At 38.7% G+C, this 144,179-nt stretch overlaps 1 pseudogene; it reads right to left on the bottom strand.

Annotated features, from left to right (window-relative positions):
* Positions 1–50,776: 50,776 nt before the first annotated feature.
* Positions 50,777–51,229, bottom strand: LOC149223189 (vacuolar cation/proton exchanger 3 pseudogene; annotated as a pseudogene).
* Positions 51,230–144,179: the final 92,950 nt, after the last annotated feature.

Genomic DNA, 144,179 nt, shown 5'->3' on the forward strand with positions numbered 1-144,179 from the left:
TACTAGGGGAAAAGAAAGACACAATCTTTTCACAAAGAGCAAAGAGCACACCGTAAATGCACTTTCCTAAATCAAGCCAAACAGACTGTCTATATGCAAATGCACATGCATGTATTTGTTTTCGACTTTCTTAGTATTGATGCTAAAAAGAAAGTTGATGTACAAATCTGAATTTCTTTTCAAGTGACAAATATAAACAAGCTCTTTTTCGAGATCAAAAAACAGAGATGATTACGACACCTTACGATTTTGAAATGAACACTTGTTCTTGACACTAGAAAATCACAAATTCAGACCAAAAGCAATAGTAACAGTATAATCGACCATCAACAACAACCAAACTTTCTCCTATGATTGAAATCGACACTTGCAACAGATGTTGGGTGTGGAGCCTGATTATCTTCTATAGTACCGGCATATTGGACCCCAGTTCAAAATGGGGCGGCAACGCTGCCCGTAAAATAATCTCTGCCGTGGGGGGTCCAGGGGGGGCGGCAGCGACTTTTGGAGCCCCCCCTGGCAGGGGTTTCGGGACAGTGCCCCCGAAGCTAAAAGCAGCTGTAAAATTGCCTTGTAAAAGTATAGTAATTTCTAGTCAATCTGGGCCGTTCATTAGGCGGATGATCTGACGGTAGAACTTATGTTTAGTTTAGGGTTTTTTGCCCTAGAAGGCAACCCCTCTCTTTATATGAGGGCATTGTATTTGAGGCTGTGAGATAGATGTGTATTCGGTGAGCGAGAAACATAGAGGTGAGACTGTGAGAGAAAACAGAGGATATTACAACGGTTTTGTTGTAGGTTGTATCTCTTCATTTTGCTGGATAATAGAAAGGAAGGACTGGCTGTTCGGGTGGACGTAGCCCAAACTGGGTGAACCACGTATATCTGTGTCTCTCTTGTTTTATGCGTTTTCTGTGTTTATATTTCTGCAATATTTTATGTGTTCCATTGCTCCGTAATATATAATTTTCTAACAACTGGTATCAGAGCCGAAGGTCTATTTGGCTGATAAACTCGCAAGAAAGAAGGGTTCCTGGTTCGAGTGGGAGCAATGGCGGAAGATGGTAAGTTTAGGGTCGAGAAATTTAACGGCCAAAACTTCTTGCTGTGGAAGATGCAGATGGAAGATTATCTGTATCAGAAAGATCTATACCTACCATTGGGCGGAAAAACAAATATGCCGACGGGTATGAAAGACGAAGAATGGAACCTTCTCGATAGAAAGGCACTCGGAACAATACGGTTGTGCCTTGCTGCGTCAGTCGCCTTCAACATTTCGAAGGAAACCACGACAGAGGGTTTGATGCAGACGTTATCGAAACTATATGAAAAACCCTCGGCCTCAAACAAGGTATTTCTTATGAAACGGTTATTTAATATGAATATGTCGGAAGGTGGATCTGTTGCAAACCATTTAAATGATTTTAATACAGTTACAAGTCAGTTAAGTTCTGTAGGGGTAAACTTTGATGATGAAGTTAGAGCTCTGTTATTCTTGTGCTCATTACCAGAAAGTTGGAATGGTTTGGTAATGGCCATTAGTAACTCCGTTTCTGGATCTAGTACTTTAAAGTTTGATGATGTTGTCGGTGCTATCCTTAGCGAGGAAATGCGACGGAAAAGCTCCGTGAGACATCGGGAAATGCTTTGAGTGTAGATTCTAGAGGAAGAAAAATGGAAAGAGGAAAGAGCTTAGGATATCGCAGTAAATCAAGGAAAGGTAGATCCAAGTCCAGATCGGGGATAGTGTGCTGGAAATGTGGAAAGAAAGGACACCTAAAGAAAGACTGTAGATCTCGAAATGGAAAAGAAGGAGATGCACAGCAAGAAAACAATCATGAAGCAAATGTGACAGGTGAGGTGTTACAAGATGCTTTGATTCTTTCTTTCGAAAATATTACTGATTCCTGGGTGGTAGATTCAGGGGCTTCATTCCATGCCACACCTGATAAGAAATACTTTCATGACTATGTTCAAGGAGATTTTGGACAAGTTCGTCTAGGTGATGATAAACCCTGTAAAATTGTTGGAATGGGTAAGGTTCTTGTAAAACAGCAGAATGGAAACCAATGGCTATTAAAGGAGGTAAGGCATGTTCCAGATCTAAAGAAAAATCTGATTTCAACAGGGCAGTTAGGCGGTGAAGGTTGTGTGACAACTTTCACAGATAAAGCTTGGAAGGTCACTAAAGGAGCCCTGGTAATAGCAAAAGGCGAAAAGGTTGGTACATTGTATTTATGCAATGGTATTTCTAACTCTGTTAATGCTTTAACTTCCAGAGGAGCAGATGCAGCATTATGGCATCATAGGCTCAGACACATGAGTGAAAAGGGGATGAAGATTCTTCACTCAAGGAATTTGTTGCCGGGTTTGAAGAATGTTGATTTGGACTTCTGTGAGAACTGCATTTATGGAAAACAGAAGAGAGTCAGATTTCTCAGAGTTGGGAAAGAAAAGAAGAACGAAAAATTAGAGCTTGTGCATACAGACGTATGGGGACCTGCTCAGGTATCATCTCTCGGTGGCTCTCGTTATTATGTTACTTTTATTGATGATGCAACTAGAAAAACTTGGATTTATTGTATTAAGAATAAATCTGATGTATTTGATACTTTCAAGAAATGGAAAGCTTTGGTTGAGATTGAGACAGGAAAGAAATTGAAGTGTCTTAGATCAGACAATGGAGGTGAATATTGCAGCAAAGAGTTTGATAGGTACTGTTCAGAGCATGGAATTCGCAGAGAGAAGACAGTTCCAAGAACACCACAAGAAAATGGTGTGTTAGAAAGGATGAACAGAACAATCATGGAGCGTGCAAGGTGCATGAGATTGCATGCAGGATTGCCTTTACAGTTTTGGGCAGATGCTGTAGATACTGCTATTTATCTAATAAACAGAGGGCCTTCAAGTTCCTTGGATGGTGGTGTTCCAGAGGAAGCATGGACAGGTAAAAAGGTAAACTACTCTATTTTAAAGCCTTTTGGTTGTGAGGCCTTTGTCCATATTGATAAAGAAAATAGAACAAAGCTTGAGGCAAAGTCAAAGAAATGTACCTTTATTGGATATGGTGTTAATGATTTTGGTTATCGCTTATATGATTACGAAAATCACAAAATCATTAGGAGCAGAGATGTAACATTCAATGAAAAGGTCTTGTATAAGAATCAGTTGCAGGAAAAGAAACAGGAAAAGGAAAACAAGGAATACGCAGTTCTTGATGAAATCACTGAAAAAGTAAAGGTGCCTGAAATAATAATAATAACCAACCACAACAACAGCAACCACCACAACAGCAACAGACACCCCAAACACCTGAAAGTGGTGTTAGAAGATCTACCAGGATAGGTAGACCCCTGAACGATACTCTCCTTCATTATATTATTTATTGTTGACTGATTCCGGTGAACCCGAATGTTATGAAGAAGCAATGCAGGTTGAAAGCAGGAAGAAGTGGGAGGTAGCCATGGAAGAAGAGATGGACTCCTTAATGCATAACCAGACTTGGGATTTAGTCAGGTTGCCTGTAGGAAAAACTCCATTGAAGAATAAATGGGTTTACAGGCTGAAGGAAGAAGATGGAGGAAAACAGAGGTATAAAGCTAGACTTGTGGTGAAGGGGTTTGCACAGAAGAAAGGTATTGATTTTGATGAAATATTTTCTCCTGTTGTTAAAATGACTTCAATCAGAACTATTTTAAGTCTTGTAGCAGTTAGATGTAAAGACAGCCTTTCTCCATGGGGATTTGGAGGAAGAGATATATATGCAGCAGCCACAAGGATATGAGGTGAAAGGGAAAGAGAAACTTGTGTGCAGGTTGAAGAAGAGCTTGTATGGTTTAAAACAGGCTCCAAGGCAGTGGTAAATAAAATTTGACAAGTTTATGTCTGAACAAGGTTATACTAGATGTCACTCTGATCATTGTGTTTATCTGAAAAAGCAAAATGATGGCAGCTATATTATATTGTTATTGTATGTAGATGACATGCTTGTTGCAGGATCTAACATGCAGGAAATAAATGTGCTCAAAAGAAAATTGGCAAATTCATTTGCAATGAAGGATTTGGGTGCTGCAAAACAAATCCTTGGTATGAGAATAACTAGAGACAGGAAAAATAGAAAATTAACATTGTCTCAGAATGAGTACATACAAAAGGTGTTGAAAAGATTTAACATGCAAAATGCAAAACCAGTTAGTACACCTTTTGCTAGCCATTTCAAACTTAGCAAAGAAATGTGCCCAAAGACCCAAGAAGACATGGATTATATGTCTAAAGTTCCATATGCATCAGCAGTTGGAAGTTTAATGTATGCAATGGTCTGCACAAGGCCTGATATTGCACATGCAGTGGGAGTTGTAAGCAGGTACATGAACAATCCAGGAAAGGAACATTGGATGGCAGTGAAATGGATTCTCAGATATTTGAGAGGTACCACAAATCAGGCATTATGCTTTGGTGGTTCAAACATATCCCTACAAGGATATGTTGATGCAGATATGGCAGGTGACAGAGATAATAGGAGGAGCACTACAGGATATGTATTTACTGTCAGAGGAATAGCTGTCAGTTGGGTTTCAAAAATCCAAAGTGTTGTTGCACTTTCAACAACAGAAGCAGAGTATGTTGCTGCTACAGAGGCTAGTAAAGAAATGATTTGGTTACAAAGGTTTATGGGTGAATTGGGTAAGGAGCATGATATGGGCACGTTATACAGTGATAGTCAAAGTGCCATTCATCTTGCAAAGAACTCAGCATTTCATTCCAGGACAAAACACATACAGCTCAAGTACCATTTCATACGATCAATGTTGGAAGATGGAGAGTTGAAGCTGGAAAAGATACACACTAGCCAGAACCCTGCAGATATGCTAACAAAAGTTGTAACCAGGGAGAAACTGAGAATATGCTCAGTTTCAGTTGGTCTTCAAGGATGACGATGAAGATGAGAAACAGCCAGGTCCAAAGAGGAGTCATTGTCCAGCAAATGGAGCAGTGGTGGAGTTGCTACAATCAGTCTCCAAGTGGGAGATTGTTGGGTGTGGAGCCTGATTATCTTCTATAGTACCGGCATATTGGACCCCAGTTCAAAATGGGGCGGCAACGCCGCCCGTAAAATAATCGCTGCCGTGGGGGGTCCAGGGGGGGGCGGCAGCGACTTTTGGGAGCCCCCCCTTGGCGGGGGGTTTCGGGGGCAGCGCCCCCGAAGCTAAAAACAGCTGTAAAATTGCCTTGTAAAAGTATAGTAATTTCTAGTCAATCTGGGCCGTTCATTAGGCGGATGATCTGACGGTAGAACTTATGTTTAGTTTAGGGTTTTTTGCCCTAGAAGGCAACCCCTCTCTTTATATGAGGGAATTGTATTTGAGGCTGTGAGATAGATGTGTATTCGGTGAGCGAGAAACATAGAGGTGAGACTGTGAGAGAAAACAGAGGATATTACAGCGGTTTTGCTGTAGGTTGTATCTCTTCATTTTGCTGGATAATAGAAAGGAAGGACTGGCTGTTCGGGGTGGACGTAGCCCAAACTGGGTGAACCACATATATCTGTGTCTCTCTTGTTTTGTGCGTTTTCTGTGCTTATATTTCTGCAATATTTTATGTGTTCCATTGCTCCGTAATATATAATTTTCTAACAACAGATTCAAATCAAAGGATGACAGTACGACTATTCTACTTTTGCAATGGAAAACTGTAAACGACTCAACAAACACACAAAAACATCTACAGTTCTTTTGTACAAAGGAGGCGGAATAACAGCAAGGAAAAGAGGCTTCAAACAGACATATATTGATCACAGGCAGCAAAATTCAGTGATAGAACTGGAAAGAATGAAGCACAGGAACCACAGCTGCACAGAGCTAGTCTGATCAGCGCACCTGTAACACAGAGAATCTGAAATGCAGCGCAGGTTGCCCCTTCGGGAAGTGCACTGAAATTCAGGATCTCTGAACAGTACCTGCGCTGGGCCAGAAACGAGACTCTGTCCGGGTTCTGGGTCACAGTTTGCAGTTCAGTCCTTGGTTTTTGGCCGAGTAAAAAGCAATCAGTAATGCAACAATCAGGGGTATATCTAAGGAGGATCTAAGAGCTATCACAAGGGCAATCAGATAGTCTGTGAATCAGCTGTTTAAATCATAAACAGATCCAGTGAATGGATTGAAGCAGCAGTTATCTACTTTGCATTTGTTATGGCAAATGCAGTTCGAAAACTACTTATAAGTTTATGAAACAAACAACAAAGAATGATACACAAACAAACTAATTAGACATTCCCCAGTGGAGTCGCCATTTTGTTACAGGGAAAAGTGTCTATTTAGAACTGCTCTATCCCACTAAGGTGTGACAGCTGCCTTAGAAACAAACAGAGAAAAACTACTTTTGTATTTCCTTTATGAATTATAGACAAGAGGAATAGAAAGAACCAACCTGTGTCTTGCGCTAATCCTTTTATCCAATCCCTCTCTTCTTTGATAGTCTCCAGCTACCTACTCCCTTGCATGCCCAGCTTCACAGAATACCTGTAAGATCACAGAAGAAGAACACTATACAAAGACATGGATCTATATTCATAAATAACTTAGGATCAGATTTAAGTTAACCATACAAATGTGACAAGCATCAATGATACAAAAGCATAGAGGAAAACTCAAATAGTTTTTATTGATAAACAAGAAAAGATCCAGGAGGAGTTACAACCAGTGGTTCCGACCCAGCATCAACCTCCCAGCAAAGAAGCCCCTCTTCACCTCAAACAAAGCATAAATCACCCAACAATCTGATGTTTGTCTCTAGAAACCAACAACAATTCCTTACAATATGCAAAATTCCAGCCTCCGGATCTCTGGGATGAGGGATCCATATATAGATATGTGTAAGGAGGATGAGTCAGCTTGTGATTTGATTAGTGTCTTCTCTCTGTCAGTTCTTGCTTCCACTTGGAGACTGAGGGCCTCTTACTCATCTTTGGTCGAATTCAGTGAGGCAAGTGTCACAGGAGAAGATTCTGGAAGCTTCCATTGCCTCTCCACCTCTCGGAATGACACTACCATTTGTCATTTCTCGCCCATCGCACCCTACAGAAGGAGTTTTGAAATGCAACGCACCCTCACAGTGTATTTAGGTGCAATGCAACGCACTTAGCTAGTGGAGCAGCTGAAATGATCCTGTTTTGACCAATTCTGAGCAGTTTCTGGTGGAGAACTTTTGGGAGAAGCTGTAATCTGTTGACCTTGTTCCTTTAGGGGTTAGAACAACACTTTTAGGGACTTAGGAGCCCTTGGTTTATGGACATTTCATGCTTGGAGTTGTAAGGCACAAAAATGTCTATAACATACATGACGTTACTCGGAACCCTACCTGCTTTCTCAACAGTTTCAAAGTCTCATGTACTGCAGTGACCACTGATAATCATGTCATAGCAATATGATTTGGGAACTATACCAAGTGACAACATCCCATCAAAAACTAGTTTTTCCTCTTGCAGTCTACCTGTTTGATCGAAGTCCTTAATGAGTTTTATGTGGTATTCGATAGTATGTGTATATAGTGTTGGATAGGGCCTCAAGACAAGAGTTTTAAGTAAAGAACCTCTCCCATTTTGGCCAAAATCATTTTTTATTTTTAACCAGAACAAATTATAAAAATATAATACATGACATCAAATAGCCCATAAGCATGAGAAATAGTCCTTTTTAACACTTTTTCCCTTGGAAAAAGTCGTAATTTCTATTAACTTAAGAAATTACATTTTGTAGATGCCGAGGCATATGCATATGGAGGCTTTACTTGCCTTATCAGGAGACATATAAGTCTGTTTACAAAAATTTTGACTGCTGAGTGGTAGATCTCCTCGCAGGGAGTCTGGAGTCAGTGTTAATCAAAACTGCCCTCAACAGCTAGAGGGAAAAAGAAGCAAAATATATATATCTTCTCTGTACAGAGAGAGTACTATGTCTGTCTATACATAAACTGTTTTTACAGCCGACTGATAGAAAAACTAATACATGTTTTTTACAATAAGCACTTCAAAAAACATGGGCTTAGAGCCCAATTTGTCCTTGTTCTATAAACGGTCTGTGGTAATATTGATGGTGGGTACCATCAATCTCCTCCTGTATCAACCAGACATTGTCCTAAAGATGCGTTGCCTCTTTTGAAATTTGGTCAGCCTCCGTGTTTTGTTCCCTGTAGATATGTCGACAGACAAAAGAGTCAAATATGTTTATCAACCTGTGAGCTTCCTCCAGAATATGTCTGAGAGAATATGCATTGCATTGAGATGTATTATTGAGCCAATTACATACGATTTTTGAATCACCAAATAACTGCAGATGTGTACAATGATGAGATAATGCAAAATGTATGAGGTGTTTTGCAGAGCAGAGTTCGGAAAAATTGTTCGTGCCCATCCCCAAGTTTATTTGGATTTTGAAGCAGTGTTTATCATTCAGGTGTAAAATCAATCCCCCTCCACATCCAGCTTCCTGGTGTTATAGACATTTTTGTGGCTTACAGCATTGAGCATGAAATGTCCATAATCCAAGGGATCCAAAGTCCCTAAAAGAGTTGTTCCTGCCCCTAAAGGAACAAGGTCAACCAATGACAGCTTCTCCCAGAAGTTCTCCACCAAAAACCACTCAGAAACAGTCAATTCAGGATCAATTCAGATGCTCTACTAGCTGCCTGCGTTGCAATTCACCCCAGTACACTAGCCAGGTGTGTTGCAACGCACCTAAATGCACTACCAGGGTGCGCTGAGCGGGAAATGACAAATGGCAAGCTCATTCAACAAGGTGGAAAAACCATGGAAGCTTCTAGAATCTTCTCCAGTGACACTTGCCTCAATGAATTCGACTAGTGATGAGTAAGAGGCTCTCAACCTCCAAGTGGACGCAAGAACTGACAGAGAGAAGCCACAAGTCAAAACATAAGCTGACTCATCCTCTCTGCTTACATCTATATATGGGTCTCTCACCCAGAGATCCAGGAGGCTGGAATTTTGTACTTTGCAGAGAATTGTTGTTGGTTTGAGATTGAGATTAGTACATTGGGTGATTTATGCTTTGTTGGAGGAGAGGAAGGGATTCCTTTGCTGGGAGGTAGATGCTGGATCAGGACTCACTTGGTTGTATCTCCTCTTGGACTTTATTATCATATCAATAAACTATTTGAGTTTCTCATACATGCTGTGTATCAATGATGTTTTGTTATATTTGCATGTTTAGCTTAATCTGATCCTGGGAGCAGGGAGCTGGGAGCTATTGAAGAGAGGAGTGATTGGATCAACAAACTAGCGAAAGACACAGGTTAGTTACCTCCTTTCTCCTCATTTAAATTTCATAAAGAAGAATACTCAAGTAGTTTTCCTTGTTTGTTGCTAAGGCACTATCACACCTTAGAGTGGGATAGGGGCATTCTGAATGGATACTTTTCCCAACAACAAATTGGCGACTCCACTGGGGAAAAATTGGGAAGAAACTCAAAGAACTTTTATTGGTAGCAAGTCGCTCTTGAACATGACACTTCCACTCCGTGCCTGAGTCGGGTTGGGTTGTTTCATTCACCGGTCACATCGCCATGGTCTCGCCATACCATCCATCTTCGGGGTAACGTATCTAGTTAGTTTATTTTTGTTTCTATTGTTGTTCTTCTCATAAACTTAAGAGTGGAGAATCGAACTGCATTTTCCATTTACAAATGCAAAGTAGAGATCTGCCACTCTAGTCCACTCACTGGGCCTGTTTATGATCTGAACAGCTGATCCACAAATGCTCTAACAGCCCTTTGTGATAGATCTTAGTCCTCCTTTAAATCATCCTCCTAATTGTACCTTATTGATAGCTTTTATCTGGCCAAAAATCGTAGATTAAACTGCAAACCGTGACCCAGAACCCAGAGACAATTCTCGTTTCTGCTTCAGCGCAGGCTCTGTGAAGAGGTTCTGCATTTCAACGCAGGTCCCAAGAGGGCTACCTGCGCTGCAATCCAGTTTCTCTGTGCTGGGGGTGCGCTGATCAGCCTTTGCCTTGTGCAGCTGTGGTTCTCTGCTTCTTTTTGCTTAGTTTTGTCTCTGATTTTGCAGCCTGTTATGAGTGTGTGTACCTATCTGAAAACCCCTTTTCTTTGCCTTAATTCCGCCTCAGTTGTATAAAAGAAACTGTATTTGTTTTTGTGTATTTGTTACATCATTTGCAGTTTCCCATTACAAAAGTAAACTAGTCATACTGTCGCCCTTAGATCTAGACCTGTCGTAAGTGTCGTTTTGATCTTAGGAGTAAGTTTGTTTGCTGTTGACAATTGATTGTGCTTTTACTTTTGTCTTTTGGTTTGAATTTGTGAATTTCTAGTGTCGAAACAAGTGTTTTACTTCAAAATCATAAAGTGTCGTAATCGTCTTTTTTGATTTCGAAAGAAGCTTGTTTGTGTTTTTCACTTGAAATCGAATTCAAATTTGTACAACAGCTTTCTTTTTAGGCATCAATATTAAGAAAGTGAAAACAAATACATGCATATGTGCATTTGCATTTTGACAGTTTGTATGGATTGATTTAGGAAAAGTGCATTTTCAGTGTGTTCTATGCTCTTTGAGAAAAGATTGTGTCTTTCTTTTCCCTTGTAGCTAGGATTTTCATTGTTGAAAAGATATAAAAGCTTGCTTATCATCTTTAGACTGCATTTAGGAATTGTATCTACATCTCGTGGTGATCCAAAAAGGCAAACTTCTAAGAAAGATCAACCTAAAATAAATTGAATGAACTTAACAACGCTTTGTAACTTAACGCACAACATAGAGGTCTAGGCTAGAGACGTGTTCCGACGTCGTAAAACCTGGTAATTGTTGCCTCACTGATGGTTGGGTGATTCCTCCTGAGAGACAATAAGTTCCAGTACGGATTGTGCTCCCACGTACCGTCGAGTATATATTGGGAGACCCCTATAGGCATAAAACCTTTATCCATAGGAAGCCGTGTCGGTCGCCCTACTGATCGCAATGCACTGAACACAGCATTCGGGAAGATTGACCGCCCGTACCCTAAAAAGTATTCTGCGGTTTTGCGAAAGGTTTGGCACACCCTCTACCTAGAACTCCAGAGCAGTCCCTTTCGTTCCTTTTCAGACTCCTTAACGGAAAAGGTCCATCTGAGCACTTGTCACTTCAGGCTCATTAAAAATCGAAGGAGACTAGAGTCATCTTTTGTTTTTTCTCGACTCTTTAAAATTGAAAAAACAAGTTGTGTCAAAGCGTCTAAAATTTATTTTAAACGGAATAATCATCATCTTTCCCTCGTTGATCTTCGAAGTTAGTCTCCCTTCATCACAAGTTCTTGTAGAATCGCTAAGAAATCTTTTGGATAGACTAGATATGTCTGAACAACCGTCGACATCTAGGACTGTGTCATCCGACACAGCAGCAGCAGAACCTCCTGCTGCTACTCCAACGATGTTCAATGGTATACCATCTGTCCCGGCAAGTTATCAACAACAAGCCGGAGTCCCATCAGGGACTGCTTCGACGACATGGTTAGTTCCTATTTCTTCATCCGGATTATCATCTGGTATTTCTTATGTTGAAACTCAACAAATTGATCCAATGTGTCTTCAAAGGCCAATCTACCCTTTAAGTACTGGATTACCACCATATGGAGGGCAGTATGCTTTTTCATTGTTCCCTCCCAGAGAACAACCATATGGGAGTTTACAACAAAGTTCAGGTCAAACTGGAATTACATCCAGTGGTTGGGTACCAATACTGCCTCAGCAACCAAGGGTTGCATATTCAATGCAACCAGTCCACCCTATGTCGAATATTCCCACTATACCTGGTATGGTGATTGCGTCGCAAGTACAAGCGCTACCTGTTGTATGTCAACCCCAAGTTTCTCAGGTTGCAATACAACAACCTCTTGTCTCGACAACTCAATCACAACCTCAGGTTAGTGCCTCCTTACCTGGGGCGACTCAGGCTCAAACAAGTACTATGACTCCTCATCTTGGTCAATCATCCAGTGTTGGACAACAGCAAATTGTCCAACAACCAGGCTGGTTCAATCTCAACAACCGCAATTCCAGCAATCATATCAAGGACCTGAGCAACAAGTCTTTGTAAGTAATGGGCAACTGCATTTCCAAAGCGGTTATCAACAACCATACTATAATGGTTATGCCCATCAACCTTGTCAAAGCTGCCAGCATCAAATACATTATACTGGTATGCAAAGACCCATTGCTCAGGTGATTCCATCTTATCCTGGGTATGCTTCGCCTAACCTGAATCAACAGTTGCCCTTTGTAGCAACTCTAGAATTACCAGATCTAAACCGGCTGACGAATGACCCAATTGCTTATGCCCCTTGGTGGCCAGCGATTTCGCATAAACTTCCGTCAGATATTCCTAAATTTAATGGAAATCCGGGTGAAGATCCGTCGAATCATGTGATGACCTTTCATCTATGGTGTTCATCAAACACCCTAAACGATGATTCGATTAGGATTCGCCTTTTTCAGAGGACGTTAACTGGTTCGGCAGCAAAATGGTATATCGAATTGCCTAGAGCTTCATTCGACAACTTCAGTACCCTAGCCACAACCTTTTTAACCCATTTTCAATTACCGATAAGGTATGAAACGGGAACGGAACTCCTTACCAACTTCAAACAAACGACGGCCACTCACATATCTGATCATATACATGAGTGGCGACGTCGTCGTAGAATGGTAAAAACGTATGTTCCTGATCAGCTTTTAGCTGAATGGTTTATCAAGTCATTACTACCTTCCATCACGGAAGATGTGGCAAAAGGGGGGGTCGTCACAAAAGAGCAAGTTATCGCTCGTGCGCAATATTTGGACTTGATTTACACTCAGTCCAGCACGCTCTACGATAAAATACCTGACGCCCCTAGACCGGAATTCTCAGTTCCTCCTCCTCCTAAATCAAACAATGACTCTCATGCCATCGATGGCATGATTGGCGCGACAGACACGAAATCGACAAAGGCTACATCTAAAAAGGCCCGTAAGATTTCCAGTCAAAATGCAAATGAGGAACTTCTTGCCTCGGAAGTAAATGTCGTGTCGACCGACAAGGGCAAACAACTGAAGCAACCAGGGGCAAGAAGAAAAAGAAAGGGAGAAAAAGGAAACCCCCTGCGAGGTGTCATATATGCGATGAGGATCATTGGACGAGAGATTGTCCACATATAGCTGAAGTTAAGAAACTCTTTAAGAGTTCAAAAACCTCAGCAGTATTGACTGATCCGTTTCCAAGCCCGGGGACCAAACTGGTTGCTAATCAAAATGCTTCCCGATCCCAAGTGCTTATGTTGTCTATCTCAAAGCAGCAAAATGATGCTTTGGCAAGGAATAAATATTACGTGAATCCACAGGTGTCGAATAACAAGGCTAATGAACAACCTATTAGTTCGACAACAACTTTGACCAAATTTGTGCCACCCATCATTCCTGAACAAATGATAAAGTCGCCAAAGGGAGTAGTGCACAAATCGACATTTAATCCTCGTGCAAAAATAGCACAGAATTATAATATAATAGAGGACTTGGCCCAATCGCCGTCCGCTATGTCGACACTTGAGGTACCGCAAAATTGCCTCTCCCAAGAGCAAGCTTTATTATCAGCAATAGGTGGGATTGACCCAATGGATTCCAATCTTGTGGCCTTTAATCATAAAGGATATGACCCTCAGTTACCAGCTCAACTAGCTTTCCTTATTCAAGTGAAAACCCTCAACAAAACTGTTCATCGAACAATTATTGATGAGGGGGCATCTACATGTATTATGTCGATGAGTTGCTGGAAAACTTTAGGATCTCCAACCTTGTCGCGATCTTCGACGACATTAAAAGCATTCGACGGAAGGACATATACCCCATATGGTATCCTAAGTAACTTGAAAGTTGAACTAGGAGGAAAAACAGTAGAAATTGATGTTGAAGTAATCGACGGAAACCTTGATTACAACATCCTATTGGGAAGACCCTGGATATATGCCATGGCCGCAGTTGTGTCGACCTACTTCAGGAAGATTGCATTTCCCTTCCAAGGAGGAATTACAATCGTCGACCAACAAACATTTCTCCCCAACAGTTCATAAGTTACGAGAAGCATTCCAATGATCCATGGAAGCAATCATTCGCTCCAAAATATCGGAGTAGGTCTCCTAAAAGACCCTGCCTTAATGGGTACTTTTGCCCTACCGCCTCCGAGTAATCTAGCGGAAGTGGCCACAGTGGAATATGAAACCTTCTATATCTAATGGATTTGGACTCCGAGGATGGTTCTTATCTCGTGTCAACCTCGTTAAAAAATGACACAAATCCCCTTTTCAAATCTCAAAGGTAAACCTTCATTCCAACCACCGAGTTGAATGCAATGAAGCTTGGGGGCATGCACCTCGATTTGCGTTATTATGCTGGGGGCATGCAAACTTATCATCGAGCAGTTTTAGCGCATAGTTCAAGCTCGTTAAAAAATAAACATAAGATCGAGCAGTTTTAGCACATAGTTCATGCTCGTTAAAAAATAAACATAAGATCGAGCAAGTGTTTCAATCCGCGTTTAAGCTCGTTAAAAAATGAACTATCCTCCGGTAAATAACCACCGTGAATGTAACATTATCAGCCATTAAAGCCTTGGTCGTGTTTGCACCGTCACCTCCACTTTTCCATTGGCCGATCATTCACCTCCATTTGATTGTTTGCCCATTTTGAGGAACAACTGCGAAGAGTGATTTCACTAGCCATCCTTGTGACACTGCCGTGATTGGAAAATTCCAACCCTTACCTGGAATCAGCTGCTACCCGTTTTATCACTCGTTCCTCAAAAGACGAGTCTTCTTTAAGCTCTTTTCATCTGACTCATAAAATATGAAAAGATTGCCGAGTTTTGGCCTTCCATCTCGTTAAAGCGACAGGAAGATCTATCCCTCCTCTAGATTTTAATCTTTTTGGACCTGAGGGATTATTGCACAAAAAGATCGAGGGCTTGTTTTGTTCGGCTCGTTAAAACTATCGAAAATTCATCCCTTCTGTATTGTTTTATACTTTTTCAGACTTAAGGGATTAGATGACGAAAAATAACCTCCAGAGTTATCTTTACGTACCTTTTCAGACTCTCTAAAAATGAAAAGGACCGAGTTATCTTTGTCGTTAGACTCGTTAAAAACATTAATAGCGACAAACTTGTCTTTAGACGAGAACGAGTTTCACTATCGCTAGGCTCGTTAAAGCATAGCGATGGGTTTGCCCGAAGGGAAAATTATAGAACAAGCATATGTTATCCTCCTCAAGCTTGACAAAAATAAAGAGGTACTGGTCAGCAATGACTGGGGAAAAATTGGGAAGAAACTCAAAGAACTTTTATTGGTAGCAAGTCGCTCTTGAACATGACACTTCCGCTTCGTGCCTGAGTCGGGTTGGGTTGTTTCATTCACCGGTCACATCGCCATGGTCTCGCCATACCATCCACCTTTGGGGTAAATTCTACCGATCCATCACACAGGTGTCGCCGATATGTTCAAGAGAAGTCATCTAGAGAAGTCAACCGTGTCCCATCCACTACCATACATTATCCTTCATTCTTTCATGACCGCCACCCTGAACCATATATCATCAGATCGTTTTCACCTCCATCAAAATCATTTGCTCCGTTCCGTGTCACTGATGTGGGATACATTAAGGCCCTCCTTTGACGGATCGCTTCTTGTCGACATCAGCTCATTATCCAAGAAGTTGATCTAGGAACACCCCCTTCAGTGCTTTGAAGCTTGCATGCCTCAATGGCAAGTTTCTCACTTCCGGCGACAAGTATACATCAATGACCCTCGACCGAAAGATTTTGCGTGGTGTTCGACGCCAAGTCTTTTATTCACACCACGTGAATTGTACTGCAGTACCTTGAGGGTCATTATCATTATCAGTGATTCCTCTCGCGCTTGTTAACAGTTTACATCATTGACTGGTAATCAAGCGATGTCTTTCCATGTTCGACTTCAAAACATTTCTCACATGGATCGACTTGTACTTAGAGTGAAGATCGGACGAGATTGAAGACCCCAGATCTAGTTTCATCCATCCGGGCTGCGATATATATTCAGGAAAAATAAAGACATTGACATGTACAGCATTGCAGAACAGATAATCATCCTACCAAAAGGATGATGATTTCATCAAAATCATCAGTCTACCATCAGACGATTGTCTGTTCTATGTACATAAAATGAATTTATAAAGCTGAGCATGGGAATTCCCGCCTCAGCTAGATCATGAAAACAGTATGAAAAATAATGTATTGTATTGTATCTTATTACAGGTCTCCTCCCAGCATTGAATGAACTTCGGATCCTCCTAATAAAGCATTTCACCCGATAAACGGCCTCATACTTTAGGGGGCAACTGTTATAGATATTTTTGTGGCTTACAGCATTGAGCATGAAATGTCCATAATCCAAGGGATCCAAAGTCGCTAAAAGAGTTGTTCCTGCCCCTAAAGGAACAAGGTCAACCAATGACAGCTTCTCCCAGAAGTTCTCCACCAAAAACCACTCAGAAACAGTCAATTTAGGATCAATTCAGATGCTCTACTAGCTGCCTGCGTTGCAATGCACCCCAGTACACTAGCCAGGTGCATTTCAACGCACCTAAATGCACTACCAAGGTGCGCTGAGCAGGAAATGACAAATGGCAAGCTCATTCAACGAGGTGGAAAGACCATGGAAGCTTCCAGAATCTTCTCCAGTGACACTTGCCTCAATGAATTCGACTAGTGATGAGTAAGAGGCTCTCAACCTCCAAGTGGACGCAAGAACTGACAGAGAGAAGCCACAAGTCAAAACATAAGCTAACTCATCCTCTCTGCTTACATCTATATATGGGTCTCTCACCCAGAGATCCAGGAGGCTGGAATTTTGTACTTTGTAGAGAATTGTTGTTGGTTTGAGATTGAGATTAGTACATTGGGTGATTTATGCTTTGTTGGAGGAGAGGAAGGGATTCCTTTGCTGGGAGGTAGATGCTGGATCGGGACTCACTTGGTTGTATCTCCTCTTGGACTTTATTATCATATCAATAAACTATTTGAGTTTCTCCTACATGCTGTGTATCAATGATGTTTTGTTATATTTGCATATTTAGCTTAATCTGATCCTGAGCATTTTATGAATGTATATCCATATCTTCGTGTAGTTTCTCTCTCTTGTGATCTTGCAGGAATTCGGTGAAGCTGGGCCAGTAAGGGAGCAAGGAGCTGGGAGCTATTGAAGAGAGGAGTGATTGGATCAACAAACTAGCGAAAGACACAGGTTAGTTACCTCCTTTCTCCTCATTTACATTTCATAAAGAAGAATACTCAAGTAGTTTTCCTTGTTTGTTGCTAAGGCACTATCACAACTTAGAGTGGGATAGGGGCATTCCGAATGGATACTTTTCCCAACAACACCTGGGCTGAGCCATCAAAATATGCCCAAGGTTTAGATTTATCTATGATCTCCGGGAGATGATGCGCTGAGGGGCAACGGGGTCCTCTTCTGGAAGGAGATCATAATCTGAGATTATGTGCTGAGTGATGGATGGCCAGTGTGGTTCTCTGAGATTGAAGATGGATTGATTCCTAGCTATCCAGATGGCCCAGTTGACAAGGAGAGGCATGTTCCAGGCTTTGCCTTTATGAGCAAGGCACCATGAGTTCCAAGCATCTTGGATGTTGTTGCCTTGCCAAGGGAGTAAGGAAGGGTAGTGAGCAGATATACCGTTCCATAACTCTTTAGATGAAGTGCAATTCAGGAAGAGATGTTCGGTGTTCTCATCAGCCATACGACACAGATGGCATCGGAAGGGGTCGTGGAAGGATCTCTTCATCAGATTGGCACCCGTAGGGATCTTGTCTAAGAGTATATTCCACATTAACAGGCGGGTGCGTGGGGCGGCCTTGAGTTTCCAGAAGGATTTCCAAGTAGGGTCAATAGATTGAGGTTTATGGGGTTCCATAAGGCAGATGTATCCTTCTTTCGGGGAGTAAAGACCAGACTTGGCAAGGGCCCAGATGATTTCGTCGGGTTCCTCTGTTAAGCGAATGTGGGCCTGTGTGAGGGCTTCAATATATAGCTGCCAGTCTTGTCTCCAATGCACAGGTATGTCCAAATCATAAGCTGTTTTCCAAGCTTGTTGAAAGACAGTGGTGTTGATGTGGTCGCCAATGTGCTTGATGTATATGATGCCTCTATCATTTAGGTAGCTAATTAAAGCGGCAGGTAACCTGTGAGCGTTTCCGCATCCTACCCAAGGGTCCGATCCAATGCGGACAACGTTTCCTTCCTTAATTCTCCAGGTAATTCCAAGTCGCAGTATGGGGAGAGCATTCATCATTGCCTTCCATATGTTGGAGATATTGCTAGCTGGGGGACGAGACTGTCTGAGCCAATCCATCAAAGTTGTAGGCCATATATATTTTGCTAGTGCTACCCGGGTCCAGAGACTATTAGAGCTGATGAGCTGCCAGCCCAGTTTAGCAGCCAAGGCTTTCGAGAATAGCTCAAGCCTTTTTATGCCCCATCCTCCCCATCGTTTAGGAATAGCGATGCAATCCCATTTTACCCAAGCAAAAGTTTTCCCAGGTTGATTTCCCTTCCATAAGAATCTGCAACAAATGTTTTGTAGTCTGTTAAGTATGCCTTTTGGTATCCATGCAAGCGTCATCCAGAAAACTGGAGTGGCCTCAATAACAGCCTTGATGAGAGTTAATCTGCCAGCCCTGGATAGATATTTGTGGTACCAGATCTGTAATCTTTTCTCCACTTTTGCAATAAGCCATGTCCAGTCTGCTATCCTATACCCGAGAGGCTTTAAACGGAAGCCCAGATATTTAAGCCCATCATCCAAGTTAAGAGCAGAAAAAGGAAAACGCTGGGTAGTATAAATAGACTCATGCTGAGAGCAACCAATAATGGTGATGGTGGATTTACCTTCATTAATCATCATGCCCGTAGCCTGTTGGAAGAGCTTGAAAATATTGTACATAATTGAAGAATCTTCGATGCTTCCGTTTAAAAAGATCAGAACATCATCAACAAACAGAAGATGAGTCAGATAGAAATTATCTGAGATCTTGATGCCAGTAAGCTGATGTCTGTCCTTCGCCGCAGTGATGGATCTGCTCAGACCTTCCATAATGAGGAGGAAGAGTAGCGGGGAGAGGGGACAACCCTGTCTGAGTCCCCTTTCTGATAGGAAGAAGGGGGTAGCTTCACCATTAAGGAGGACACTATAGGAAACATCCTTGATACAACTCATAATCCATTTAATGTAGGCATAAGGGAAGCCAAGGTGGGTAAGAATTAATCTGATGTAGAGCCAATTTGCCCTGTCAAATGCCTTAGAGAGGTCCACCTTGAGAATCATGCCCTTCTGCTTCTTAGTCTTCAGAGTGTGGAGGAGTTCTTGAGCAGTGGCAATCGCTTCATGTATCTGTCGATGTTGGAGAAAAGCAAATTGTTCGGGGGATATATGACCAGACAGTATAGGCTTCAGGCGATTTGCTATAATTTTGGCTATAATTTTGTATAGAACATTACAGAGAGAGATGGGTCTAAAGTCATTAAAGGAGGTAGGAGAATCAGATTTCGGAATAAGGGCAATGAAAGTGGACTTGATGGCTGCATGAATACTACCTTTCCTCCTACTGTCCTCCACGATTCTGAGTAGATCATCTCCCAAAATGTCAAAAAATGCAATAAAGAATTCGATGGTCCACCCATCCGGTCCAGGGCTCTTGTCTTTTTTGAACCATTTAATGGTGGCCTCTAGTTCCTCCTTCGATACAGCCATCGTCAGGTTCTCTGAATCCTCTTGTTCCACAAATCTGGGGAAGTATTCAGCTACCCGCATTATCTCAAGTATGTTTGCCATACCGGGTGCCTTGTAAATGGATTTGAAATGTTCGTTAGCAAGTCTAGCTAGACCCTGCTGATCAGTAATCCTCTGCCCCTGAGCATTTTGTAGTTCCCAGATGGTGTTAATGGCTTTTCTGCCATTTGCAAATTTGTGGAAGAACTTAGTGTTATTGTCTCCATCAGACAGCCATATGGCTCTACTTCTAAGGCGCCAGCTCTCCTCTCTTTCCTTTAGAATTTGTGTGCGCTTAGATATAAGAGTAGAATATAGATCCTTGTTTTCCGGTGCTGTGAAGGTGCCATCTGACGAATCCTCAAATGTTGCAATGGCTCGTTCGGCCTCCTTCAGTATCTTGTCATCATTAATCTGCTTCAGGTGTGCCCAATTTCTGGAGAGGCTTTTGAGTTCAGATAATTTCCTTAAAAAACCAGTAGTATGCTCCTCCTCTTCCGTGATAGGATTTGATCTCCAATACTCCGATACAAGCTGATGATAGCTGGGATCCTTGAGCCAAGATGCATTGAATTTAAAAGGGCTTTTAATCCTCGGGGTATCCTCAGAGAGTTCCAGGAAGATAGGTCTGTGGTCAGATAAACCCCCGGTTCCAACCCACTGTCTAATGCGAGGGAGGAGAGTGAGGAAAGCCTCTTTTATGAGGAATCTGTCTAGTCTCCTAGCTAGGCTCTGATCACCACTTCTATTATTGGACCAGGTATAATGTAACCTGACAGGAGGGATGTCAACCCAATGATGGTCTTCAAGTAAGGTGGAAATCAAGTCGGACAGGTTATCCGCTTGGGCCGAGTGTCCCCAGGATTCACAGTGTCCCAAGGAGAAGTTCAAATCTCCTCCCAGGATGATGTTGTCTGCCCGGAAGAGTTCAGAAGCAAACAAGGTTCTCCAAAATGGTTCTCTGTCCACACAAGGTCCGTAAACATTGATGATACGAAACTCAGTGTTAAGAGAGCGGTCCAATAAGTCCATACCGATGTAGCCTCTGCCTCCCCAGGAGTTTCGAAGAACCAAGGATTTATTACAGAAACCGATAGCAATACCCCCCGATCTCCCAGATGCATCCAAAGCATGGAATGTCCAGTTCGGAAGCCAAGAGCGAAGAATAGGAATGAGGGTGTCAGCCGAGCAGAGGGTTTCCTGAAGAAAGATCACTTCCAGGGCAGTCGAGGTGAGCAGTCTTCGCAGGGCTAGTTTTTTATGGGGGCTAGCAACCCCTCGACAGTTAAAGGATAGAACTTTCATGGAGGGATAGGCTGAGGGCCGTCTCTAGCTCTAAGGGCCCTGTCAATCGTTTGTTGTCACCCAAGGGCAACTTCTTCCCCCGCTGTATGTCTGGCCTTAGTGAGTCGGGAGGGGCGGCCTCTAGCCGATTTAGAGGAGGTCGGGGGGAGAGTAGGTTCAATGCCTATCGCATCGGCATCCTTTCCCTTTGTTCTGGATCGCAGAGGGTATCAAGGGGAAGAGGGAGGGGGGATGGAGAATGGAGTGAGGGGGGTAAGGTGGGTAGGGGGGGGGGTGGAAAGGAAGGGGAGGGGGAGGATATCAGGGAGGGGGGACAGAGGGAGGGGGAGAGTGAGGGAAAGGGAAGTGTGCATAGGAGGGAGGAGGGGGGGGTGATGCCCAGTGGGAGGGGGGGGAACTGGAGGGAGCCAGAGGGGTAGGGGGGGGGAGATACCCATGCAAGAGAGCGATGTAAAAATATGAGATATGCCAGATACAGATGATGAAGTAGGGAAAAACGTACCCGCGGTCGAGGCGACATCTCTAGTGGTGCCAGAGCTGATGGGCGGAGGAGGCGAGGCAGGTATGGAGTCCGCTGGACGCTTATCAGCTGCCTTTGTAGCAGAAGTGCCCTGTAAGTCTCTTGGATTGCCTGGTGCATCATCCGCCGGTAGATGTGATGGCTCTCCTTCCTTCTCCTGGGGCTGTGATGGTCCACCCTCCGTCGAATCCGGATCTCGGTTCTGCTCAGGGCCCCTTTTTTGTGGAGGAGGGGGCAGTCCCTGAATAGGTGCCCAACCTTGTGACATCTGTGGCAGCGATATGGAATGCCTTCGTAATCAATGATCTGCTTGCGGGATGTGTCCCGCCATTGGATGGTGATGTATTCCAATAGGCCTCCTCTGGTGTCGAGATTAATAAGAATTCGAGCGTAGGCCATCATACCTGTTTGCAGATATGATTTGTCGTATTCCATATAAGTGCCGATGGCGTTACCAATCCGTTTGAAGATGTCCTCGGACCAGTATTGCAGAGGGAGGCCCGGCAATCGAATCCATACAGGTCCAATACCGATCTGCTCAGTCTCGGGGTCAAAAAGTGGTGTCCAACGCTTCAGCAATACCGGGGCATGCTCGAAATGCCAGTATGAGGATAGGACCCAATTTGTGTGGTCGGCACGAGCGAATCTTAGGGAGAACCATCCCCTCACAAAGGTCTGCACGAATGGGATGTCGACCAGATGGTGACCCCATACCTCAGTTGCCCAGGTCTTCAGTCACGCGGCCGAGTAATTTCTTCCCCTGATGCGACCGACAAGGACTCTGTCCGCAAAGTCCATGGCTTCTCCCCACTGAATGTCCTCTTCCAGTCTCAAGAATATGTCGTCTGCCTTGGACTTAAAGCACTTATGCTTCTTCTTTGAACCCTGTGGGGGGTGGGGGGGCGGAGCCCCGATATGAGACGGACCTGGTGAAGAGTGGGTAGGTCGGTGGCTGTGCGAGGAGGGGGGCAGATCAGCAGATTGGAGGGATCCGGCGAGCGGCGGGACAGCGGAGTAACTGCCGGATGGGGGAGCCTGAGAAGTGAAATTGTACGATGCAGAAGGGAAGTCGGTCACCGGAGGCAGAAGACTAGGGTTTGTGCCCGGGAAAGGGGGGTCTAAACCAGGGTTAGGGTTTTGACACGCTGAGACAAACCCAAGTGTGGACGGAGATGCCAGAGGAGTGGAGAGAGCTGGCCAGGTGGGGGGATCGTCCGGTAGGACCACAGGAGGCTGGGAGGGTTCAGCCAGGGAGAATCCGGAGCTAAATAAGCAGGTTGACATGGAAAATGGGGTACACCAGATGGAAACCCCTTCCAACGGGTCATCGAAGTAATCAACGGCATCCAAGTCCTCCATGGTGACAGCTGCGCCTAGGAACGGAGAAGCCCTTCTTTCGACTGCAGGAAACGGAAAGCAGGCACCCTCGAACTGGTCAACACGGTAGTCCTTTTTAACATTATCCTTATCGTCTTCGAAAAATTAGAAGGATTCTCCTCTATGGAGTTGTGCCTCATGGAGAAGAGAAATGTTATTATGGCACCTTCGCGTTTTCTTTTGATTTTAAAAATATGTGAAGCATAGATCCTTTTCTGCAAATTTGGTTCCTTGCTAGAATCCACTTTTAAAATCTTTGACATTTTAGTTGTGCTAGACTGAGCTACAACACAACCTATCCAAAATCTCTCTTGCGATATTGAGATCCTTGATTTTCTCAATGTGTCAATCCTGAAGATTATCATATATTAGACATTTGGCTTGTGTATCCAATAGTTGAGCTTGTTGTGAATAGGGTTTACTGTCACTACCATTTACCACCATTTTCCAAACTTTAGATCCTCGAGTAGATATTTCTGATTTCACCTTCTCTCTTCATGCTCGAAAATTTGAGGCATTGAGTCATGGAGCATCATGATAACCCATGATTTGTCTATATTGACCTTCTAGTGATTAAGATGCAACAAAGGAACCTACTCTAATACCACTTGTTAGAAATGTAGATCGCTACTGAGAGGTGGGGTGAATTAGTAGTGATAATCCTTATATAATTTTAACTTTTGTTTGTTGGTTTATTGAATAGAAATACACATCCACAACATCAGTAGAACTAAATATCAAAGAAGTATAAAATCAAAACGTGAAAACCATGAAAGACATCAAAACAAGCATGTACAATGAGAAGCAACATATTTTTGGTGGGAACCCTAAAGGGTCAAAAACCACCCTACTTCTATTGTGTTTCTTTGAATCTTCTATTAATAAAAAATATTCTTATACAAATTTTAGTTAGCCACTACCAGCATGGAGCCACCACCCCTATAAAAATTTAGCTGGCCACCAACAGGAAGGATCCATTACGCCTGAAACAATTTAGCTGGCCACCACTAGCAAGGAGCCACTGCTCGTGAAACAACTTAGCTAGCAACCACTAGCAAGGAGCTTCCACCCCTAAAATAATTTAGTCGGCCACCACTAGCGAGGAGCCACCACCCTTAAACTCTCTAGGGCCGCATTTCAAAATATTTCAAACTACGATCCTAATCATTAAAGAAGCTATCTCTAAAGCAACAAAATTGTAAAGCAAGTCCTCTCTCGAACACACAATCCTCTATAGATTCTCTTCAAAACTAATCATTGCTACGTGCATACAATATTGTCTAGGACCTGCACAACAAACTTCGATTTACATCTAATTTACAGTGTGCCCTCTCAATGTGTCTCTCTCTTAATCCATTCAACCATCAATTTTAGTGTAAAGCAAATCAAAACATAGCATCTATTATGATGGACTTCAACCTCTGCATCTTCACATCAATTCTGATCATTGCTACATGCATACAACACTATGATTTATTTTTGACGTTTTATGTGAGATGCTACAGCCACATTACTTCTCTCTCAACTCCCTCTCAATGGCACACCCTCACACCCATAGACTTCTCTTATGTGTAATTTTCTAAAATGATTAAATCAATGAATGCACAAAGTGATGGAGCACAAAACAACCCTTTTAAAGCTCCAGAATTGGTTCGGCTCATTCTCCTTGATTTTATCTTGCCACTAACTACACTTAATGAATGATTCTTCACTTTAACCAGCTTCTAGAAGTTGATTAAACTTTCCCAACCTAAGTCTCGAACAAAAACCACCAAAAACAAACAAAACAAAACAAAAAAACAAACAAAAAACAAAAAAACAAACAAAAAAACAAAGGAAAACAAAAACAAAACAAAAACAAAAACAAAACAAAACAAAAATAAAAAAACAAAAAAACAAAAAAAACACCTAAGGTGCGCGCATAATCCAAAGAAAATTCACCTGCAGACATAGCCGCTAGGACGATTACTAGCTCCTAGCGATAACAGGCACCAACAGCAGTACAGGCAGCCGCAGTAAGACAAGAGGTACTACAAGATCTCGATGTGGCTGAGGTCCTAGCAGAGGTTGAGCATCATATGGAGGGGTTAACCCATGGTATACCTAAGACTACGATTAATGAGCTCTCTATGTGACTGCAAATACATACTATGGGTTTTCCTAGTTGTATTAGTCGGGTCCTATACAAGATGGCTCACGCAATGGTAGGATACCATGAGCACTATGATTAGTCTACTAAGAGGCTTATAGCCATATTTTGGTTGCATGTATATTTTAGGCTGTGTGGCCACATGTCTCGGGCACAAATTTTGTAAAACCAAAACTTATATATATATATATATATATATATATATATATATATATATATATATATATATATATATATATATATATATATCTTTAGTGTTTCTTATGGTTCTATTATTTCGTTTCAATGTGATATGATGTGTATTGAATTAATTTACATATGTCACAAATGTCTATCTAAAACATGATTAGCAAGTGTGTATGTCAATGTATTTAGATTTCTAGAAATGTGTTGATATTGGATGAAATCAAAATATCTTTCCAGAAGACGAACCCTCATGAACATGCGAAACATAGTTGGACTTCTAACCAAATAGACATTAGTCAATTGTAATACTACGAGTTGTGAGTCAATTTTGATAAATGTACGATGGATACCAAGTGAAATAGCATCAAACAACATTTCAATCACTACGCTATACTCAACGATGTTATTTATAGAGCAACCGATACAAATGCCTTATAAACTCACTAACTTGCCATTTGGAGAAAATATGGCCCAAGTTGTAGAAGAGAGGTTCTAAGTACTACGACTAGCACCATCAACGTAACCAACATATGGTTTGAGGGATGCTAACATCTACAAACCAAATGTAAATAGAATTAATAGAAACCTAGGAAACTCTAAAGGGAACACACTGCAAACACACTCAATCACACCTATATACAGTATGTACACAGTGCACTATGCAAAACTCAAGCATAGTATTTTTTAAGGTACAACCCATTTCTAGGTTGCGCCAAGGGAATTCCATCAAAATCAACTAGCTCATAGGCCCCTTTAGCAAGAACACATTTGACAATATATGGACCTAGCCACATTGGCTCGAACTTCCTCGATCCTAATTTATCAGACTCTTGATCATATAATAGAATGAGATCTCCTTCCGAGAAGACACGAGGCTTGACACTCTTGTCATATTGTGCCTTGATACATTTCTTATGGGCTTCATTAGCCATAGCAGCATCTCGTTAGGTTTCATCTAAGCGTGTCAGATGTAAGAGACGTTCCTCTTTCGTGGAAGTAGCAAGGAGTAGTTTGAAAACAAGTTTGAGGGATGGAATTTCACATTCAATTGGAAGGATTTCTCTAGACCATAGACCAATTAGAAAGGTGTAAATTTGGTAGCAGTCCTAACAGAAGTTCGGTATGCCCACAAAGCCACATAAAGAATGAGATGTCAATCTAATTTATGGACCCCTATCATATGTTGAAGCATTGTTTTGAGAACTTTATTAATCACCTCAACTTTCCCATTCACCTAATGGTAGTAGGGAATGGAGCTTTCATGGGAAATTCCTAGCTTGGAAGTTAATTCATACATCATGTGATTGAAAAAATGTTTTCCATGGTCTGTAACTACATCTTGTGGAACACCAAACTATGCAATGACATGGTTAAAGAAAAATAAAGCAGTTTTTTCACCGGTATTGTTATATGTAGGCATTGCCTCGGCCCATTTGGTAAAATAATCAACCGCTACGATGATATAGCCATGCCCCCCAGCCGAGTGAGGGTTACATGTCATGAAATCAATGCCCCATTTTGCAAAAGGAACAACAGCGATAACAACTTGCAAAGGATTAGGTAGAGCACATAGTTTTTGATCAAAAATATAGCATGCGTGACATTTCTGGATAGTGAGGATATAGTCACGGAATATGGTGGGCCAAAAGTAACCAGCACTTTGGATATTTTATGCGGCGGCATAGCTAAATAAATGACCGCCACATGCTGCTGAATGGAATTCCTTTAAGAATTTCTCAACCTCCTCATGAGTGAGGCACCTCTGAACAACCATATCAATACCGCGGCAATAGAGAGTGTCACCAATTATAATGTAATGTTTGTCTTGATATCGGATACGTCGTTGGTCAAAGTGAGAGGTATCAGACCGGAAATTCTGGGTCTGGAGATATATGAGAATGTCTCCATATGGGTCAGATAACAAAATCAGAAATAACAACTCATCTGGAATAGTTTTTGCAAATTAACTCAGAAAAAACTAGGGATTTCTTTAACTTGGATTTGACGAATTCCAAATCGAACTCTTGTAGGATGACAATCCACTTAGAGTATTTCCCCCCCAGTAACTGTCATGAGAGGATATACATCATGGGGTTTCAATTTGAAACAACCATAGTTTTACGGAGCATAATGTAATGGCAAAACCTTTGAACATCTTGGACAACTACCAAAGCTAACTTCTCGACATGAGTGTACTTGATTTCGATATCATTGAGATTCTAACTCAAGTAATAAATGGGATGTTTAGTTCCTATATCATCCTCCTAAACCAATACCATAGCAATGGTAGTACTTGCAGCGGTGAGGTACAAGAAATAATCACATTGGTAATTAGGGGGGTATAAAAAATATGCTCGAACCAGTACATCTTTCAAGGCATCGAACACTTTCTGAGAAATGTCATCCAAATGGAAGGGGGGGCCTTTCTTTAGAAAGTGATTAAATCATTTGGTTAGTTTGGCATAATTGGGAACGAACCTCCAAATAAATTTAGCCTTCCCTTGGAGTCGTTGAATCTGAAGGAGGGAAGAAGGAGTAGGAAGATCAATGATCGCCTAAACTTTCAAAGGATCAATACAAATTCCTTATTTTGATACAACAAATCTGAGAATATGACTGGAGCTAACACAAAACACACATTTGTGTGGATTGAGTCAAATGTTGTAATTTCTACATCATAAAAATATGGCCCTAAGATGCAATAGGTGATCAGCCCGATGTCGTGAATGAGCAGGAAATCATCCAAATAAGATTTCACAATGTGTTTGATGTCGTGGAAGGCATAATTCACAGCCCTCTGGAATGTATCCCTAGCATTCTTTAATCCGAAAGGGATTTTTTTTGTATGAAAATGTGTCCTAGGGACAAATGAATGCAGTCTTATGTTGGTCTGCCAAGAGAATGTTGATCTAATTATAGTAGGAGAAACCATCCATAAATGAAAATATCTCGCAATCCACACAATCATCAATGATCTATTCCATAAACGGGGTGGGATAGTTGTCCTTCAAACAAGCACAATTGATGTCCCAATAATCGACGCACACGCGGATCATTCCCTACTTTTTCGTAATGGGAACAATATTAGACACCCAAACAGTTAAAGGTATAGGATAGATGAAACCAGCTCATAGAATTTTTTTCAACTTTAGCCTTGATTGCAACAACCTTATTGGGATGAACAGGGTGAAGGCATTGTTGCACTGGTTTAGCATCAGGATGCATTTTAATTTTGTGCACAACGATGTTTGGATTGATACCTAGCATTTCTTTGTAAGACCAGGCAAAAACATCTCTGAATTCTTGGAATAGGGATTTATAAGTCTTGACCTCATCGGGAGAGAAAGACACACCAATATGTATATTTTCAACAATGTCGGGTTTAACTGAAATGTCGACAAGTTCGACAAGTTCTTCTCATAATTGACATCGTAAATGGATGCCGAAGTAGTAGGTAACTCTACAATATTAGGCTGATAAAGTTCCTTAAGATCATCCTCACAAGAATATGGCAAGGCAGAACGATGATGATGATCATCCCATGGTGCATCATCTGGCATCATGATCTCCATGATTCTCTCATCGGTGGAAAATGTACGAGAGAAAGGATCAGACGACGTACCATAATCTAAAGAATGATCAACAGGGATGAGCAGCATACGGTCACAAAAACTATCAATATTAGATTGATCTAGTACTACCCATGGATCAACTAGAGTAGTAAAAGAACAAATCATATTAATATAGGCAACCGAAATGGATTTGTCATGAAATTGGGGAGGAGGAAGAGGAAAGGTTCCCATGAGAGAGGAATCTTTAAGTAGTCCAACTCCAACATGCTGATACAGGTGAGGGGTTTCCCCCACGAGAGGGACACTTCTAGTAACTGAAGAATCAGTGGAAAAGAAAGTGAGTTGATTGATGGCTATGATACCGCCTTTATGAGGAAAATTGACCATTCGAAAATATGTGGAAACAAACGCAACCATGGCATAGACCCACGTGTGACCCAGTAGAAGATTATAATATAGAGGTTCATCGATAAATTTGACTTCTATTGATATAGCCTTGCCACCTAATTCTACCTATAGAGAATTCAAAATCCCACACGGTTTATAAGTTCTTCCATCAAAATCTTTCAAAGTGGTTGGTGACTAGCTCAATTGGGGAGAACCAATAGCCTTCTAGCAAGACATCGATATAATACAGGTTGAGGCACCTTCGTCCATAATGGAACGATGAATATTTTTACCACGAACAACAACTTGAATCATGAAGGATAATTGAGCTGGAAGTCATGGTGTATGGTTCTCATGGTTAAAGACTACTAGGTTGGAATCTGAAGGATAAATTAGGTTTTAACCCCGTACAGGAATTACCTGCATATGAATTCTAAAACACAGAAAATAAACAATGCGAGAGCATAACACATAAAACACATATACACAGAGATTTTCCCCTGGATCCCAAAACTGGGACTACCAACTTGATTTTTCATTATGTTTCTTTCAATGTTATAATACATATTTATACATGCCGAAGCATCCAATACCATGGACCAAAAACCATCGCATCCAATACCATGGACCGAAAACCATCGTGTCCAAAAAAAATGTGCGAAAATCATGCACAAAACCATAGGTGGGTCCACCCAACCTAACATAGCGTCTAAAACCAAAATTAAAGTGGGGTTACAAGTGCCCTTCAAACCCTCTGTTAACTATGTGGAAAGAATATAACACAACCCAAAATTCTCCCACTTGTTGTTTTCTTTCCACAGGGGGCCACAAGAGAGCTTAGTCATTTTCCCAGCCTTGAAATGCCCATTGTCTCTCTACACCAAGAGAACTTCTCAGAGTTCACAGATTTTGTCAATGCATCTGCAGTATTCTTCAAAGTGTCCACCTTTACCAGCAACACCTTTTTGTCTTCTATCATATCCCTCACAAAGTGATACTGAACATCAATGTGCTTTGTCTTTGAATGATATGTGGGGTTCTTTGCCAAGAAAATTTCACTTTGGCTGTCACAGTCTATCCTTATAGCTTCCTGTACTAACCCCATACTTGAACACAATCTCTGCAACCAAACTGCTTCCTTGCTTGCATGAGTGGCTGCCATGTATTCTGCCTCTGTAGTTGACAGTGCCACTACAGATTGTTTCTTACTCATCCAACTAACTGCACCTCCAAATAGGTTAAACACATACCCACTTGTAGATCTTCTCTAATCCATATCTCCAGCCCAGTCTGCATCAACAAAGCCATGAATATCCAACACTCTATCCAATCCTGGTCTTCCTTGGTAGCATAAACCATAATCACTAGTGCCACTCAAATACCTGAAAACCCGCTTCACTGTTGTCTAGTGCTCCTTCCCTGGTTTTGACATAAACCTCCTCAATGCTCCCACTGCATGTGCAATGTCTAGTCTATTACAGACCATTGCATACATCAGGCTACCAACTGCACTTGCATATGGAACACAAGACATGTCCTCTTGCTCTTCTTGTGTCTTGGGACACTGTTCAACAGATAACCTCACACCTACAAGAATAGGAACCTTCACCGGTTTACTATCCTGCATATTAAACCTCTGCAATATTGTCCCGACATACTTCCTTTGGTTTAACCAGAGCTTCCTCTTTGCCCGATCTCTTTTAATTTCCATGCCCAAAATATATTTTGCAGCACCAAGATCTTTCATGTCGAATTGGAGAACAATTGGGTCTTCAAATCCTAGATAACTTCTTTGTCATTTCCAACCAACAACATATCATCCACATACAAGACTAGATAAATAACATGGTCACCAATTAGTTTAAAATACACACAGTGATCTGCTTTGCTTTTGGTGAAGCCAAGTCCCCATATAAATGTATCAAATTTCTGATACCACATCCTTGGTGACTGTTTTAACCCATATAGAGACTTCTTTAGCTTACATACCAGTTTTTTATTACCCTTCACCATAAAGCCTTCAGGTTGCTTCATGTAGATCTCCTCTTCCAGATCCCCGTGAAGAAATGTTGTCTTCATATCCATCTGTTCTACCTCAAAATCAAAAGCAGCAACAACAGATAAAAGTAATCTAATAGAAGTTACCTTGGCAACAGGAGAAAAAATATCACCAAAAATCAATTCCCGGCACCTGGGAATAACCTTTTGCTACCAATCGAGCTTTGTATTTCTTGACTTTTCCTTATGCATTTGTCTTCTTTTTGAACACCCATTTGCTGCCAATGGGTTTCCTTCCAGCCAGCAACTCCAACAAATCCCAAACCTCATTTTTGTGCAAAGATGCCATTTCATCAACCATGGCCTCTTTCCAGAGTTTTCCATCCTCTGAATCCACTGCTTCCTTCACAGTTCTGGAATCATCATCAGTAACAGGCAAAGCAAAATTTGAACAGAAAGCAGATGAACTATACCTTTCTGGCTGCCTTTTTTCTCGAACTGATCTTCTCATAGTTGGAGTTTGTGGCTCTTCATCTTCTGATTCCTCCTCTGTTGTAGAGTCTGATTATTCCTCCTTTAGCTCAAACTCTATCTTCTCAGGTTCCTTTGGTTGGACTTCATGTTTAATAACATCTTTCACCTCTATGAACACCACATCTCAGTTGTACATAACCTTCCTTGTTATTGGGTTCCAAAGCTTATAACCTTTTAAACCATCTTTATACCCAATAAAGATGCACTTTTCAGATTTACTATCCAACTTTCTTATTTTCTCCTTTGGAACATGTACATATGCATCACATCCAAATACCCTCAAATGTGAAAGAGAGGGTTTCTTACCAGTCCATACCTCTTGTGGAGTCTTATCCTCCAACACTGATGAAGGTGACCTATTGACCAGGTAACATGTAGTATCCACTACCTCTGCCCAGAATTCTTGTCCTAACCTGGCACCATTGAGCATGCTTCTTGCCCTTTCCATCAACGTCTTGTTCATTCTTTCGCAACTCCATTTTGCTGAGGTGTATATGGAGTAGTCTTCTACCGTGCTATACCACACTTCTTGTAGAATTCTTCAAATTTCTTACTGCAAAACTCTCCACCATTATCTGTCCTCAGCACCTTTATCTTCTTCTCTGTCTGGTTTTCCACTAGAGCCTTAAATTCTTTAAACCTATCAAAGACTTTAGATTTCTTCATAAGAAAATATATCCATGTATTCTGGTGAGCTCCAGTATTGTAGCAATAATGCTACAACTCCTGGGGCTTCCTGTCTCTTAATTTTATCAACCCGGTAATTCGTACAAACTTGGAAGCGACGGTGCTGTATGCACAAGTACTAGCTCTTGTCGCAGCTGTAACTTGGTCAGCTGGCACAAGTCCACTAGGGCTCAAGCCAAATTCTATAGGCTCACAGAAGAAGCTTTATCAATGATGGACGAAAGCTAGCTCAAAGAAGACTTATCTACTTGGCAAAAATGAACTGAAAGCAAATCAAAACATGGAAACCCTAGGAAACCCTAATTTAACTAATCTAACCTCTATGATGCAAAGAATGTGAAGGAAACTTCTACCAATGATGCCATTACTTCTAATAAGTGAAAATGCATGAATCTAATCTACTTGCAGCTTAAAAGACATATTTTTGTATTTTTTTCTTTAAGTGGATGGAGTGATTGTGATTTTGTGCTTATTAGGGTTTGGTTGTGCAGATGTGATGCGGAAGGAAGGAAAGCTTGGGAAAGGTTGGGGAGGCTAGGAGAGGTCCCCAGAGATCCTTAGCATCAGTCCACAGAGGTTCCTCACGTTCAGAGGCTCAGCAACCGAGTGAGTGGCCTCCTACAGGATGTCTGCAGGGGATTCTACAGGAAACGCAGGGGTTTCTACAGGAAGTCTACAAATTGCTACAGGATGACCTACCGTGGGTGTTTGAAGTGATGGTGGAGTGATGGAATGGTAGGGGGAGATGTGTAAGGTAGGAATAAGGCTGGTGATGGCTCGGGAGTGGAGAAGTAGGATGGAGAACGAGTGTATGAAGTGGGTTGATGGATGGAAGGTTATAACAACGAAATGTCTAAAGAATGAAGTTACGTGAGGAGTGGAGGAGTTTGGGAGATAACAGAGCGGAGCAGAGGTCGAGGATGTGGTTGTATGCGTGATCAAGACGAAGAAGGAGGTAATAGAATGATGAAAAGCAGTGTAAATGAAACAAATGGCTTATGACTATCACCAAGATGAAAATTCATTAACCTAAGCTACCTGAACTCAATGAACAGCAAGATAAAGCGTGTAGAGGAATGTGCATGAAGCAGTGATGAAGGTGTATGGTGCAAGAGTGAAGTGCATGGAAAGATCTATCATAAACGAGACTATGTTGCAGCATGTATAACGTGAAGAACTGTGTATTTTTGTGGCTGGTATGGGCTGCACTCCAATCTCCAAACAGAGATGGCAGTGGAGACTTTCTCAACCTTTTTTGCTGGAGCTCCAATGTATTATCAACCTGCTAATCTAACTAAACAACCGAAATCAATTCAACCATAAACTAGTCCTATCTATGCTCATGAAAACGACTAAATTACCAAACTGTGAATTCGAATTGCATGTGAAAATAAACAAACTCAAAGTGCTGGAACGAAATGCAAAGACATTACAACACTGAGGAGATCTATTGCTCTTAGGTTGGGCCCTAACCTGAGAGCTATAGCTCCTTGAGAAAACTCAGAACTAGATCAAAATCTGCCTTCTTTATTCATAATCTGATATCATGCCAAATTGGCTTACAAAAAGGAACAAAGACCGAGCTGTGCTCAAAAATTACAATAGTAATGCAAAAGTTTCAACAACCTATCAAAGGCTACGGCCTCCATACTTATGCAAAACGATCATCCAACAGGTGTCCTTGATTTTAGGAGCTCGGCTGTCCAACTGAAGTTTAAACTGCTGATCCTGTAGGACAGTCATGATTGTTGTTCCTGTAGAACAGTTATAACTGCTGTTCCTGTAGAACAGCTGGCTGCTTCTAAGCTCGGTGGGGAGATGGATTGGAGCTCGGAGCTATGGTGGGAATCACGAGGAGGGTCCCAAGACTGTGGACATCCTCTCCTAAAAACCAGCAGTGCCACCTCATTGTCTCCTTGTCTCCTTTTCACGTGGTCTTTTCTCCCTTTTAATGCAAAAACCTGAAATCATAATGCATTAGTCACGTAGATAAAGTGTCTACCCTTCTTCCTACAAACAACACGAATAAACTAAGAAATGCATGCATAAGCAGTAAAAAGTGAATGGTTTGAGCAAAACAAGTAGGCCAAATGAGCCCAAATTATACCAAAAATTGGGGCTCATCATCACCCCCCAGCTAAACTATTTGCTCATCCTTGAGCAACTTTGCCCTGGCTCCTCGTCTTTGGCCGAGAACTAGAGCCCGGAGCACGCTTTTCCTCCCCTGATTTTGGTGGTTCTGCCTTTTCTGCCGAGGGTGGTGCTTCTTCCTTTCCCGTTTTTGGCGGCCCTGCCTTTGCTGCCCCTGGTGGTGACGAAGGTGATGCTTCCTTCCCCTTTCCTATTTCCTTGAGCCGGGCTTCGGAAGGCGACTGGCCTATCTTTCGTGTCCAGGAAGTTATTCTTGGGCTCCCCTTTTCGGGGGTGGCTGATGTTTTAGAAGGGGTTCTTGCACTGGGTGAAGTAGGGATGTCCCCTGAAGTGGTTTGGCTGCTGGGTGGAGGCTGTGGCTTGCCCGTGGTCATCCTCTTGCTTCTCCTGGCTTCAGATGGTAGAGGGGTCTCCCTCTCCCTTTTCTCCTTCGGTTTTGGAGGTGTGCTGAGGGCAGCCAGTGCCGCTGCTGCCTCCTTTTCGAGAATGTCAGCCTTCTCTTTCTTGCGTTTTGTTCTCTCAGAGCTCCTTGTAGAGGGCCCCTCCTTTTCAGATTTCGGGCTTCCTGTGGAAGACCCTGCTTTGCCCACTTCCGGGCCTCCTGTAGAAGATTCTTTCTCTGTCTTCAGACTCTCTGTAGGAGGCTGTTTCTCAATGACTTTCGGGCCTCTGGTAGAAGCCCCTTTTTCCAATTTCGGGCTTCCTGTAGAAGCCTGTGGTTGCACTTTCGGGCTTCCTGTAGAAGCCTTTGTCTCCGTTTTTGGGCTTCCCGTAGAAGCCTGTTCTCCAACGATTTTCGGGCTTCCTGTAGAAGCCTTGGTCTTTGCTTTTGGGCTTCCTGTAGAAGCCTTTGTTTTCGTTTTTGGGCTTCCTGTAGAAGCCTGTTTCTCACTGATCTTCGGGCTTCCTGTAGAAGCCTGTTCTTCAATGATTTTTGGGCTTCCTGTAGAAGCCTGAGTTTGTGTTTTCGGGCTTCCTGTAGAAGCTTGTTTTTGCTTTCCTGTAGACACAGGTGTCTCCACTTCCGCTTGCTTGCCTGCTTGAGTTTTTCTTTTTGCTTTGGGTGCAGGTGTTGTGGAGGTACTTGGGCTGACGTGGGCCTCCTCTGCTTTGTCCATTCTGCTCTTCATCCTCTTTTCCCTTGCTGACAGGATAGGGGTGCCACCCTTTTCTTTGTCCTTCTTTTCCTCAGCCACTGCTTCCTTGTCTTCACTGCTAGAGGAGCCACTATCTTCGACTAGCATTTTTATGTCCCCATCTCGTGTTAGATTCCTAAATGACTCCCAGGAGAGGGGAACTTTATATGAGTGCAGTGCATCCTCCACAAGCAATTTTATTAACCCATGGTGGGCTATCTGATCAGGTATGCCCTCTCTTAGCTTTGTAGCACACTCCATTAGGGACTGCAGGAGATAATGAGGGATGCTCAGTTTTTGCTCTACAGGAAGGTCAATTCGGTGCCTCAACTCAGTGAGTAGCCGAAAGTGATATGCATACACGATGCTGAACCGGCCTTCACAAGTAATATATTTCATGATTTGCAAACTGACTTCATTCCAAGGTGGTGATAGGCTCGTTCTTCTCACCCCATTTTTATCCTCCGAGAATTCTTCCTCAGGTGGAAAGAATACCTTCTTTGCCTGCTGACTCAGCTTTCTCTCTTCTTTATCCCACGGCAGACCCATAGGAAGTTCTGTGATCCGACTGATATGTTCTGGGGTGCGTTTGAGGCTTAGACCTCTGAAGCTTACTGTGGCCAGTGTCTGGGATTTAGGCTTCAAAGCCTGCAAGAATTCCTCGGCTACCTCATCATCGTAGCCCTGCAGCTTATCACAAAAAGGCATCCATTGTGCTCTGGTGAAGAGCTCTACCACTGCCGGGTTTCTCCTTAATTTGGTGGAATCTGTGGGTTCCCGCCTGATAAACCCACCCGGCATGATGAACACGGGGGTTTTGACTAAAGGTGACAAATGCAAAGGAGATTCGGTCTATTTTAGGCAAAGCATGCATACAATTCACAAAACACAGTCTAATTATACTGCTATCCTGTAGAAGCGATAGTATAGGCACAACAATCCGATATTTTTATGACCAGACTGTGAATAATGATCTTGCCACCTTTGAAAGCCAATTGCGGAAGGAGTTTCAGGGTTACCTTTTTCTGCCACCTTTTCTTACGTGAGGAATTCACCTTCCTATAGAACTGCGTTCCTGTAGAGACTGCTTCCTGTAGGACTGCGTTCCTGTAGAGACTGCTTCCTGTAGGACTGCGTTCCTGTAGAAACTGTTCCTGTAGGAGCAGTGTGCAAACTTCGGGGAGGACTGTAGTTGGCCAACAGTCAAGATGTGCTTCACCGGAGTTCTAGTAGCCGAAAGCTCGGCGTATCAACGTGCAGAAGAAATCAGAAGAGCCACTCGAGTTTTGAAGTGGAGGTTGATGAATACATGCGCATAATCTAGCCGATTAGATTTTGAATCGGCGCAGCTCATGGCGCGGGGGGTGAGCTGTCCCCGCCGGACCGTTGGGCGACGTCACCCATCATTCACCTACATATTCACTCACTGTCGCATTCATTCCCACAGATCTGCCGCCGCCCTTTTCGGTTAAACTCGTTTCTCGGTTGACGGGACTATCCTCACGTGCGTGCTGCGTATTTTCTTTGTCGTGGCTGCCACCCAAGCATCCGACTATACCATAACTAGCCGACGTGGCCAGTAACCTGGCCATACGGCCGCTCAACCATTCATTTCTATGCCATGCAAACAAATCAAAGTAATACTCATGCGATTTGATGGAAGGAAGGGTTGAGATACTTACCTGCGCGCGGCTGCACACGATTTTTCGGTTTTTGGACGACGGGGAGCGGATCTACCTGCTGCATGCGGCTTACACAGTCCCGGAGGCTCATGGTTACAGGATGCTGGCGATGGAGTGGATGCTCTGGTTGCCTGCGCCCGTGTTTTGCTTGCAGAGGGTGGTGCTGTGAATGGTATCCACTCATGCAGGTTTGACTGTTACAGGATTCCCGCGGGGTGCCTTGTAACAGTCTCGCCTCCTTGGGTGCATGCTGCACGACGATGGATAGAATCTTCTGATCACGCTCCCGGAGCTTCTGATGCTCGACATGGATGTGGTATGAGCTCTCGGTGCTTGTTTTTCTTTGACAAATGGCTTTACCACGAGAACTCATTGATCTGGTTTGCTGGTGCAGGGATCTTGGTTGCATGGCGACGAGGATGGTGGAGCAAGGTAACAGCAATGTTCAAGGGTGCCAATCAGTGGCATGCATGCATCCAACCCATTCCTCAGCCGCCAGATCTCCGTTTGAAACAAATTTTTGGCCGTCCCAAACTTCTACAGGAAGTTTCCTGTAGAACACAGAGCTTCCTGTAGAAATTTTGCACTTTCCTATAGAAAATCCGCGCCTTCTTGTAGAAAGACTGCGCCCTCCTGTAGAAACACTGCGCCTTCCTGTAGAAAGACAGCAACTTCCTGTAGAAGATTCAAACCATGATAAAATTGCACATACCTTGAAAAACATGGGTGCTCTTGGAGGAGGTACTGATGAGGTTCCTTGACAGCATGATAAGGACCCTTGGCTCGGATTAGAGAGGCTTCTTCTCCTCCATAGAACATCTACAACCTGCATGCAATTTTCATATTGTGCTTATTATTTTTTCTTCTTTTTTTTCTTTTTCTTTTTTTTTTGGAAAGATAACAGGGGCGCCCCAAAGAGGTTTTCACCCTCGCTACCTGCCCTGAGCGCCTCAGAGAGGTTTTCACTCAAGGATCTTTTTCAACCTTTTCCCTTTTTTTTTTTTTTTTTTTTTTGAAAAAGCAATAGGAGCGCCTCAATGAGGTTTTCACCCCTACTACCTGCCTTGGGCGCCTCAGAGAGGTTTTCACCCAAGGATCTTTATTTCTTTTTTCTTTTTTCTCTTTTTTTTTTTTTTTTTTTTTTTTTTTTTTTTTTTTCAGATCTTCTTTCAGGGTGTGCCAGAGGCAGAGGAAGAACCCCTCTCTATGACCAATACAGATTTCTCCATAGTTTTGATAAACTCTTGTCTTGAGAGAGGTCTCCTGTAGATCTTCAATCGATGCCCATTGACAAGCATGGGAATGGCTTCCTCATCAATGGTTCGAATGAGGACAGATCCATTGTCATGGCACTTCTCCACTGTATATGGTCCTAGCCATCTGGTTCTCAACTTCCCCTTGAAATCTTTGTATCTGGAATCATACAACAAAGCCCAATCTCCCGGCTGAAATTGCTTGTCATGGAGATGTTGGTCATGCCACACCTTCCTCTGAAGTTGAACCACTTCTGAGTGAAGGAGGGCCTGCATGCGGTGCTCGTCCAGGCCATTCATCTGCAGCAGCCTCTCTTGTTGTGCATGGCTGAGATCTAGGTCCAGCTGAGCTCCCATCCTCAAGGTGTTGTATTCAAACTCAATGGACAGCAAAGCTTTCTTCCCATAGACCAGCTCATATGGTGTGAAACCGGTGGTGGTCTTCCAAGTGGTGTTGTAGGCCCATGTGGCCTCAACCAGGCGATCTGCCCAATCTTTTCTGCTGCTGCTCACCACTTTGGTCAAGATCCCTTCTAATGCTCTATTGGTGACTTCCACCTGCCCATTTGCTTGAGGATGATAGGGAGTGGAAGTCCTATGCTTGATCTTGTGATGAGCCAGTAAGTCTTCAACCAAGTTGGATGTGAACTGGCTCCCTTGATCGGTCACCAGCTCTCTTGGGTAGCCAAACTTGTAGAAGATGTTCTCTCTTAAGAACTCGACCACCTTCTCTTCTGTTGCTGCTTTGATTGCTTTAGTCTCTGCCCACTTTGTCAAGTAGTCAGTACACACAATGATGTAGGATCTTTGCCTCGAAGAGGGATTGATTGGACCCACAAAGTCCATGCCCCACTTCTCAAATGGCTCAAGAGTCACTTGAGGTTGGAGAGGCATCTCATCCCTTTGGGTTGGTTTCCCCATTCTTTGGCATTGGTCACACTGACTGACATACCTTCTGACATCTTGATGAAGTGTGGGCCAATAGTAGCCTGCCTGCAGGATCTTGAAGGCAGTTCTCTTTGCTGCAAAATGCCCTCCACAAGGCCCATCATGACAAGTGAGGAGGATATCAAAGACTTCCTCCTCCCTTACACAACGCCTTAAGATCTGATCGGGGCCAAGCTTGAACAGATTGCCCCCGATCCAAGTGAATGAGGCACTTTTTCTGATGATTCTGCTCTTCTCTTTTGAAGATAGGTGTGGAGGGAACTGTGCTGAAACAAGATAGTTTGCTATATCAGCAAACCATGGAGAGAGTAATGAAATAGCAAACAGATGTTCATCAGGCATCTGATCGTCCACTGTTCCATCCTCATCTGCAGACAAATCCAATCTAGATAAAAAGTCAGCAACAACATTTTCTCTACCTGGTTTATCAACAATGGTTAGATCAAACTGCTGCAATAAAAGTAACCATCTAATAATACGAGCATTCACATCTGGTTTATTCATCAAATATCTAATAGCAGCATGGTCAGTATGTACAAAAGTCTGGTAACCAGTAATATAATGTTGGAACTTGTTCAATGCATGGACCACAGCCAAGAATTCCTTCTCGGTTACAGTGTAATTCAGCTCAGCTTTGGACAAGTTTTTGCTAACAAAGTAAATGGCATATGGAAGTTTCTGCTCAACTTGTCCTAAAGCTGCACCTATGGCTTTGTTCGAGGCATCAGTGTGGATGTGGAAAGGTAGGGCCCAATTTGGACCTCTCAGGATTGGGGCTGACACCAACTTGTCCTTCAATTCATTTAAAGCCCTCTGACAGTCGTCAATCCATTTAAACTCCACATCTTTTGCCAATAGGCCAAACAATGGTGAGGCTAGCTTGCTGAAATCTTTAATGAATCTCCGGTAGTATCCTGCTAATCCCAAGAAACTCCGGACATCCCTTACCTTTTGAGGAGGTGGAACCCTCTTGATGAGAGCAATTTTGTTAGGATCCACCTGCAATCCTTGGGAAGAAATGGTATGGCCTAGCACGGTCCCTTCAGTCATCAGGAATTCACATTTTTCAGGACTGAGGGACAGGTTCATCTCGGTGCATTTGGTTAGGACTTTCCCCAGGTTGGACAATGCTTCCTGGAAGTTGGCTCCATATGGAGTAAAGTCATCCATGTATATTTCCACTGCATCATGGACCAGCTCCGAGAAGATGCTCAAAACAGCTCTCTGAAAGGTAGCAGGAGCATTGCATAGCCCAAAGGTAAGGACTCGGTAGGCAAAGGTACCCCAAGGACAAGTGAAGGTGGTCTTATCTTGGTCTTCCGGGCTGATTTGGATTTGATTGTACCCGCTAAACCCATCCAGGAAAGAGAAGAACTTCTTTCCTGCCAGTCTATCCAACACTTGATCTATGAAAGGTAGAGGGAAATGGTCTTTCTTGGTAGCTTTGTTCAGCTCACGGTAATCCACACAGATTCTCCACTTCCCATTCTTCTTGGGAACCAACACTAGAGGGGACACCCATTCACTATCTGAGATGGGGTAGATGAATCTGGCATCCAACAGTTTCTGCAATTCTTCCTTGACAATGTCTTTAAGGGCTGGATTCATTCTCCTCTGAGGTTGCCTAACCGGTTTACAATCCTCCTTGATGTATATATGATGGGTACAGACCGAAGGATGGACTCCTTTCATCTCCTTATAGCTCCAAGCAAAAGCATCTAGGTGGCTGGCCAACAGGCTACACAGCTCCTTCTCCTGAGAAGGAGATAGGGAGGAGCTGATCTTCAATGCTTTCTCAGGGCCGAACTCCACATTCTTGACTCTGGGAGTAACAGGGTTGGTTGTACAGAGATCCACTAAGGTGCTAGCTTGGGCATCCTCCACCAATTCCTCTAAGGGTAGTGCACTGGAAGGTGGATTCTGGATCAAGGTCTCGATCAAATCATCCTCGGTTGGGGGGTTTCTTCTAGTGGTATCTAGGGTACACAGAGGTGCTGAATACACCTCGTCTTCTTCTCCTTCTTCCAACCAGAGTGGTAAATCATGCTCTAAAGAAGGTTGGGCAGGAGGGTATAGGACTAGCTGCTTGGACATGGGACCATTTTTGATGGTCATGTTTCCTGCCCGACAACTTATGTAAGCATCTGCAGTAGCTAACCAAGGCCTTCCCAAAATGAGAGGATATCCAGTAAGCTTGGCCTTTGGTTGCAGAACCAGGAAGTCTGCAGGGTATTCCCAAGAATCGATGGAGACCATGACATCCTCCACAATCCCTTCGGGAGTCACGGTGGAGCGATCTGCTAATTGCAGTACTGTCGAGGTCTTCCTCAAGGAACCCTGAAGATTGAGTTTAAGCATGGTATCCCTGGTCATCACATTGATGGTCGCCCCCAGATCAATCAAGGTGTGGGGGATAATGGTGCCATTGATGTGAACATCTACTACAGGACTTCCAGGATCTAGGTACTTTGGGCAGATGACTTGTCCTAGCATAAGGTCAGACAGTTGTCCTATGACATTGATAGTTGAGGCATCTTTCTTCCGTCTGCCTGGGTGTTTGAAACACTTCTCCTTAACTAGCTTGTTATATATTGGCACATCCTTGATGGCTTGGAGAAGGGGTATCTTCACACACAACTGCTTGAGCTCTCCCAGAAGCTCATCTTCTTCTGGGTTAGGTTGTGTGGTGGCTGTTAGTCTCTCAGGAAAGGGTGGAATAGGCTTTGGTTCACTCTCCTGATGGTCTTCCTCATCCTCTGGGGGAGGAGGCTGGCGATCTGGAAGAGTCTTTCCAGATCTAAGATTGATCTCCTGGATCTCCACAGCATAGGTAGGGCATGAGGTTTCCCCAGTGTATACCTGCTGGGCCTGTCTATTGTTGGGGTTCGGGTTCGGTTGAGCAGGCATTTGAGGTTGCCTTGGAGGAGCAGGAGGTAATGGTTGAGGTTGCACTGGTGGTGGAGGCAAAATGGCAGGAGGAGTGTTGTATTGGGGCCTCCACCCCGACTGAGGTGCATTCCATTGAGGCTGTGGCTGGGTATGTGAGTGGTATGGATGAGAAGTAGGTTGAGTGGGGTACTGAGGTGGATAAGACCATGGAGGAGGCATGGACCATGAAGGATGAGCAGGGGGACCCCAGGAAGGCATAAGAGTTGACTGGTTGGGGTTGTAATAAGCTTGAGATGCCCCTTGCATCCCCTGCTGATAAGGTCTAGATCCTTGTGGCCTCCTTTGGTTGAGGTAATAGAGAGGCTCTGTGGGAGCTTCGGTCCCTTGGTATATGGCTTTAAACCCTGGTAAGGTTGAACACTGATTTGTGGGATGGTCCTCCTCACAAACGAAACACACTTCAACCGAATGCAATGGACATTCGTTCTTAGGGTGCCTCCTTGTGCACCTAGGACAGAAGACAGCCAAGGCTCTCTCAGCCTCTTCTTTCTTTTGCTGAATCCTTAATGTATCAAGCTGCATGGCAATGGTTTGTCTCACCTCACTCTTAAATCTTCTAATTGGTTTGCAAGCTCATGTTTGGAGAAAGGGACACTAGTTGAGAGGTGGTTTCCTCTACCTCGTTTCCGAGCTGCCCTGGAGTGGTTTCTAAACACAGTCTTGATGTCCTCATAAGGCAGTTGGTAAATGTCCCCCCCAGCTAACATGTGAAGGGTATCTAAGAGGTCCTCAGGGACTCCTCGGAGTAGGACCAACTTGAGGGATTCAGGGTCAAGTGTGCACCTGGCCCGCTTATAGCTTAGTTGGAACCTCTCCTCATAATCCTCTAAGGACTCATCATTTCCCATGGACATCCGAAAGATTTCCCCCTTTGTTTCCTTGGACCTACAGTAATCCCGGTACTTGGTGTTGAAAGCTTGCTGCATCTGAGCCCAAGTAGTGATACTATTCCCAGGTAAGCCCATGAACCAGCGTAGTGCTGCATCCTTGAGGGTGGAAAGGAAAAGCTTCAACTTTTGCTCATCTTCAGTATAGTCATAGGTTCTACAAAGGACAGCAAACTCAAACAGGAAGGTATCTGGATCTTCAGTGGTCAACCCATGGAAGTGAGGTAAGGCGGAGGGGCTAATGTTTTTCATTTTCATCTCTCCATTGGTCTCTCGGATGGGGAAGGCACCTTCTATTCTCTCATCTTCTCTTCTATTGTCAGCCATAGCTTCAGATGGATTGGTCTCTAACTCTTCTTCTACTATAGGGTCTTTGGATATCTCAGGATGTTCACCTATAGGTTCTTCTGGGTCACTGTCACCAAAGAAGAGAGAAGGGTGACTCAGTGATGTGGTGGGGGTGTTTGGTAGGAATTTTCCTGATCTATCTCGGTTCCTACGAGGCATGAAATGGAAAAGACTTTCTTTTCTTTTTGCTTGCTTTTGCTTTGCTTTTCTTTTGGTACCTGCAAAACTGAGACAGATTGATCTACAACTAACTATGAAAGATGCAAAATTAACTGAAAGCAGGAAAGAACTAATCTACTTTGCTCAAATGAAATTGCAGAAAGGAAATGCTAGTCTATGAAAGGAGGAAATGCTAAGCTATGAAAGCAGGAAATGTCTATGCTACTTTTGCAGAATGGAAATGAAGTAAACTACTAGCAGAAGGCAAGAGTAAGAAAGTAGAAGAAAAGCAACAATTACTAATACTCTGACGCTTCACCGGCAACGACGCCAAAAAGATGGTGAGCTCCAGTATTGTAGCAATAATGCTACAACTCCTGGGGCTTCCTGTCTCTTAATTTTATCAACCCGGTAATTCGTACAAACTTGGAAGCGACGGTGCTGTATGCACAAGTACTAGCTCTTGTCGCAGCTGTCACTTGGTCAGCTGGCACAAGTCCACTAGGGCTCAAGCCAACTTCTATAGGCTCACAGAAGAAGCTTTATCAATGATGGATGAAAGCTAGCTCAAAGAAGACTTATCTACTTGGCAAAAATGAACTGAAAGCAAATCAAAACATGGAAACCCTAGGAAACCCTAATTTAACTAATCTAACCTCTATGATGCAAAGAATGTGAAGGAAACTTCTACCAATGATGCCATTACTTCTAATAAGTGAAAATGCATGAATCTAATCTACTTGCAGCTTAAAAGACATATTTTTGTATTTTTTTCTTTAAGTGGATGGAGTGATTGTGATTTTGTGCTTATTAGGGTTTGGTTGTGCAGATGTGATGCGGAAGGAAGGAAAGCTTGGGAAAGGTTGGGGAGGCTAGGAGAGGTCCCCAGAGATCCTTAGCATCAGTCCACAGAGGTTCCTCACGTTCAGAGGCTCAGCAACCGAGTGAGTGGCCTCCTACAGGATGTCTGCAGGGGATTCTACAGGAAACGCAGGGGTTTCTACAGGAAGTCTACAAATTGCTACAGGATGACCTACCGTGGGTGTTTGAAGTGATGGTGGAGTGATGGAATGGTAGGGGGAGATGTGTAAGGTAGGAATAAGGCTGGTGATGGCTCGGGAGTGGAGAAGTAGGATGGAGAACGAGTGTATGAAGTGGGTTGATGGATGGAAGGTTATAACAACGAAATGTCTAAAGAATGAAGTTACGTGAGGAGTGGAGGAGTTTGGGAGATAACAGAGCGGAGCAGAGGTCGAGGATGTGGTTGTATGCGTGATCAAGACGAAGAAGGAGGTAATAGAATGATGAAAAGCAGTGTAAATGAAACAAATGGCTTATGACTGTCACCAAGATGAAAATTCATTAACCTAAGCTACCTGAACTCAATGAACAGCAAGATAAAGCGTGTAGAGGAATGTGCATGAAGCAGTGATGAAGGTGTATGGTGCAAGAGTGAAGTGCATGGAAAGATCTATCATAAGCAAGACTATGTTGCAGCATGTATAACGTGAAGAACTGCGTATTTTTGTGGCTGGTATGGGTTGCACTCCAATCTCCAAACAGAGATGGCAGTGGAGACTTTCTCAACCTTTTTTGCTGGAGCTCCAATGTATTATCAACCTACTAATCTAACTAAACAACCGAAATCAATTCAACCATAAACTAGTCCTATCTATGCTCATGAAAACGACTAAATTACCAAACTATGAATTCGAATTGCATGTGAAAATAAACAAACTCAAAGTGCTAGAACGAAATGCAAACACATTACAACACTGAGGAGATCTATTGCTCTCAGGTTGGGCCCTAACCTGAGAGCTATAGCTCCTTGAGAAAACTCAGAACTAGATCAAAATCTGCCTTCTTTATTCATAATCTGATATCATGCCAAATTGGCTTACAAAAAGGAACAAAGACCGAGCTGTGCTCAAAAATTACAATAGTAATGCGAAAGTTTCAACAACCTATCAAAGGCTATGGCCTCCATACTTATGCAAAACGATCATCCAACAGGTGTCCTTGATTTTAGGAGCTCGGTTGTCCAACTGAAGTTTAAACTGCTGATCCTGTAGGACAGTCATGATTGTTGTTCCTGTAGAACAGTTATAACTGTTGTTCCTGTAGAACAGCTGGCTGCTTCTAAGCTTGGTGGGGAGATGGATTGGAGCTCGGAGCTATGGTGGGAATCACGAGGAGGGTCCCAAGACTGTGGACATCCTCTCCTAAAAACCAGCAGTGCCACCTCATTGTCTCCTTGTCTCCTTTTCACGTGGTCTTTTCTCCCTTTTAATGCAAAAACCTGAAATCATAATGCATTAGTCACGTAGATAAAGTGTCTACCCTTATTCCTACAAACAACACGAATAAACTAAGAAATGCATGCATAAGCAGTAAAAAGTGAATGGTTTGAGCAAAACAAGTAGGCCAAATGAGCCCAAATTATACCAAAAATTGGGGCTCATCATATTCCTTGAGAAGCCATCTGTAAATGATACATAGTACACAAACTTGCCCAGTGATGGAACCTTCACAGGTCCAAACACATCACTATGCACAAGCTCTAATATATGTTTCACCCTCTTACCACCAGAAGGGAAACTCACCCGATTCTACTTCCCGTATACACATTTTCACAAAAATAAAAACCCAGAGAGCTATTACTCATAACTTCTACCATACCTTTACCATGAAGTATTCGAAGGCCCTTCTCTCCAATATGTCCAAGCCTTTGATGCCACAACATGGTCTTTTCTCCAGAGACCACTAGATTTTCTGCTCCACTTTCAGGAACCATGAAATTGTTGTACCCATCAACAACAGTGCTACCTTGCAGCTTGTACAGAGTTCCAATCTGAACTCCCCGCATCAATACCAGTGCTCCCTGAACCATCTTGCAAGTATCCTTCTTGAACATTGTTTTTACACCTGCATCATCCATCTTACTAACAGAAATCAAATTTCTGGCTAATGCAGGAATATGTAGAACACCAGGAAGTGTTCTAACCCTTCCACCTTGCAGCTTCAACTTTAATATTCCACGACCAATGATTCTAGCCTTCCTGTTATCCCCCAAGAAAACATCACCACCATCATATTTCTCATACTCACAGAACCACTCTCTATGGGGAGTGAAGTGAAAGGATGCACCCGAGTCAATCAACCATGCCTCATGATGCCAAGTGTTGGGCGATTTAGTTGTCTACTAAATCCCTGTCATTTAATTTGTCAACCCGGGGTATCGTAAACTTAGAAGCAAACCAAAATATATGGGACCTTAGATGAAACATGTGTAGGAAGTTTGTTTAGAATGGAAATGCATATACAAATCTAAACTATCAGATCTATTTTATGAAAGCATAAAAAATGTTTGATCAATGGAATTATTTTACTTTAGAAGATAGAGAAGAGTCTCTTGTTCAAGAGTCCAGATTGTCCTTCTACAATCTTCCTATAATAACATTACCAAACACCTAAGAAAGCAAGAAAGAAAGCATATAAACGAAAGCAAGTAAATATTGTTTTCAATTCAATTCTTAGCTCATGGAGAAGAGTCTCCTAACTTAGGAGGACTTGATTGCCCTTCTCACATAAAAACTATATACTGAAAGGGAATCAATATTCACATAAATGTAATCTAGGAAAGCATATGAGAAAGTAAATCTTATTTCAATTTAATCTATCTCATGGAGAAGAGACTCCTAACTTAGGAGTTCCTGGATTTCCTTCTCACATCCAAAACTAGCTATTGAAAGGAGATCAACCTTCACACAATAAAACATGGCCATAAAATGAATTCATATCGAAATTATCTACAAGTATTTACAACAAAGAAATAAGATGATCATAATTAAAATTAGTATATTCACAACATTACTTTACAACAAAGTGTACTTATCTCAGTATGGGGATCCTTCCATTCCTCAATGAGCACACATGAAAAACTATCACACCTTAAGAATCAAACAACACTCATAACTCATGATTTAGGGACAATGATATTATTCATGTTGAATGAACAATCATAAATTTGGTGCTAATGAATAACTGATAATTGTTTTCTCTCCCTCCTCTCTTCCTTTGGAGGATGCTCCTCTTATTTATACATGAATTAGGGATATCTACTCAATAAATGTAGATCCCTTAAATATCTACAAGACCCATACTTGTCTCAACTTATCCCTAAATACTAGATACAAATCCCATGACACATCAAAATCTCCATGATCTTTCTCCTTGGAATATGGTCCACCTCTTGAGTTGAAATTCGAATTTGATCTTGGGAGGCCACATAAGGGTGCCTTGGAAACTTCCAAATGATCTACACATGTCATCAAACTCAAGCCACTTTTAGGTATAAGCAAATACATGTTATTTCTCTAACTTTTAATCATAAATTCACTCTAAATACATGAAATTAATAACTTTGGAAAATGAAAATATAAACTCATATGGTAATGGAAATATAGGGTTATGTAATGATAATATGATAAATGAGGTGACAAAATGAGGATAAAGGTGAAAATGGAGTGAAAATTGATGTTAATTTGGCGGCCCAACATACCCCCAACTTAAGTTATTGCATGTCCTCATGCAATCTATTACATTGATCATGATTTGATCTTTTGAATTGTCTTGCTTTTACATGAACTTTGGCTGATATCGATTTTTTTAACTTCACATAATTTTCTTTTTGACAACTTTGTTCCTTTTTGCAAAGTCTTCTCTCTTAAAAACATTTGATTGCAACATATTATTTTGGTTGGTTCTTGTGTGACAACCAAAATTTGTTTAGTATTGGTTCTTGTGTAACAATACTTTCATTGTTTTTGTGTTGCATCAAAAGACTTTGAAAACATTTAATCAACCATTCTTTCTTTGATCATTATTTGCAAAACATGTAACATTTGAATCATAATGCAATAGTAGTTGTTTGGAAAAAGTATGTTGGTTAGGATGATATGTGTAGAAAGGACATATATGACATATGGAAGGTGATAATGGAGTATGGATGTGAATATGAACATGGTGAAACATTTTCCAAAAATTATAATTTTAGTATTAAAGGAATTGTATGATAAAAAGCTAGAAAAGAACATACCTTTACTTACCTGAGTGGTCATACTGTGTATATGTAGAAATGTGTAGCTCCTGCTGCTGAATCATGGAATGAAGAATACAAGAATGTGATCTGTGTCTTGGTTGCATATATGATGGATGAAGTTGCGAATGTGGATCTTTTATTACTACTACTGAATCTGTTCCAAAGTATAAAATATTCTGCTCCTGAATCATATAGTCTTCATCTTGTCCCATATCGTGGCACAATTCTTTCCACGTGAATGAATGTGTCGATGTCGAACATGGAAAGAAGTCATTGGATTACCAACCATTGATGAATGTCGTTAACCAATGCGAGGCAAACTCACCATTAATGTCAATGAGTGCCAAGGTACCCAAGTACATCTTGCGAAGCGCGAATAAATGAGCTGATGTCGAGCCACTTGCAAGATCCAACAAACAAGGGACATTAATGTATTCCCATTGTTCGTTGGCGAGAAACTTGCCATTAAGGCATGCAAGCCTCAAGTTACTAATAATGACTCTAGTATTTATCCCAGATAAGGTGCTGAGGTCGATGGGTCAAGACTTGTTGAAAGGTGGGCCTTAAGGAATCCCACATCAATCAACGCGAGTTCGTACAAATGATTGGTAGGACTATAGATACAAGATGTTATGGTCAAACAGTTTTTATGGCAAGGAAAGCAAGGCAATGTAGAGAGATGGATGGTTTATTCATGAGGCAAAAAGATGAATTGAAAGGTAGGCAAAAAAATGTATGCGACTCAGAAAAGTAGACATGTATGAAGTCATGATGGATAAGGCAATGAATCAATGGACTTTAACATGGATGACTGATGAGGCTTTGAAGGAGAAGTGTGGGTAACATATCATGACGCAAAAAAAATTTCTCTGTAACGACAAATGTCACGACATATGTAACTAACTCCTTCAAGCTTGCAATGATGAATGTGATTTCTCGAGATCACATCTGCATGAACTTGGATCTTCGCGCGCCTGTAAAAGCTTAGTACAAATCCTGCATGAAAACTTTAAGAGCTCTTTGAAAGATATAAAATGCAAGAATGAGTATGAATGCTTAGCAACCAAAATAAAATGAAATGAATTTTTTTACCTGTTGCCTTTGCGCGCTAGTTCCTAACTCCAACAAGACAAGTTAGCGTAAAATGTTTTCAGCTGTTATGAAATGTCCATTTGCAATTTGTTTTTTTTGTTTTTGTTTTTGTTTGTTTGTTTGTTTGTTTTTTTTTTTTTTTTTTTTTTTTTAAATTAAAATTTGCTTTGGATTGTTAGTAAAATAAAAATAAAAATAAAAATGTTTTGCATTGTTTTGATTTTTTTTTTAATGATTTTGATTTGATTTTTTATTTTTTTAATTGTTTTGATTTTTTTATTTTTTTTTGTTTTTTTCATAAAACTAAAATTTAAAACTATTTTTTTCTTTTATTAAACTAGAAGTAGCGGCAAACTATGAGCATGTAAGTAATACACTTTGATGAAACCAGTGATCATAAATAGAAAGCAATATAACTGCTATCATAATAATTGAGGGGGCTTGACCAGTGCCTGACACGTTGGATGCAAATGTGTGTTGTTTGAATGTGTCACGCAAGAGCTAACAAACTTGATGAAGGTAAGCATAAACCTGAAGCATGAATGCTACCACAAGAACTGTGATAAAGAGTGTGGCAGTCTCAAAGAGCTGAAAGTTCAGATCCATAGGTTTTCCCATGATCCAGCCAACAACAACACAAAATGGAATCATAAACATTGATATTTGTGTTGAGGATCCAATTGCAACACCCAAAGAAATGTCCAGTTTATCTTTCATGGCAAACATTACTACACTTGCATGCTCTGCAGCATTCCCAACTAATGGAAGCAAGATAACGCTCATAAAGGAAACTGACACTTTCCAGTTATCAGATGCCCCCTTCATTGTATTAACAAGATAACTGGACAGAAAAGAAACTAATGCAGTCACTATAGCCAGCCATAATACTGCTTCCCACAATGTTAGCTCTGGAAGATCGTCTTCCTCTGACCCTCCATCATTCCCCAGATGCATATGCTACAAGCATGACACAGCTTGTAAACCTTGAAAGAGCTAACTCTGATTTACCAGCATGGAGTTCCGTATGAGTAAAGTGCAGCACAGCTGGGAAAAGCAGGCCCATAACAGCCATCAGCAAAGAAAAACACTTTGTCACACACCATCACCGTGCAACGACAACCTCCACTCACCCCTTTTCTATATGACACATCGTCACAAATGCACCGGCTACTACCATTGCACACCATTAACCATACCGATCATATTCACACCTCATCACAAGTGTGAAGAAAAACTCGATTCAAACATCATAAAGGATTGCGATAACAAACTCTCTTGAGACATCATCAAAATTGCAACACTATGTGACCATGAACACGAGTTCTATCAAAAAGACAATCCACTGGGACAACGACGTCCATTTAAAATGGTGTTAGCAAAGTATAAAAAAACTCAGAATGCTCGCTGAAGTGCAACCAACAACAACCACATCAATTGTTTAATTTAACTCTCTACAATCAATCAGACTTCAGAATATTCCAGAAATAATTTCAGCACAGAATATCTTCAACTCGAAAACGAGAGCAAAATGGCGAGCAGGTCTGACCAAATTCCCTGCACCCAAGAGCAAAAATATGTAAATATACAACTACGACGGCTGCGTTTATATACGTGGCCTCAACCTCTGTGGTCTACAGGTGTTGTGGCAATCGACGTGTCGACCACGATAATCTCAGCCGCCACAGCGCTATCATTGATACCGTTGTTTACCGCCAACTAAATCTCAGCCGCCACAGCGCTATCAGCAGACAACTAAATCGCCAGTAGTCATTTTCTAAATTTAGCCGCCAGTATCCGGTGGAGATGCTTCGGGAGAGTCAGTCGGCTATTGCTTGGGCATTGCAACGATGGGAGATTTTTCCATTAAGGCTTAGATAATCAATCCAAAGGTGAAAACCAAGAAGAGAAGTGCACTAAATCGGCCCATCTTTCCTGCTTCCAGTAGTTTGCATAAGGAATTAGCGCAATCTTCTAACTAAAACCTGATTCTTCTCATGGATTTTCGAGTGTTCTTTCCTGCTAAACTTAGCAAATGCACACAATTTCTGGTGAATGTCCCTCATTAGAAATACTGTTATCGAAATGATAAGATTTTAGGGATAGCAGTTTAGGTTTTTCGCTAAGATCTCCATTACCTATGCTCAATGCGGCCATGTTGCTTTAGACGCGACGTGGATAAGATCGATCCATTGTTGTGACTCTTCTCATGGCTTCTGACTGGGTGAGTCTATGCAGGAGATGTAACTTGGTTGAAAAGGCAGGCATAACTAAGTTTCTCTATTTATTTGCCATCAATCATCAGTCACTCCATCAATTGATTTTTTTTCAGTTTTCAAACCCTCCGTGGCTCTGTGTTCTGTCTGAGATAAGTGTGAGAAGGGATTGCGAGGGAAAGGGTTTGTTATCTCTTCTTGTCGGCCATGATTGATCTGTTCTCATACTGCCGCCTGTGAATTCACAGCTTGTAGTTGCCGGACGATGCGCTTTTGCAATTCGAAGCTTGGACTGCTCGTGTATCATTCTCTTATTTTCTTGCAGAAGAAATTTAGGGCCAGAAACGCCTCGTTAGGGTTTCCATAGTATCGACAAGAAAAATGGAAGGCGGTGGTTTCGTTCGGCGCACTGTCGACGACGTTTTTAAAGATTTCAAAGCACGTCGAGCTGGCTTGATCAAAGCCCTCACTACGGATGTGGAGGAGTTTGATGTTGCGCGTGAAATGGGTAATTGATAAATCCCTCTAGGGCCGTGGAAAGCCAAGAATGATTTTTTTCAAAAATCATCATTATCACTAGGACCAAGTAGCATTCTCTCGCCGGACCTTTTTTTGGCTTGCAAGTGAAAGCGCTTCCTCATGTAGTGAGTTCCCATCCTTAAGATAGATGTGTTGATAAGGAGCTCGAGTCTTTCCCCATCCAGCATGTACTTCAAACTCTGAACAGCACACCACTTTTTGACAGTAGTTACAAAATATACCAAAGTCTACGTCATGCGTTTTTCTATTATTTTTTTTTTTTTTTTTTTTTTTTTTTTTTTTTTTTTTTATTGATTTTTTTAATTTAAAAAGAAATGAAATTTTATCTAATTTTTTTTTTTTTAAACTAAAATTTAAAAAAAAATGGTTTATGTTCTATTTTCTCTGTAACCAAAAAACATGATTTTTTTTTTTTTAATTAATATTGTTTTTTTTAATTAATTTATTTTCTATTTTTTTAAACTAAAATAAATCATTTTTTTTTGTTAACTATTTCTATTCCTAATTTGTTTATGTTACTATCAAAATAAATTTAAATAAATAAATAAAAATAAAAAAGGAATTTATTCCTAAGAGTTTTTACATTAAAATCAAAATCTTTTTTCTTTTTTTTTTAAATGAATTTATTCTAATTTTTTTAATTTTTATATTGTTTTAAAATCAAAATCTTATAAAAAGTCTTTAAATTTATTCTAATCCTAAAACATTCTAGGATCTTTTTTATTGATTTAGGATAATTTTTTAGCAAATGGAGACAAGCGTATTGCCACTCTGAAAATATTTATAAACATTCTACTTTCTGATCCTTGAGATCGTACAAAGACGCAGGAGGAGAGCATACTTATTCGAAACATAAAATATGATCCTACCTACTCTATGCTAATTGAAAATTACAAACTATTACGTGTAATTAAATTTCCAATGTAACCATTCACGCAATAGTAGTAAAAATATATTCATTTTCAATTTCGCAATTTTAAAATGAAAATATACAAGGATGATCGAATCTAGTTTTTGTGAGTATGATCTAATGAAATAAAAACAAAATCAATCTAACCTCGTACTTGTTTGAAACCATCGAAACCACTTGTCGATAAGGCTTTCATAGGCGTGATTTCCACTCTCATTCAGATCATGCTGCAACTTCTCTTCGTCCTCCTCAATTTCCTGTTCAAATAATTGTTCATCGTTAGATATACAGGATGATTCTTCAAATGTTAATTCATTGTTTTCTTCTAAAGGAGTAGTTAAGCTTTTGGCTGCTGTCAAGATCTCTTCTTCGCAAGAAGAGGAGATCCTGACACTTGCTAGGATCTGAGTGAGTTGTTCCAAACTTATACTCATCGTTTTTATTGTGTTTTTTTTTTTTTAGTGAATGGGGGTTTCTTTATTTGCGTTCTATTTCTATGTTTTCTATATGGGAATAAACTTAAATGAAAATTCCTAAATGCAATTAACCCTAAATGATCCTACATACAAATTCTTCCTAAACAATCTTCTTAACTAGCTTACATCTAAGTTTGCTTCCCCGGCAACGGCGCCAAAATGTTGGGCGATTTAGTTGTCTACTAAATCCTTGTCATTTAATTTGTCAACCCGGGGTATCGTAAACTTAGAAGCAAACCAAAATATATGGGACCTTAGATGAAACAGGTGTAGGAAGTTTGTTTAGAATGGAAATGCATATACAAATCTAAACTATCATATCTATTTTATGAAAGCATAAAAAATGTTTGATCAATGGAATTATTTTACTTTAGAAGATAGAGAAGAGTCTCTTGTTCAAGAGTCCTAATTGTCCTTCTACAATCTTCCTATAATAACATTACCAAACACCTAAGAAAGCAAGAAAGAAAGCATATAAACGAAAGCAAGTAAATATTGTTTTCAATTCAATTCTTAGCTCATGGAGAAGAGTCTCCTAACTTAGGAGGACTTGATTGCCCTTCTCACATAAAAACTATATACTGAAAGGGAATCAATATTCACATAAATGTAATCTAGGAAAGCATATGAGAAAGTAAATCTTATTTCAATTTAATCTAGCTCATGGAGAAGAGACTCCTAACTTAGGAGTTCCTGGTTTTCCTTCTCACATCCAAAACTAACTATTGAAAGGAGATCAACCTTCACACAACAAAACATGGCCATAAAATGAATTCATATTGAAATTATCTACAAGTATTTACAACAAAGAAATAAGATGAACATCATAATTAAAATTAGTATATTCACAACATTACTTTACAACAAAGTGTACTTATCTCAGTATGGGGATCCTTCCATTCCTCAATGATCACACATGAAAAACTATCACACCTTAAGAATCAAACAACACTCATAACTCATGATTTGGGGAAAATGATATTATTCATGTTGAATGAACAATCATAAATTTGGTGCTAATGAATAACTGATAATTGTTTTCTCTCCCTCCTCTCTTCCTTTGAAGGATGCTCCTCTTATTTATACATGAATTAGGGATATCTACTCAATAAATGTAGATCCCTTAAATATCTACTAAACCCATACTTGTCTCAACTTATCCCTAAATACTAGATACAAATCCCATGACACATCAAAATCTCCATGATCTTTCTCCTTGGAATATGGTCCACTCTTGAGTTGAAATTCGAATTTGATCTTGGGAGGCCACATAAGGGTGCCTTGGAAACTTCCAAATGATCTACACATGTCATCAAACTCAAGCCACTTTTAGGTATAAGCAAATACATGTTATTTCTCTAACTTATAATCATAAATTCACTCTAAATACATGAAATTAATAAATTTGGAAAATGGAAATATAAACTCATATGGTAATGGAAATATAGGGTTATGTAATGATAATATGATGAAATGAGGTGACAAAATGAGGATAAAGGTGAAAATGGAGTGAAAATTGATGTTAATTTGGCGGCCCAACACCAAGTACACATCCCCACCTTCATCTGAGGTGGTTTTCGCCTTTGCAGAAGGAACCTCATTAGATCCCTTTCCTTTGTTAGGAGCTTTAGATTTACAATCCATTTTAAATTGGCCTTCCTTTCCGCATTTCTAGCACACCACCTTTACAAGTTTTCCTGGAGATTTAGATCTCCCTTTAGATTTAGATCTCCCACTCGATGACTTATTTTTGTTTATGTTCTGGGACCGTCCTTGTACAGACAAGGCATCACCATTTTGGCTCTCCATATTTTTCCGTCTCATCTCCTCTGTCAGCAAGGCTGAGACTATTTCATCAAACTACAAGGCAGTTGCATTGCTACCTATTGCAATAACCAGACTATCCCACGAATCTAGTAGAGAACACAACAAACTAATGCACTTATCTTCATCTGAAATTTTAATATCAACAGATGCTAACTGACTTACCACAGTATTAAATGTGTTCAAATTCTCTATCACCGAGTCTCCATCTTTCATCCTTAGGTTATACAGCTTTTTCCGCAGGAACAGTTTATTCACCAGAGACTTAGATTGGTACAAAGTCCCTAACTTGTCCCACAAATCCTTTGCTATAGCTTCCCCTGATACATTCAGCAATACTGAATCTGAGACACAAAATCATATTGTGCTCTTTGCCTTCCGATCCAACTTCTTCCATTCTTCATCGGACACTCCCGTTGGTTTAGTACCTGGATCTACCGCGATCTACTAATCTTTATCCACCAATAGATCCTCCATCTTGAGTTTCCACAACTCAAAACTCTGGCCATTAAATTTCTCAATCTCTATCTTTTCATTGCTCACCATCTTCTTTCACCACTAGAATCGATCTCGCAGATCTCCCACTGAACAGGGTCTACCACAGGCCCAAGCGAAACCCCTCAACAACAAAGGCGTCCCCTTGAAGCCAAATCTGCTCTGATACCAAATATATGTTTTAACCCCATACAGAAATTACCTGCATACGAATTTGAAAACATAGAAAATAAACAATGTGAGATCATAACACATATACACAGAGATTTTCCCCTGGATCTCAAAACTGGGACTACCAGCTTGATTTTTCATTATGTTTCTTTCAATGTTATAATACATATTTATACATGCCGAAGTATCCAATACCATGGACCGAAAACCATCGCGTAAAAATATGTGCGAAAATCATGCGCAAAACCATAGGTGGGTCCACCCAACCTAACATAGGGTCCAAAACCAAAATTAAAGTGGGGTTACGGGTGCCCTTCAAACCCCTTGTTAACTACGTGGAAAGAATATAACACAACCCAACAATAAATACATCCAATTGTCGAGAAAAAAGACTTCTATTGGGTGGGGCAATTTTACAACACCACAAGAGTGGAAATAGCGAATGGAGCCTTTGCCAGGTTCTCAACTATGTTATAGTTTTGAGAAACTCTTGCGCAATTGTTGAACGTCGATTTATAATAACACCCTTGGGAGGTTTAATCGGTAATTTAGTAGGTATCACATTTGGAGTAGAGTCCGATGGATATGCGATTGAACCGATAGGTTGATCAGTAGCTTGATCATTCGAGGGATTCGCATCACCATGGTCCTTACTTCAGGTAGCCACCAAAATATCATTTTTAGGCTTAGTGGATGAAAGAATTAAAACTAGATCAGAGGAAATAGGGTCCCAGGAAACCAAATTGGTCTCCTAATTTTGGAATGGTTCGTTAACATAGTAGGTGTAGAGGAGGATTTATCGAATCAATTGACCTCTACCCTATGTGTAAAATCATGAGTGGAGTTCTCCTCATTACATATTAGAAATGGGTAACGAGGTTTCCTCTTCTCTTCAAGAGAATGATTGTTTTTTTCATCCTGCAAAGCCTTGTCTTTCTTCTTCTTGCCTTTTCCTTTCTTCTTACTTCCTGGTTGTGGAGATTTTCCTTTAGATGATTGAATGACATTGATCTTAGAAATAGAAGCCATGGGAGTGGAAGGGGGGTTCTGAGCAGTGACAACAATATTTGAACCAGATGGTTTAGCCATCGACTGCCGGTTGGTAGAACCAATCAAGCCATAAAAAATATGTGATTCTTTACCAAGAGTTTCAGAAACAATATTTGTAGGTTACGGAGCATCAAGTATATTATCATACAGCATGCCAAATTGGATATAAATGAGATCCAAGTATTTGGCACGAGTGATCACTTGTTCTTCAGTTACGACTTCACCTTTAGTGACGTATTTTGTAATAGATGGTAGCAGAGAATTTATGAACCATTCAACTAACAATTGATCAAGAACGAAAGTGTTAACCAAATGACGATGGTGTCACCACTCATGAATATGATCATAGATGTGAGTGGCTTTGGTCTGTTTGAAGTTAGTTAAGAGTTTTGTTCCAGTCTCATATCTAATTAGGAATGTAGTAGCTAAGGCACTAAAGTTATCAAATGAAGCTTGAGGTAATTCTATGTGCCATTTAGTTTCTATACCAGTGAGTGTACACTAGAAAAGACGCAAATGAATAGAATCATCATTGAGGGAGTTCGAAGAACACTACAAATGATATGTCATTATATGCATGGATGGGTCTTCTCCAGGATTTCCATTGAATTTAGGAATATCATAAGGCAACTTAGTAGGAATAATAGGCCACCAAGGAGAATGTGTAATGGGATCATTGGTAAGCCTAGTCAAATATGGAAATTCAAGAGTCGGCATGAATGGAAACTACCTGTTAAGGTCCAATGGAGGATATCCTGGATAAGAAGGAATATCCTTAGAAATAGTTATTTGTGTCTTGAGATAGGGAGGATTTTGATAGCCAGTATACACATAACCATGTTGTCAAGTTCTAGGATGACCTTGCAAAGGTTGGAATTGTTGAGTTTGGACTTGTTGACCATAAGGCATCTAATGGATACCTTGATACGGCGGATATGGTTGCCCTATGGGATTCTACATCATACCAACATAATGTGGATTTGGTTTTGCTTGTGCTTGTGGCATACCATACACATTCTGAATCATATAAGCTTGAGGAAGGGCTTGTCCAAATTGTTGTGATTGTAATTTACCTTGAAGAGGCTGGGTATACATAGGTTGAGATGCACTAGATACTGGCGGGATGGGTTGAGTTAAAGGTAAATATTGTAAAGGTTAGCTCACATTTATTTGAGTTTGTACAGGTTGAGTCATGGGTTTTTGAACATAAATATGAGGGGTAGATGGAACAGGTTAAGAAGTTAAATCTTAATCCACAATTGAACCAATTTGAATAGGAAAAGTAGGTTTCCAAACACTACTAGTCATTCCTAAACAAGGAGGACTCATTTGAGGATGATAACTAATTTGAGGATATGGAAATGAACCTACAACAGGTTTCCACCTTGCTGAAAGAGGAGGGTAATACAAAGGAAACTGCCCCCCAAATGGAGGGTTCCCCACAAGAGATGGATTGGGTTTTTGCAAATAACCATGTCCACTAACATAAGGGCCAACCTGCTGCTAAACTGTAGGTGTAGATGGAGGAAGAGGAGCAGACTACGTAGCGCTCATTAACGAAGTGTCAGACAGAATTCTAGATGTCGATGTGATGGAAAATGTCCATGGATTGGTTACTACACCAGAGAAAGTACTAAATAAGGATTGGTAACCAGGAAGGAAAAACAGGCCACCATATAAATGTGCCTCTAGTGTGGTTACAAACATGGATGAGTTTGCAACTTGGGTTGTGTTGGCTATGGTAGAAGATACAAGCTAGGAAACCAAAGTAGACTTAGTCATGGTTAATCCCAAAGACGATTTCCAAGAGAAACTCGAAGGTGGGTTGAAAGGAAAAGAATAAGACAAATGAGGTTGAAATGGAGTATGAGGAGACGGAAAAGGATGGGCCTGATAAAGATGACTCCTTGCTCGAGTGGGAGAGGAGGGTTGAGGCTCTTCTTGTGGGATCTCTTCTATACTCACAAGACTAAGTGGAAGGGGTTCAATGTCAGGTCCAAGATATATAGTTTTAGGTTGTGTTTGAGACAGTGGAAGAGAATGAGAAGGTCCTTAAGTAATAGGTGTTGATGACTGAGGTACCTCAGGTTGTATAAATCCGGGTTGAGTTGTCTCTGACTCAAGAAATTCAGGTTCAATAACCTTAGGAAAAGAGATTTCAAGTGCTTCAATATCGACTATGTCAGATTCACCGACCAATGGAGAGGTGATCTCGGCCCCCATACTGACAAGAAAAGATGATTCTGGTGGATCTACCTCAGATGGAGGACCATAAGTAATAGCCCCTGAAGTATTAGATTCAGTGGTCTGTGTTTTCTTATGCTTCTAATGACGACCAGGAGTTTCCTATGGAGGAAGAGGAGGCTTATTTTGTTTTCTACGTGAGTAACAGGGTAAAGGGTCTTGTTCTTCCATGATGGATTAATCAATTTTAACAATTAACACAAAAATAAATCAAAGAGGGTAAACTAGCAATAAAGATTTACCAAGCAACTATGAACTGCAATATACAACCTTGGAGAACCAAGGATTTACGTATGGGTAGGAAATCTCCCCAAATGTTGTGTTCGGTGTATCACAGTGTACAAGGCGGCCGACTCAGTTACCTATGGCGAGGATAGAAACCTATGGTGTACTTCCAAAATATACTTGACGGTACATGGAAGTGCAATCCATGTTAGTGGTGTCTAATGCATAACTGTATGATGAGAGCGTTCCCATATAATTTTCATGCATGGAGCGCCATCCAATCTACTCAAAGGTACGTGGAGAACGACCTAATACACTTATGTACATGAAACTGGATATCGACCCCGGAATGCAATGCTGGAAAAAAATGATAGCTTCTATGTTTAAAGGCGGCAGAACACGTCTCTAGCCTAAACCTCTAGATGTTTGTGTTAATGTACAAATTATCCTTAGGTTGATTTAGTAAATTTTAACATTTATCTTGATTTAAGTTTCAGCTTTGAGGGCTCACCATGAATTTCATATGAATATCCTAAAATGCAAACTAGCATGATAAAATGAAGCTTTTCATTTCAATGAAAATCTATATATGGGAGGGAAGAGAATAAGTAATATGTAAAATATAAGATGCAACAAACAAGATTTTTCAAGCAATTACCCTAATGCAACTGTTTCTAACTACAATTTTCACTCACAAAACCCTAGATGCAATGCATAATGCATAAGATTTTTCTTTTCAATTCCACTTAATTTTCAAATGAAAACTAAGATATTCGCCTAATCACTGATAGAGAACACTTTTTAGGACGATGACTGAAACACCAATTCTTTTAAGAAATTAGTTTTATAATGACCTAATGACAAGAAGAAAGTAAAACCCAAACAAATTCTTATCAAAGGCACTCAAAACCAAAAGAAAACTAGATGAAGGCTTCTAAGAGGGCTAAACACACTCAGGGACACAAGGAGGACCAACTGGAATCAAGTCAATCAAAGAGAAAAGAATCAAAATGAAATTTTTGCATGAAACAAGGATCAGCGGAGGTGCAAAGCGGCTACCAATTCTCTACAACGCAAGTACAGAGAAGGACAGGGTGTTCTGCAATGCTCTATCAGTAGACTAGGCTTGTGCGAATCAGGGAAAGAGGATTTTCTGACACAACAAGTCAAATGCAACTCAATGAAGGGTCTTCCTAGGGTCAATTCAAGTTGAGTGAGACACTGAAGGTCTTATGAAGAGGTGTAACAAGGGAAAAGGTGAAGGAAACCACTAAGGGAATGAACCATTCCCTAGTATGGTCACCAATTTGTTATACAGAGTCTACGACTATGGACAAAAATATCTTCCCTAGACTTAGTGGCCTGGTCTAGAACAACAAAAATCAAATATTGTAAAGTTTTCCTTAGAATAATTGGAGAATGGAAATATAACTTACTTGTGATCTGTCACAAGCTCTTCTGTCCTCTTGGCTTGTCAGCTCCAACTGTAGTTTCGATCGCTATAATTAGAACAAGCACAAACAAACAACATAAGCCAAAGATATATGACATATATGTAACATTATCTAATCATTCTATTCAATGGATCAGCATAGAAATGAAACACATGTACATAAACATAACATAACACATGTAGGAAAATGGTATACTCTTTGTATTAAAATGGAAGGGATATAATTTACAACAAAAGTGGAAGTTGATCTTGTAGAGAACCTCCCAAGTTTACTTATCCTTCCTTGCCACAATGTACACCTCAAAGCCACCCTAATGCATGGGAATGATGTCTCTCTTATGATCAAAGCAACAACATAAGGGTATGATTAATCTCCAAAAGTCAACCTCTAGCTTGTGGATGGCAGTGAATATATAGGATAGGATGGTAGTTTAGGAATTCTTATCCATTTACCAATCTAGGCTTGAGATTCATGCTTGATGGGAGGGTGAGCTCATGGGATAAGAAGGTGAAACTCCAAGGTAGGGGAGATAGGGTTTGAAGTTCTTATCCAAGGTAAATGGTTGTAAAAACTCCTGGAAGCTTCTGGAAGAGGAATCTTCGGGATTCTTCTTATTTTTCCCAAAATTTATTGATCATCACACTCCCAACAAGGGAAAACCTACTCTGATCAGAGCAGGTGCAGAACTGAGCAACCTGCCACTCAAAGTAGGTCCCTAAGGGGCCAAGTTGCATTGGGCCTTAAAAGCACTTAAATGAAGTAATAAAGGTCAGAAAATCAAGGATTTAAGAGAGTCATGCTTAGGGCTTTATGTAGGGATGATGACAAGGTTTTCATGGATGTTGATGGATCCAATTTGTAGGCCTATTGACCAAATGTGACAAAATGGCCTATATATATATATATATATATATATATATATATATATATATATATATATATATATATATATATATATATATATATGTATGTATGTATGTAAAAATTATATATATACATACATACATATATATGTGTGTGTGTGTGAAAAAATTATATATGTACACACACACACACACACACACATATATATGTGTGTTGGGTCGTTAATATGTTATTATTATTATCAAATTTTAACACCTGTTTCATCCATTTCTACTTTTATTTATCATGTCATTTATCATGATTTATCATATAATTCCATTTTACAATTATTTATGCTCTTATGGATAAATATTATTTCTTCTCCTTTATTTTTAATAAATTGATGATTATGCATGATTTTACCAATGATGGTTTATTAATAAATTGGTTGTAACATCACTCACCATTTTAGCCTGCAAAGATATTTTCCAGATTGAAGATTTGATCATTAAATGTGCCAGCTCAGAAATTCGTTTGGATAAAAAGTGACAATTTTGTATTGAACGGATCGGGAAAATGGAGAAGACTCTGGAAAATCTTAAACATGGGTTTTGTTCAAAACAGACCAAATTAGTTTTGTGACTAGCAAGTTTCCTAAATTCAACCTGTACTAAGAGAAACTGAAGGTTCTCTGAAGACGTTTTTCTCAGATTCGTTGTGTGGCCGTTTTCCAAATTATCTCAGCTGCAATGCAAAATTCGACCTGTTCCTGTTCAATGATTGATGGAAGGATATCTCATATATTGAGAATAATCCAATTTTGTCATAGAAATCATGTTGTAATCATCTCTGTTGTAACTTCTCTCTGCTCTCTCTATTTAAATGAAAATAGAGATCAGAGAAGGGGATTGAGAATTAAAGATTCATGATTCATGATGGGATAGGATAGGATAGGAGGAAAAGGGGATTGTTGCATTACCATTGTAATTCTCAAGGCTTTTGCTATTGTAATGATTTCACAGTTTGATGATGAATAAATAAAAGGGTTCCTATTCATTCGCCTTACCTGAAGTAGCCCAGCAGCATCCGTTGGCGGCTAAGGGCCCAGCCTCTGGTGGATTAAGCTGCTGCTCTGTATTATATCTTTACAGTTCTAGTCGTGTGATGGTTTGATTTAATTCTTATTTCTTTGAATCGTATTGCTTTACAGTTTCATGTTTTTATAGCGTGCTGTTCTAATATTTTATGAAATTGTTTTATTGCATAAGCTATGATTGAATCGCGTGGTCGTTCCTTTCCATCATAACAGAGATTATTATCCTTTTCAACTTATATTGTTATGTTGTTCATTTCAAATATAAAGTTGTGCTATTCATATTCAGACTTTGATGTTCACTACATATTGCGGTTCATTTCTATTGAAATGGCTATGTTGTTCATTCCTACTAAATAATCTTTGTTGTTCATTTCTTTCCTACAAGTATTTGGTTTTGCTTTTAAGTATTATTGCAGTGAGCGTGTTTATTCCATTTCTGTTAGCAACATTAGTGATTTATTATTTCCAATTAATTGCTTTAGTGTGGATTGAAAGATCAACAGCTGTAAAGAACATTGACTATAGTTGTCTAAGTTCTCAGATTAGAGATCTTGCCTATGATTGATTTTCATTTGCATCAGTTTACAAGGGAGAGAGTTATCATTACTGAGTCCTCGACTGATGGTTGTTTGAGTGAATGATTTAGTTCAGAACATTTCATTTTCTTGTTGTTCCGATTATATTTTGTTTCCAGCATTCATTTACTTTTGCATTTAAAGCACTATACTGGAAAACATTACTATTGAGTAAATAGCCGCCTCAGACTGAGTACACTCTTGAAATAAAAAATCGTCCCTGGGTTGAAAATTAATGTGAAGATAATTAGGAGCTAAAAGACACCTTTTATCACTCAACATTTTGGCACCGTTGCCGGGGAGAGTGTAGCTATTTCTAAAGAGTAGTGTGCATCTGATGAGTGCCTGTTAGGAAAGAATTGGGTATTAAAAACAGAATGTAAGAACCTGCGTACGGAGCATGTAAAAGCCCTGCTCTCCCGCCCACTTTCTAGCAGGATTGTTAAAGAACTTAGGGTAAATGTTTGAATTTTTATGTGAATGACTAAAAAAAAAATAGAAATTTTGAAAAACAAATCTCATGATTTCACTCAAGTGGTGATGTAAGCACCACCCATTTCACTAACCGATTGACAGGAACATTTGAAGAAGGATCCTCTAAGAAACACATGAAGAACATATTCTATTATGGTAAGAAATGGCTCACATTTCTATTTTTGAATTCCCTATCAAATATCTAGGAGGAGTGACACAAATGCACATAATTCCTCCATCTTCTCTACCAAATTTTCATGGCTCGACAAATGAAGATTCAGATACATTCTTATTTGAGTTTGAAATACTTTGTAGAGGATATGATTATTGTACTAATGATCAAAGGTTGAAAGTGTTTCCTCTTACTCTAAAAGGAGCAGCTCTCCGATGGTTCATGAGCCTAGGTGGGAACTGCATCCAAACATGGGAGGACTTGAAGAACATATTGTTGAAGAAGTACCAAGACTATTGCAAATCCAATGAAGACATTTTCAATATGATACAAGGGGAAGATGAAAGCTTGGAGGACTATGTAGATTGATTTCATTATAACCTTCAAAAATCAAAGCATAAGTATTTGGAAAAAGAGATCTTAAAAACACTCCTACTCTAAGGAATCAAAGATGAATTTTTAGAACTCTTAAATCTGATAGGAAGTGATGTTTTTTAGTTGTCATATGATGATGTTTGTGAATTGTGCATAAGATATTCAAGAGGAATCTCCAAGGCTGGTAAGAATTCTAGAGATGTTTTTCTTTCTTTTCCAAATATGCTATAAGAACAGGAGACATAAGAGCTGAAATCAATGTTTTATTTGAAAATTTTAAAGTTGATTTTATTAGCTCTCTAAGTTCAAAATTGGATGCTTTGCAGGTTCAGAAAAATCAAGAATTTGATGAAGTGTTTTGCCCTCATTACCAAAAGGAGCATCCCATAGATAGTTGTTCTTCCTTATCTAGGATGGAAGTATCATTTCAAAGAGATGAGGAAGCTATAACAAGGTAAAAAACATGGAATCATGGCCTACATGTATGGTTCAAAACACTTCTTCTCCATTCTCTTACTTGCATAATCCATTATGGAATACTAATGTGTTAGGGCAGTGTTGAAGCCCCGAAAATCGGGTCTACAACAAGGGGATACCCACCCGGTCCGGACCCTGGTTAGCAGCTCCTTTTCTGTTTGGTATAGTGGGTCCGACTGGTTATATGGGACCAGTTTCCCAATTCATGTGTGTGTGTGTTGAGAATTGATATTTCCTTCCTAATAACTTCTAAGTAAAATGCTTTATCTAAATCTAATTTAACAACATGCAATTGTATTCTAATGAACAGAAATATATAATTCTAAAACTAACCCGGGATTTAATCTTTCAGTTATGCGATCTAAAATAATTTCTAATGGAAATTGGTAATAAAGATCATTCAATTGCTATGAGAAAAGAATTCAATAAAGATAAATTATTTCGTATAAAAAGTTAAACGAAACAATTGTGAAAAACATATCGCATAATAAGTCACTCATATATTAAGCATAAATAAATGGCTATCACCATACAGAAGTGCCAAATGATAACTCAAGCATTCAAGCATTCATACATAAATAACTGAACATGAATATCACCTTAACACATAAGCAGAAATTGTTAAGAGATAAAAGTACCATTTATAACGAGTTCTACTCATAAGCTCCAACAATAATGATTTATCTATTCTTAATTCAACATCTACTAAGAGTACAAAAGTGTAATTTCAGTAGCAGATATTAAACACAGATGTCAATAAATCTTGTTCCATTCATTCATCAAAACCTCCTCGGAGGGTGCAGAAGTGCATGTTCTGAGGACAAGTTTTTGATAAATTTCAGGACCCTTCTCTAAATGCATGAGAAGGGTTTAAATACTACTAGCTAAATCTAAAAATAGTTTATTGCAAAAATATAGGAGGCAATTTAAATGACCGTCCTCACTTCAGGAAAAAATAAATCAAAAATAAAACTAAAACTGAATCTAAAAGTAAAACTGGCAGTTAACTATTTATGTATCTGATCCTTGTAGTCACAAGCATCCAGCATCAACTTGAGAAGAGTTGGCTGGCCAACATCCGACTTTAGTTGTCTTGCGAAAACGGAATCGACAAGTGCTGGCGCCATCTTCTTGGCCGAATTAGTGAGACATTTGAGAGTCATGCACTGACTGTGTGGTTTAACCAAGTACTGCCAGTAAGAATCCAAATTTAACTTGGTTAACATTTTGATGGACTCTGCTCTTTCTTGAGCCTTTTGTGTCCATCTTGTCTGTAGATGTTGCACATTTGGTAGAAATTTACATACCACTTGAAGATATCGTTGATAAATATAACCACTGGTTTTTAGAGCTCGGGTTTTGCCTTTCGCCTTTAGTACTTTTTCCTACAATTTTCCAGGCTTACAGGTGACTGAGTGATTAGGGGCTTTCCTTTTCTAGAGGTTTTTCCTTAATCACGCATCGGAAACTGCCTCGATTTCTTGATCTGGGCTTCCCTGGTGCTATTTTTTGCCTCTTGCATGCTTTTTGTTAGAGAATGTAAACCTTAAATTCTGTGGAAAGAATGACTCCATGAGTTCTCAGCTCTGAGTCTTAAACTACTGGTCTATTATCTCAGCACTATCTAGTACCCATTTGACCATGTCTATGTATGGAAGAATCTTGGGTCGTGCCGCTATCGGTGCAAGAATGAGAATGCTAGTTCTGTAATTGACGCCTCAGATGTTCCGCGTGAGTCTGCAGTAGCTATAACCCCCATTACTCTGGGATTTTCTTCCTCGAGTAGACTATGCATGCCTTCCAAAGTAGTAACACTGACATCTCTATTATAGGTGGTGTCTGTGTATAAGGGCGTCATTTCTTTGTCTTCAGAACTCGGAGCCTTTCCTTTCTTTCCGATAATATTCTGAACACTGCTATGTATACCTCTCTGCTTTTCGCTTCTGCAATTTGCAAAGGAGAAAATAGTAATGACAAGAAAAAGGTGACAGGAAATCTTTAAATGCTAAAATCATATAAAATATATCACCTTACATGAAATGGCTCTTCGATCAGATCAAAACCATATTTCATTAATGATTGCCAACTAACTCATTAAATTAACATTAACGCGCATAACTGGGCATTGGTTTATGGAAAATCTTTTTCGAACGATGAGCCCTACAGATCTGCAATAAGGCAATTTTTTGATTTGCTTCACAATATCGTTGATCTGTTACATGTGGAAATCATCCATTACCATATGTTTTCTGCAAAATGCGATTTTCAAGACGTGCCATCGCATATCAGCGGTTTGAGGTATTTCACTTTAAGTGATACTTGAAGGACATGAAAACTGTGATGCGATGAATTTCTTTTAATATGTGATCTCACATCGTGATTTCACAATCTCGGGATTTTGTTTGTAGGAAAGCATCTATTACCTTTTTGCGATGCAGCGCTTTTTATTGAGAGAACGATTTTGTTCGAACTTATCATAAAACTTAAGTCTTTTTAGATTTTTCAGGTATTCTCCTAAGTTTATGATAGTAATATTTATTAAAAAAAGGAATACAAGTCCTAATTTATTTATTTTTAATTTTATGGATAAGGGTCCCCACTTATTTAGTATTAGTGAGAAAACTAAATAAGAAGGAGGGTTTTTGTTGGCCACAATAATTGGCGATTCACTTGGAAGAACCAATGATCTCTGTTTTTCTTTTGAATTTTCTAAAATTCCAAAACAGAAGGTTTTTTAGATAATCAAACTTTATTATAGAAAGATAAAGTACACCATGCTTTCAGCTGTTAAGGATAGTTTGTTTCTTCTATGTTAACTTTGGTTATTTACTTCCTAGAGCTAGTCATTGTATTTACATCAGCCACTACTTTGTTTATAAAGATAAAAATAAAGCCTTCTCTATAAATCAATTTTAAATATGCTCATTTGTCGTAGGTATAGCCTCTGCTACCAGCAGGCATTTATAGCCTCGACAGGGTTACCTGTTACCCAGCAATGATCATGTATCCTACTTGAAGAAATATACGATTTTCAAAGGGAAATCCATATCCACACTTATTGATTTTATTTTCTTTTAATCCTTCAAGAACAATGCCTTGGTTTGGTAGCCAAATTATGACAGTGCCACTCACTTGATTTATAACTTTGTTGAATAAGTTGGCTCGAAATGAGACCCCTTGTCTTTTGATTGCAATAATCTCGAGTCATTGCCCTGTTGTGATATGCAGTTTTGGCAAAGTCAGCAAGCTATAATATCTATTATCATGATAAGTCGGCTCGTGATGAGACCTCTTATTCTTTAAGTTAAAGTGTATCGCTGGATTATTCCTTTAAGCTCGTAATTCCCTAGGTGGGGAGGAAATCATTGTTTCCTTAAGAATAGCTCTAGATGACAATGGTAGAGTTTTTGGAGAGAGCTTTTGTACAGAGAATCTTCGTTTTTGTTATTGATACTTTTCATTTGACTGATATAAAACAAATTCCTACTAAAGGTCGTTTTTTATCAAAATTTACAAGGTTGAAACTAGTATCATTTTCAAGCTTATAGCCTTTGACTGTATCTTTCAATAATAATGTCCAATTTTCTAAATCAGTCCTATTTATACAAGCGAAAAAACAAAATTTAAATGAAATTCTAGTCTTTTTCGTGAATTCCAAATGTAACCATTTACAACTGGTTTTATTATCAAAATAAAGGAAAAGCTAATTTTACAAAAATAGAAGAATGATCTCCTATGGAAATTATTTTTCGAGGATCTGCCCGTTAACATGTAAAGATTCTCTTTTTCCTGTTAAATCCTGTAACATAAAGGTAGATGGACCTATGATTTCTGCGATTTGGAAAGGGATAAGCCACATTTGTTGAAATTTCGTATGTTTGCCCTTTTCCTCGTGAGTCTTATCCCATTTTAAAACTAGATCTCCAATCTGAAAGTCCTTTCTGGATATCATGTTTGAATCAAAAAAGATTTTGCTAATGCTTGGTGATGCGCATGAGTTATTTTAGCTTGTTCTTGTTGCTCTTCTAGCTTAAGGATTTGCAGTTGCCTTAGTTGCAAGGAAGAAGTTGGTGTTTCATCAATAAATTGAACTAAGGCCAACGAGGGAATCGCTAGATGAGTTGGAAGGACCACTTCTTTCCCATAAACCAAATTAAAGGGAGAAGTGCCAATGGAGGCTTTCTGCATTATTCGGTCTGCCCATAGAGCATATGTTAAGGATTTGTGCCAATTCTTATGAGTTTGATCAATGGTTCGCTTAATGATTCTGATTAAGTTTTTATTTGTTGATTCAGCTAACCCATTCCCCTGTGGGTAATAATTGGCAAAGTATTTAAGCTTAAAACCTCTGTTGAGCGCAAATTTCAGCCACAACATTGCTAGAAAAATACGATGCATTATCAAACATTAAAGCGGAGGGTAAACCAAACCTGGTGATTATGAAATGATCTATGAAATCAATGATGTGTTCGGCATTAGCTATCTTGATAGGAACTGCTTCTACCTATTTAGTAAAATAATCTATAGCTGTAAGGATATACCTATGTTGTTTAGAAGAGTGAGGAATGATCTCACCTATTATATCCAATCCCCATTGATCAAAAGGTTGATTGATATTGACTGGTTGCAAAGGAAATGATGGTTTATTTTGTCTCCCAGCAGCAGTTTGACAAACTTGACATTTCCTTACGTAGCTATGCGCATATTTGAATAGTGTAGGCCAATAGTACCCTACGCACAAGATTTTATGTGCTGTAGTATCTCCAGCATAATGTCCACTTGCTGGTCCATCGTGGAGTTCCTGCAACACCTTTTCAGCTTCAACTTTCTCGAGACATCAAAGGAGAACAGAATCATAATTCATCCTAAAAAGTACATCGTTTATGAGTTGATATTGCTTAGCCTTCAACCTTAGGGCTCTTTTCTTTGTATAATCTAGGTTTGAAGGAGCATATCCATTCTTTAGATAAAATATGATATCAGCGTATAATGATTCAATATCGTTTAGGCTTACCTCATACATTTGTATTTCTAAAGACGGTATTTCGGAAATAAGCGATGCTCCAGCCAGCATTTTACAAAAGCCTTGACCTTTTACAATATTTGCTAGTTTAATTTCAACATCGTATTCTTGTAAGACCGTAACCCAATTTGCTCTCTTTTCACCCACATCTTTCTATACTAAGAGATTTCTTACCACTGGAAACGGTACAATGATTTTTGTATGGGTTTTAAGTAGGAAGGGTCTGAAATGCTTGATTTCTTTGAAAACAGCATAAGCTTGCTTCTCGACGTTAGAATAATTTAATTCAGCCCCTTGTAGATTTGAACTAAAAATGCAATTGGGGCTTCCACCTTATCTTGATTTGCTTGAGTGAGTATCGCAGCATATGATCTATCAAAGGAAAATGTATACAAAATGAAAGGACCAGAGAAATTTGGAGTGGCTAAAGATGGGGCATTTACAATTGCTTGTTTAATCAAATTGAATGCTTCATATTCTTCTTGGCCCCATTTAAAGATTGAATTCTTTTTAATCATTGCTTGTAAGGGAGATACGATCCTTGAAAAGTCTGGAACAAATCTCTTTACAAAATTAATCTGGCCAAGGAAGGATTGCATAGCTTTCTTGTTGTGAGGCAAGGGTATTTCGGAAATCTCCTTGATTTTGTCGGGATCAATATGGATTCCAGATTTTGACACTATAAATCCAAGAAGTTTTCCTTCACTTAATGCAAAAAAGGAATTTTTTGGATTAAGTGAAATTCCATACCTTTAGAAATGTTGGAAGATCTGTTTCAAATATCTGAGATGATTACCTCGTTTCTTGGAATATAAAATTATATCATCCAAGTAGATTAATACTGATTTGTTTACTAATCCCTTAAATGCGATGTCCATGGCCCTTTGAAATGTGGCGCCAGCGTTGATCAGACCAAAAGGCATCTTTTGATATGCATAAGTACCCCATTTGGTTCGAAACGTGGTCTTCAATTGATCATCAGGGTGGACCAAAACTTGGTTGTAGCCGGAGAAACCATCCAAAAAGGACATTAATTCTAATCCTGCAACTGCTTGTAATATTTGCTCCATGGGAGGCAAAGGAAAATTATCTTTTTGACAAGCTTTGTTAATATTTTGAAAGTCAATGCAAATTCTAATGTCTCTGTTTTTCTTTCTAAGGGGAACCATATTGGAAACCCATTTAGAATGTCGAATGGGAAAAATGATTTTGGCTTTCAATAATTTATTGAGCTCAAACTTAATCTGATTTTCCATATTAGGATGAATCTTTCTCAGCTTTTGCTGGACAGGTTTTTCATCGTCTATCGTTGGGATAGTATGTTAAATGATAGAAGTGTCGTAAGTCTTAAGTTCATCATAGTTCCAGGAAAATACATTTTTGTATTGTTTCAAGAGACGAACGTATGCTAATCTTTCTTCATGGGCTAGGCCGAAACCTAGATTGATATAATGCGGCTTGGTATCAGTTCCTAGATTTACTAATTCATAGTTCAGAGTTGAACTTTGAAGTTTTGAATTGGTAGATCTTTTGAATCGGTCTTTCAAATCACATAGGTCTTCCAATTTTACAACTGATTTCGACATAGCATTATTAGTGCTATCTTATTGCAACTGTTTGTCATGTTGGTCTTCATCTATTATCTAATTAGTGTAAGATCCCTCTGATGTGAGCAAGCTTACAATATCAGGATCATCGTTGAAAATTCTCCAATTGGTAATGTTATCAGGAATCGAGGGTCTAAAAATCAATTCAATTGAGAATCTATCCGGGCTATAGTCTTCTGAGGGAATGAGCTTAGAAGCTACGTTTGCTAAGAGGTCAGCACTAGCATTTTGGAGTCTGGGAATTAATGAAATATTGAATGCTATGAAATGTTCAGTCAGATCTTGTACTAAAGATTGATAATGCTTTAAATGACCTGATAGACAATGTATATTATTTCGTACCTATCTAATTACAATTTCAGAATCTCCAAAAACTTGTAGATACTTGATATCTAGTCCGATTGCTTTGTATAATCCTTGGATTAAAGCCTCGTATTCTGCAGTATTATTGGTGCAATCAAACTTGAGTCTACAAGTTAGCATAGTTTTGTTTCCCTCTGGGCTAACTAATAAGCATCCTGCTCCTGCTCCATCGTTAGACTTAGAATCGTCAAAAAATAGCTTCCAGAATAAAGATTTATTTACAGGACTATCTATGAAATTAACACATTTAGAACTATCCGTTTGAGAACATTTTTCTACTTGAGATAAAACAGAATGTTCTAAGTAAGGCGAAGTATGAGCATTGAAATTTCCTAAGAAAGAGTCAACAAAATAGTTGCCAATTATATTGTTGTTGTATGCTACAGGTTCATTTTCTCCTTCCAATTCTTTTACTATGTATTTTTTATGCCTTTCACGCTCAACCTTTATTTGATTTGGTTTACCATTGTAAGGGAGCCACATATGTGACCAGTCGGTTGCAAAATATCCATGAAGTTTTTCAGACCAATCCCTGCTAAGAATTAAGCCATAAAATTCTGGAATGTCTACAACTAAAATATCAATAACTTGACATACCTTTGAATTAGATGACAACCTTAGGGTAACTTGATTTAGTTCACCGATCACTTCAACCTGCGACCAGTCTAGCTGAACTATGCGTACTGCAGATTTTTGAGGTTGAACGTTCAGCTTTTCACATATTGATTTAGGTAAGATATTGGATGAAGCTCCTAAATCAACTAAACAATTATGAAAAAAAAAATTGAAAACTTCATAACTAAGAAGAAATGGAGGAGTATGAGATTTTGACCTTCCTCCAATTAGAGCGATATCGTTTGGATCAACTTTACTAGTCACATTAGTTGGAGGTCTTCCCATCTCATGAGAAACTTGCGAAATTACAGTGGCACGAAAAGGTGCAACTGGTATTGCGTGTAACTCTTTCAAAAGTTGGTTTTGTTGATGTTTTAACTTGCTCAATTCATAAAAAGTAATGTTAGCCCTAGTCTTCTTCATGTCTTCTACAATATTATATTCCATCTCATCAGAAACAATCAATGTTTTAAATGGAGTTGGTGAATCTGTTTGGATTGGGTTTGTTTGAGTCACTTTGGGCGACGTTTTCTTTCCTGTGACTTTATCCTTAGACATTGAGCTTGCGCTCTTTGGCTTAGGAGTAGGTTGAGGAGGATCGAGCTGATTTCTACTTCTAATACTGACTGGTGATGCCTCTTGATCCTCTTCTTCTGGGAGGATGAAATCCCACATTCCCTGTACTTCTACAATTTCTTCTTCATCAATAGGCTCCTCGTTGGAAATTTCTTCTTCTTCTTCTTCTGATTCAACATTTTTGATAGCATTGGGAGGATTTGAATCAGTTGAAGGATTTTGTTCTATAAGGCTTGTAAGGCTTTTTAGAAGAAGTCTCTGCTACATGTTTCTCAATGTCAACCATTTCGTTAGACATGGTTTTCAAAACTTTCTGCAATCCTTCTAAATCGAATGGGTCTTTCGATTCTTTTTTCTTGGGATCTTCTTTAAAAGTAACCTTCTTAGATTTTCATTCGTCAATAGCGTTTTTCTTTTCTAAGGCTATGATACGTTTCTCTACCGCTATTGCTTCTTTCATATTGTCAGCTAAAGTGAATCTCCAGGTGTTGTAGCTGCTACAACACCCTACAAATTTTGCCTACATTCAAATTTTGGAGCCTCCAATTGATTGTGAAAACTGTCATTTCAAGTTATTAAAGTTGTTATATGATCGTCCTCTAAGTTATACTAAGTGTTCAAGTTTCTTTCTAAAGAAGCCCAATGTGTCATCTTTTGTAAGAGGCAGCCCTGGTGCACCTTTAATGGGAAGCTCTAGTGCATTGTCTTGCATTATTTGATCATATTATTCATTAGAATATGTGTTAGATATGTTCCCATGGCATATCACACCTTTTGATTGCAATCAAAACTTGTGTCAAGGATATACACCCTAAGTGTCTCACTTGGATATAAGTGTCGCTTTAATGTCTTTCAATGAATACATGTTAGTTTTGGGTAATGTGCATATTCTTGTCATGTGTTTTATTATGTATGTGTTTGTGATCATGTTCAAGACCTCTTGTATGCTTTTATTCTTACTCTCTTGTCTCATTGATCTCACACTTAGTCAATTTTGGATTTCGTCCTTCATGCAAGTCATGAGCATATTCAACTTCGAATCAAGTGATCAGTGCATTGCGCATCCTAAGACTCAGTGATGATCCCCTTACCTCTTTTACCTACATACTATGCCAATATTGAGGACAATCTCCATCATTTCCCATTGAGCACCTTCAAAACACAGTCACTCAACCCTTGTTGTTTACACCTGCCCACTGCACAAGCCTTGATAAACCCTACCTTGTATTGCACATTGTGCATTCTTAATGGATAACAAGGCCATATCTTGACCCCTAGAGTGGAAACATGTGCAATCCCTAGAGCCTCCCCCTAAATCAGTGTGAATTGCACAGTCCCAGTCCCCAATCTTGTAACCCTTATCTCCTAGACTTTCCCTCTACACCCAAGACTTTCCCCTCTCTCTTTCCATTGTGCATTGTGCATCCCTAGTGCTCAGACCTTCATCCCTTGCCCTTTAACTCTACACTCTATACCAAGAATTCATCCCTCTCTCTTTCCATTGTGTACTACACACCCCTAGTGCCCAAACCTTCACCCCTTGCCTCCTGAATCTATGCTTTGCGCCCAAGAAGACCTCCCTCTCTCAACCCTTGCGCATTGTCCCATCATAGTCAACATCTTGCATGAGAAAACAATGTAGACTAAGAGATTTTGGGACTAATATTTTCTTGCCATGAGTGACCTTCACTTGCAAGTGCTACCATCTTAACATGGAAAATAATGTTCAAGGAGGTCATCAAGGAGAGGCTACAAGAAGATACTTGTGAAGACAAGACACAACTAGGCCATCATACAAAGAGATAAAGGAAATTTGGACTACAACAGATAGATGGAAACCAAGATGACTTGGAAGACTCTAATGCTATAACTAGACCCTTTAGAGGGTGAAGATGAAGTAGAAGAAAGGTCTATCATAAAGGATTGAAGACATAGCAACAAAGAGAAGAAATTGGCATTGATGCATTACGATGAAGTCTCATGGCATAGTCGCCAAACTATAGCTCTTCAATGTGTCAACACAAGAGTTTTGTTTTGTATCATGTATTTTTCCACATTATTAGTGGAACACAATTTTGTAATTTCAAAAATTGGAAAATGTAAAATGTGTGGAAGCCCAAGGGTCACAAATGGAATGTGAAGAGTCACTAAGAATTCTAAGAGTCATATAGGAGCTCAAAAGTGACATGAGAGCTCAAGAGTCATGAGGGAGGTCAAGAGTCACATGGGAGGTGAAAGGTCACCTTATTTGTTATAAACAAACCCTCATAGCTCATGAAAAGACATTTTCACCTTAGATTCTCAAGCTAGGCATAAGAGAGAAGATCATTATTTTAGGAGCAAGTGGTGACTTAATGTTCCACTGTTGGAGCTGGTGATGCAACATTGCAATTATGTATCTTGGAAATTTCACTTAATGATTTGAAACTCTCAGAGCCGACACACTTTCATGCATGTATTGTGAATGTTGTAAGACTATTATTTCATGTTTGCAATACATGTTTGTTTTTATATGTGCTAAAGAAAATGAACTATTTTGTTGGCTTTGGTAGACATCTTTGTATTGTTCGTCTGTTATTTTATTTCATTTTCATTGTTTTTTTGTGAACTATTTCACATATTAATTAACAATTCTTTCTACATATATGTGTGTGTCTTTATTATAATAGTACTCTTACTTTTCTTCTAAGGGCGCATACTTTCTTTTCCTATTAATTAAAGTATCTTGTACACATTACCACTATTTGTTTCATAAATATTACTTGCTTATCTCAAAAGTATATGCATGCTCTCGTGTTGTAAATTGTAGCCAAGGAAAATATGTAAGAACATAACAATGACAACCGCCTATTTCACAGATGGGGTTCCTATCCCAAACAATGTGAGGTCTAGTTGGGACTTCATATCAGGGAGATCTCCTGTATGTTGGTGGTTTCTAGCACTATCAATACACTCTTTCCTCTCTGCCATCACTAAGACAATCTTATGACTTATCATAGTAGTCCACCTTAGTTCGTTGGGATGTCGACCAATCCATTCCCACGAATATGTCATATGAGCCCAATGGTAGGACATTGAGGGAAACTATAGTGGGAATGCCACCCAACTCTAAGGGGCATAATTTCACCAATTCCATCACCCTCTTTTTGGATTTTGTGGCTAGCTAGACTAGCCATGATTTTGCATGAGGCCTCTTTAGAAAAGCACACAAATTTGAAACTTTTGGATTGATATAGTTGAAATTAAACCTATATCGATTAAAATTGAAACAAACTAGTTGGAAACTATACCTCCATTTCAATCATTGAGGATTGATGATTTGATTTCCTATTGTTCAATACCATATAAATCTGTGGTACACTTCGTTCCACCTAGTTTAGCATTGCTGCCTCTTGGACATTGTACAATATTTTGTTGTTTTGTTGTTTTTGGGGATGGTCCTTTAGTATGTGGTTCTCTCTAGAATACCCAACACTATAATGACCTTCTGTTGGGTTCTTCAACCTCCTCTCTTGTTGTTTTATCAGGAAAATCTCTATTAGTAGCTATGGAATTTCTATGAAATTCACCTTTAGTGGTTGTGGTGAACTTGGAACTATTCCCCATTTTCTTATGTATTGATGTTTTTGGTCCTTTTCCTTTAAAACTGGTTCTTTCCTTCTTCTAGTCTGCTCGGAATTAGACCCTATTATTGGAGTGTGTTATGCAACCAACTCACAAAATAGAAGAAAAGATAGATCAACACCTTCAAAATCAACTTCTTCGAGGGGGCAACCTCCTTTTGATGATTCAAATGACACAACCTCCTTTCTATATATAGGAGTCTAAGGGGCCACAATATAATTAGGGCTAACATAACAATAATAATGTAAGGGCACCAAAATAACAATAGTGCGCTTCTATGGAGCACAACAATAACAATAAGGGGGCTACACTATTAACAATGATGGAATACACTAGCATTATAGGGACCTAACATGCCCCTCTCCTTAAAAAAAGCATTGTCCTCAATGCTTGAGTAGTTCTGGATGCTTTTGTATAAAATTCTCATCCTCCCATGTGGAATCTTCCGCGGGTAAGTTATTCCACTTGATGAGATACTCTAGAATTGATCGCTTTCGTAACTGTCGAGTTCTTGTTTCCATCACTGCTTCAAGTTCAAATATAATTTTTCCTTCCTCGTCAAGTTCTAGAAATATTGTTTGAACTAAGATCTTGTCACCTATAAGCTTCTTTAAGCAGGAAACATGGAAAATTGGTTGCACTCTCGAAGATGTAGGAAGCTCTAATTTGTATTCCATAGTACCATTTTTTTGCAACACCTTGTAAGGACCATAATACTTTGGTGATAATCTATTATCCTTCTTAGCTTGCTTGAGGGACATTTGTTTGTATGGTTGTAGCCGTAAAAATACCTAGTCACCTACATCAAAACTTCTTTCGTTGTGATGTTGATCGGCCTGTTGTTTCATTCTATTCTACGCCAAAGTGAGGTTATCCTTTAAGAGTTGGAGAACTTGTTGATGATGCTCTATGTGATATTCCACTGCTTGAACCTTAGAATTTTCTCTTAAAGATGATGTGATGGATGGTGGATGATATCCATAAAGTGCCATAAATGGGGTCATTTTTGCTGCAGTATTGAAGGAAGTTATACCACCATTCTACCAGAGGTAACCATTTGGCCCATTGTGTTTGTTTATCAGATGCAAAGTAACAAATATATCCTTCCAAACATTTGTTTACTATCGTAATTTTCCCATTTGATTGAGGATGATAAGATGAGCTATGATCTAATTGAGTACCCATACAAGAAAATAGTTCCATCCAAAAATTTCCAGTGAAAATAGGATCTCTATCACTTACAATAATCTTTGGGTTTCCATGTAGTTTTTGAATTGTTTCCATAAATGCAGTAGCAACTGTATTGGCTTTAAATGGATGAGATAATGCACAAAAGTGTGCATACTTGGTAAGTCTATCAACTACTACCATGATGACACTCTTTCCTTCGGACTTGGGTAAACCTGTGATAAAATCCACTAAAGCCTCCTCCCAACATTGACTTGGAATGGATAAAGGTTGTAACAGACCCAGGGTCTTAATTGTCTCAACTTTATTTTGTTGGCAAACCAAACATTCTGCCACAAACTTTTGAATATCAGCTTTAAGGTCATCCCAAAAAAATTCCTTCTTAATCCTGTGGTAAGTTTTTAAAAATCTTGAGTGCCCTCCTAAGGGAGAGGTGTGCAATTCCAAAAGAATCTTTTGTTTGAGATGGGAATTCTTACAAAGGGATAAGTGATCTTTGTACGATAATGCATCATTTTTCCAACTAAATTTATTAGAGGCACTAGGATCTTGCTGCAACTTTTGAATGAGTGCCCACACTTCTTCATCATTCTTTCATTCATGCCTCACTTCGGTTATCCAATCTGGTTTGATAATAGAAATGGAATAAAGCAATACTTCCACATCCTCATCCTTCCTTGAGAGTGCATCTGCAACAACATTTTTCTTCCCTTTTTTGTAGATGATTTAAAAGTCATAATCCAACATCTTTGTGACCCATTTACGTTGTTCCTCTGAATATATTCTTTGTTCTAAAAATTATTTAAATCTATCATGATCTGTTTTTACCTTGAAGTTTCTTCCCATTAGGTAAGGTCACCATTTCTTAAGTGCATGTAGTATTGCCAACATTTCATTCTCATAAATAGATTTGTGTAAATACTTTCCTTTGATTGGACGAATTTCAAAAGAAATGGGTCTTACTTCTTGCATTGAAACAACACCAATTCCATTTCCTAAGGCATCACATTCCGCAATAAAGGTTTTTGTGAAGTCTGGCATAGCTAAGACCTGTGCTTGGCACATTTCCTCTTTAAGATGCTAAAACACCTTAGTTGCTTCTGGAGTCCAGAAGTGAAGTATACATTAGAAATTCTTATTGTCTTTCTTGGCAACTTGGGGAAAAAACAAAGAAATCGCTTCTTCGTCGAAGATTAATGAAGCTGCAAACAAAATAAAAAGATTGATTTTCAATCTGGGCATCATTATAATCATGTTTGTTTTACCTATTAATAAAAGTATGTACCTTTTTTACTTGTTAATAGAAATATTACATGTTTGCTTTGATGTCTTGAACTGTTAATAGAAATATGTACTTTTTACCTGAATTGAACATTCCTTTGAGATTGGTGGTTTTTCTCCATGAGTAAAATCTACAATAAAAAATTTTGTTCTGTAAGCTTAAAATATCTCACTCGCATCATGTTTTTCCTTGGATAACTCTTCTTTCTACTCATCAAAACAAGTGAAACATTACACAATATAACTTCATAAATTCACTTGATAAGGCTTTGCAATTTTAACGAATTCTTTATAATTTGACTTCCATAAGATATGCACAATGGAACTACTAAATACAAGTTTTTTTGGATGATTGAATTATGCAAATTCCCAAGGATGTATATACTTTTTATAATACAAGAAGACCAACATTGGGTGTGGCCACCCTATCCAATTGGGTTGACTGAAAAGTAAGGAAGTTTGGGCACACGTCATAGTTACAGCAACAACTGGAACGACATAGGGTGGATGTCAATGTTGTTGGCATTGTGGTGTTGGTGTTGTGGAGGCAGCCTCTGTGAAACAATTCTTCCACGGTAAGCGATCAGATTGTAATAATTTCCTTGTTTTGTTTGTTGTAAGAGATCTAATAGTAATACAGTGGGTGTAGAGGCTTCATGGTGAACCAATTGTGGCTAGCCACTACTGAGCTAGAAGCCTATAACTAGTGTTTCAATTGTTATTCTTTTATCAGTCCAGGTAATAGTTCTATAATTATCATTATTATTTTTAATTACTTAAATAAGTAAGGAGAAAGATATGCTCAGATATTGAGTCTTTGATCACGGGATAAGACTCCAGTAAGGCCATAGTAATATGGCATGACAAGGATAAGGCTATGACAACTTTTGGGGTCTACATAGCATATAAAGCTAGTGCCTTCTAGAGGTCCATATCAAAAACTGTATCAGAGTGTAAGAATACATCAAACCTTTGGGAAACTTTGTATTTCAGTCATGTTTATGTGTTTGGATCTGTATCCATTTATATCGTATTCTCAAGGCATCTTTGTATTCCAATCATGTTCCATTTATATCGTGTTCTCGAATTTACTCTAGAATAATTGTTTTTCAAGTTGCAAATTTTTAAACATTTAAGGATTTCAATCACGTTTCTATTTTTTTTTTGGGCCAAATTTTCCCTAACTTATGTTCAACAATTGCTCTGTTGATATGGGTGGTTGTGGGAAATTGTTGCTTGATTTGGAAGTGATTGTTTTGGGAAGCATATCTAACATATTTAGATCAGCCGCAAACCTTGGCTAAGTAAGGATTCTTTAAATAACCTTCTAACTTGGTTCCTTTTTGTTCCATCTAAGCTTGGCAAAGTGCCATGAATTTACATTGAACAATGTAAGAATGTAGTCTTTTCTAGAAACAATCAAGCCAACTCTTTCATTTTGAAAATTACCTACCAGTTTTGGACATATTCTTTGAAATTTCTATGCTGAAGGTGTTGGATTTAGGTAAGTGATGCAAAATTCACACCTACAGTTCTATTGTTCACCTATTAGACCAGTGAAAATTATAGGCAAACTTGGAAGGGTTGGACATGACTGTTCCAACAATACTCTTATTGACCCGCAATGCATATATCCATAACACATACCTACAATACTAGTGTTCACATATTCGGCTAGTGCATATTGTAGGCAAATTGTTAAATGTCGGACTTCATTGTCTCAAGTTCACACACCAGCACTAAAGATGCAACATATTGTGTGCATCCTTAGATATGTTTGAGATTGCAAGCTAACTGTTTAAATAAATGCATGTATAAAACTTCTATATTAGCAAAATAACCATCAATATTTTTTCTAGTATTTTGGGCTTAATTCACAATAGTATGCTAAAAAGTGTCATTTCAATGTCTAGAAATTAGGATATATAAATGTGAGATATATACTCTACATATTTGGGTTATCTCCTTTTCAAATCTGAGCTCATGTTAGTTGTTTAAACTTTGAACTTTGAAGAAATTCCTGAATGGACTTCGTAAGGTATTGGTACCATAAATTGTGTTATTTCAAAGATTTGACTTCCATATTTTCACAAAATGCAATGTCCTCAATAAATACTTATATGTATAGATACTTATGTTTAGGATTATATATGTGTTGGAGTGGTTCTTTTATGTTTTACTATAATCCTGATGTTGACAAGCTTTAGCTGATTTTTTTCATCAATTGTTAATAGAATATGCAAAAGGTTTCATTGTCAAAATGTGGCAAAAATTACATTTCTCCTTATTTCTTTTTTTTATTGTTCATGACAAGATAATCATGTTGCAGGAATGAGGTATCCTACAGTCTGTTTCAATTTGTGGATATTTTCTTTCCTCCCATTTTTTTAGAAGGATGTAGATTTCATTTTCATGTTGATGGTTTTTGCATGTATCTTATCTAGCCCTAAATGTTGGTAATGGAGTGGAGCTTGAGAAGTAGTCATGGACACAGACTATCAAAGGTTAATGTTACAATACCACTTCCACCAGGTATCAGAAAAAGTTTAATGGTCTGTGACATAAAGAAGAGCTATTTAACGGCAGGGTTGAAAGGGCAACCTCATGTCTTAGTTCTAAATCATTTATTTTTGTTTCTTAGTTGTAAGTCATCTGTTTGATTTTGAGCTTTATCAGATCAATTATTTCACTAATCCAATATGCATGGCTTGTATTTCTCACCCGATGTTAGTTACTTGACATGGTTGATATAAAATTCAATTCTAGGCCACTTTTATTTTAAGTCAGAGATTTTATTGATTAAAAAGATGTTCATATTTTGATTGGTTTACTTGGAGCTTGATTTAAAAAAGTTTTGTAAATTCCACGCAGATGTTATTTTTTCAGGGTGAGTTTTTTGCACCAGTAAGGTCAGATGAGTCCTAGAACACAGGTATACAACAAGCACATATTTGGCCTTTGTTGTGTATCTGTTATTCTTTATATCATTGATGGATGGTTATTGATGATGTAAAATAGAGGATGGGAAGGTCCTGCCAATTCTCTTGACAAAAAAAAATAAAATGGAGTGGTAGAATTGTGTTTTAAAGGGTGATCCAGAAATCAATACTTGAAAGGTAGAACTTGAGAATGGCAAGCTATCTGATCTGGATCTAGAGACACAACAGACCGTGGAAAAAAAATGATGGTATTGACGAGTCTTCCCGGCAAATAAGCTCTAACTGTTAGACCACTGCCCAAATTTCAGTTATCTGCAATGGCAATAGTGACTCTAGCTTATGAATAGCGATTTTGGCCATTGCCCTGTTTGTTTCCTATGAATGTTTTTGATTTTCAAACTCCAAATAGTTTGTTGTTAAACTAATTAAAGCTTTGATGGCAAACTTATAGTTTTCAAAGCTCGTTTCTAAATCTATTTTCTTGAGCAAATTTGTATTTTTACTTTAGGTACTGTAGATTTCTACTGTGTGACATATGCTATGATATAATTGCCTAGATAAATAGATAGAAGCGTTGTACAACATAGTCTTTTTTAAATCTAAATAAACAATATTTCCAAATACAAAAGTTTATTAGTTAAGAACATCTTTTGGACTTCTTAGCTAAGTTATGGTTATATTTCAGTAGAGGATTTTTTGTACGCTGATATTGTGTTGTCTCTTTGGTTTCTGTCAGGTAACAATGGTTAATAAGGAATATGTTCTTGAGTAGCAGGCACACATCTTATTCTACTATCGACATGAAACTCCATGGTTTTCAGACATGGCAACAAAAACGCAGATGTTAGTGGGATATCCAAAATCCGTGTTGGATGAATTTAATGTTAGTGATGATTTTTATTCCTTGTCAGATAAAGAATGTCACAAGTCAAATTCACATAAACAGAAACAGCTCAAGAATGAAGGTGAAGCTATTGCTTTCTGTCCAAATCAATTTTTTTTATTTGTTAGTTGCTATCATCTTTTGAGTGTGGACTTGTGAAATTCCAAATTGCTTGTTGGTTTATGTAAAGGGGATATATATATATATATATATATATATATATATATCGTATGTTGTTCATGGTTTCCGAAGATCCGTGTTACATTTGCACAAAAATTTAGATATCATTCAGATATCTAAACACCAAACAACAACGACATTGAGATTTTTCTTTCACTCAACCTATAACATATTGCATATGTTTTCATCAATGCTCTTCTTCCATATGCTATTCACTTATGACATTTCCTTTGCACTATTTGGTGCATTTGCTAGTTATAGGTCATTTATAGGTTATAAATGTCTTCAAAGTTTCACTTCTAATTGAATATTCAACTGAACATATTGATTTTCTTATACATAACTATTTTTCCCTCCATCCACTTTTCATAACTTCCATAATCATTAGGTAAGGACCTGTAACTTTGATGCTGCTTTGCTTGTTTATAAAATATTGCGAGACTTTAATTTATTGCAAGTTGTAGAATTTACAATTTATGAAGTTTCAAGGCCTAATTTTTAAAATCCTAATTCTTTAAAGGGTGTTAGCTCAATGGAAGAGCACCTGCTTTACAAGCAGGAGGTTGGTGGTTCGATTCCATTGTGCCCTGACATCCATATGGAATGACGATGATCAATTTTTGGTGACGGAGGCTCTTTTGACCATCACCAATGAGCTTTGGTGACATTTTTCGACCCTCACCAAAAATATGAAATGGTGACGGTCAACGAACACCACCATATATACGCATCAATAGTGACGACCCTCAAAGGTCCGTAACCATAAATCATTGTTGTTGATATGAAATGGTGACGATCATTGTCCGTCATTATAGTCATTATTCGTGATGGACCTTGAATGTCACCACAACACCTATACTTTTGGCAATGCGGCTTTTGGTGACAGTCAACGAACATCACCATATATATACACCAATAGTGACGACCATGAAATATCCATCACAATAAATCAGTGTTGTTCATATGAAAAGGTGACGGTCACTATCTGTCATTATAATCAATATTCGTGACGAACCTTGAATGTCACCATAACACATATACTTTTGGTGACACCACTTTTGGTGACGTTCAGTTTTTGGTGACCGAGACTATGGTTCGTCACCATTGCTCATATGAAATGGTGACGGTCGCTATTCGTCAGTATAAATCATTATTGATGACGGACTTTTAATGTCACTACAACACCTATACTTTTGGCGACGCCACTTTTGGTGACGTTCAGTTTTTTGTGACGGAGGCTATGGTCCATCACCATTGCTCATATGAAATGGTGATGGTCACTATCCATCATTATAAATCATTATTGGTGATAGACTTTGAATGTCACTACAACACCTATAATTTTGGCGATGCCACCTTTGGTCATGTTTAGTTTTTGGTGATAAAGGCTCTTTTGACCGTCACCAATGAGCTTATGGTGACATTTTTCACCCCTCACCAATGTCATTTTTTCTTGTAGTGCCAGTTGAGACTAGAATGCAAGGATAGTGTACTATCAATTGTATAATTTACTGAGTTGTAAATATCATGCATGCAATCAAAGAAGGACCTAATTTTGGATTATGCAGTTATTCTCCCTAATGAGGATTTTCCCTTTAAATACGAGCTAATTCTCTTAGGAATTAAGCAAAGAATTAGAAGCTTGGAGGCTTCGAAATTTGGCGAAGATTGGCCAAAAGAAGTCATTAGACGGAGGATAGGAAATACTTGTGTAGGTTAAGCTCAAGGTTGAGCAGAGCATATTGTATTCATCCAAATTCTTCGACCAAGGGGCAAGGAATCAGGGGCTTGGAGAGAGGAAAAAGAGGCTAGAGATTGGCTTGAGCTTGCTTGTGAGCAGGGAGATAGATCATACTGAGTGTTGGGATTGTTCTTATGAGAACAAACATTGTATTATCATCTTGGATTTCTGATTTAATGCAATACATATAGTGGGGGTTTTCATCCAAGAATTTCCCCTGATACTTATTGTCTTATGTGCCATTGATTTATCCTCTTCTTGTTCATATTGTTTTCATCGATCTATTGGCTTCCGCTGGTTGAAATTAAAAATAGATTCTTGTCCCGTGCTTTAGTAAATTGCATGAGCTCGTGAATTTAGAGGAAATTCCACAGCAATCTCTTCAAAACACTGTGTTTGAGAGAAAACAAATATTAAATCCAACCAGATATGGTGAAAGTGAATTAATTTCTCTTGTACTACATTCTTTTATGTGGTCAAACTCAAATGTGATTCAAACAAAAGAAAAAAAAAATGAGACTCATTCCATACTAAAACAGAAAAATTAGAAGGGAAACAATATCATTGCACCGAGAGGCGCATCCTATAGCCCAGTATGATATGTAGGTCTGTCCATCTATTATCAAAGTTGAAATTTTACTTATATCTGCCAAAAAAATATCTATAAAATCTAAAAATTAAAATAATTAATTTAAATGTTTTATATAGCTATTCAAATTCAACGTGCATGATAAAATAACTATTAAACACCCAAGATAATTTTATTGTAGTTTTTTTATCTGAGAAATCAATGAAAAAAAAAACTATAATACAATTATCTTATGCGTTTAATAGTTATTTTATCATATACTTCGCATTTGAATGGATCATAAATTTATCTTAATTTTTTTACCACATTAAAATTTCAAATAACGTAAAATTTTAAACATTTTTACTCTTTACTAAAGTCAATATCATTTCGTAAAATAAAGTAAAAATTTCAATTCAACACAAAGAATCAAAAATCTTGCTCCAAAATCTTTTAATAGTTCTTTTAATTAAGTATTTGTAAAATAAATATTTAAAAGGAAAACCATATCTTATGGATATATTAAAATCTCTAAAGACATAAATATTTTCACATCAAAGTTGTAATATTTGAAAATTTTGTTATCGTGCGATGTACAAAATATCATTAAATCTAATATTAATATTAATATATTATAATATTAATATTATAAATTTAATAACCTAATATTAATACAATATTAAACATAATATAATATTAAATTTTTTATATTATAAAATATATGAATATATCATGATATATATTAACTCTAGATATACATGGGAAGGAAGAACAAAGACATCGTGATTGAGGTGGAGATATAGAAAGAGTGAAAGGAATAGAGAGAAAGGGAGAGAGGGGAGGGATGAGAGAGGAATTGCGAGAGAGGAGGAAAGGGGGGGATAGAAAAATGAAGTTGGAAGGAAAGAGAGGGAGGGAAGAAGAATCACTTAGAGAGAGAAAAGTGGAAAGAGAGAGAGAGAGGGAGTGACAAGGGAGATATGGGGAGAGAGTGTATATGTTTGAGGTGAGATAGAGAGATAGAGAGAAGAGGGGGAGAGAAGGAGAGATAGTGATAGAATTGGAGGGCAGAGAGAGAGACAAAGACATAGACAAAGAGGTGAGGGGGAGAGACATAGAGAAGCGGGAGAGAAAGGGAGAAAGAGAAAGGAGAGAGGAAGGGAGAGAAGGAGGGAGGTAAGAAGAAAGACACAGAGAGAAAAAGGTGTAGAGTGAGAGAGTGAGTTATTAGGGATATGGAGAGAGAGGGAAAGAGGAGAGCAGGAGGGAAGGGAAATGGATGGGAGGGAGAGGGGAGAGAAGGGGAAGAGAGAGAAAGAGGGAGAGACAGATAAATATTGAGAAAGAGTGTGTATGTTTTTGGGGTGATATAGAGAAACAAAAGAGAGACAGAGATAGATAGATATATATGGAAGGTGAAGAGAGGGAAGATGAGAGAGATAGATAGATATGGAGGGGAAAAGCATGTGTGTTTGGGGGGGAGTGAGATAGGGAGACAAAGAAGGAGAGATGGAGGGAGATATAGATATAGAAGGAGGGAGGTAAGAAGAATGACACGGAGAGAGAAAGGTGGAGAGATAGAGAAGGAGTGAGGAGAGCATGAGGGAAGATAGATAAAGGGGGGAGAGAGGGAGAAAAGGGGAAGAGAGAGAGAGAGAGGAAGAGATATATAAATATGGAGAAAGAGTGTATATGTTTTGGGGGTAATATAGAGAGAAAAAAAGAGAGATAGATATATAGATGGAAGTTGAAGAGAGAGATAGAGAGAGCGAGAGCGAGATAGATAGATATGGAGAGAGAAAGCATGTGTATCTGGGGGGGTGGATGAGATAGAGAGACAAAGAAGGATATATGGTGGAGATATAGATATAGATGGAGGAGGGAGAGAGGGAAGAATAATTCTTGCACTGGATGCATTGATTTCAGTGTAGATGGTGATTTATAATCCTATTTGATTGCTTGCATTGAGGGAGATAAACTAAAGGAGAAGGTAGAGGAGGAATGAAGATAGAGAGAAGGAGAGGAGTGAGAGAGGGAGAGAAGGGTAAGAGAGAGAGAGGGAGACACAAAGGTGGAGGGGGGAGAGATAAGGAGAGAGGGAGGGAGATGGTGATAGGATTGGAGAGAGAGAGATGGGGGAGAGAGAGAGAGAGTTAGGAGAGAAAGGACTTGAGATAGTAGGAGGAGAGAGGGAGGTATATATACGAGGAGAGAGGGAGGATAAAGAGATGGATTTGGAAGGGGAGAGAGGGAGGGAAGAAGAAATACATACAAAGATAAAAGTGGAGCAAGAGAGAGAAAGGGGGAGTGAAAAGGAAGAGATGGAGAGAGAGTGTGTATGTTTGGGGGTGAGATAGAGAGACAAAGAAGGAGAGGTGGAGGAAGATATAGATATAGATGGAGGCAGGAGAAAGTGGAGAATATTTCTTACACTAAATGCATTGAATTCATGGTAGATGGTGATTTCTAATACTATTTGATTGCTTGCACTAGATGTATTGATTTTAGTGTAGATGTTGATTTCTAATTATATTTGATTTCTTACACTAGATGCATTGATTTCAATGTATATGTTGATTTATAATGCTATTTGATTGCTTGCACTAAATACATTAATTTCGGTTTAGATGTTGATTTTTAATTCTATTTGATTGCTTGAACTAGATGCATTGATTTTAGTGTAGATGATAATTTCTAATCCTATTTGATTGCTTGCACTAAATGCATTGATTTAGGTGTAAATGGTGATTTCTAATCCTATTTGATTTCTTGCTCTAAATGCATTGATTTTGGTGTAGATGGTGATTTCTAATCCTATTTGATTTCTTGCACTAGGTGCATTGATTTCAGTGTAGCCGGTGATTTGTAATCCTATTTGATTGCTTGCTCTAGATGCATTAATTTCAGTGTATATGCTGATTTCTAATCGTATTTGATTGCTTGCATTAGATGCATTGATTTTAGTGTAGATGTTGATTTCTAAGTTTATTTGATTGTTTGCACTAAATACATTGATTTGAGTGTAGATGTTGATTTCTAATCTTATTTGATTGATTGCATTAGACTCATTGATTTAAGTGTAAATGTTTTCTAATCTTATTTGATTGTGTGCATTAGATGCATTGATTTGAGCATAGATGATGATTTCTGATTCGATGTAACTCAATGTACGATGGTACATTAACTTAAAGTGGTTGGATTAACAATGTGTATTAGTTTCAGTGTAAGCAAAAAAAAAATGATAGACAAGGTGCATTGTTTTTTGTGTTATAGTAATTCAACCTATTAATATTAGAAAGCAAGAGAGACAAGGTATGATGTTCACTACAATAGTTCAAGTTAAAAAATTGAATGGTCTACGATCTCAACTATCCTTTTCTTATAATCAATATGAAAATATGGAAAAACTAAAAAATAATGTAAAGATTTTGTAAATCTGACCACTCATTAAAAAAAATCAAAATTACATTATTTCTTGACTTTTGCAACAAACAAAAAAAAACATCAAAATATTTTGAAGGAAATAAATTATTTCAAACATTAGCAATGAAACAAATGATTTCTAGAGTAATCTTGATGCAATAAATTATTAAAACTACACTTCAATATATATTTAGTAATACTTGGAGGGACACTATTGAGAATTATTAATTGTCAAGAGTTGTGATACCTAAAATTAAATGAAATAAATGTGCAGTATCAATCCTCTTGCAAACTATTCACAAGATTGTCTCCATTTTTTATCACTAACTAATTACTAACAAAAAATTACATACACATATAGAAATATAACACAACAACTGTAACATTCACAAACATTACCATCCAAATTCAAACACATAAACACACAAACCACTCAAAGAATCCAAGTGTAGACGTACAAACCATTCAAGGCAAGCAACAAAAATAAAATTAAAGAAGAATGATATAGTCATATCAAACAAAGAAAACATAATGTAAATTTCAAAGTATGAAGTTTATCTCAAACATGTACATAATAATGATAATCTTAAAATGTGTCATTATTTCCCTCAACTGGAACGAGCCGAGAGGGATCAAATCCCTCGAGATGCAAACTTTTGGAGTGTATAATTTGTGAGAAGGTTTGCACCTTGAGAGATTTGATCCCCTCAGCACATGATAGATCTTGAATTAGGTGAATCTAAATTAGTAACTTAAAAAAATTAAAAATATTAATTTAAGATAAACACTTGAAAAATAACATTTTCCAATTGAACAAGCATACAAATGGGATCTCCATCAAAGTCTTCTTAAATTGCCCTCTGACTCACATAACTTTGCTTCTCACCTAATACATTCCAAAATGTTGTTGGTTCTATCCCTTCTATTACAACTTTTAAACTAATGCCACGCTGAAATAGACATTTAGCACAATATCATCAACAAAGCTCAAAACTCAAACATTATTTTAAGTTTCAATATATGATATGCACAAAAACAACCCATAGCGACTGCGAAACCCACGCAGCCTAAACGAAGCACAAATCTGCCAAAGCCATGGAGGAGCAATATGGAAAAATAGAATTTGCCTCGGTACAACCAAGCTTAAATACAAAACCACCCAAGCTAAATGTTTGTCACATGGTAATCCCCATCGTTTGCATAATAAAAACAAATTAACCACTTTTAAAAAATGAATGTATAGATGTATATGTTTTAAAAACATTAAATTTAAATTTATTGTTAGAGGTTTTGTAAAGTAATCAAATTACCAATTTTAAAACAATGAATTTAAAAATGTATATGATTTTAAAACGTTAAATTTAAATTTATTGTTAGAGGTTGGTGCAATGGTAAGGTTATAAATTTAAAGAGTTTCCAAATAAGGTTATACATTGAGATGAGAGGTAAAATTTCTCTATTTAAATAAATTTTATATTTAACATTATTATTTTTAATTAATAAAAATATATTATATTTTTTAAATTATAAATAGCTATAGGGAAAATAAATTTGACAACGTGAAACATAATTGGGAGAGAATGATTTGCTATTAGCTATTATTTATTTGTAATATTATATAACTATTATGGTAACTCAAAACATAATTTGGAGAGAAGGATTTGTTATTAACTATTATTCACTATTATTCACGTGTAATATTATATAATTATTATTGTAATTCAAAGATGAATCATATAATATGATGTTGAAAATTTTCAATAATATTTTATTAGATTAAAAAAATATATTATTATGTTAGAGTGGTTTAATTTTGTATTAAATTTATTTGAATTTAAGGAATTCAATAATATAAAGGTTAAAGGTTAAAGTTTTATTGATTTGAAATTTGGATGATTTGAGTTAATTTAAAATTTGAAAAAACTCCTAAGGACATTGTTTTACTATACATGAACCTTGGATAATGATTGAGCTTTTCTTATGCATGATTTTTCTCTAAAGACACCATTCATCAAGCACATAAACACCTGGTGCATAACGAGTCTAGAAAACTATCTTACTGATATATTCTTCTTTAATTTTCAATAGGTGATATATTGACTTTGAATCAATCTTGGGTATCTCCCCGAAATTGATTGAACAAATCATCTATCCTAGGCAATGAATACTTATTCTTAAGATCACTTTGTTCAATTGTCGAAAATCCACACACGGCCACAAAGTTCCATCCTTTTTCTTTACAAAGAGGATTGGAGTACCCTATGTTTATACACTAGGTCTTATGTACCCTTTCTTTAATAACTCCTCCAACTGCATGTGCAACTTTCTGAGCTTTAGAGTACTCATTCTGTAAGGTGTTTTAGATAATGGAGCAACTCTAGGTACCATATCAATGGAGAAATCTATATCCCTCCTTGGAGGTAATCCTGGGATCTCAACAAATACATCAGCATACTCTCTTAATATAGGATAATCCTTCAAAATATCTTGATTATCTCTATTGGGTTCCTCCGAATGAGTTTCTAAGATCTGGCATCTTTTTCTAAAATTCATCCTTAGTTGCAGAGATGATATCTCTCTGATAGGTATTGGTCTAGGAACTCTGTAGACCTACCTCTGCTATCTGTCATGATCAATACAGGTAAAATATTTGCTATTGTGGTCTAGAACCACATGGTGCTTCTCTAGCCAATCCATGTCGCTTAAGAAATCATAAGAACCCAATGAAATTATATTCAACTTTGCCATAGTACTCAATCCATTCATATCAATTGGAAATTATTTTACTAGTTTTGTAACTCTTCTCTTTACTCTTGTAGCTAATTGAACCAACCATGCCTTATTGTGCTCGGTTCTCTCCATAATAAAGTTCTCTACCAATATCAAATCAATATAACTATGATTAGCTCTTGAGTCAATTAAAATAGAAATATGTTGATTATGTATCTTTCCTTTGATTTCAATCATGTGCACTTGATGCTTAGCCTGCGTGTTATCCAACATAACATAGATCATGGGCATGCATCATACTCCATTGTATCAACTACCAATTGTTATGCATCATCCTCTAGTGCCCAACCTTATAATGGAAATCTTTAAATATATGGTCTCCCTGACAACCCCAACATTTGATGGGTTGGAATTGGGGTTTCTTGTTCAAAAAGTGATCCAGGTGGATATTGGTGGCCACCGCCTTATTCCACTTGGACCCCCACCATTGTTTCTTTAAGTTTTTTCAGTTTCCTTAATTGTAGCACAATTTACTATTTTTTGCAGTTTTTCGGGTCTTGAACTTCTGGAGCCGTTTGAAGGACCTAAACGACGTTTTTTTGGGAAACGGGAAAACGTGAGTATTTGGCTAATGTATGCAGCCGAAAGTTGTAGTCCTTGGATATATATTTCTAACGAGGTATGGTGCGCGTCAAACGAAGATCGTATGCCAAAGTTACGACCCCAGGAAGTTGATGTACCAATTTACCCAAAAGGGGCGCATAGTTTTGGCGCTTCATCTCCTAGGGTTAGGTTTCTAGATGTTTAGGGTTTTTCATTGTTTCTCAATCATAAATAGGCCTTCAAGCCACATTGTAACACAATTCATAAGCATGTAGTCGCCACATCTCTTCTCAGATATAAGCTACCATCACCCGAACTAGTTTATTTCCATTTTATATGTAAGCATATTTCAATTCTTTGATATTAATGAAATGAAGTTTTATTTATGTTGCATCTGTTGACCTAATTTGTCATTGATGTAAATATGGAAATATTCTAGATACTAGATGATGATATGAAGCCAAGGGGAAGCAAAGCAGATCCATGAAGAGACAAGAGCAAGGCCATCAGGATAGCCAAGCCATAAGCAAGAGTTTGTTAACGGAGGAGTTAGCAAGAGAGGCATATTGCAGAATATCAAAGCAAACAGAGGAGGTCTCTTTGAAAGACATTGCCAAGCCAGAGGAGCCACATTTGGAGCAAGAGGAGCCATATCGGAGGAGCGTTGCATGTAATACATGCCCAAGAAGAACCAAGAGGAGCTACAGGAGGAGCCATATATATATATAATATATATATGCCAAAACAGAGCTATCGGAGCTACAGGAGGAGCCATATATATATATATATATATATGCCAAAGAAAAACAGAGCCATCAAAGCCATCGGAGAGCATATGGATTACATATACACTATCGGGAGCAGAAATCACATATATGCGTGCAATTACACTATCGGAAGCCATTGGAGGAGCAATGGATGCATTAACACCATCGGAGGGATAACCCATATATATATGCATTTAACACTATCGGAGGTTAAAACCCATATAAACTCCTGGCAAATACACTATCGTCAAATACACTATGGCAAATACACTATCAGCGCGGACTCCTAGAAAATACACCATCGAGGCGGAAGACTTAAGTATAGTGGAATACACTATCGGAGCGGAGAAGTTTATGCATATAGGCGCATACACATATATATCGGGAAGCAGAAACGAACAGTCCGAGGAATGAGGAATGCATAAAAATAGGAAAAACAGAGAACAATGTGTGGAATGTTGTTGATACAGTTGGAGGAAACAGAGGCAGCAAGGGGGTCCAGCATAATATAAAAAGGGCCAAAGGACCAACAGTACAAGATATAGTCGAAGGGTAGAAGTAGCCAGCAGAGAAACAATCATGTTGAAGCATTCATTGTGACAATAAGAACATATGCTTGAACAGAAAGTTGGTTCTTATGCAGAGCTTAGTGCAGCTAACAATGGACTCACTAAAGTTGTGTGGAGACATTATCAGAGGTCATGAAGGCTATTGGAGACTCTGTGAGGGCAGTATGAAGAGTTGTAAAGACTCCTTCATAAGAAGACTGGTTGTCATTGATGTTGTAGCATGGAGACTACAATGAAACTGTAAACAGACAAAACTCAGTAATGAAGAGTTTTGAGAGCAGAACATTACTACCAAACGAGCCTTGACAAGATTGGGGCAAAACCCTTGGGGCTGGTGCCTCAGAAGTAAGAAGGATTGGAGTCCTTGGGGCTGGTGCCTCAGAAGTAAGAAGGATTGGAGTCCTTGGGGTTGATGCCTCAGAAGTAAGAAGGATTGGAGTCCTTTGGATTGGTGCCTCAGAAGTAGGAAGGATTGGTGTCCTTGGGACTAGTGTCTCAAGAACTGGAAGGATTGAAGTCCTTAGGAGTTGGTGCTCCTAAGTCCATGATTATTGCCTTGGCAAAACAGAGTTGGAGCTCAGGAGGTTGGAGCCTCACAAAAGTCCAAGTTGGTGCTTGGCAACTGATTGCAACCACTTATATACTGCACCTATTTTACTACAAATATTATATTAATAAAAGCATTTATTCTTGTTGTTCATATTGTGTTCTGAATATAAATGTTTTAACTGGAAAAACAATAGTCGGAAAAGAAACATTGATTCACCCCCCCTAGTATTTCCAATAGCATCTCTTTGTTTATGTTTATATCTATATTATGTTGTGTTCCTGCATAAGTCCGGATCATTGTTATCAGAGCGGTCAACTCTTTCTTTCTTTCTCTTTTTATGTCCCCAATGAGGTCAAGGTATAAGGAGTTAGGGCTCGAACCGGTTGAACCTTTGCAAGACCAGCCTCACAAACTCCGACGACCTCCCATGACGGAAGAAAAGAAAGATGAGGGAGTAGGAGATCCCTTCAAAATATTACTCAAAGAATCCCTCTAGTGACAAAGGAACGTGATGATGGACAACTTTTCCCAGGTCCTTCTACGGATGCCCACAGGCTATGCATCTTCATGCAGCTGCCACTCTGGAGGCACCACTCCCTTCAAGGTACAAGACAGCTTTTATATTCCCATATTTGAAGGCCAAATAGCCACAGACACCATAGAAAGATGGTTAAATTTGTTGGAAGGGTATTTTTTGGTTCATGATTTTTCCAATAGGGAAAATATTACTTTTTCACTCCTCAAAGTTTCCCCCAACGTCAAGGACTGGTGGGAAACCTACTGGGAGCATAAGGACGAGAAGGAACCCTCATTATTTTCTATCACATCAACTTGGAATGCTTTCTAAGACGCCATCAAGGAGTAGTATTACCCGATCGGGAGCTATGAAGATAAGTACATAAAGTGGACCACACAGCATCAGGGAAGGGACCAAAATGTGTCGGAGTTCACAAATATTTTTCATACCCTTCGCACGAAGTTGGGTATTAAGGATTTTGAGCGGAATCTGGTACTCAAGTACCATGGTTGTCTATACAAATACATCTAAGACGAGATGGAGTTCCTAGACATCTCCTGTCTTAGTGTCGCCTACTAATACACTATCAATATTGAGCAGAAGTTTAAACAGAAGAAGCGAGACTTTCGATCTGCGAATCTGAAGTAAAGGAAAGATGCTTCCAAACCACAGAATAAAGGACAAATCCAAGGTGGGGTGACCCAGGACAACCCGTCGAAGACAGAATAAAATAACATCACCATGAAGACAAAGAACAACACAAGAAAGTGGTCTGAGTTCCATAAGATCCCCACTCAAAACACAAGTGAGTTTCAAGCCAAGCAGTCACAGGTGGTCGAGATGAAGGCTTCAGAATCAGATGCATTTTCCAACTCTGAGTTAGAACTCGACAAGGGGAATGAAAAAGAGAAGCATATTATTGATGTGGAGCCCAGTGCCACTATTTCCACCACCAAGATCCAAAAGATTGAGCTTGAAGATCCATATGAGGGGGAGTGTCTCTTCCACTCACAGATGTGGGTGAAAGGTTCACCGCTGCAATTCATTATTGACAATGGGAGCCAAAAGAACCTCATTTCAGCAGAGGTCGTGAAGCGATTGGTCCTACTAACCACACCACACTCACAGTCGTACACGATTGGGTGGCTTCACCAAGGGCAAGATCTCTTCATCAGCCGGTAGTGTCGCCTTCCCTACAGCATCAAGCCCTTCATGTATGAGGTATTGTGTGATGTTACTCCTCTTGAATTTTGTAATGTATTATTAGGCCAACCATACTTGTAGAAGTGTCATTCTATATATGAGTCAAGGCCTTGCACTGTTATTATTTATATGAGTAATAAGTTATACAAGGTACTGGAGGTAGCCCCACTTACCGCCATCTCTTTGATCTCTGCTAAGCAATGCAATAAGATCATCTCCCATACTGGGAAATTTTTTTTCTTTCTGATTCACTCTCAAAGTAAGGGGAAGATTGTGGCCACATCCATGGCCCCCGGGAAGGGTTCCTCCACGCAGCAGAAGCAGGTGGATATGATTGTGGAAGAATATAGGGACATCTTCTCCTCGCCCACAGGGATACCCTTTCATTGTTAAGTCAAGCATTCGAATGATCTAATTCCTGGAGCGCCTCTACCCAACGGGCCGATATATCATCTCTCCATTCTGGAAAATGAAGAGATCAAGCAAAAAATCCAAGAATTTCTGCAAAAAGGGCACATCCGACCAAGTTCCTCACCTTGTGGGAGCCCAATTGTACTTGTACAGAAGAAGGATGGGACCTAGAGGCTCTGCATTGATTATAGGGCACTAAACAAAATAACTTTCAGGAAGCGATATCCAATCCCACGGATTCATGACCTTATGGACCAACTCAAGGGTGCCAATTATTTCAGCAATATCGATTTAAAGTCTGGCTATCACCAAGTTCCAATAGAGCCCACAAATGTATGGAAAATCGCCTTCAAATCCAAGGAAGGCCTTTTTGAATGATTGGTTATGCCCTTCGGGTTGACAAATTCCCCTGCTACTTTTATTAGGCTAATGGGGAACTTTTTGCTGCCCTTCACCAACTCATTCGTGGTTGTTTATTTGGACGACTTCCTCATGTTCAACAAGAGTTAGGAAGCACACTTGCAACACATTCGGCAGGTCCTTCAAACCCTACGACAACACAAACTGTGTGCCAACTTGGAGAAATGCATGTTTTGCATGAGCCAGGTCTAATACCTGGGTTACATCATAAATGAGCGAGGCATGCATGTGGATCTGACTAAGATCCAAGTCATTCGGGATTGGCCAACCCTAACCACTCTAACAGAGCTTCATAGCTTTTTGGTCCTTGCAAATTTTTATCGGAGGTTGATGTTGGGATTCTCCCATATCACTTGACCTTTGAGTCAGATTACCAAGGGCGGATCAAAAGTAAAGTTTTCCTGGTCTGAGTCCCAACAGAAGGCATTCATTGAGTTGAAGCCTCGCCTTTGCTCAGCATCAGTACTTACATTTCCATACCTACAACAACCATTTGAAATTGAGACAGATGCCTCCAACTATGTTATTGGTGCAGTTCTCACCCAACATGGGCATCTAGTGGCCTATCATAGTGAAGCACTTTCCAAAACAATTCAGAAGTACCCCACCTATGATAAAGAGATGTATTCCATTGTGTAGGTTTGCTGACAATGGGCACATTACATTATGGAGAAGGAGATGGTCATCCACACTGATAACCGACCTCTTCAGTTTATACACACACAAGTGAAGTTGTAGAATGATCACCATCAGAAGTAGTCTACATATCTGCAACAATTCCATTTTAATATTAAATACAAAAAGGGCAGCACTAATCATGTTGCAGACTACCTCATTCAACCCCCAGTTGGAGCAATGACTATTGTTCTCAACTCTTGTGGCCATGAGACCTCTGGATGACCACAACTATAAAAAATGATCCAAAGTTCACCTCCACATATGAAATGCTAGTAGATGGAAAGCAAGTTCCCAATTTCCACCTCCAAGATGCATTATTATGTTACCAGAGCCACCTTTGTGTTCCTTCGAGTGAGTGTGGCAAGATGATTTGGGAGGCACACTATAGTCGGGTTGCAGGACACTTTGTGTGGAGAAAATTGTGGTTGTACCACAAATGTACTTTTATTGGCCAAAAATCTGACAAGATGTTGGGAAATATATCAGCTCCTGCACTGCCTACGCCATCGCCAAGCCAACCATCAAGAAGCAAGGCTTCTACACTCCTTTACCTACTCCCAGCCAACCTTGGTAATCCATCTCCATGGACTATATGTCTAGCCTCACTTCTACCAAGCATGGTAATGACTATGTATTTGTAGTCATGGACAGATTTTCTAAGATGGCTATATTGGCGACCTGCAAGAAGAGTATCATAGCAGAGGACACTGCCAAACTCTTCTATGAACGAGTGTGGGTACATTTTTGGATCTCATAGACCATTATATTAGATCAAGATAGAAGGTTCCTAAGCACATTTTGGTCAAGCCTCTAGACACTATTGGACACCAAGCTCACCAAGTCGATTTCATTCCATCCCCAGACTGATGGCTAGACATAGGTTGTCAATAGGATGATAATGCACATACTCCGCATGTACAACTCCAAGAATCCAAGAACCTGGGATGCCAATCTTCCCTATGTGAAACACAGTGATAACATAGTTCTCCATAGCTCAACTGGTTGCATTCCCTTTCAATTGAGTCTAGGATTTCAACCATTGTGTCTGATTGACATTTCCATGCCTCACACAAACAAAATCCACACATGTATTGTTTGAGGTTGATAAAGAAATCATATTTATTGAACGCATCCAACACATCTACAAGTAGGTTCATGACATCATGGAGGAGTCCAATGCCAAGTACAAGCAACAACATGATCAACATTGGGTGCCACACAAGTTTTAGGTGGGCGACAAAGTTTGGTTACATTTATAGAAAGAACGCCTTACCAGATCCCATCGAAAAATCAGACCACTCCAATATGCGTCGTACACCATTACCAAGGTTGTACGAGACAATTATTTTGAGCTCAACATTCCACATACCTTTTCCTACACCTAGTGTTCAATGTGGACCGCCTTTGACCATACTTTCCACCATTAGTGGACACATCAGACATTGCATAACAACTCACACCAACAGAGTTAAACCGAAACTGCATGGAATAGCCCACAACTGATCGAATCATGGACACACAAATCAAGAACACTCACCAACAAAATATCCAACTATATCAGGCCATCAAAGTTGGCCAACTACTGCACCAAGGAAAGTGGCTCATCAGGGACCAAGTTTACCAGAAGTTTCCCCATCTCATGGAGGCACTCAACGCAATGGGGACCATTTCTTCCTAAGGGGGGAGGACTGATCCAAGTGGATATTGGTGGCCATCCACCTATTCCACTTGGATCCCCACCATTGTTTCATTCAATTTTTTTAGTTTCCTTAATTGTAGCACAATTTACTATTTCTGGTAGTTTTTTGGGTCCTGAACTTCCAGATCCGTTTGAAGGTCCTAAATGAAGTTTTTGTTTTTAACGGGCAAATATGACACCTTGGATAAAGACTACAATAAAAAAATTTATTCCTCAGATAGTTCATTCTAACGAGGTATTGTGCGCATCAAATGGAGATTGTATGCTAAAGTTACGACCCTAGGAAGTTGATGTACCAATTTACCCAAACGAGGCCCATAGTTTTGCTGCTTCATTTCCTAGGGTTAGGTTTTTGGATGTTTAGGGTTTTCCATTATTTTTCAATAATAAATAGGCCTTCGAGCCTCATTGTAACACGTTTCAGAGGCATGTAGCCTCCACACCTATTCTTAGAGATAAGCTACCATCGCCTGAGTTAGTTTATTTCCATTCTATATGTAAGCATATTTTATTTCTTTGATATTAATGAAATGAAGTTTTATGTCTGTTGCATCTCTATGTTTATGTTTATATATGTATTATGTTGCATTCCTTCATAAGTCTGGATAAAAAATTCAGCACCCCTTGGTTCATTGGAACCTGGATTTGATTATTCTTTTAGCTGTGACCCATTCTTGAAAGGTGAGGGTTTAAACCCCTTATTTTTTTCGCTATGGCACGCTTATTCTTATCGTCCCATGCCTTCTGCGGGATAGATTTATTCTTTCTCTACTCGTATAACTGCTCAACTTTCCACATGCTTACATCTTGGGTTTTGGGCTCATCGAATTTAAGTTTGTCTCCATAAAATAAAGGTATCCCACTAACATACCTTTCAAATTTTACCTTATCGTCCTTAATAAATACTACACATCTTAATAAGTTTGTGAACTTCTTGCCATATTCTTCCATAGTCAAGTTACCTAATTTAAGCTCAAAAATATCCTGCATATTCCTTTCATATTGGCGCTTAGATAAATATTTAATTTGAGAATATTCTTTAAATTTACTCCATGTTAGTCCCTCATCCAAATACTTCACTTCCTTAAGTTTTTCCCACCATAGGTTTCCTTCTCGTTTTAGACGGTAAATAAAAGTTTGGGATTCCAAATTTTAAGGGTAATTAAACCACTGCAAATACTTTAGCATCTCAACAACCAAACCTCAACCTTTTCACCCTTTTTATGTTCTCTGTTAAAAATGGGAGGCCTAACCTTCTCTAGCTCTCCCTGTAAATTGTCCCTGTCGAACTTCCTCTTCCTGGGCCTTCTCATTGGTGACACACTAGGGCTGCTACCTGACTCCAAGATAGAGTAAGCCCTCTTATGTTACCTTCTTTCTGCATAAAATTGTTGTTGTTCAACACTCTTAGCCTGACTTGAACTTATGGCACCCCTTTCACCAAACCTAGTCTCATGCTCCTGAACTTTTCTAGACTTAGACTACTATTCCAACTACTGTTGAATTCCATTCACACTTTGCATAATTTGGGTGTTGATTTGTTGTTTCTCTTTCACCAGTATGTCATTATGAGCTTTGAAACTATGAACCTCCATATTGAGTCTTCTCATAGTCTCCTCCAAGTACTTATTCTCTGGCCTGATTATCTCGTGGCCATTCGATTCAATTCCTCTAATCCCCACATTGATATACACTACCCTAATCTCTTCTTTCGTGTTGTTAGGCCCTAGCATGTCCTTGACTCCCTCAACTCTCATAGTGTCGCTAATACTTTTTCGGCCTTGTGAGATTTCTCAGAGAAATTATCTGAAATTCTCACTCAAATCGAAATTTTTCCACCAATAGTGTGTTTTGTTTACTAATATCTTTCTGTAGACTGCTCATTTATGAAATTTTGACACCTGAGTAGGAAGTTATGCTCCCCAGAAGTTTCCAATTGAAACTATGTTTCAACCCCTATATATTTATCTTTGAGTTCCAAAAAAATCTTTCCTCCAAATCTATTTTTGACCTATTAGTTATGTTCTTCTCCAAACTAACTTTATTTCAACTATTTACAACCAAAATTTTGACTCCCGAGTGAAAATTTATGGCCGTGTAAAGTTTGGCCTCTCTTTTCCTCAAATATTCCACTGTTACAGAGTTGAATTCTCAATTTAACCTCCAAATCAAGCTTAATTATTCACCCATCAACTAACTGCAAAACCTTACCTTTGCAAGTACACCTTGAGCATCCTGATTTTTGAGTCAATTCTCCTGTTACTATGTCAATTCTGAATATTTTCCCCTTCCTTCTTAGTTGTTATATGCCCACTTCATCTTCACTGGGTAATAACTAGGCCCCCTAGAACCTAGCCAACATGCACTGGTATGCTCCATGCCCACCACATGGGCCCTTCCACGTGTTATGGGTGGCATGACCTCAACCAACGTAGGGCCCATCCCTCTCGGCCTTACCTTCAAACATCCAATTTTCAAATGTTATATATATATATATATATATGACCCTGGTGGATTGACAACTATCTGGCAGCAGGGTGGTCCAACGGCTGAGAACAACAACGCCCCCCATGTGATGTTAGCAAGGGGAGAGGAGGGGCATGTTATCTTAGTTCTGCCCCCTTCATCCAACGATGATCATTTGAAAATTTAATTCGATCACAAGCGAGGGGGGGGGACTCCAGAGATCATGTCTCTTGAAGGAGAACCTACAAACATGGTAGAAGATGAGAAGACCTTCAGAAAGGCTTTCTTTGATATGACAAAGATGGTGAAGGTCCTATATGAAGAAAGGAATACCAGGTTGCAAGGGGTAAGTTCCAAACCTCCCAAACAAGGAGGCTATTCAGGAGGAGGTAATGGAAATGGAGACAAACCTCCACCCTCTCCACCATCTTCTTCAACTTCTTCATCACAAGCATCTTTACCCTTTTCCACTAACATAACCCTTACTCATACTCATCATCATACTTCTAAAGGAACTGGTAAATCACCTTTCTTCAAACTTGATGTTAAATTCGAGTTGCCCATGTATAATGGTGAAGTGAATGTAGAGAAGCTTGATAATTGGATTCGTCAGTTGGAGGTCTATTGTAGGATTCAAAACCTTCAAGAGGATTACATAAAGATTCAGTTAGCTTCCTTGAGAATGGAGGGTGTGGCACTGGTATGGTGAGAATTAAAGACTCAAGAGGAGATTAAAAAACATGGTAAGATCTCAATTTCTTGGATTGATTTCATTGTTGCAATTAAAAGACAATTCTACCCTCTAGCTTATATGCAAAAAGCCATCATGAATTGGTAAAACTTAGACAACTTAAAGGTCAAAATGTGCAAGATTACACCTGAGAATTCAGAAAAAGGTATTTGATGTTAGGTGTAGATTTGCAATCACAGGACACATTGTTGAAGTACATAGGGGGTTTACACAATTACCTTAGGCATACTATCTTAATGTTTAATCCCAATAATCTAGATGATGTGTGTGTGCAAGCCACTCATCTTGAGGTAAGAGGGAAAAACACTCCAGAAGAAGGTAGTAAAAATCCATTTAAGAGTAAAGGAAAGGAAAAGGCTTTCAAAGGGAAGGAAAAGAAAAATGCATCTATCAAAAAAGAAGGAAAGAAAATTACATGCAAAGATTGTTCCAGAGAGGGTCACGATGAAGTTCACTGTTGGAAGATTCATCCTAAAATGAGACCAAAGAAAAACAACAAGGGAAAACAAAAAACAACTGCAACCACTCAACAGGATTTGGGATCCGATTCGGGCGATGAAACTAAAATCATAGCCATGGGGTTAAAAGGAAAAGAACCCATTGCTAGCACTAGTGCTTCAAACTCACAAAATGAAACTCCAAACGAAAAAAGGAGAATAGAACTTTTTCACATAAGGGTGACATAAAAACACAACAAGATTGATAGTTTTTCGATAGTGGCTCTCAAGCCAATCTTATCTCTAAAAACATTGTCAAAAATTTAAATTTGGAAATCGTTCCACATCATACACTGTATCCACTTGGATGGGTGTGTGAAAATGCGCAATTGCAAGTTACGAGAAAGTGTAAACTGAAATTTTCCAATACTGCAAATTTCATAGATGAAGTGGAGCTTGACGTTTTGTCGTTAGATATCTGTGACATAGTTTTGGGCAGCTCGTACCTTTATGATAGAAAAGCTATCTTCCATAGACATGAAAACAAATATCATTTATTCAAAGGTGGAGTAGAATATATTGTGAGAGCTCATAGTAGGAAAATAAAACTTTCGCTTGTAAATGTAGGGTAGATGAAAAGACTAGTAAATTCGAGCAAAACTTTTGTGCTTTTAATGATAAAACCCGTGAATGATGTTGATCATGAAGATTTTAAAGGTTGTGATTCGAATTTGAAATCTAAATTGGGTGACGTAGTTAACCAATATGATGATCTATTTTAGGAACCAAAGGGATTACCTCCCAAGAGAGGAATCCAACATGAGATACAGTTGCAGCAAGATTGTCCTCTTCCTAACATTAGCATGTACAGGATGTCAGTGCTGGAAAGCACAAAAATTAAAAAGAAAATTCAAGAGTTGTTGAACAAAGAGATCATCAAACCATCTTCCTCATTGTGTGGTTCACCTATTGTCTTGGTGCCAAAGAAGGATGGAACATGGCACATGTATGTGGTGTTTCGCGCATTAAACAAAATTATGGTAAAGAGTCGTTACCCAATGCCCAAAATAGATGATTTACTTGATCAATTGAAAGATGCAAAGTATTTTATTAATTTGGACTTAAGAAGTGGCTACCAACAAATTAGAATAGGTGAAGGAGACATTTGGAAGACAACATTCAAAACAAAACAAGGTTGATGAAATCAAGGCACTTCCATTGTAGATGCCTTTCTTATACCTGACTACCAAGTATAAGAAAGGCATTTACAATAAAGTTGTTGATATTCTTCTAGGCCTATTGTTAGTGCAGCTACTTTACTTAAGCATAATTAAGTTTTACATGAAAGTTACATTGAGAAATATGCATCAGATAATGACTTCCAAGATGTTTATGCAAGCTTGAGTCAAGGTAACCAAGTAGAGTAATTGGATTATCTTTTGCGTGATAAATTGCTATACCATCTTGGAAAGCTTTGTATTCAACAGGGAGAAAGATTTAACATCATAAGAGACGCACATACTTCTCTTATTGTTGGTCATTTTGGTGTAAGTAAGACGGTGGCACATCTACAGAGGTATTGTTATTAGCCTTCTATGCTTGAAAGTGTGTCTCATTTTATTAAAGGATGTTCATTATGTGCAATCAGTAAGCCTACCAATAGGAAGTTAGGATTGTACACACCACTTCCAGTTCCTTCACGACCGTGGGAGAGTGTTTCTATGGATTTTATAGGTGGTCTTCCATTGTCAAAAAGAGGTCATGATTATTTGTATATAGTTGTGGATAGGTTTAGAAAAATGTGTATTGTGATGCCATGTGAAAAGCAAGTTACAGCTGAACAAACTGCTCAGTTATTCTTTTAGAATGTTTGGGTGCATTTTGGATTGCCCACATCCATTGTTAGTGATCGAGATTCTCACTTTTTTGGGAATTTTTGGTCAATCTTGTGGGGATTCATGGACACCAAATTGAAAAAGAGTACAACCTTTCATCCACAAACAAATGGTCAAATAGAAGTGGTGAATAGAAAAATGATACATCTTCTTCGTGGGTATTGCAACAAGCATCCTAAATTGTGGGATGAACATTTGCACCATATTTAACATGCTTACAACCGAGCCAAGCACTCTTCCACTCAAACTTCACCATTTGAGGCATGCATGGGATACTTGCCTAAACCTCCTTTGGATTTTATTTTTGGCAAATATGTTGCTATTGAAGGTCATAGCAACATAGGCAAAGCAAGAAAGTTCATTGAACAAATCCAATTAGTGCACCAAATGGTTCAAGAATAGCTTGAGAAAATCCAAGGCAAGTACAAAGCAAGGCACAGCAAGCATTGTCAAGATCACAAGTTCCAAGTTGGTGATGAAGTTTGGCTTCACATTAACAAAGAGAGGCTCCAAGGAGAAGGTAAAAAGCTAAAACCAATTAGATATGGTCCATTCAAAATTTTGGAAAAAATTAGTAACAATGCCTTCAAGTTGGATTTGCCTTTATATATGCAAATTTATGTTGTTGTTAATGTTAATAATTTAAGGTTGTATGAGCCTCCTTTGGTGAAGATCAAGGAGAGAATATTCAAATTCCTTCTATTGAGTACTTTTCTCCATAAATCCTTACTGAGCTTCAGCAAGACACTATACTTGACAAAAGAACAAGGATATCAAAAGGGGGAAGTATCGATTATCTTCGAGTGGGGCTCAAGGGTACAAACCCTTTAAAATCAAAATGGATAGAGGTTGGAAAGGTGAGGGAACTGTACCCTCACCTGCTGGACAATTGAAAGTGATCCTTTCGGGGTCCAAAAGGCTTCCAGTGGGGAGGAGTGATCAGGTGTTCAGAATTAGGCTCAAAAATTAAAGTGTAGAATCTTGATAAACTTAGCTTCATATAGAAAATCTCGTAATTATGATTCCAATGGTGTGAACGACACTCAAATCCGAGCTCGTATGAAGAAGTTAGAGCACTTCAAAGTTCAGGTTTGACTTGGACAGTTGGCAGGAAAAGATGATGTGGCAAGGCCCTTCAATGAATGGGGAGGTGCCAGCACGCCATTGGCCCCTGCATATCTCAAATCGCATGTTGCAAGTGGATCGTGTTAAAAATCGGCCCCAAAACAACCAGGGTTGTGATGCAATAAATCACAATCGCACTTCGCAAAAGACAGACGAAAAGGTGTTAAAGGATCAACCCCAGAATTGTGATGCGATGGATGGGCTGGAGTTGTGATGCGATGGATCGTAGATCACAATCACACCTTGTAGAAAGTAGAGTCCTGCATTATGTTACTCGTCAATTATCTACCAATTGTGAAATGCGCTAGGTTCTCGGATGCGATGCGACTATAGGTTCCATTAATTGTTCCGTCGAGTCCGTCAGATCGCAATCACACATCGCCCCACTGCGATCACAAACCATAATACTGTTGGCTTCCTCACCGATTTTCATTTGCAATAAGGCAGTTGACCGACAAATTATGGCCCCCCGCGCAGCGAAATTTTCGCCCAATTAGTGCGTTTTTGGGGCTAATTTGTAGGATCGTACTAGAAATGGGGCAATTTGTGGAGAGAATATTGGGAGAACTAGGAGAAGTCATAAATTCTTCAATTTTCCACCAAATTGGATGCAAAAGGAGGCTAGATGACCATTTTTTAATATTATGGACTGATTGGAGTAGGTTTCAGAAGCATTTGAGCATTGTAAACACAATTTTTTACACTTTTGAGCATAATAGAGAGGCCCAAGCCATTGGAAGATGGACCAAGGAGACGTAGCCCAGGAGGGGTAAGCTCCTTTATCATGTGCTTGTTGTAATTTTTTTTTTATGATGTTATGTACATGTTTATGTTGTTGTTTAGTTTCTTATTTATGTTAAATTACTCATAAAATTAACATAAAAACTCTTCATTTCACTTTCAAAAATTCATGAATCATTAAGCACAATGAAAGCATTTTGTTTATAATCTAAGGAGGATCTTAGCACCATAATCTAATATTCTAAATCAGATCAAAAACCCACTATGGGGAAAACCCTTGAAATTATTCTTCTTTATTAGATTGTCATAAAAATGTTCAACAAAGAGTACAATGAGCCCAATACAATATCATCCAGTAAAATAACCAAATAAAATTCAGAAATATGTTTCCGGCATCAATATATATCATATACAACTTGTCCAGTCACAAGGAGGAGGAGTTGCGCGAGCGACTAAATGCTTCCATTCACTCCCTTGAGCCTGCAAGCTAGTGACTGCAGTCAAATTTATCCTTTGATGATCTAGTGACTATAACCGAAAACCCTAAAAACAAAAGCAAGCTTAAGGTCATTTGTATTTATAGGCTCCTAAGAGTGACTAATTTACAATTAGGACCGACCTGTCCAAACGTGCCTATGTTGGTTTTTCTTCATAAGTACACTTTCCCTTGTCCAAATTTGATGATCTTTAGGTCAATTTTAGTCCTCTTTAAAAGAGGAATTCAATGCAATCATCATCTCCATCAAATGAGCTATCCAAAGAGGAATTTGGCCCTAGTTGCCAAATTTAACAGCTTGAGCCCTGACTATCTATGCTCGTGGCTCATGGCCCACGATGAGTTCTACTCAGATATTTTCCAACAATGTAATGAACTTTTAGACCTCTGAACTAGTTTGGGCCCCCAAACTACCTTGTGACTTGTGATGGGTTTTGCCCATGGAATCGTTCAACAAAATTTTCAAACCATGAATTAACATAACTGTAAACCTCTTTGTGGAATAGTTCTCGATAAAACAGGCAAGAGTTCCATCCTGCAAACTTGCCCCTGTTTTATTATATATATATATATATATATATATATACAACAACGCAAAGAGGTAATATCCTACACACATATTCAACCCTCTATGGCTAAAATTCATTATTGTTTCTTGAATTTGTCATGTTATTTCATTGATTTAATATTTTTGAATCCTTACTAGGCACCTGTGATCTTTTCCAAAGTGAATTTTAATCATTCCCACCACTATGACTTTCGTCAAATAATTGGTGGACAACTTGCAATTTTTCAATCTGACCCAATCAAGGCCATTATTGAAAACTTTGTTCTGATACCACCTTGTAACATCCTCACCCCCTTAATCGGTAACATTATTACAACAACACTGCTTAAATTTTTCTAAAATCATTGCGGAAGTGAGAAAACCTAACCCTGCCATGGCTGCTCCTATACCTGGTAGTTCCTAGTTAACATGATTACAGTGTTAAAATGATGTTGATGTAATTTTTAAGACATATAAATTACATAAACATAATTTCACAACAAAATTCGAGACATTCAAGAAAAAATCACTTCACATAGTTGCACAATAGAAATACATTTTAATAAAATTAAGCATAGAACCTTGAAACTAGGGTTTTAATATAAACTCATAAAACAACATATACACATGAACACTTATTTTGTAAAGAAAACCAACTAGCTTCAGGCTCTCCACATTCGACCCAGCCATAGACCGTGTGGTTCATAAATCCCAACCACACGTCACCCCCGAGCAAGGGTAACAACTCCACAGGCAACGATGAAATCCAAATAACAAACACATATCATCAAATAAGGTGTCAATCCAACAAACATTGCTCCAACCATAGGCTCCCACTCTCTCAAACTTGTGCCCAAGTGGCACACCCCTTATATGCACTCTGTCTGTCTCATCCTTGGGCTTGCAAGAGTGCATGCTTCTCTCTAGGCACATTTGCAGCTATAAATTGAAATAGCTTCCAGCTTGTCCAATACCTAAGCACAAAGCTCACTAGTCAGTTGCACAAAATCGAGCTCACCTAAAAAATGGATAATGAATGTCTCCCCCTATGAATGAATGTATGAGTGAATCATAAATTAGTCAATCATCTCCGCTTCCCCTTTCTCAGGAAAACATATACCTTTTATAACTACATGGTGTCTCTTTTCCATTTGGCACACCCTAAGACCACATGGGCCCTAGGTGTCCTTTTGCACCAAACACCTATCACATCACCCTGTTGTCTGCCACCGTGGAATTGTTCTGTTGCCCACACTCTTTATTATGGAGTAGGCTCTGCAACTAGCTTATTTTATTTTTAATAATATTTACATCATATTTATAATATTGACCCTCTGGACACTTAGCCAAAACAACATATACACCCAGGCACACTATCTCCAAATCTATAAACATAAATACATAGGCATGCAGGCCTGCGAAATAACTCTGGCTCACTAGCCTAATAGTCACACACATTTGGCTCACCAGCGTAATATCATTGTTCATATATTTACATTATATTAGACGGGCATGGGTGTTACACATCTAGTTTATCACAGTAATACTAAGCATATTGAAAATAAATACATTTTGTAAGACATGTTATTGATGGAGTAGCTCTTAAGAAAGGTCGTATTGTACAGAAATGCTTATAAAACCAAGATTGTTAGAGAAGCTGCAATGGTGTTTAACATCTCTTAGCTTACAAAAAAGGTGAAGATGAATGGTTTGCACAAGATATCAAGTAAATTTTTGTCAAGGTGGAGGTCATTGGAATAGTAACAACAATTAAAAATAAATTTTTGCTAAAAAAACAAAATTTACTTCAAGTAAATATTTGGTAGTTTGTAGTTTGTCTAACTTTGCAATGGTGTTTGACATCGCTTAGCTTACAAAAAAGGTGAAGATGAATGGTTTGCACAAGATATCAAGTAAATTGTTTTCAAGGTGGAGGTCGTTGGAATAGTAACAACAATTAAAAAGAAATTTTTGCTAAAAAAACAAAATTTACTTCAAGTAAATATTTGGTAGTTTGTAGTTTGTCTAACTCTGAAGGTTTATGTAACAATGGTTTTATATATATATATATATATATATATATATATATCCCAAGAGGTGTATAGGTTCTTTTTGTAAGCCCAATGTGAAAACTTTGTAATCTTGTTTTTCAATAACAATGCTAATACTTTTCTCTTTGGACGTTTCCTTAACCCATTGTTAAGTTTTTACCATGTAAAATTGCCTGGTTTGAATGCTTCTTTGTTATTTGATTCTCAGTGCCCTCACCTCGCTCTATTCCCTTGCTTACTGAAACTTTGAGAGTGACAAACTATCAGAGAGAGCGGAGACTCAAATCATAAACACTGAACACAGAAAACTTCACAACTTGGCTTCATTAGTTGATTAAACATGTATTTATACATGATAGAGAAAGTTCTGGAGATCGATTGGGGCGGTGGCTTCTTTAGGAAGCTTTGCCATTTGTCAAAGATCTCTAGAACCTGCATTAAATCTCCTGTTGAATTATGGTTGCGGGTAGTTGGAATTAGTTCTAGTTCCTTCCAACACTCCCCCTTAATTCCAACTATATAACAAATATATAAGACACTGTTAAACATACTCTTAATTGATATGCCTGCTGGTCTAAGTCTCAGCTAGGCTTACAACATAATTTGGATTTTCTACAATGCACAACTTACTTCTATACATTTCAAATTTAGCCTTTCCAAGAGGCTTGGTGAATATGTCATCCACATTTTCATTTTTATTACAATATGATAAGTCAATTTCTTTTGATTGCAATTTTTCTCGTACAAAATGACGTTGTGTGTCAATGTGTTTTGTCCTTGCATGATATATGGGATTGTTTGCCAATTTGATAGTGCTTTGATTGTCACATCTGATTATTGTAGGTGCTTGTTGTGTTTCTCCAACATCTTCAAGTATCCTCCTAAGCCATATTGCTTCATAGGTAGCACTGCATAATGCTTTATACTCAGCTTCAGTGGATGACAATGAAACAGTTGGTTGTTTCTTACTGCTCCATGATATTGGTCCTGAACCAATATTGAACACGTATCCAGTAGTAGATTTCCTATCATCTAGATTTCCTGCCCAGTCAGAATCAGAATAACCTGCCAATTCAACATCAAATTCATCAGTATACATAATACCAAAATTAAGTGTTCCTTTCAGATATTGAAGGACTTTCTTTGCTGCTTTCCAATGGCTTTCACAAGGCTTAGCCATGAACTGACTAAGTATGTTGACAGAATATGCTATATCTGGCCTGGTAGTGGTGAGATAGTTCAGACTTCCCACCAGTTGACGGTACATAGTTCCATTCACCTCTTTGGTTCCATCATCACTGCACAATTTGACATTTTGTTCTAAAGGAGTAGATGTTGCCTTGCATTTAATCATATTGAATCTTTTAAGGATTTCCCTTATATATTTGCTTTGTGTGATTAGTGTCTTACCAAATTCCCTCCAAACTTCAAGACCTAAACAATAATGCAATTCACCAAGATCCTTCATCTCAAATACATGTGACAACTGATTTTTAATTTCTTCAATCAACTTGCATGCATTTCCTGTTATGATAAGATCATCAACATATACAGATATTAAAGCAACATTCTTGCCTTCATCTTCCTTGATGTATAAGTTAGGATCATTTTTTCTTCTCATAAAACCTTTCTCATAAAAGAAAGAATCAATTTTCACATACCATGATCTTGGTGCTTGTTTTAAGCCATATAAAGCTTTCTTTAACCTACAAACCAGATGCTCCTGTCCCTGTTTTATAAACCCTTCAGGCTGAACTAAATAAACTTCTTCTTTTAATTCACCATTCAAAAATGCAGATTTGACATCTAACTGATGTATTTTCCAATTATATTTTGTAGCTAATGCAATCATGATTCTAATTGTGGTCATCTTAGCTTCAGGTGCAAAATTATCTTCATAATCAATTCCCACCTTTTGTGAATATCCTTTTGCAACCAATCTAGCTTTATGTTTATCAATACTTCCATTATAAAGCCATTTGCATCCTATGGGAACTTTGCTTTTAGGCAATTCTATTAATTCCCATGTGTCATTCTTCATTATAGAGTTATATTCTTCATTCATTGCATTTCTCCATTCTTCATATTCTTTAGCTTCATCATAGCTTGAAGGTTCTACAACATTCATAACAAGAGACATTAATGCATAATCTTTATACCTTATAGGTACCTGACTTTGACGTGATGACCTTCTTGGAGTTTTACTACTTTCATATTTCTTTTGGCTTTGCAGAGTCTCCTCTCCTCTCCTTGGAGTGTCATGACTGCTTGATGCTACTTGCTCTTGAACTTGTACCTGTCACTGTGCTTGTTCCTGTTCTTTGTACATTACTTGTATCTAATTTGACATAATCATCAATATCATGCCATACACTAGTATTATTTATTTTATCATCTTTATTTGCATTCTCATGAAACACCACGTCCCTACTTGCAAGCAGTCTATGAGTACTGGGATTAAACAACTTGTATGCTTTCTGATTATCACAATAACCAATAAATATGCACTTAATTGACTTTGCATCAAGTTTTCTTCTTTCATCTTTTGGAATATGAGCAAATGCCTTGCAACCAAAAACTCTTAAATGACTCACTTTTGGTTTGTACCCATAAAATGCTTCAAAAGGTGTTTTAAGCTCTAAACTTTTGGTTGGACTCCTATTTTTCAAATAAACAGCAGTATTAATGGCTTCATCCCAAAAAACATTAGAGGTATTTTTACCTTGAAGCATACTACGTGCACATTCAACTAGTGTTCTATTTTTCCTCTCAACAACTCCATTTTGCTGAGGTGTATGTGGCAATGTAAATTGTTGCAGAATCCCATTACTTGTACAATATTGATTAAATTCTCTTGATTTGAATTCTCCCCCTTGATCAGATCTCAAAATTTTGATGTAATTACCAGTTTGTTTTTCTACCATACTCTTAAACTCTTTAAAATACTCAAAAACATCACTCTTCTTTCTTATGAAATAAACCCATGTATACCTAGATCTATCATCCACAAAAATAAGAAAATACCATGCTCCACCAATAGATCTAGTCTGCATAGGTCCACATATATCAGTATGAATTAATTCAAGTATTTCCCTTTGCCTTTTTTCTTTATGTATAGGAAATTCCTCCCTATGTTGCTTGCCAAGTACACATGCCTCACATTCAACATGATCATTCTTCAAGACAAGAAGACCTTCAACCATTGTGTTCTTTTGAAGTAGCATTAGATCTTTATGATTTAGATGTCCATACCCTTGATGCCATAAATCTACTGTTGATATTGTTGTATATGCCAATGCTTGATGACTTTTCCTGGTCACATCCAACTTATACAAGCCTCCAACTCTGGTTCCTGTGGTAATAACCTTGTACTTATCTTGAATTTCTTTCACTACACACTGTGATTTAACAAATTCCACCTTCAAATCTTGGTCAGCAATAGTAGAAACATAAATTAAATTCTTTTTTATATCAAGAACATACATCACATTATGGATTTGTTTCTCTTTTCCAATAGGCAAATTCACACCTATTACTCCATAACCTTGAACTTTAAGTGATCTGTTATCTCCTAGACAAACATATGTTCCATCAATGTTTTCATAATATTCATCAAACCACTCCTTATTACAAGACATATGGAGTGATGCACCAGAATCAATGAACCAAGCATTCACATCATCATTTTCCACAGATAATGCAGCATCAGAAACAAACAATTTAAGATTTTTAAATCCATCATTGATTGAGGTATCCTTGTCCATAAAATTTCCATTATGCCTTCTGTTTCTTTGCCTAGACTCATTATATTTCCTTTTATAACAATCTTTAGAATGATGCCCAGGTTTTCCACAATAATAACACTCATCATTTCTCTTATGGATTGGAAATTTAGACTGTGTCATACCTTTTTGTTTTGCTTGAAACTTGCCTCCTTTGTTCTTGTCCCATGGCTTGCCTCTGTATGGATATTTTCCCTTGGCCACCAATGCCAAATCTGAACTGCTAGAGCCCAAATTAAAGCTCTTCATCCTCTCCTCTTCTTGTAGAAGAATTCCTGTCAATTCATCAAATGTAGGGGGTTCCTCTCTAGCTACAAGACTTGAAACAAAAATTTGATAATCTTGCACTAAGCCATTTAATGTGATGGTGACTAAGTTAGTACTAGACACCTTTTCACCAATATCTCCTAACTTATCACTTAAATCTTTGACACGAGATATGAAATTGCTTATATTTTCATTTGCTTCCATTTTTAGAGATAAAAGCTTATTCTTCAAAAACAAGATCCGGTTTGTATTTGTTGTTTCATACAAACCCTTCAACATATCCCATGTTTCTTTTGATGTCTTGCAATCTCTAATGTGAGGAATAATGTTGTCCTTTACAGACATACGTAGCAACACCTTTTCTTTCGTCTCCCTTCTCTCCCAATCTGGAATAGAACCTGCAACAGTGGGTTTGGGCTCATCCCCACTCACAATGGACCACAAATTATTTCCTTCTAAAATAGTCATTAACTTGAATTTCCAATTCACATAATTTTCTCCATCAAGTTTGGTGGATTCATTCAAATAAGTATCAGGCAACAAATTTTCCATGATGAAAAAAAAACTTTCTCCAATCACCAAAATGCCACCAAATCTAAATCTCAGAAAACTCACACATGCATCATAAAAATCTTTACTAACTCCTTTTCACTATTAAAAATTTCCAAACATGTACTCATTCAATTATATCATATTACGTCAAGACAATAAAACAGCTACCAAAACCACCAGCCAAACCACATTTTATAGGTAGCATCTTTCATAACGCAAGGTTTTTAGTAATCTGCATCATCCACATGGTCCAGTGTCAAATTCATTCACCTCTTATATCTAGAGACACATCCACAACTTCTGCTCAAATAAAAAGCAGGCAAGTCGAAAATTTGAGCCCAATCAGCCAACTCGTGGCTTACAAATTAAAAATTCCTATCAACTTAATAGTGACTAAACAGAAAATCATGCATCATCATTCCATGCATGTGGAACTAAAAATTCAGAAGACCTCCAACTTAGGATGTAAAGTGCAAAACACTATTGTACTTCAAAGTTCCAACCTAACTTAAACCCACTTCATCAAAATAAAAAAACTGGCAACAGGAATCATGAATACAATTTTTTAGTCTATGCAGAGCACCTCAAGACCAGCACAGAGGAATGAAGAAACATAGCAAATATAAACTGCCTTTAGCCAATTTGTGCTTCACCAGAGCCTTTAACCACACATAGATCTGGTAATGCTAAACCGCATGTAAATCTTCAGCAACTATGGCAGTGACAAGTCAAACCAAACTTTAGCTAATAAAATAGCTCACCTTCAACACAACGCTCCTCAGCAGCACAACCTTTACTCACACACAGGTGCCTTTCACGTTTTCAGCAACTTCAGTTGCACCAAAACTATCATAGCCACATGTTTGATCCACACTCACTACACCACTTGCAACAAAACACTCTCAACACTTTCACAGAACAATCTTCCACTCTGTTCGCTCTGAACAAAAACTCACCCACTCAATGCTGAACCTCGCTCCTTGCTTCGATACCATATCAGAGAGAGCTGAGACTCAAATCATAAACACTAAACACATAAAACTTCACAACTTGGCTTCATTATCTGATTAAACATGTATTTATACATGATAGAGAAAGTTCTGGAGATCGATTAGGGTGGTGGCTTCTTCAGGAAGCTTTTCCATTTGTCAAAGATCTCTAGCACCTGCATTAAATCTCCTGTTGAATTCTGGCTACGGGTAGTTGGAATTAGTTCTAGTTCCTTCCAACACAAACTACCCTGTAGTAACATGACATTGTGATTACAAAGGATGCAAAACATTGTTCCTCAAAAAGTATAAATCCCAACCAACCATTAATCCTACGAGTAGGGAAAAGGATTGTGCTTTCCCACATGAATTAATATGTCCCATCACTATGCTTAATATCATCACAATCTTATGAAACACGAGACCAAGAGTTATCAAGAGGATGTTTGAGGAATTTTGTGGTTAACTGTTGCGTTGAGGTACCAATTATGTGGCTAACTTTACTCCTTAACCACCATTTGGCATTAGACTTTGCTGTCATTTCTATGATTATTTGAATTTTGTAGTTAATTGTTGCGTTGAGGTGCCAATTATATGGCTAACTTTACTCCTTAACCACCATTTGGCATTAGACTTTATTGTCATTTCTATGATTATTTGAAAGTTAATATATCATGGGATATGGTTGAAAGATATAGTCCCCTAGTTTTGCCTTTGCTTTTGAATAACCTTCTAGAAAGAGACTATGTAGAAGCGCTGAATTTTTTGTATTTTCATAGCCAAATGATTTGAATTAATTATTTATCAATTTTTTATGATGTGTTTCTTTTTAAAATTGCTTTGAATTAATTATCGATTTTTTTTTAATGATGTGTTTTTTTGCATTGTTTTTAGTATGATGATTTTCATAAATGTATATGTTTTATATTATTTTGGAAAGATAAAACATATTTAATCATGTGTAATTCTTTTGTCAAATTAGTCAATGATTTGGTGCAATTATGTATAGTCAGTGTTTTTGTATTTCAAAAATTTTACAAATCATCTTGAAACATTCTTGAAAATTACTCAAGTAGCTTGGTTAAACCTATTAACTATAATTTATTTTGAGGAGGAACAATCAATCTCAACTTTCAACATGATGAATTCCACTGAAGAACCTTATAAACAATCAAACGAGTTTTCCCCCATTTTCAAATAAATTTTTGGGAGGCTTCTAACATTTTAACTAATAACAATATACAAGGCATGCATTTTTGAAAAAATTCAACAAGTAAGAATGACAAAACTCTCTCATTAACACACCAACACTTGAATGTCTCGAACTTGGCTACATTCAAATTCAAGTATGAATGTACCAAACACATCAGAGCCATGGTAACCACATATTTGATATTTCCATGTCTAGGCACTAAATAGAACAATTTTGTAATCAAACTAATAAATAAAAACCATTTTATAAAAACTAAGATCCATGCCAACACCAAAGAAACTATATAAAAACTCTTAAAATCAAAAGAATTATATTTCAGTGAAATAAACAAAAAAGGTCTATTATTTGTTTTGAACAACTAAAACATCTTTCAATTTGATTACTATGTCCCCATAGGTTAGTGTTTCATATAGCATACCAATAGCCCATGGGTGGGAACATGTCTTGGGAGTCTCAACCTTTAAGCTTTAGTGTTAAGGATTTAGGTGTAAGTTTGCACATTGCAAGATTGCATGATGTATGTGGAGATGCAAACAGGATTTTTATAACATGTCCAAAGATCTGTTGTGGATGAGTGTGTGCTCATCTTGGAGTCTCAACGCTATAGGGGAACTCCATGCTTATCTTATAGTCTCAACATTATGGAGCATGTTGTACTTAACTTGAAGTCTCATTTTGGAATTTTAGTATTGTGAGTGCATCGGAGTTTAATATTTATCTTGATATTTCAACCAATAAGATCATTGACTTTTATTAATTTTTCCAATCATATTTGCAATTACTTACATAAAAGATACTAGAATTATTTTCACTTCATATATAGATTCAATACTTTGAAAAACCATGGGGCACTCGAATTGGGGGAGTTCACAACTCAAACTTGTGATTCCAACAAATACCTACTGAATTCTGAGCAAATTAGACCGAAAACCTCTCAAAATATATAACATATTGACCATATATATATGAATGAATAAAACCCTCTCCCAATTCACCCTAGATCAAGGATTATCCTGCCGACACTACCCCGGATTTCCTTTTGATACCCAGCCTAACATATTTCTAGATTTCTTCCATTCTTTAGAACCTCTATCTTTGGTGTTCCTTGGTGAACTCCTCCTCCTCTCCTTTCCCCTTGTTATCAAAATATTTTAACCATATTCTCTCCTCCACTTAGTTGTTATATGTATTTCTCTTCAATACCTTTTACCAGTGTTGTTTCCATTAGGAGCCCTCGAGCTTGCCCAACAAGTTTCCTCGAAATCAATGACTCATTTCGAAATATGGCTGCATATGGAGCATCACCCCTATGAACGAGTCTGATTGCCCCCATTCCACGAGCTCCACGAGCACATCAGTTGTTGCAACCGTGCCCCACAGAACGATTTGTTGCAAAGCGTTATTTCTCAACGACCAGACTTTCTAGCATATGTACTTGGGAGTTATTTCTTGACAACCAGACGTTTCAACATATGTACTTGGGAGTGGCCATCCGTACTCGTCTAATGACGGGTTTGTTGACAAATATTCCACGTGTTCAATATATTTCCTCCTCTCTGGCGTGTGGAAAAAATTTCAAAGGACCTTGCATCCCTCTTTTAAAAATATGTGCTACTGTCAGGATTTTCCATGAACAAGTGCCCAACATAAAACTTTTACAGTAGGAGGACACTCCCCATCCCATATTTTTTTCCAGAGTGCAGACTTGTGTAATTTTTGTTGGAAAACATTATTTCCAACTGATCGATCTTCCGTATTAATTGAATTAGGTAGGAATATTGTCTTGTGGCTTATGGAGAGTTCAACTGGCTTCTTGAAGAAGCCATTGCCACCGACAATCCAGGCAATCTAGGAGCTTCATCTCATTATACAAATACAATTTAGTGGTAATAGAGTGATCAATTTTTCTGAGTGTGAAACTATGTTTTGGTATCAAAGCCAAGTCGAGCTTCCAAAGCGTGAGGTTTTCTTTCTCTGTAAGTGATGAATGTGAGAGATCACTAAGGGTGTATTGGAGAGAGTTTCTGTGCAACACATTAAGCTCTTGGTGAAGGGAGAATTTGTCAGATTTTTTTAGCTTGTGTGACGGCAGAGATTCATGCATCGTCGTGAGAGTTCTATTGTAAGTGGAGCTGTTGTAAACGTGCAGTTTGTGTGGAGAAATTTGATTAAGGAAGCATAAGAAGCTGTGGAGGGTATCAGTTATATGAAAGAATCTTAGATCTATGTGTGAAGTAAACCACGGCGAGGAGTTTTCTTTTGAGTGTACAGCAGAACATTGAAGGAAGTGGTGAAAGATGTGTTTGCATTTTAGCTCCTACTGAAAGCGTGGTTGTTGGAAAGAAGCGAGAATAAAAGGGTATATTTCTTTGAAGATAAGTTTATATAACGGGATGGTTTTCTGTTGATATTCTAATGGTTCTTACATGCCTTTTTTCCTGACATTCTTATGAAAAATATGATGTTAAAAAATCCTGTAAGGAATAAGAATTAAATGGTGTTTCATCAAGTTCGAACTAAGTGAAAAAAAAAGGTGTAAATTTTGGTCATAAGTAAAAATTAGATTGTGGTCATAAAAATACGCTTGGGTTGTTTCGACGGTTGGGCTCCTAAGTTCATGGAAGTTTCCAATTAAGTGAAAAGTCCTCTATGGTTTTGATTAGTGATTGGCCTCCTAACCTTTTTAAAATTGGTGTTTTATTTTAGAAATACTTTTGAAAGATTGATCATTGTATGATGATTGATCGTTGTATAACTTAAAAAGGAGGAGGGAGACATATTGTTCAATAATATTTTTGAGTTGTGAAGTTTAATATAACTTTATGACTTGTGCTTGCGGAATAATATTTGTGATTAAGGAGACATTAAAGTTATTGTTATTTAGTGATTGGAACATTTGTAAGATTATTATCATGGCTAATGTATTGGCGAAATGTTATTTATCTGACTCTAATAAGAAAGATGGTGAAAACTATGCAAATTGGAAGTTTAAACTGCAGACTTTGATGGAAGGATATAATATATGGACAATTGTGTCTAGATATGAAGTCAAGCCAGTGCCCCCTCAAGCCATAGATGTTTCAATTCAAGATTGGGAGCAACAGGAAAACAAAGCAAAGGTTCTTTTGTGGATGTCCATTAAGGACAACATTATTCCACACATTAGATAGTGCAAAACATCGAAGGAGACATGGGACACTCTCAAAAAATGTATGAGACGAAGACTACAAATCAAATATTGTATTTAAAGAGTAAGCTTCTTTCAATTAATATGGAAGAAAATGAAAGTATCAGTGATTTTATTTCTATAATTAAGGATCTAAAATATAAATTAGGTGACATTGTTGAAACAATATCTAGTACAGACTTGATTACTGTGACATTAAATGGAATGCTTCATGAATATCAGATGTTTATCATTGGTCTTTCAGCTAGAGAGAATGCTTCTACGTTTGATGAGTTGGCGAGTATACTTATGCAGGAAGAAGAGTGGAGAAGAAGTCTTAATCAGAAACCTTTGAATTCATATTTAGCATTGATGGCTAAAAGGAAGCAGCCCTTCAAAGGAAAATAGTGGGAGAACAATAAAGGAAAAAACCACAAGTAAAATCATTTCAAGGTACACCTTCACCAAGGTCAACTTCCAAATCATGTAGAGATGATGTATGCTATTATTGTGGAAAACCTGGTCATTTTGCTATAATTACATGAAAATAAAGTCTAATCAATTTAAACAACGAATACATTCGGGAAATTATGTTAATAGAGATGAAGCAATTAGTCATGACTTTAGCAATCTTAAGTTGTTTGTGTCCAATGTTGCTTTATTAGCAGAAATTGATGATGATAATGCTTGGTTTATAGATTCTGGTGCATCAATCCACATGTCATGCAAAACAAATTGGTTTGATACTTATCATGAAGTTAATAATGGCGAACACATCTATTTAGGAGATAATAGGTCACATGAAATTAAAAGATATGATGATATAAGTGTTATGATGCCTAATGGACAAGAAAAACAAATTCAAAATGTGGTGTATGTTGTAGGATTAAAGACGAACTTAATTTTTTGTCTCTATTGTTATAGATCAACATTTAAAAGTTGAATTTGTGAAATAACATTGTTTGGTAAGGGATATGCAGGACAACTACAAGGTTTTTGCAAAAGGAATGAGAGTTGGAGGATTATACAAGTTGGACGTAATGAAGAATGGGCATCAAGATTTGGCATCAACAGGAATGACAAATGTAGAGCTTTGGCATCAAAGGTATGGACACTTAAATCATAATGACCTAATGTTACTAAAAAATAAATTGATAGTTGAAGGCCTTCCAAATATTAAGGGTGAACACTTTGAATGTGAAGGTTGTGCACTAGGAAAACAACATAGAGAAGAATTTCATGTGCATGAAAATAGAAGAAAACGTGAAATACTTGAACTAGTGCATACCGATGTATGTGGTCCAATGCAAACTAAGTCACTTGGGGGAGCATATTACTTTATTATATTTATTGATGATAGCACTAGATACACCTGGGTGTACTTTATAAGAAATAAAAGTGATGTGTTTGAATACTTTAAAGAATTCAAGAGTATGGCTAAAAATAAAACAGGAAAGAGCATTAAAATCCTTCGATCAAATAAAGGTGGTGAGTACACTTCATGAGCTTTTGTCAAATACTGTAAGAAAAATGGAATTATGCAACCATTTATGATACCTCATACAGCTCAACAAAATGGAGTAGTTGAGAAAAAGAATAGAACATTAGTTGAATGTGTTTGTAGTATATTAAAAAGTAAAGGAATTTATAATAGTTTATGGGTTGAAGTCATTAATACAGTTGTATAGCTCAAAAATAGAAGCCCTGCAAAATATCTTGAGCACAAAACACCATTTGAAGCATTTTATGGTTTTAAACATAATGTTAGTCATTTAAGGATATTTGGATGCAAGGCCTTTTCTCATATTCCTAATGATCCAGTAGGATCTCGAGACACCAAAGGGATGGATAAAGGCTCAAAATTCAAAATGGTAGAAAGGATTAGTTGATGGCATCAGTTGAGAGGGCTCGTCTTCCTGATCGCGATGACGCGAACGGTTCGTCAATCTGAGCTCATATGCAAAAGATAGAGCCCCTCGAAGATTGGTATGGCAGAGGAAAAATAAGGCCCAATGTGCCACATGGCATCCCAATGAGCACGTGGGACCCACATAGCAGCTTGACACTTGACATTCTCCAGTGGCTTTCTAGACCTGCACAAGGAAAAAATCATTTTGAATTATTAAATAACTAAAAGACCAAACTTGTTTTACAATTATTAAAATAACTATATATAAAAAGTCAAAACCCAAAAATATATAAAAACCATATAAAATATGGTTACACCCATCTCATCCCATATAACAAAAAAACATCCAACGCATAACAACTATACCATATAAAGGACCACGTATGAAATGGTTATATGGGTTACTAAAAGAGTTAAATACATATCCAAAACCGTTGGCATGGTGGAGTATGGTTACAAAACCATAACGTATAAACCCAAAAAACGTGGAGCCGTTGCATATGGTATAAGTTGGGGCATGAACGTTGACCCGTTGATACGGTGGGGGTGGGGTAAGGCGGCCACGTATGTGGTCCCGCCACCCAAAGCCACCACGTGGTACTATCAAAACAAACACTGTCATCCAAGTTAATGCGGATAGTTGGGAAGGGATGGGTGTGGGGGCAGCGGCTAACCAGTTTGCCATAGGGCATTAAATGCTCGGGGAGATGCAGGCTGGATAACCCGATAACACGCGAGCGGGGAGACTGGGCATTAAATAAGAAATGGGAATTCGCGTGTTATCGGGCTATCCAACCTGCATCTCCCTGGGCATTTAATGCCCTATGGCAGGCTGGTTAGCCACTGCCTGTGGTCCCGTGAGGTAAGGGCCCGGCCCCCAACAACAATAAAAAAATATAATATAGGTTATATGTAGGTAATAATTAGTAATGGGTTGGTAAAATAGGGGTGGATAAAAATAACTCATAACAATATTATGAATTAATTCGCCCTAAACTTTATATAATCTCATTTTTTACTATTGCCAAGGGAGCAGATTAGCGGCACGAATTTCGAGACAAGGTGGTGGAATCTTGAGCACTCAGAAAAATAGGTGGAACTTTCCCTGCGCAGAATTTTCGCAGGAGGGTGAATTTGATCCAGACTCAGAATTGGGCAAGTTTTATATGGATTTTGCACTTCTCGGCGACGGGAATCCATTGGCAGCGTCAGTTTCTACAACAAAGCTCTCCAATTTTCGGGCATTTTTCAGCATGGAGGTATAATGCTCCATTTTTGTAAATTGATGAATATAACTTCTTTGATGCCATTATTTTTAATGAATGAAGGCCTCCCCATTGATCGAGCAGGGTCTGGAGACGTAGTCCAAGAGGGATGAACCCTATTATCAAGCTTCTTGTCTTCTTGTCATGCTTATGTGTTCCTTCTTCTTCTTCTCACATGTGCACATTTAAGTTTCTCTTTGGTTAAGCTACAAATTGTTTATGTAATTCTTTTCATGCATCTATAAACAAAAGATAACCTGGATCACCTAAAGAGGATAGGAGAAAATTATATGCCAAAGCTATCAAATGCATTTTTACTGGATATTGTACTGATCAAAAATCATATAAAATGTATGATCCAAGTCACTCACAAGGTCTTTGCAAGTAGAGATGTTATATTTCATGAGCATGCAAATAAACAAATAAAATAAGATGAACATAATGTATGGCATCCTCCTTACGACAACTTTAAAGAAGAAGAAGAAGAAGTTGTGGAATCATCTCAAGCTCAAGAAAGCATGGACATTCTAAAAGAAATTTCAAGGAGTCAAAGTCCATAAGGAAATGATGAAGGCACTCCACAGAGAAAAATAAAAGGAGAAGGTACTCCACAGTGTAATGAACCTCTAACAAGTTCAACATGACAAATTCAAACCCCTATCAGGTATAAATATTATGCTTTAATGTCTCAAGTAATGATTGTTTTTTAGCCTTTAAATTATGAACAAGCTAAAAATCATAAAGTATGGATGGAAGCTATGAAAGAAGAATATGACAGTATAATGGAAAATGAAACTTGGGAATTAACAAAATTACTTGAAAATAAAGTACCTATAGGATCAAAATGGTTGTACAAGACAAAATTTAATGCAGATGGTAGCATAGACAAGTATAAGGAAAGATTGGTTGCAAAAGGTTATTCACAAAAGGAAGGTATAGATTATGAAGATACCTTTGCTCCAGTTGCAAAAATGAACACAATCAGAATAATGATAGCATTGGTCACTAAATATGATTGGAATCTATATCAATTAGATATGAAGTCAGCTTTTCTAAATGGGGACTTAAAAGAGGAGATTAATATTGTTCAACCATAAGGATTTGTAAAGAAGGGACAACAATATCTTGTATGCAAGTTAAAAAAGGCCTTATATGGACCAAAAAAGGCACCTAGATCTTGGTATGAGAAAACAGATAAATTCTTCTTCTAGTAGGGATTTAACAAAAGAAAAAATTATCCTAATTTGTATGTCAAGTCAGATAGAAATGGAAATATAGTATTTGATTAGGTGATCAATTTTAAGCTCAAAAATGGAGGTCCCCAGAACTTCTTGAAACTAGCGCCAAATCGAAGAGCTCGACGATCTGAATCCAATGCAACTTGAATCGCTCAAAACCGATATTGTATGCTCATGATATCGCGTTCTGATCGCTTTCCCAAACATGATAATTTTTTTTGGTATGTTGATTGTGCAGTCCGTATGATGACCGAGCAGGCTGACTGTACAATGTGGTCCAATGACAAGTTGCCACTTGTCCTCTCCATATTGGTTGAATTCTGTTGAGTTCTGATTGGTTGTGGTTGTGGTTTCATGGTCCAATGGATGGAAGCCACGTGGGCTAATGGATGGATGCAACGTAGCCTCCCGAGGGTGCATTAAAAAATTTTATGGGTCGAATTGCCCTCACAAGAATCAAGCACGAGACCGGTCAAGTAACAACACAACGCCTTACCTCTGTACCAAGGGTGGTACTTATTAAACATTAGTGGTGTGTTTATATTTCAATGTTATATGTTTAACATTTGGGGGACGAGGTCGGGGCTAAGACCTAGCCCCCATTCACCCCACGCCCACAGGACCGTAGGTTGGGGAGCCAAGGGCATGGGCTTAGCCCTAACCCATAGTTCCAACATCACCATATAACAAGCCATAGGACCATGTACCATGCACCCTGGAGCAGAACAGTTGAAGGAGCTAAGAATTGGGACTAGTCCACAGTGGTGGTCATTACAACGCAACTGCACGCTAGAGTGTTAAGGTGCTCGGCGGAGGGCGCGAAGGCCAGGTCCTAACCCAGGCCATATGGCCCTTGACATGACCACAAGTGCGAAGTTTGGGCTAGGTAGAGGAGCTTGCAGCAAGGGGCCAACCCTAGGGTCATATACAACCTAACGTGACTGCGCACCAAGAATTGGGGGCCCCAACGAGTAGGGAAATCTGTTGGCCCAGCCCCTCGACCCATGGTGCCACACGTGACTTTGTCCCTAAGTATTAAGGGTCTTAACCAACGAGAGCGAGCATTAAGTCCCAACCCTCGACATGTGGCCTGTGTGGTCGTAATTTTCAGATTAAGGGGTCTTAGGCTAAATTAATTATCCAACAAAATGCATCAGTGGGTAGCAAAAGTGTCGCTCCATTAGCGATTTTAGGGGCGGATTTGTAGAACCAATTGACAAAAGGGCGAATTTGTAGGATGGTTGACAGTGAAATTCATGAGAGAGCTTGGAAGCTCATATCGTTTTGAGTTTTTATCCAAATTGAACTCAGAAAGAGGCTACTTAGGGGTTATGTACTAAATCCATTGGTAACCTCTATTTTCAGTTTTGAGCACATCTACAAATTCTTTTTGTAGGTTTGGGACTAAAGATGTATGGATCAGTCAGGGTTTGGAAGTAAATTTGGGAGGTATTCGGGCGTGGAGAAGACCTTGTAGGGGTATTCTCACTTCCAAAAGGCTACTGCAACAATTGTAACCAGTAAGGTTCAGCTCAGGTTCAACTTCTCTTAACAAGAAGTTTTTATTATGTGCTTCAATGTGGAATTGAAGGGTTCACATGTTGTTTTTAGCTCATTTCAGTTGAAGTATGTCATCTTTGTAGGAGATGTTTTGAGTTGCTGTTGTTGTGAGAGTTCTTTGTAGGAGAACATTACCTTGTAGGGTAATAGCCACATATTTACCTGCAGAAAATGTTTATGTACTTCATTTTGATACTGAATATATGAGTGGTCTAGTCATGTTGACAGGCCCGAAGATGTAGCCCAGGAGGGGTGAAATCTATCAACAAACCTTTGTCTTGCTCTTCTTTATGCATGCATGGATTATGTGTTGTTATGTTCATTATGTTAAGTTACATATGAAGACTAATTCATGATTTGAAGAGATATTGGAAACCTGTTTGTTTCAAGACCCAGTTTTACCTTGCAAAGCATTGACACGGTCCTAATTTTTGTTTTATTTGATTTTGGAAAAGAGGAAGAAATCACCTAATCCAATTTCAGATCAGTTTGGTATCAGAGCACCAGTTGACCAAGTTGCAAGAATGGGCAGCAAAAAGAGTCTTCAAGAGCTAGAGGAGAAAAATTTAGCTCTTCAGATGGAGAACATAGAGTTGAGAAGGATGTTAGAGATAACTAAAGAGGAGGAGAGATGCATGCACTTTGTTTTGCAAAAGTGTTTGATGAGAAAGTTGCAGAAAGCTCTACTCTAGTACCAGCAAGAGAAACCTCCAGAATGAGGCTAGTACATGGTCATGGTTCAATTAGAGGTTTGGCCAATATGTGGAAGATGTTGCATGTGCATTTTTGCAAACATCTTCAAGAAGCACACCATATTCCAGTGAATAAGAGTGGGTGGCTAGAGTCATCTACAAGTTGGCCATCATTGTCATCATCAAAAGTTGAAAGGATGAATGACAAATTTAAGGAGGTATTTGGCATTTCAAGTTCAACTCTTTCCGTTTATATGCATAAAAACTCTTTTGCAGCATTCAAACAACATACCAAGGGCATAGGTATTAAGTTGCTTTCCAAGATGGGATATGAAGGTGGAAACCTCGGCATAAATGGACAAGGTATTACCAACCCAATTATGCTTGAGGAGAGACCAAAGTATATGGGATTTGGATATGGTCGAAGGGAGTTTAGGGAATGCTCCAAACAACTTGAGGTACATCAAACATCTGAGCATGAGATATCACCACCTTGTGACAACCATCAAAGTTGCAACTCTAAAGACATGTATAACTCTCAAGAGTGTTTTCCAATGCATGGAAATTTTGAATACTTATGGAATAAGTACCCTTGTACATTTTGTGATTCTTGTGTGGTTGTATGTGAACAACGTATGATAATGGTTAAAAGAATGAACCAAATTTTAGGCATCAAGCATAATGAATTTTTTTCGCATGAGAGAACTTCTATGTCAACAAACAAGAAGAAGTTTTTCTGTACTCATTGCAAGGTGCATGGACATGATTGAATGATGTTGGAAGCTACATCTGGAGCTTCGTTCAAAGAAAGGTAAAGAGATTATGCTACATAATTCAAGGGAAACAAAAGGTGGCAAAGAGGACTCTCCACAATCCTAAGCGACCTTCAAGACAAGATGATGCAAGAAGAGAACCCATAAGCCTAGGAGAGGCAAAGTTTGGGTACACTTATTGTAAAGTTGTTTTGTAAAATTTTGTAAATACTTGTTGCCATTACCTATTTAGGTACTTTTGTAAAGTGAACATTCATTGTCACTATGTTCAACAAGTATATGTTTTTCATTGATGTATGTATTGACTTGTTATAGTCCACATGTTAAGGACTTTTGTGAATGTACAAGATTGTCATTCAAAGTTGTCTACAAATTGTCATATGTTCACTGATACAAGTATTTGATTTGAAACTTGTGTGAATTGAATCTTTGTTTTTAAGATTGTATAAGATGACTATGTATTGTAGGCAAGGTCAATCATATCATGGAAAATTTTGTAGCAGTGTACTTTTCATGTACAAGCTCAGCTTGAAGACATTAAAGCAAATTTATTTTGTTTTTGATTTCCAAGATGGAGTCAAGTTTGTCTTCAATAGATTAAACTTCAAGATGAAGTGTTTTTGGAGCCATGCAAAGATGAGAGTAGAGAGAATGTTCAGATTCCACTCATCAATATTTTGTTCCTGCAACAACAATAAGAATGATGGCTCAATTCTTAACAGGACAGCAAGTCTTCATGAGGATGATAAGTGAAGTTCCTTGATTGGGGCTTGAAGGGCACCAATTGAAAATTTTGCGTTTTGGATTGATTTTTTGGGTATTTTTGAGTTCCGACCTCTTTATCTTGACTAGGGAAGTAAACTTTTGGAGTCCAAAAGTTCCTAGTGGGAAGGTGTGACCAAGGAATCAATTTAAGCTCAAAAATTAGAGTGCCTAGAAGTTCTAAAAGCTAATGACAAATCAAAGAGCTTGCTGATCTGAATCCAAAACAACTTGAATTGCTCAAAACCGATATTGTATGCTACTGATATCATGTTCTGATCGCTTTCCCAAACAGGGAAAAATTTTGCAGGTACGCTGACTATGTAGTTCGTACAATCAATGGGAAAAGTGACTAGGTAGGATGACTATACAATGTGGACCGATGATAGGCTGTCACTTGTCCTCTCCGAATTGGTTGAATTCTGCTAAGTTCTGATTGGTTGTGGTTGTGGTTTCATAGTCCAATAGATGGAAGCCATGTGGGTCAATGGATGGCTGCCACATGGCCTCCCGAGGGTGCATTAAAATTTTTTATGGGCCGAACTACCCTCACAGGAATCGAACACAAGACCGGTCAAGTAACAACACAACGCCTTACCGTTGTGCCAAGGGTGGTACTTATTAAACATTAGTGGCACATTTATATTTTAATGTTATATGTTTAACATTTGGGGGACGCCGTCGGGGCTAAGCCCTAGCCCCTGGTCACCCCACGCCCATAGGACCGTAGGCAGAGGAGCCAAGAGTGTGGGCTTAGCCCCGGCCCACGATTCCGACATCACCATATAACAAACCACAACACCATGTACCAGGCACCCCGAAGCAGAACAATTGAAAGAGCTAAGCATTAGGACTAGCCCACGGTCGCGGGTGTTATAATGTGACCGTGCACTAGAGTGTTAAGGAGCTTGGTGAAGGGCGCGAAGGCCAGGCCCCAGCCCAAGCCATATGGCCCTTGACATGACCACAAGCGCGAAGCTTGGGCTAGATGGAGTAGCTTGTGGCAAGAGGCCAACCCTGGGGTCATATGATACCCAACGTGACTGTGCGGCAAGGATTAGGGGCTCGGATGGGTAGGGCAGGTTGTTTGCCCAACCCTTGGACCCGTAGCGCCACACATGACCTCGTCCCCGAGTATTAAGGGGCTTAAATGGCGGGGGCGGGCGTTAAGGCCCAACCCTCACCCTTATGTGGCCTATGTGGCCATAATTTTCTATTTAATGGGTCTGAGGTTACATTAACTATCAAACAAAATGCATCGGCGGGTAGTGAAATTATCACTCCGTTAGTGATTTTCAGGGTGGATTTGTAGAACCGATAGACAAAAGGGCGAATTTGTAGGATGGTTAATAGTGAAATTCATGAAAGAGCTTGGAAGCTCATATCTTTTTAATGTTTTATCCAAATTGAGCTCAGAAAGAGGCTACTTAGGGTTTTTTGGACGTTCTGAATCCATTGGTAACCTTTAATTTATATTTTGAGCACATCTACAAAGCATAGTTTTAAGACTCCGACTCGGTCGAGGATCGACTCCGACTCCGACTCCGAAACGATAATGACTCAGCCAGCTCGATTTCAATGACTCGGTCGTTGTAAAAAATACATTAAATATTTATTTTTTTTATAAAAAAACATAATTTTAAAGATTTTAAACATAATTTTAAAGATTTTCATTCATGTTTCCAAACACACAGCATTATAATATAGATGGAAGACAACATATGATCAAAGTAGGCTCATGAACCAATCCATTATATCAAAATGGTACCCAATGGAAATACATAGTCAACTGTCATACATGATCAAAGACTCAAAACAAAAAACACATAACCAAGGAGGCTAGAAATGGCCTCTACAACAAAAGTAAACTGTGACGGTGACCAGACTCCAGTACTAGTACTACAATACTACTGGCTAGTAGCTACTGTCAAAGGAACCAAGATCATGTCGATCAATCTCTGGATCATCATCATCAGAGTCAGACAGGGGGCCCCATGGCTCCTCATCATCATCATCATCTCCAACTGCAATTGTAGAAGTGGTACCACTAGCAGGTTGTGCAACTGCAGCAGATGCAAGCTGAGATAGAGTAGATATGTGGTTGCGCTTCTGTCGTGGCTGAGCAGAGGAAGCACCTACAACTGGAGTCCTTGCTGGCTGTGAGACTGAGGCTGGTGGATTGGGATCTACATTCAACTGAACAAGTTGAAGTTGAACAACATGTTCAAGTTCAACTGATGTCTCCATATCTAAATCTACATCAAGATCCTCATCAAGATCAAACTCTGCTGGACGACTCTCCACTACCCAATCTGATGTTGGATCAATGTCTTCCAACACAATGGGATCTGAATCAGGTCTTTTGTTCAGCAAATGGTTTCGTCTGAGCCGAAGGTTGTATTGGACATAAACTAGATCATTTAACCGTTTTTGATCCAAACGGTTTCTCTTCTTTGTGTGAATCCTCTCAAAGACAGACCAATTGCGCTCACACCTAGATGCACTGCAAGTTTGACTCAAAATACGAATTGCAAACCTTTGCAATTCAGGACAATGGCCACCAAATGCCTCCCACCATTGTGCTGCAAAAAACATAGGAGTGTAATGAGTTAGCTCAACAAAATTACAAATTATATCTAACTTTAAAATTATAAACGATTTAACAAGCTTTAAAAAAAAAGTAAAACTAGTAAGAATTTGAAAATTGAAATTTTTGTTTACCTGGCTCATCTGCTTCTCTTGCAATCTTTGCTAGGTTCTTCCCAAAGGTACCTACTGCATTGCTGAAGATATTGGCCTGTCGGTGTATCTCCAGCTGATCAGACTCCAATGGGATCATGCGTTCAATGCAATCAACCAGTCCATCTCTGACCTCCCCCCTCAAAGCTCCTAACTCCTTAGCTTTATAATGATACCGTGGTTCAAAAAATACCCAGCTGCATGTATAGGGCGATGGAGTTGATTGTTCCATCTTTCAACAATGATTGCCCAAAAGGGCCCATACTTTGCCACTCTATCCTTGTATACCGTCTTTATTTGCTCCTTTGCTTGATCCATAGCCTCATAAATGAAGCCCATAGCCAACCTTTCCCCATCCACCAACCGCAACACCTTAACTAGTGGCTCAGCAAGCTTCACAATCTCTGCTGCCTTTCTCCAAAAAGTTTCTTCATGGACTTTCCTTTTCAATTCTTTGCCTTCTGGTTTGTTAGACCAATTGCTTTGATTCCATTCATCACTGGAAAACATCTTTTGCAAGTTTCTATGTTGGGAAAGCATAGATTGCAATGTCAAAAAATGTGTAGCAAATCTAGTGATGGCAGGCCTAATAATATCCTTGCCCCCAGTGTGTTTCCTCATGAGGCTCAAAACCAATGTATGATTGTAGATAAATTTTGTTATGCTTTTGGCATGATCTATAGTGTTTTTGACCCAATCTAATTTTCCAATATCCTCAAGCATGAGGTCTATGCAATGTGCAGCGCATGGGGTCCAAAAGATGGTCTTGTGTTTTTCCTCTAACAGTTTACCAGCAAGAACATAGTTAGAGGCATTATCTGTGATGATTTGAACAACATTAGCCACCCCCACCTCCTCAACAACCTGATCCAATAGCTGAAACAACAAGTGGCCATCTTTTACCTTATCAGATGCATCAACTGATTTTAAAAACATGGTTCCCTATGGGCAGAAGACAAGAAAGTTTATGATGGTACGGTTTCTTTGATCAGTCCATCCATCTGACATGATGGTACACCCTGTTCTTGCCCATGAGTCCCTAAACTCTTGCAAATACTCATTAATGGATTGAATTTCTTTCTGCAAACGAAACCCCCTTAGCTCATGCATAGTAGGGCCTTTGAAGCCTTTTCCAGCAGCATGTATGGCATCAAACATAGGCTCATAATATGGTGAACGAGCAGCATTAAAGGGGATATCAGCATCATACCACCATCTAGCTATGTACTCACAAGCAGTCTCCCTGAATTGTTTCTTCCAATGATCATCTAAAGTGGGCTGCATTTGAGTTTTACTAACTTTAGGACCATGTGCATCTGATGGAGAGGAGGGAGTGAAATAACTTTTGATAGTCACATCACCCTTTTTCATTCTACCCTTTCCCTTATCTTGAACAGAACCAAAAGAGGGAGGAACATATCGGAAAGGGTTGGATGTATCAGTTTGAGGGATAGAGGAAGAACCCTCAAAATCATAATGGGGGTTGGCAGCCATCATTTTTTGTATCTCCCTCTTCCTCCCAATTTCAGCCTGTATGTCTCTTTGCCTAGCCTTATCTTCTTTAAATTTCTCAAAGCTGGCCAACAAATTCTTCCTAATCTCCCCAATTTCTGGTGAGGTACATGGGGTAATTTGGCCTCTAATCCCTGCCAAGTGTTGTTTCAGCCTATTAATGCCCCCAGGACCTTCCTTAATTTTCCTATGGCAAAACTTGCATTGCATTTGACTATCAACCATTTCAACATATGCCCAAGCAGGATCTCTTGCTCTAGGTGCCATTTTTTGACTAGGAAATGAAAGCAAACAATCTGAAAATGAAAAAAAAAACCTTGATTCAATGTTCATTTATTTGACAAAAAACACTCTCTAAGATTTCTAGATATGCACCTAAAATTTACTAAGCAAAAACGGATTTATAGAAGTGAAAAAAAATACCTCCAGGCACAAACTGCCTCCTCAAGCTTGCTCCAAGAATCAGCTCCTCAATGTTGCTCCAAATGGCTGCCCAAGAAGCTCCTCACTCCAGCTACAATGCTCCTCCAAGACTCCTCACTGCTGCTCCAAAACAAGCTCAAGAACTGCTCACTAACTCTCAAAGAAGACCCTCACTCAAATGCATAAGATTGTTGTGAGTGAATGAGAGCACTTGGGTGTGTTAAATAGGGTTTGGGGGGGGGGGTGATGGACCCCAAAAATCATTTAGCAAATTCATATAACTACTTGACATCCAAACCAATCAAAAAACACCAAAAAAATCCATTAAAAAAATAATAAAACGCTGTTTACGTGTGCCTGGGCCGTTTGTTTGTGACTCGGCCAAGTCATAACGGAAACGGCCGAGTTGGCCGAGTCATGGGTGACTCGGCCAACTGAACCGTTTCAAGGGCCGGGTCATCATTTTTGCTATTGACTCAGATCAACCAGGCCGTTTCGGTTTCGAAACGGTTGTTTATTAAAACAATGCTACAAAGTATTTTTTCATGCTTGAGACTAAAGGTGTATGGATTAGTCAGGGTTCAAAAGCAATTCTAGGAGGTATTTGGGCATGGAGAAGACCTTGTAGGGGTATTCTCACATCCAGAAAGCTACTGAAGCAGTTGTAACAAGCAGGGTTCAACTCAGGTTCAGTTTCTCTTAACAAGAAGTTTTGATTATGTGCTTCAATGTGGAATTGAAGGGTTCACATGTTGTTTTTAGCTCATTTGAGTTGAAGTATGTCATCTTTGTAGGAGATTTTTTGAGTTGTTGTTGTTGTGAGATTTCTTTGTAGGAGAACATTCATTTTGATACTGAATGTATGAGTGGTCTAGTCATGTTGACAGGCCCAAAGATGTAGCTCAGGAGGGGTGAACTCAATCAACAAGCCTTTGTCTTGCACTTCTTTATGCCCGCATGGATTATGTGTTGTTATGTTCATTATGTTAAGTTACATATTAAGACTAATTCATTTTGATACTGAATGTATGAGTGGTCTAGTCATGTTGACAGGCCCAAAGATGTAGCTCAGGAGGGGTGAACTCAATCAACAAGCCTTTGTCTTGCACTTCTTTATGCCCGCATGGATTATGTGTTGTTATGTTCATTATGTTAAGTTACATATTAAGACTAATTCATGATTTCAAGAGATATTGGAAACCTGTTTGTTTGAAAACCCAATTTTACCTTGCAAAGCATCGACATGGTCCTAATTTTTGTTTTATTTGATTTTAGAAAAGTGGAAGAAATCACCTAATCCAATTTTAGATCAATATTAATCTCTATATATGTTGATGATTTAATAATAATAGGGAGTGTTGATAAATTGATTAAAGATATAAAATGAATTTATCACAGGAATTTAAGATGAAGGATCTTGGACAGATGCACTATTGTCTAGGTCTTGAAGTATGGAGAGATGATGGAAGGACTTTAATCACACAAAGCAAATATACAACAAGGTATTAAAGAGATTTCATATGAAAGGATGTAAAGAAGTGAGTACTCCATTGGAACAAAATATCAATTTGAGAAATGATGATGGAATAAAATAGGTGAATGGAACATTGTATCGACAATTAGTGGGAAGTCTGAATTATCTCACTACACGGGGGCTTCATCGGGGGAGAAATACCATACCACGTGGGTTCATATTGGGGGATATTTATTGAGGAAAAAATCACATAATATATTGGGTGATATATATGGGTTAGAGGGTTTTTATATTGGCAGGCATAAAAAATGGAACCCAAAGTTAATGAAAAAATACAAAGGGGTATAAAAAATGTTAATGAAAAAATGGATACCTCCAATATCTAGTGAATGTAGGGGTTTTTAAATTAGGAAGGTGTATTGGATTCATATTGGTAGGGGGTTAAATAATGTGTTTTTTAGAGGTATTTTCCAATATGTAGTCAAATCAAGGGTATTGTTTAATATGTCACGAATGCACGTGATATGTATGAGGTTCATTGATTGAAGCCCCCATGTCTCACTACCACCAGACCAGACATTGTTTACGCAGTAAGCATACTTAGTCAATTCATGGCTAAGCCTCATGAAAGCCATTGGATAGATGCAAAAAGGTGTTGGCATTATGATTCAAGTGTTGTCCTTGATGGCAACTCACTCAGAGGATGGTACAGGTGCTCAGAGGTTGGTACAGGTGATGGCAACTTAATCAGAAGACAGATCTTAGTACAGCATGCCAAGGAAGTTCATATACGCAAGTTCGTTAAGCCCAAGTCGCGTGTACACGCTAGTTGGATTCATAAAAAGCGCGTGTATGTGGAAAAGTATCTTTGGTCCATGGTGGTTAGTCCTTGGAAGTTGTGCCTATGATTTCGGACCATTGTGTCTCGACGGGCGTGTCGATCCCTAGTTTTGAAGTTGATGGTATTGTGTTACTATGGTTTTGGCTCTTGGTATTGAGCTAGGCCTAAGACTATATAAGGAGAAGAAGATCATTAGGCAAAATCATCTTTCGACAAGGCTTGAATATCTAAGAGAGAAAGAGATCTGATATGCAGGTTCTGGGTTGCTTGATCTAAGCCAAGGAGAGATCACATCGGTTGATGGAAGACTAGATCTAAGGATAGATCGGGATCTAATGGTTTGAAATGCACTATCATGATATGGTTGATTATGCGTATTTCTAGATCTGCATATTGTCGCAATATTATGTTCTGGGTCTAACTAATGTCTGGCACAGCTGCAAATTGAGAAAGTTTATTTTTAGATCTGTACGCAGGTTGGCTTCGGTAAAAGCACGTGTATACGCGGGTTTTGCTCATTAAAGTAGCGTATATCTTTTGAAGCTTGATTTTGGGTTTACAGTAGGGTCTGACTGTTACTGCAGAGTTCTGTAGTCTGCTCTGTGTTCTGGTAACTGGTGATTGACAGGGTTCAGTGGTTCAGTGATTCAAAGTTTGGTTGTTTTATGCTTCAATGATCTGTTGTGGAAATTGAATGAATTGTGGTCTTCAGATTGTAATGTTGTGCTTCAGGAATATCCAAGTCTGAAAATGTATGAAAAGTGATACCTGAAAGAAAGAAGATTGTAGGTCAGCACCTACGTACTAGTATCTTGGCTAGTACAAGAGCAAAGGGGGTTGGAGCTCCCTTCCAAGGAAGTTTGGAGAACGAGAGAAGGTTGTAGCCTGCGTACTGGTATAAGGCTGCACCAGTACAAAAGATTGTAAACTGAAGTTTCATATTAAAGAAAGATAGAGACAACTTGCAGCAGGTGGTTTTCACCCACATTGGGTTTCCACCTTATATCTTGGTGTTCATGTGTGTGGCTTTTGATCTGTTCTGTTATACTGCACATGTTTACTGTTAATGTGGTGAATAATGTCCTGATGCACTTAACGAAGAATAAGCTAACTAAATTGTGAGTTTTCTTCTTATACGCTGTTTTACTTAGTCACAGTAGCGTGTACACGCTGTTTCACTTAACTGAAGTAGCGTATATGTTTCTGAGCATTGAAAAGTTTGATTGATCTGATAATACTGATTCACCCCCCCTCTCAGTATTATTTCCAACAATTGGTATCAGAGCAGGTCCTTCAGAGAAGCTTGATCGCTTGAAGGTAGATCATTCATCATGAGCAACTACGAGAAAGAAGCATCAATCAGGCCACCGGTTTTTGATGGAACAAATTTCAATTATTGGAAGGTAAGAGTTACTGCATATCTTCAATCTCTTGGTACAGAAGTTTGGAACATTGTAGAAACAGGCTATGCTTTTCCTTCAGCTACTCCTACAGATCCAGCTGAGAAAAAGACATATGAAACAAATGCAAAAGCAGTCAGTACTCTATTAGGAAGTATATCCCAAACAGAATTCATGAAGGTCATGCACTTCAAATCAGCAAAAGAGATATGGGACAAAATGATCACTAGCTATGAAGGAGATGAACAGGTAAAGCAAGCTAAACTTCAAACTCTCAGGATTCAATATGAGACTCTCAAGATGTATAATGATGAAAGTGTGGCTAATTATTTTCTTCGGGTAGATGAGATTGTCAATTGTATGAAAAATTTGGGTGAAGAAGTAAAAGAGACTATAGTAGTTCAAAAGATTCTAAGATCATTATCCCCAAGTTTGAATCTAAAGTATCTGCAATAGAAGAAAAGGAAAATCTCAAAGTTCTCACTATGTCTCAGCTACATGGAATTCTAACTGCTTATGAAATGAGAAAGGGAGGTCCATCAGACAGAAGGGAAGCTGCTTTTAAGGCATCAGGAAAAGAAGATTACTATGAGGCAAGCCATGTTCCAGAAGAAGAGGAAGAAGAATCAAATTTTGTCAGAAATCTTCAAAGGGGTGCTGGAAGGTTCAGAGGTAAGCTACCTTTCAAATGCTTTGCTTGTGGAAGAGTAGGTCATTATGCTGCAAAATGTCCTAATAAGGATAAAGGAAAAGAACCTGCTAGATGGAATAAGAAACAAAGTGCAAATAAGAAAAGCTACTACACCCATGAAGATAGTGATGGCTTATCAAACAGTGATGAAGATGAACAAGGTAATAAATATAAGCTATTAATGGCATTTGAAGATGATGATTATGAGGATGCTGTAGATGTGGATAATCTCTATAATGAAATTACTAGACTCAAGAGATGCATAGAAGAAAAGAGTGTGATCATTGATACTTTGCAATTTCAAATTGATGAAAAGGAAAAACATCTTGAAAAACTAGAAAGTGAAATTGTTGGTCTCAGAAAAGAAATTGAGAAAACAAAAGCTATTAATCTTAAGTTTGTCAAAGGATCTGAAACTTTGGATGAGATTATCAATGTGCAGCGGTCTCCTCTAAACAAGACAGGTTTGGGCTATAATGGAGAAACCTCTCAAGCATCCACCTCAAAAAGTTATCTTGATGCAGCAAGAAGAAATGAGCAGAAGAACAATGAAGATAATCAGGTAAAGCAGGGACGAATTACAAACAGAAACTATCAGGGACAATCCTTCTTAAAGGTGAACAAAAGCTACAACCAACCACAGGTAAAATCTTCTCAGTTTGGCACAAGAATAGATGAAAATAGAAATTACAATCAGTTGGCTGGTAGATTCAATAACCGCAGAAGCTTCTTCAATGGATAATGCTTTTCTTGCCATAACTTTGGTCACAAAGCAGCTCAATGTGTTGCATATAAAACAATCATGACTAGGGAAGCTCAAAAACAAAGAAGTATGGCATGGAAGAGTCAAAGCCAGTATGTACACCCATGGTTACAGGATGCAGCCTCAGTACAAATGATGAATCAGCAGCAGTTCACCAACCCACTTATAGATCCATAATTGGGAGTTTGCTTTATTTGACAGGTACTCGACCAGATATTACACATGCAGTAGGAATGGTTGGAAGATTTCAAGCCAACCCAAAGGAAACTCATCTTCAGGCAGTCAAAAGAATCTTCAAATATCTTCAAGGGACCCAAAACTATGGCTTATGGTATCCTAGAAATACAGATCTCACTCTTCATGCTTACACAGATGCAGATTGGGCTGGAAGTGTGGATGATAGGAAAAGCACAAGTGGAGGTGCTTTCTTCATGGGTTCCAGATTAGTATCTTGGTTCAGCAAGAAACAAAGTTCGATTGCCTTATCTACAGCTGAAGCAGAATATGTGGCTGCGGCATCTTGTTGCACACAACTTCTTTGGATGATGCAGACCTTGCAGGACTTTCAAATCACTTGCACTCCACCTGTCTCTATCTTATGTGATAATACAAGTGCAATCAGCATTTCAAAGAATCCAGTCATGCACTCAAAGACCAAGCACATACCAATCAAGTACCATTTTCTTCGGGAACAAGTGCTTGAGCAGAAGGTCAAGTTGGAGTATGTTCCTTCTAAGGAGCAAGTTGCTGATATTCTCACAAAGCCACTGCCCAGGGAAACTTTTGAATATCTCAGACAAAAGCTGGGAGTAGTTGATGCTTCATCCTGTTGTTGAAGTTTGTTTGTTCTACAGAAAAGTTGGTATACGCAGGTTACGGAAGGGATATGCGCGTATATACGCGGATTCCTGCTGGGTAAGTCGCGTGTATGTTGGACGCTTGTTGCAGAAATAATATCCGCGTACATACGCTGTTTTATACAGGAGAAATCGCGTATATGAAGTTCTGAACAGCAAGGGAAAACTCTGAAGTTCTGAACAGCAATGGGAATGTCAGAATTCTTCAGGCACAGTTTCAGGGAGTGCAACAGGCACAGGTTCAGGGGGAGCAGCTTAAAAGTCTTATAAAGCATTGTTGGCATTCAGATGTTTTGGTTGTTGGTTTCAGGAGAAGGAGCTCAGAAAGAAATTCTGGTTGCTGATCTAACAAGATGTTTATCAGATGCTGCTGGTGCCTTTCCTAAGTCTTGGTCTAGATCTGTTGTCTCTATGTCATGTATCTCTCTTGTCATATCTCTTTTATGATGTCAAGGTCATGTAACGGCCTATGTTGGTTTCCCCACTATGCCTGGGATGAATGCTGTAATATAATTGGTTGTTTCTGATATGTCCCCTCTTGGTAGGGAGTATGGATGTATGTATTGAGTCTTTTGGTGATAGGAAGGTCCCTTATGGTGTATAAGTCTTGGTTCTTGTTGAAGAACATCTTTTGCAGATCTGGCCTACTGTCAGGGGGAGCACGAGTCAGCACAGCCAAGCAGAGGTATCAGCATGTCCTCAGGGGGAGCACAGCCCTTTGCCCTTGATGTCAAAGGGGGAGAGTGACTTGGTGTGGTGGTTGCCATCAAGTCCAAAGGGGGAGATTGTTGGCATTATGATTCAAGTGTTGTCCTTGATGGCAACTCACTCAGAGGATGGTACAGGTGCTCAGAGGTTGGTACAGGTGATGGCAACTTAATCAGAAGACAGATCTTAGTACAGCATGCCAAGGAAGTTCATATACGCAAGTTCGTTAAGCCCAAGTCGCGTGTACACGCTAGTTGGATTCATAAAAAGCGCGTGTATGTGGAAAAGTATCTTTGGTCCATGGTGGTTAGTCCTTGGAAGTTGTGCCTATGATTTCGGACCATTGTGTCTCGACGGGCGTGTCGATCCCTAGTTTTGAAGTTGATGGTATTGTGTTACTATGGTTTTGGCTCTTGGTATTGAGCTAGGCCTAAGACTATATAAGGAGAAGAAGATCATTAGGCAAAATCATCTTTCGACAAGGCTTGAATATCTAAGAGAGAAAGAGATCTGATATGCAGGTTCTGGGTTGCTTGATCTAAGCCAAGGAGAGATCACATCGGTTGATGGAAGACTAGATCTAAGGATAGATCGGGATCTAATGGTTTGAAATGCACTATCATGATATGGTTGATTATGCGTATTTCTAGATCTGCATATTGTCGCAATATTATGTTCTGGGTCTAACTAATGTCTGGCACAGCTGCAAATTGAGAAAGTTTATTTTTAGATCTGTACGCAGGTTGGCTTCGGTAAAAGCGCGTGTATACGCGGGTTTTGCTCATTAAAGTAGCGTATATCTTTTGAAGCTTGATTTTGGGTTTACAGTAGGGTCTGACTGTTACTGCAGAGTTCTGTAGTCTGCTCTGTGTTCTGGTAACTGGTGATTGACAGGGTTCAGTGGTTCAGTGATTCAAAGTTTGGTTGTTTTATGCTTCAATGATCTGTTGTGGAAATTGAATGAATTGTGGTCTTCAGATTGTAATGTTGTGCTTCAGGAATATCCAAGTCTGAAAATGTATGAAAAGTGATACCTGAAAGAAAGAAGATTGTAGGTCAGCACCTACGTACTAGTATCTTGGCTAGTACAAGAGCAAAGGGGGTTGGAGCTCCCTTCCAAGGAAGTTTGGAGAACGAGAGAAGGTTGTAGCCTTCTGCAGGTTGTAGCCTGCGTACTGGTATAAGGCTGCACCAGTACAAAAGATTGTAAACTGAAGTTTCATATTAAAGAAAGATAGAGACAACTTGCAGCAGGTGGTTTTCACCCACATTGGGTTTCCACCTTATATCTTGGTGTTCATGTGTGTGGCTTTTGATCTGTTCTGTTATACTGCACATGTTTACTGTTAATGTGGTGAATAATGTCCTGATGCACTTAACGAAGAATAAGCTAACTAAATTGTGAGTTTTCTTCTTATACGCTGTTTTACTTAGTCACAGTAGCGTGTACACGCTGTTTCACTTAACTGAAGTAGCGTATATGTTTCTGAGCATTGAAAAGTTTGATTGATCTGATAATACTGATTCACCCCCCCTCTCAGTATTATTTCCAACAAAAGGGTCCTTCGATATTTAAAGGGAACTATCAATTTTGGTATTGAATACACTAATGATGTGATGCTGAATTCACTGGTCATTCTGATTCTGACTGGGCCGGAAATCTAGATGACAAGAAATCCACCACTAGATACGTGTTCAATATAGGATCATGAGCTATGTCATGGAGCAGTAAGAAACAATTACCAATTTCCTTGTCATCAACTGAAGCAGAATGGCTCAAAAGGATACTTGAAGATGTTGGAGAAGCTCAATAAGAACCTACAATGATCAAATGTGATAATCAAAGCACCATCAAATTGGCAAACAATCTTGTATGGCATGCAAGGTCAAATCATATAGACGCACAACATTATTTTGTAAGGGAAAAAGTCCAATCATAGGAAGTTGACTTAATATATTGTAATACAAATGAGAATGTGGCTGACATATTCACTAAGCCTCTTGAGAAGGCTAAATTTGAGTTTTGTAGATGTAAGTTATGTGCTGTAGAAAATCCAGATTATGTTGTAAGACCAACAGGCATGACAATTAAGAGTATGTATGTGTCTAATGTATTGTGCTATAGGTTATTTTTGTGTTTGTCATGTAGTTGGAAATAAGAGGGAGTGTTAGAAAACATTAATTCCAACCGACCAAACTTCTGTATTAATTGAGTTAGGTAAAAAGATTGTCTCATAGCTTCTAGAGAGTTCAACTAGCTTCTTGAAGAAGCCATCACCACTAACCATCCATGCCATCCAAAAGCTTCATCTCATTGTATGAATACAATTCAGTGGTAATAGAGTGATCAAGTTTTTTGGGTGTGAAACTATGTTTATTGTCCCTGGAGATAAATTTTTATTTGATACCTATTTTTCACAATGTAGTCACTTGCGTGTTTTCCCCTTTCTCTTTTGTCTTTGATGGATCCGCTTGCAGAGCTGAACCACTAAATTTTGTAAGAGTATGAACCATTGACCATTTAAACTTTCCGGCAGATTTGGTTTTTGTCCATCTTTCCATTTTCCATTTCCTTGCTTGTGCCATTCCGCGATGTCTTTGAAATGAATTATATCATTCTTCATCCACCACTTCGGATTTGTAGCATTTGGAGCAAGGACTAGAGGTTGTTTTCCAAGAATGTCGTCCTCCCAGATTTTGAACCTTTTCTCATTACATGGAAACCATGAGAGATTGTTGTTTACTGCTGCTTAATGGTCTCCAAATTGCTGATGCTTTTATATCTTGAAGCTGCTTGTCTAGACTGTGCAGCCAAATTGAATGGAAGGATAATTTTTGAACAATCAATTTCCACCCTGCTTTTCCATTTGATATCAATCACCAAAGGATTTTGACCCCATTGCCTGATTCATTATCTGTGTTCCTTTGACCCCATTGCGTGATTCATTATCTGTGAGTCCTTTATTTCCAGTCCTCTACGCTCCTTATTTGCTCGATGGTGCTCCAGTTGATGAGATAACATTTCTTGATATTGCTTTGCCTTCTTTCCAAGGAATTTACTGTTGAATTGTCGTATAAGTGCCAGTAGAGTTGATCCTGGAAATAGATACGATGTCTAAATGATAGCCTTGATTAAATTTGATCTTGTCCGTTGGAATAAACCGATAAAACTCTTATTGCTGCATTCTTTTTTGGATTTTCAGGATTATATGTTTCCAATCACTGACATTGGGTAGCGTCTATTGCTGCAACCTTTTTTGGATTTCCAAAATTATGTGTTTCCAATCACTGACATTGGGTAGCGGCTATTGCTACAATTTTTTTTGGATTTTCATAATTATATGTTTCCAATCACCGACATTGGGTAGCGATTTTCAGAATTATATGTTTCCAATCACTGACATTGGGTAACCGGATACATGAGGGTAGCTCAATTGTAAGTAAATTTTGGAATATCCTAAATTTTTAATAGACATGAGGTAAGTCAAACAGTAACTTATTGTTGAATTTCTCTTTTGGATTTTCAGTATTATATGTTTCCAATCCACTGACATTGAGTTGCCTAGATACTTGAGCTAATTCTAGAATATTCCAAAAAATTGATGGACAAGCCACAAATCTGCGAACATGAGAGAAGTCAAACAGTCAGGGTCTGACAGACATGAGAAGTCAAACAGTAAACTTTTACTGTTGCATTCTTTTTGGATTTTCAGGATTATATGTTTCTAATCCACTAACATTGGAATATTTTAAAAATCTGATGGGGAAGAGCAAGGTCAAATAACAGAATATTCCAAAATTTGCAAAATTGTCCAAAAATTGTCTAATTATCTTAAGGATGAGAATTCCAAAGTCTTAGAAATGGTGTGAAGAATAAAAACAATATTCCAACCAAAAACATTGTGTTTCCATAAACAATCAAAAGACAGACAAGTATGCTAGCTGCTGCATAATCTCCTTTTATCGGCGGATGGATCCTTGTATTTCCCTTGACACGGTACATTTAGAGCCCTCTTTGTCAATGTATGCTTGTCCCCTCAAATATAA

Source organism: Pinus tabuliformis, chromosome Q (assembly GCF_031772625.1).
Source record: "Pinus tabuliformis cultivar Carrire ecotype Pingquan chromosome Q, CPIR1, whole genome shotgun sequence".
Taxonomy (NCBI): Eukaryota; Viridiplantae; Streptophyta; class Pinopsida; order Pinales; family Pinaceae; genus Pinus; species Pinus tabuliformis.